General features: G+C 53.8%; 1 pseudogene; it reads right to left on the reverse strand.

Moving 5' to 3' along the window:
* Positions 1 to 20494: 20494 nt before the first annotated feature.
* Positions 20495 to 98137, reverse strand: LOC136115870 (dynein axonemal heavy chain 9-like; annotated as a pseudogene).
* Positions 98138 to 144179: the final 46042 nt, after the last annotated feature.

Raw genomic sequence — 144179 nt, forward strand, 5'->3', positions numbered from 1 at the left:
GGGACCCCTCTTTGTCCCCAGGACCCATTGTGACATCCTGGGGACCCCCGTTGTCACGGGGGCCCATTGTGACGTCCCAGGACCCCCCATTGTCCCCAGGGCCCATTGTGACATCCTGGGGATCCCTCCTTGTCCCCAGGGCCCATTGTGACGTCTTAGGACCCCCCATTGTCCCCAGGGCCCATTGCGACATTCAGGGGACGCCTCTTTGTATCCAGGGCACATTGTGACATCCTGGGGACCCCCCCTTGTCCCCAGGGCCTATTGTGACATCCTGGGGATCCCTCCTTGTCCCCAGGGCCTATTGTGACGTCCCAGGACGCCCCATTGTCCTCCGGACCCATTGTAACATTCAGGGAACCCCTTTGTCACTGGGGCCCATTGTGACATCCCAGGACCGCCCATTGTCCCCAGGGCCCATTGTGACATCCTGGGGACCCCATTTTCCCCAGGACCCATTGTGACCCTATGGGGACCCCCCCTTGTTCCCAGGGCCCATTGTGACACCGTGGGTACCACCCTTGACCGCAGGGCTCATTGTGACATCGCAGGACCCCCCTTTGTCCCCAGAGCCCATTGTGACATACAGGGGACCCGTTTTGTCCCCAGGGCCCATTGTGACATCGCAGGACCCAACCTGGTCCCCAGGGCCCATTATGACATCCTGGGCACCCCTTTTGTCCCCACGGCCCATTGTGGCACCATGGGGACCCCCTTTGTCACTGGGGCCCATTGTGACATCCCAGGACCCCACTTTGTCCCCAGGGCTGATTGTGACGTCCCAGGGCCCCTCTGTGTCCCCAGGGCCCATTGTGACACTTTAGGGACCCCTCTTTGTCCCCAGGGCCCATTGTGACATCCTGGAGACCCCCCCTTGTCCCCAGGGCCCATTGTGACGTCCCAGGACCCCCCTCTGTTCCCAGGGCTCATTGTGACTTTCAGGGGATCCCCCCTTGTCCCCAGGGCTGATTGTGACGTCCTAGGGCCCCTCTGTGTCCCCAAGGCCCATTGTGACGTCCCAGGACCCCCATTGTCCCCAGGGCCCATTGTGACATCCTCGGCACCCCCTTGTCCCCAGGGCCCATTGTGACATTCAGGGGACCCCTCTTTGTCCCCAGGGCCCATTGTGACATCCTGGGGACCCCCTCTTGTCCCCAGGGCCCATTGTGACGTCCCAGGACCCCCCATTGTCCCCAGGGCCCATTGTGACATCCTGGGGATCCCCCCTTGTCACCAGGGCCCATTGTGACATTCAGGGGACCCCCCTTTGTCTCCAGGACATATTGTGAGACCGTGGGGACCTCATTAGTCCCCAGGGCCCATTGTGACATCCTAGGGATCCCCTCTTGTCCCCAGGGCCCATTGTGACGTCCCAGGACCCCTTATTGTCCCCAGGGCCCATTGTGACCTCCTCGGCACCCCCTTGTCCCTAGGGCCCATTGTGACATTCACGGGACCCCCCATTGTCCCCAGGGCCCATTCTGATATGGTGGGGACCGCCTTTGTCTCCAGGGCCCATTGTGACATCCTGGGGACCCTCCTTGTCCCCAGAGCCCATTGTGACATCCAGGGGAACCCCCTTGTCCCCAGGGCCCATTGTGGCACCATGGGGACCCCCTTTGTCACTGGGGCCCATTGTGACATCCCAGGACCCCCCTTTGTCCCCAGGGCCCATTGTGACATCCTGGGGACCCCCATTGTCCCTAGGGCCCATTGTGACATTCCAGGACCACCCATTGTCCCCAGGGCCCATTGTGACATCCACTGCACCCCCTTGTCCCCAGGGCCCATTGTGATATTCAGGGGACCCGCCATTGTCCCCAGGGCCCATTGTGACATCCTGGGGACCCCCCCTTGTCACTCGGGCCCATTGTGACGTCCCAGGACCCCCCATTGTCCCCAGGGCCCATTGTGACATTCAGGGCACCCCCTTGTCCCCAGGGCCCATTCTGACATTCAGGGGACCCCTCTTTGTCCCCAGGGCCCATTGTGACATCCTGGGGACCCCCCCTTGTCACTCGGGCCCATTGTGATGTCCCAGGACCCCCCATTGTCCCCAGGGCCCATTGTGACATTCAGGGCACCCCCTTGTCCCCAGGGCCCATTGTGACATCCCAGGACCCCCATTGTCCCCAGGGCCCATTGTGACATCCTGGGGACCCCCCCTTATCCCCAGGGCCCATTGTGACATCCCAGGACCCCCCATAGTCCGCAGGGCCCATTGTGACATCCTGGGGATCGCTCCTTGTCCCCAGGGCCCATTTTGATGTCCTAGGACCCCCCATTGTCCCCAGGACCCATTGTGACATTCAGGGGGACCCCCTTTGTCTCTGGGGCCCATTGTGACATCCCAGGACCCCACATTGTCCCCAGGGCCCATTGTGACATCCTGGGGACCCCACTTGTCCCCAGGGCCTATTGTGACACCATGGGGACCCGTTTCTCCCCACGGCGTATTGTGGCACCATGGGGACTCCCCCTTGTCACTGGGGGCCCATTGTGACACCATGGAGACCCCTGCTTGTCCTCAGGGTCCATTGTGACATCCTGGGTACCCCCTTGCTCCCAGGGCCCATTGTGGCACCATGGGGATACCCCCTTGTCCCCAGGGCCCATTGTGACATTCTAGGACCCCACTTTGTCCCCAGGGCCTATTGTGACACCATGGGGACCCCTCCTTGTCCTCAGGACTCATTCTCACATCCTGGGTACCCCCCATTGTCCCCAGGGACCATTGTGACATCGTGGGGACCCCACTTGTCCCCAGGGTCCATTGTGACACTATGGGACCCCCCCTTGTGCCCAGGGCCCATTGTGACACCGTGGGTACCACCCTTGTCTGCAGGGCTCATTGTGACATCCCAGGACCCCCCATTGTCCCCAGGGCCCATTGTGACATTCAGGGGACCCCCTTTGTCCCCAGAGCCCATTGTGACATGCTGGGGACGCTCTTTGTCCCCAGGGCCCATTGTGACATCCTGGGGACCCCCTTTGTCCCCAGGGCCCATTGTGGCACCATAGGGACCCCCTTTGTCACTGGGGCCCATTGTGACATCCCAGGACCCCCCCTGGTCCCCAGGCCCCATTGTGACATCCTGGAGACCCCCTTTGTCCCAGGACTTCATTGTGACATCCTGGGGACCCACCCTTGTCCCCAGGGCCCATTGTGACATCCCAGGACCCCCATTGTCCCCAGGGCCCATTGTGACATCCTGGGGACCCCCCCTTATCCCCAGGGCCCATTGTGACATCCCAGGACCCCCCATAGTCCCCAGGGCCCATTGTGACATCCTGGGGATCCCTCCTTGTCCCCAGGGCCCATTTTGACGTCCTAGGACCCCCCATTGTCCCCAGGACCCATTGTGACATTCAGGGGGACCCCCTTTGTCTCTGGGGCCCATTGTGACATCCCAGGACCCCACATTGTCCCCAGGGCCCATTGTGACATCCTGGGGACCCCACTTGTCCCCAGGGCCTATTGTGACACCATGGGGACCCCTCCTTGTCCTCAGGACTCATTCTCACATCCTGGGTACCCCCCATTGTCCCCAGGGACCATTGTGACATCGTAGGGACCCCACTTGTCCCCAGGGTCCATTGTGACACTATGGGGACCCCCCCTTGTGCCCAGGGCCCATAGTGACACCGTGGGTACCACCCTTGTCTGCAGGGCTCATTGTGACATCCCAGGACCCCCCATTGTCCCCAGGGCCCATTGTGACATTCAGGGGACCCCCCTTTGTCGCCAGGGCCCATTCTGATACCGTGGGGACCCCGTTTGTCCCCAGGGCCCATTGTGACATCCTGGGGATCCTCCGTGTCTCCAGAGCCCATTGTGACATCCAGGGGACCACCTTTGTCCCCAGGGCCCATTGTGGCACCATAGGGACCCACTTTGTCACTGGGGCCCATTGTGACATCCCAGGACCCCCCCTGGTCCCCAGGGCCCATTGTGACATCCGGCGGACCCCCCTTTGTCCCTAGGGCCCATTGTGACATCCTGGGGACCCGTTTCTCCCCACGGCGTATTGTGGCACCATGGGGACTCCCCCTTGTCACTGGGGGCCCATTGTGACACCATGGAGACCCCTGCTTGTCCTCAGGGTCCATTGTGACATACTGGGCACCCCCTTGCTCCCAGGGCCCATTGTGGCACCATGGGGATACCCCCTTGTCCCCAGGGCCCATTGTGACATTCTAGGACCCAACTTTGTCCCCAGGGCATATTGTGACACCATGGGGACCCCTCCTTGTCCTCAGGACTCATTCTCACATCCTGGGTACCCCCCATTGTCCCCAGGGCCCATTGTGACATCGTGGGGACCCCACTTGTCCCCAGGGTCCATTGTGACACTATGGGGACCCCCCCTTGTGCCCAGGGCCCATAGTGACACCGTGGGTACCACCCTTGTCTGCAGGGCTCATTGTGACATCCCAGGACCCCCCATTGTCCCCAGGGCCCATTGTGACATTCAGGGGACCCCCTTTGTCCCCAGAGCCCATTGTGACATGCTGGGGACGCTCTTTGTCCGCAGGGCCCATTGTGACATCCTGGGGACCCCCTTTGTCCCCAGGGCCCATTGTGGCACCATAGGGACCCCCTTTGTCACTGGGGCCCATTGTGACATCCCAGGACCCTCCCTGGTCCCCAGGCCCCATTGTGACATCCTGGGGACCCCCTTTGTCCCAGGACTTCATTGTGACATCCTGGGGACCCCCCTTGTCCTCAGGGTCCATTGTGACAGCCCAGGACCTTACATTGTCCCCAGGGCCCATTGTGTTATCTGGGGGAACCCCTTGTTCCCAAGGCCCATTGTGACATCCTGGGGACCCACCCTTGTCCCCAGGGCCCATTGTGACATCCCAGGACCCCCCATTGTCCCCAGGGCCCATTGTGACATCCTCGGCACCCCCTTGTCCCCAGGGCCCATTGTGACATTCAGGGGACCCCTCTTTGTCCCCAGGGCCCATTGTGACATCCTGGGGACCCCCTTTGTCCCCAGGGCCCATTGTGGCACCATAGGGACCCCCTTTGTCACTGGGGCCCATTGTGACATCCCAGGACCCCCCCTGGTCCCCAGGCCCCATTGTGACATCCTGGGGACCCCCTTTGTCCCAGGACTTCATTGTGACATCCTGGGGACCCCCCTTGTCCTCAGGGTCCATTGTGACAGCCCAGGACCTTACATTGTCCCCAGGGCCCATTGTGTTACCTGGGGGAACCCCTTGTTCCCAAGGCCCATTGTGACATCCTGGGGACCCACCCTTGTCCCCAGGGCCCATTGTGACATCCCAGGACCCCCCATTGTCCCCAGGGCCCATTGTGACATCCTCGGCACCCCCTTGTCCCCAGGGCCCATTGTGACATTCAGGGGACCCCTTTTTGTCCCCAGGGCCCATTGTGACATCCTGGGGATCCCTCCTTGACCCCAGGGCCTATTGTGACGTCCCAGGACCCCCCATTGCCCCCAGGACCTATTGTGACATCCTGGCCACCCCCTTGCTCCCAGGGCCCATTGTGGCACCATGGGGACACCCCCTTGTCCCCGGTGCCCATTGTGACATCCCAGGACCCCCCTTTGTCCCCAGGAGCCATTGTAGCACCATGGGGACCACTTTTGTCCCCAGGGCCCATTGTGACATTCTAGGACCCCACTTTGTCCCCAGGGCATATTGTGACATCCTGGGGACCCTCATTGTCCTCAGGGTCCATTGTGACATCCTGGGCACCCCCCATTTTCCCCAGGACCCATTGTGACATCCTGGCCACCCCCTTGCTCCCAGGGCCCGTTGTGGCACCATGGGGACACCCCCTTTGACCCCAGGGTCCATTGTGGCACCATGGCAAGCCCTTTTGTCCCCAGGGCCCATTGTGACATTCTTGGACCCCACTTTGTCCCCAGGGCCTATTGTGACACTATGGGGACACCTCCTTGTCACTGGGGACCCATTGTGACACCATGGGGACCCCCCCTTGTCCTCAGGACTCATTCTCACATCCTGGACACCCCCCATTGTCCCCAGGGCCCATTGTGACATCCACTGCACCCCCTTGTCCCCAGGGCCCATTGTGACATTCAGGGGACCCCTCTTTGTCCCCAGGGCCCATTGTGACATGCTGGGGACGCTCTTTGTCCCCAGGGCCCATTGTGACATCCTGGGGACCCCCTTGTCCCCAGTGCCTATTGTGAAATCCTGGGCACCCCCTTTGTCCCCAGGGCCCATTGTGACGTCCCAGGACCCCCCTTTGTCCCCAGGGTCCATTGTGACATCCTGGGGACCCTCTTTGTCCCCAGGGCCCATTGTGACAGGGTGGGGACTCCCTTTGTCCCCAGGGGCCATTGTGATGTCCCAGGATCCCCCTTTGTCCCCAGGGCCCATTGTGACATCCTGGGGATCCCTCCTTGTCCCCAGGGCCTATTGTGACGTCCCAGGACCCCCCATTGTCCTCCGGACCCATTGTAACATTCAGGGAACCCCTTTGTCACTGGGGCCCATTGTGACATCCCAGGACCGCCCATTGTCCCCAGGGCCCATTGTGACATCCTGGGGACCCCATTTTCCCCAGGACCCATTGTGACCCTATGGGGACCCCCCCTTGTTCCCAGGGCCCATTGTGACACCGTGGGTACCACCCTTGACCGCAGGGCTCATTGTGACATCGCAGGACCCCCCTTTGTCCCCAGAGCCCATTGTGACATACAGGGGACCCCCTTTGTCCCCAGGGCCCATTGTGACATCGCAGGACCCACCCTGGTCCCCAGGGCCCATTGTGACATCCTGGGCACCCCTTTTGTCCCCACGGCCCATTGTGGCACCATGGGGACCCCCTTTGTCACTGGGGCCCATTGTGACATCCCAGGACCCCACTTTGTCCCCAGGGCTGATTGTGATGTCCCAGGGCCCCTCTGTGTCCCCAGGGCCCATTGTGACACTTTAGGGACCCCTCTTTGTCTCCAGGGCCCATTGTGTCATCCTGGGGATCCTCCGTGTCTCCAGAGCCCATTGTGACATCCAGGGGACCCCCTTTGTCCCCAGGGCCCATTGTGGCACCATAGGGACCCACTTTGTCACTGGGGCCCATTGTGACATCCCAGGACCCCCCCTGGTCCCCAGGGCCCATTGTGACATCCGGCGGACCCCCCTTTGTCCCTAGGGCCCATTGTGACATCCTGGGGACCCGTTTCTCCCCACGGCGTATTGTGGCACCATGGGGACTCCCCCTTGTCACTGGGGGCCCATTGTGACACCATGGAGACCCCTGCTTGTCCTCAGGGTCCATTCTGACATCCTGGGTACCCCCTTGCTCCCAGGGCCCATTGTGGCACCATGGGGATACCCCCTTGTCCCCAGGGCCCATTGTGACATTCTAGGACCCCACTTTGTCCCCAGGGCCTATTGTGACACCATGGGGACCCCTCCTTGTCCTCAGGACTCATTCTCACATCCTGGGTACCCCCCATTGTCCCCAGGGACCATTGTGACATCGTGGGGACCCCACTTGTCCCCAGGGTCCATTGTGACACTATGGGACCCCCCCTTGTGCCCAGGGCCCATAGTGACACCGTGAGTACCACCCTTGTCTGCAGGGCTCATTGTGACATCCCAGGACCCCCCATTGTCCCCAGGGCCCATTGTGACATTCAGGGGACCCCCTTTGTCCCCAGAGCCCATTGTGACATGCTGGGGACGCTCTTTGTCCGCAGGGCCCATTGTGACATCCTGGGGACCCCCTTTGTCCCCAGGGCCCATTGTGGCACCATAGGGACCCCCTTTGTCACTGGGGCCCATTGTGACATCCCAGGACCCCCCCTGGTCCCCAGGCCCCACTGTGACATCCTGGGGACCCCCTTTGTCCCAGGACTTCATTGTGACATCCTGGGGACCCACCCTTGTCCCCAGGGCCCATTGTGACATCCCAGGACCCCCATTGTCCCCAGGGCCCATTGTGACATCCTCGGCACCCCCTTGTCCCCAGGGCCCATTGTGACATTCAGGGGACCCCTCTTTGTCCCCAGGGCCCATTGTGACATCCTGTGGATCCCTCCTTGATTCCAAGGCCCATTGTGACATCCCAGGACCCCCCATTGTCCCCAGGACCTATTGTGACATCCTGGCCACCCCCTTGCTCCCAGGGCCCATTGTGGCACCATGGGGACACCCCCTTGTCCCCGGTGCCCATTGTGAAATCCTGGGGACCTCCTTTGTCCCCAGGGCCCATTGTGACGTCCCAGGACCCCCCTTTGTCCCCAGGGTCCATTGTGACATCCTGGGGACCCTCTTTGTCCCCAGGGCCCATTGTGACAGGGTGGGGACTCCCTTTGTCCCCAGGGCCCATTGTGACATCTCAGGATCCCCCTTTGTCCCCAGGGCCCATTGTGACATCTCAGGACACCCCAATTGTTTCCAGGGCCCATTGTGACATCCTGGGGACCGCCCAGTTGTCTCCAGGGCCCATTGTGGCATCCTGGGTACCCCTTTTATCCCCGGGGCCCATTGTGACATCCTGGGGACTCCCCTTGTCACTGGGGACCCATTGTGACACCATGGGGACCACCCCTTTCTCCCCAGGGCCCATTGTGACGTCCCAGGACCCCTCTTTGTCCCCAGGGCCCATTGTGACATCCCCGGACCCCCCATTGTCCCCAGAGCCCATTGTGACATTCTTGGGACCCCCATTGTCCCCAGGGCCCATTGTGACATTCAGGGGACAGCCTTTTTCCCAAGGGCCCATTGTGACACCATCGGGACCCCCGTTGTCCCCAGGGCCAATTGTGACACCATGGGGACCCTCCTCGTCACTGCGGACCCATTGTGACACCATGGGGACCTGCCCTCGTCCTCAGGGCCCGTTGTGACATCCTGGGGACCCTCTTGTCCCCAGGGCCCATAGTTGCACCCTGGGGACCCCCTCTTTATTCCCAGTGCCCATTGTGACATCCCAGGACCCCCCTATGTCCCCAGGGCCCATTGTGACACCATGGGGACACCCCTTTGACTCCAGGGCCCATTGTCACATCCCAGGACCTCCCAATTGTCCCCAGGGCCCATTGTGACATCCTGGGGACCCGCCCTTGTCCGCAGGGCCCATTGTGAAGTCCCAGGACCCCCTTTGTCCCCAGGGCCCATTGTGACATCCTGGGGACCCCCCTTGTCACTGGGGACCCATTGTGACACCATGGGGACCCCCGTTTGTCCCCAGGGCTCATTGTGACATCCCAGGACCTCCCATTGTCCCCAGGGCCCATTGTGACATCATGGGGACCGCCTTGTCCCTCTGGCCCGTTGTGGCACCGTGGGGACCTCCTTTGTCCCCAGGGCCCATTGTGACACCATGGGGACCCCTTTTGTCACTGTGGTCCAATGTGACATCCCAGGACCCCACTTTGTACCCAAGGCCCATTGTGACACCGTGGGGACCCCCCTTGTCTCCAGGACCCACCGTGGCACCGTGGGGACCACCCTTGTCACTGGGACCCATTGTAAAACTATGGGGATCCCCCCTTGTCCCCAGAGCCCATTGTGACATCCTGGGGACTCCCTTGTTCCCCATGGCCCACTGTGATGTCCCAGGACCCCCCCCTTGTCCCCAGAGCCCATTGTGACATCCTGGGGACGCCCTTTTTCCCCAGGACCCATTGTGGCACCATTGGGACCCCCTTTGTCACTGGGGCCCATTGTGACTTCCCAGGACCTCACTTTGTCCCCAGGGCCCATTGTGACTTCCGGGGGACCCCCTTTGTCACCAGGGCCCATTGTGACGTCCCCGGACCCCCCATTGTCCCCAGACCCATTGTGACATCTTGGGGACCCGCTTTGTCCCCAGGGCCCATTGTGACATTCAGGGGACAGCCTTTGTCCCAAGGGCCCATTGTGACACCGTTGGAATCCCCGTTGTCCTCAGAGCCCATTGTGACATCCTGGGAACCCCCTTTGTGCCCAGGGCCCATTGTGACATTTCAGGACCCCACTTTGTCCCCAGGGCCCATTGTGACATCCTGGAGACGCCCTTTGTCCCCAGAGCCCGTTGTGACATCTAAGGACCCCCCAATTGTGCCCAGGGCTCATTGTGACATCCCAGGACCCCCCATTGTCCCCAGGGCCCATTGTGATGTCCTAGGCCCCCCCTTTGTCCCCAGGGCCTATTTTGACATCCTGGGGACCCCCCTTTGTCCCTAGGGCCCGTTGTGACATCCTGGGGACCTCGTTTGTCACTAGGGTCCATTGTGGCACCATGGGGATGCCCTTTGTCCCCAGGACCCATTGTGACATCCTGGGCACCCCCTTTGTCCCCAGGGCCTATTGTGACAGGGTGGGGACTCCCTTTGTCCCTAGGGCCCATTGTGACATCCTGGGGACCTCGTTTGTCCCCAGGGTCCATTGTGGCACCATGGGGACCCCCTTTGTCCCCAGGGCCCATTGTGAAATCCTGGGGACCCCCTTTGTCCCCAGGACCCATTGTGACATCCTGGGCACACCCTTTGTCCCCAGGGCCTATTGTCACAGTGTGGGGACTCCCTTTGTCCCCAGGGTCCATTGTGAAATTCTGGGGACCCCCTTTGTCCCCAGGGCCCATTGTGACATCCTGGGGACCCCACTTTGTTCCCAGGACCCATTGTGATGTCCACAATGGCCCCGTTGTCCCAAGGGGTCATTGTGACATACTGGGGACCTCCTTTGTCCCCAGGGCCCATTGTGACGTCCCTGGACCCTCCATTTTTCCAAGAGCCCATTGTGACATCCTGGCGACCCCGCTTTTTCCTCAGGGCCCATTGTGGCACCATGGGGAGCCCCTCTGTCTCCAGGGCCCATTGTGACATTTAGGGGACTCATCTTTGTCCCCAGGGCCCACTGTGACATCCCAGGACCCCCCTTTGTCCCCAGGGCCCGTTGTGACATCCTGGGGACCTCGTTTGTCACTAGGGTCCATTGTGGCACCATGGGGATGCCCTTTGTCCCCAGGACCCATTGTGACATCCTGGGGACCCCCTTTGTCCCCAGGGCCCATTTTGGCACCACAGGGACGCCCTTTGTCACTGGGGCCCATTGTGACATCCCAGGACACCCCTTGTCTCCAGGGCCCTTTGTGACATTCAGGGGACCCCTCTTTGTCCCCAGGGCCCGTTGTTGCATCCTGGGGTCCCCCCTTGTCCCCAGGGCCCATTTTGACATTCAGGAGAGCCCTCTTTGTCCCCAGGGCCTGTTGTGACATCCTGGGGACCCCCTTTGTCACTGGGGCCCATTGTGACATCCCAGGACCCCCCTTTGTCTGCAGGCCCCAATGTGACATTCAGGGGACCCCACTTTGTCCCCAGGGCCCACTGTGACGTCCTAGGACCTCCCTTTGTCCCCAGGGCCCATTGTGACACCGTGGGGACCCCTGTTTTCCCCAGGGCCCATTGTGACATCTGGTGGACCCCCTTGTCCCCAGGGCCCATCGTGGAACCGTGGGGACCCTCCTTGTCACTAGGGCCCATTGTGACACCATGGGGACCACTCCTTTCTCCCCAGTGCCCATTGTGACATCCTGGGGACCCCACTTGTCCCCAGAGCCCATTATCACATCCTTGGGACCCCTGTGTCCCCAGGGCCCATTGTGACGTCCCAGGACCCCACCTTGTCCCCAGGGTGCATTGTGACACCGTGGGGACCCCCTTTGTCCCCAGAGCCCATTGTGACATCCTGGGGAGCCCCCTTTGTCCTCAGGGCCCATTGTGACATTTCTGGACCCCCCACTGTCTCCAGGGCCCATTGTGAACATCCTGGGGACCCCTCTTTGTCCCCAGGGCCCATTGTGACATCCTGGGCTGCCCCGTATGTCACCAGGGCCCATTTTGACACCGTGGGGACCCCCTGTTGTCCTCACGGCCCATTGTGACATCCCAGGACCCCCAATTGTCCCCAGGGCCCATTGTGACACCATGGGGAACCCTCTTGTCACTGGGGACGCATTGTGACACAATGGGGACCCCACCTTTGTCTCAAGTGCCCATTGTGACATCCTGGGGACCCCCTTTATCCCCAGGACCCATTGTGACGTCCCAGGACCCCATTTGTCCCCAGGGCCCATTGTGACATCCCAGGGCCCCACTTTGTCCCCAGGGCCCATTGTTACAGGGTGGGACCCCCCTTGTCCCCAGGGCCCATTGTGACATCCTGGTGACTCCCTTTGTCCCCAGGGCCCATTGTGGCACCATGGGGACCCTCTTTGTCACTGGGGCCCATTGTGACATCCCAGGACCCCACTTTGTCTTAGAAGGTCACTAATCGGACTACTGGTACATCCTGACTCTGCTTTCTCAATAAACATTGAAGAACACCTGGGGTTTGTTTGCTCCAAGGGAAAACTTCCCTGCCACGGTTCCTGGTTCCCGGTCCTGTTTCCCGGTCCGGTTTGGCTTCGCTATCAGAACAGCTGCTGCCTCCACAGCCGCGCTCGAAGTCCCCGTTGTGACACCGGGATGGCGGGAGAAGGGGGGTGGCGGGGGCGGCAGCGGCGGCGATTGGAGGGGGGCAGTCGGGGCTGGGCGGACAAGCGGCGGCTGCTGCGGCTCCTCAGGCAGCGACAGCAGCAGCGATCGGGGGGACGTGGGGGGCGGACAAGCGGCGGCTGCTGCGGCTCCTCAGGCAGCGACAGCAGCAGCGATCGGGGGGACGTGGGGGGCGGACAAGCGGCGGCTGCTGCGGCTCCTCAGGCAGCGACAGCAGCAGCGATCGGGGGGACGTGGGGGGCGGACAAGCGGCGGCTGCTGCGGCTCCTCAGGCAGCGACAGCAGCAGCGATCGGGGGGACGTGGGGGGCGGACAAGCGGCGGCTCCTGCGGCTCCTCAGGCAGCGACAGCAGCAGCGATCGGGGGGACGTGGGGGGGCGGAGAAGCGGCGGCTCCTGCGGCTCCTCAGGCAGCGACAGCAGCAGCGATCGGGGGGACGTGGGGGGCGGACAAGCGGCGGCTCCTGCGGCTCCTCAGGCAGCGACAGCAGCAGCGATCGGGGGGACGTGGGGGGCGGACAAGCGGCGGCTCCTCCGGCCGCGGCCAGGACGTGGCTTCGCCGGCACCGGGGCCCGAGACCGCGCGCTGTGGGGCTGCGGGGCGGCTGTGGGGCCGGGGGGCTCCGGGGGTCCCGCAGAGGCCGCTGTGGGGCGGGATGGGGCGGCTGTGGGGCCGGGGGGCTCCGGGGGTCCCGCAGCGGCTGCTGTGGGGCGGGATGGGGCGGCTGTGGAATTACCTGTGGGGCACTCATGGGGCTGCTGTAGGGGTCTTAAGAGGCATGTCTGGAGCACTTATGGGGCGACTATGGGGCAGGTGCTGGGCTGCTACAGCGGGACCTGTGGGGCACCCAGGTATGTGCACCCATCACCGCGTGCACGCGCACGCAGCTACACACTGATGTGTAAGCAAACACGTGGCCACACACACGCACACTTCCACAAGCGTGCCCAGTCCCATCTATTGACAGAAAGACGTACGTGAAATGTACTGACATGCTTGAGGGTAAACACGTGCATGGATGTTTGGCACACTGCACACACGCACACGTCTGAACGATAATGCTCCAGCTTTAGCATAAATGGAGCTGACATCAAGGCACTCACATGTGGACAGACCAACGTTTATAGGCACTAAGGCTTTCGCGCACAGGTTCGTCCAAGAACAGGCACATACCTGCAGGCACCCTCCGAATGTGTGTTCTGTGCATTCTCTTAAGGGATGCTAGATGGCAGCAAAGACCATGAAATTATTAACCTCAGTCTAACCCTAGGTTTATGACATTTTTTCTTACTATAGATGCGTTTGATGCTAAAAATTCCCCCAAATTGTAATGAATATGCGATAATTGTGTGAATACAAGCATCGCAAGAGCATCCAGTTTTTGGAGCACTTATGGAACATGATAAAGCCAGGCAGAGCCTGACAAAGCGCGACAGAGCCCAACAGGGCTTGACAGAGCCTGATAGAACTCAACAGGGGCCGACAAATCCCGACAGCGCCTGACAGCGAACAGTGGAGTCTGGCAGGGCCTGACAGAGGCTGTCACAGCACGACAGAGCCAGAGGAGCCTGACAGAGCCCAGCAAACCCGACAGGAATAGACAAGGCCTGGGTGCACAGACCTGGGTGCGTGTGGAAAGGTTTCTGCCTGTTTTCCAGTGAGGAATGGTGTGTGTGCATGTGGACAAACAGAAGGCGAAGCAGCTCGGTTCCGACACTGAAGAAGGCTGTACAGTCACGTAGACACGGGGGCTGCTCCGCTCCTGCTCTCTTGCAGGACACAGAGGCCTCAGAGCCCTGTTCAGTTCACTTCAGTTCCATACAATGTTCACTGACTGCAAGAAAATCCCTCAAATCCCCCACAATGTGGGGCTCAAAAGGGAGTCCCCCTGAAAAGAGGGGGTCACAGTCCAAAAATGCCTGAAAATTCCTGGGGGAGGATAAAACTTATTAAACCCTGTAAATATGAGCGTGAGAATTTCAAACAGAGAGAAGTCTGTCGTTTGTATTTATATATTGCAGAATGGTATTCATGTAGATATAAAATGATTTTAAAATAAAACCCCTTTTCTACTCTGTTATATAAAGGATTTTAGAATGTGAAGAATTTCTGTTGATGGTTTTAAGAATACAAACATCTTATCTATTTGTAGATTAAAAAGTGAAGGACTTGAAAAAGAAAAAAATATCTAGATAGGAACTTAAAATAGAAAAAAGTGTGAGTAGGCAGAGCTATGTATAATTACTACGTGTTACATAGTCTAAATAGGTAATAAATATCATCTATATATATCCACTCACACCCGTATACATACCTTTATTAATAAATGTAAATCGATATCCCAGTCTAAATATATATAATTGTAAATATGTCAAAATCTGTAAATTTGAAAAGATACCTGAGTGTTAAAATGGAAGTTTAAATGTATTTAAGTGTAAATAGACACCGGATCAGAGCGCAGCGCGGGACAAACGGGGACGGGTGATGATAGGCGGAGAGAATGGAAATTGACGTGCTTAGCTGGCCAATCAGATTGCGGAGAGGGAAGAGAAGGGGCGGGCCGCGGGGGAAGGGTTGTCTCGAGGGCTTCCCAATGCGCATGCGCAGAAATGGGCGCTGCGAGGTGCACGGGGCGCTCTCGGCGGCCACGTGCGCGCACCGTTGGAGCCCGGAGCGGACTCGCTGCGCCGCTGTTTCTGCGAGGCCCCGGGGAGTGCCCGGCCCGGCCCCGCCCGGCCCGCTCCGCTCCGTCTCAGAGCCGCCTGGAGAGCCGGGTCGGGCAGCCCCTTCTCGGCTCCACCTCTTCCCGAGCTAAGCCACGCCCCCTTGGGGCCGTGCCATGTTGACCGCACCCTCTCCCTACCCCAAGAGGCTCCTCCCATGGGGGCGTGCCCCAGAGAATGCCCGCCCCCAGACCACCTCCCATGGGGCGTGACACAGAGGCTCCGCCCCCCCGAGGGGCTCCCCGTGGGCGTGCCCTCTCAGTACCCGCCCCTCGGCACTGACCCCACCCCATGTAGGCGGGGCCACACCCAGCTGCCCCCTCCCATCTGTGACCCATAACCAAGCCCATAGCAGCCCTATGGCTGCCCCACAGGTCCCGCTGTAGCAGCCCAGCACCTGCCGCTTGTCCGCCCAGCCCCGACTGCCCCCCCCCAATCGCCGCCGCTGCCGCCCCCGCCACCCCCCTTCTCCCGCCATCCCGGTGTCACAACGGGAGATGTTGCAATGGGCCCTGGGGACAAAGGGGGTCCCCAGGATGTCACAATGGGCCCTGGGGACAAGGGGGCCCCCAGGATCTCACAATGGGCCGTGGGGACAAAGAGGGGTCCCCAGGATGTCACAATGGACCCTGGGGACAATGGGGGGTCCTGGGACGTCACAATGGGCCCTGGGGACAAAGGGTTCCCCAGGATGTCACAATGGGCCCTGGGGACAATGGGGGTCCCCAGGATTTCACAATGGGCCCTGGGGACAACGGGGGTCCCGACGGTGTCACAATGGGCCCTTGGGCCAAAGGCTGTCCCCTGAATGTCAAAATGGGCCCTGGGGACAATGGGGGTCCCCAGGATGTCACAATGGGCTCTGGGTACCATGGGGGGTCCGGGAACGTCACAATGGGCCCTGGGGACAAAGGGGGTCCTGGGACGTCACAATGGGCCCCAGTGACAAAGGGGGTCCCAATGGTGCCACAATGGGTCCTGGGGAAAAAGGGCGTCCCCAGGATGTCACAATGGGCTCTGGGGACAAGGGGGGTCCCCACGGTGTCACAATGGGTCTTGGGTACAAAGTGGGGTCCTGGGATGTCACATTGGGCCACAGTGACAAAAGGGGTCCCCATGGTGCCCCAATGGGCCCTGGGGACAAAGGAGGTCCCCATGGTGCCACAGTGGGCCCCAGTGACAAAGGGGGTCCCCACGGTGTCATAATGGGCCTTGGGTACAAACTGGGGTCCTGGGGTGTCACACTGGGCCACAGTGACAAAAGGGGGCCCCATGGTGCCACAATGGGCCCTGGGGACAAAGGGGGTCCCCAGGATGTCACAATGGGCCCTGGGGAGAAAGAGGGGGTCCCCATGGTGTCACAATGGGTCCCGAGTGATAAGGGGGGTCCCCACGGTGCCACAATGGGCCAGAGGGACGAGGTGGTCCCCATGATGTCACAATGGGCCCTGGGGACAATGAGGTGTGCCCAGGATGTCACAATGGGCCCTGAGGACAAGGGGGGGTCCCCATGCTGTCACAATGCGTTACCAGTGACAAGGGGGGTCCACATGGTGTCACGATGGGCCCTGGGGACAAACGGGGGTCCCTATGGTGTCACAATGGGTCCCCACTGACAAGTGGGGTCCTGAGATGTCACAATGGGTCCTTGGGACAAAGGAAGGTCCCCAGGATGTCACAATGGGCCCTGGGGACACTGGGGGTCCCCATGGTGTATACAATGGGTCCCCAGTGACAAAGAGGGTCCCCAGGATGTCACAATGGGCCCTGGGGACAAAGGGGGTCCTGGGACTTCACAATGGGCCCTGCGTACAAGGGCGGGTCCCCAGGAGGTCACAATGGGCCCTGGGGGCAAAGGGGGCTCCTGGGATGTGACAATGGGCCCTGGAGTCAAAGGGGTGTCCCCATGGTGTCACAATGGGCCCTGAGGACAATGGGGGTCCTGGGATGTCAAAATGGGCACTGGGAAGAAAGAGGGGGTCCCCAGGGTGCCACTATGGGCCCTGGGGACAAGAGGGTCCCCAGGATATCACAATGGGCCCTGGGGACAACGAGGGTTCCGACGGTGTCACAATGGGCCCTTGGGAAAAAGGCTGTCCCCTGAATGTCACAATGGGCCCTGGGGACAATGGGGGTCCCCAGGATGTCACAATGGGCTCTGGGGAGAAAGGGGTGGTCCCCATGGTGTCACAATGGGCCCAAGTGACAAGGAGGGTCCCCATGGTTCCACGATGGGCCCTGCGGACAACGGGGTCCACCGGATGTCACAATGGGCCCTGGGGACAAAGGGAGGTCCTAGGATGTCACAGTGGGCCCTGGGGACAAAGTGGGGTCCCCTGACTGTCACAATGGGAGCTGGGGACAAAGGGGGTCCTGGGATGTCACAATGGGCCCCAGTGACAAAGGGGGTCCCCATGGTGTCACAATGGGCCATGGGGACAAAGGGGGTCCCCAGGATGCCACAATGGGCCCTCGGGACAACTGGGGGGTCCTGAGATGTCGCAATGGGCCCTGGGGACAATGGGGGGTCCCCACGGTGCCACAATGGGTCCCCAGTGACAAGGGGAGTCCCCAGGATGTCACAATGGGCCCTGGGGATAAAGGGGGTCCCCAGGATGCCACAATGGGCCCTGGGGAAAAAGGGGGGTCCTGGGATGTCACAATGGGCCCTTGGGAAAAAGGCTGTCCCCTGAATGTCACAATGGGCCCTGGGGACAATGGGGGTCCCCAGGATGTCACAATGGGTCTTCAGTATAAAGTGGGGTCCTGGGATGTCACAATGGGCCCTGGGGATCAAGGATGGTGCCCAGGATGTCACAATGGGCTCTGGGGACAATGGGGGGTCCTGGAATGTCACAATGGGCCCTAGGGACAAAGGTTGGTCCCCAGGTTGTCACAATGGGTCCTGGGGACAACTGGGGGTCCCCAGGATGTCACAATGGGCCCTGGGGACAAGGGGGATACCCACGGTGTCAAAATGGGCCCTGGGGACAAAGGGAGGTCCCCAGGATGTCACAATGGGCCCTGGGGACAATGGGGCGTCCTGATATGTTACAATGAGCCCTGGGCACAACTGGGGGGTCCTTAGATGGGGGGTCCTTATGTGGGGGGTGATGGTTAAAGTGTAAGTATGGAGAAGCTTGGCAGATTGATTATATTACACTTCCACAAACACGCCAAGGTAAGCATTATGTACTTACAATGGTGGAAGCAACCACGGGATGGTTGGAAACATCTGCCGTACCTCCTGCTACAGCCCGAAATACCATCTTGGGCCTTGAGAAGCAAGTCCTTTGGTGGCCGGGTACGCCAGAAAGAATTGAATCAGACTATGGTACTCATTTCAAAAACAGTATTATAGACAATTGGGCCAAAGAACATGGTATTGAGTGGGTGTATCATATTCCATATCATGCACCAGCCTCTGGGAAAACTGAAAGGTACAATGGTTTGTTAAAAACTACACTAAAGGCACTGGGTGGTGGAGCCTTTAAAAACTGGGATTCACATTTAGCAAAAGCCACTTGGTTGGTCAACACCAGGGGATCAACCAATGGAGCCGGGCCTGCCCAATCAGAAATTCTATGGACTGTAGAAGGAGATAAAGTCCCTGTAGTACACATGGAAAATATGTTAGGAAAGGCAGTCTGGGTTCCTCCTGCCTCAGGCACAGGCAAACCTATTCGTGGGATTGTTTTTGCCCAGGGACCTGGCAGCACCTGGTGGGTGATGCTTAAGGATGGAGAAGTTCGGTGTGCACCTCAAGGGGATTTGATTTTAGGTGAAAATGTGCAATGCTGAACTGTACGATGTGAATTGCCGCACTAACAATGTTTAATAAGTGTCTTTCAGATCAAGACAATGGTGATGAAACCAGCGCTGGCTTCTTCGAGTGGCGCCCGACACCTTCTTGGAAGTTGGTGTCCTTAACCCACCAACAGGGGTCATGAGATGCACTTGGACCATTTTCCCTGCCCTGGGAGACTGTGGTGACAAAATGAACTTAATGAACTTTTCAAAGGATGGTCCACTGATTAATTACTCCTGTGTATATATGTACATATGTATATATATATATATATATATATGTATATATATATATATATATATATATAGTAGTAGTGATTAATTAGATTGTATTGATAGATTGTATTGATAAGGTTTAAGTATTCAGTGAATGTCATATGATAAGGGGTGGAATGTCCTGGTTTTGTTAAAAACAAGTTTCTCTTTTAGTGAATTTGCCTGTCAGCCAAAGCCTTCATATCAGCTGCATTTTCCTGGAGAACCCGACACATGTTTTGGTTAAACCCAGCAAGGGAATGCAAACTTATTGACAAGCACGGATGGACATCTCGCGAGAGGGGCAACGAGAAACTGATGACCGAGAGACTGACCAACGGTGAATAACATTCCGTTCACGTGAATACTTCATATAAAAGTGGGAGATCACGAGGATCTCGTCCCTTTTGTCTCTTTTCCCTTTTTTTTTTTCTCCTCATGGCCGACATCAGGAGAGGACCTTGCTGGTCGTCCCTGCGAACGGAGGCCAGTGAGAGACTGAATCCAGCTCCGGTTGGCTGCAGAGTCTAATCCAGGACTTTGGGTGCTGGCTCTGCAGTTGCTGAGACTTACAAGATTGGTTTTGTATATTTTGTATTATTTTCTCTATTCTTATTAGTAGCATTAGTAAAACATCTTTAACTTTTCCAGCTTTCTCCCCTCTGTCCTTCTTTCCCTCCCGATCGCCTGCCCTGAGTGGGAAGGGGAGAGAGGGAGGGGCAAAAGGGGGAAGTGGGGGGGAGAGGAGGTTGACAACACATCTGCCAGGGTTTGATTGTCACCCCGCAATCCTAACCCTCGACACTCTGTCTACAACTACCTAATAGGGAGTTATAGAGAAGACTGAGCCAATTTTTTTTGGAGGTGTATAGCAAAAGGACAAGAGGTAACAAACTGCAGGAAGGGAAATTCCAACTGAAATAAAAATATATCAGCTTCACCGTGGAGTGGGTTTAGTGGTGTGACAAGGGTCGGAGAGGTTATGGGAACTCCAGTCATGGAAACATTCAAAACTTGGCTGATCAGCCTGACCTGACTTTGAAGCCAGCACTGCACAAGAAGGGTTTGGACAAGAGAGTGTGAGCTAAATTATGAGTTTATGAAGATTGAATGAAAGTAACACATGGAAATGCATTCCCGGAGTCCAGAGCTTCTTTCACACTCAATTTCAGGAAGAAAATTGTGTTCCCGTAGGGACAAACAGGATATCAGGAGATCTCAAAAACTCAAGAATATTTAATGTGAAGGAATAATCAAGAATGAATCCAAAAGGTAAGGAAGGATTTCAAGAAAAATTGGACCACTATTTCAATAAACATTATGAAGCCCAGGAGCCAGACTCCCCCACTCCTGAAGCCACGTGATAAACCAAACAACACCTGAGCTCAGTCGCTGCTCCTGCCCCAGCATCCAGACCTGGCAGGACATTTCCTAATATCCCACAACCTGAGCACCTTTCAAGCAGCTTACAGTTAAAATTAAAGCTTCCCATGGAAATGCTGCTTTTCTCTCTCTGCCTTTCAAAGCACAGATTAACTAGAAGTCAGGAGTTAACACGACCCACATCTAACATCAAAAGCTGCTGATGTTTAGCTGAGCATAAGTGACAGGTCTGATTCTTTCTTGGCACAAAAGAGTTATTAACTTTTTCAAGGCCCTGTTTTTGCATTTCCCACTACGTCATTACTTCAGTTCTTGTGTGATGGACCAGACCACAAGGCACCAAACTTTCAGTACGTACTTAGGAGAACAGGTGTTAAGAAGGACAGCAACAAGTTACAAACCGGGGTTCTACAAGAGTTTATGGTGTTCCAAACCTCTCGATTCGGCTGCTGAGAACCTTCTCAAATTTTACTAATCAGCCTTAAACTCTGAAAGGCTCTTTGAGCAGTAATATCTACTGCTTCAAAGTATGAGATTTCAGGGGAAAAAAAAGTCTCTCCGTTGTTGGAAGAAAATATTTCTAAATCTGAACAACTTCCCCTTGGTACAGAACTGGCTCTGGTGGAAATTCAGTTTTAGCAATTAAGTCAAAGCTGGGTTTGATTCAATTATCACCTTTTTAAATGCCACCCTTCATGCACATACTGAGCATCTGACCATCAAGAAGCTCAGAGGACATGCCAGTACAGGCCAACAAGCTAAGCTGGATCTAACTTCAGGGCCAGTAACCCACTAACTATCCACCACCTGCTTCAGTACAATAAAATAATTTGCCTGTGTGGTGGAACAGTGCCATTAATCCCCACATTTACACGTGTGGAACTGAGGCTCCCAAAGATGAGCGCAGCTCCATCGCACTCACCATCAGTCATTTAAGTGCTGAAGTCGGAAGCCCAAAGCTCCCTTCAGCTGGTCCCTTCTACAGCCAGAGGGCGTTTCAACCCACCCCAAACCTGCACATCCATCTGGAACTACTCATCCCTCCCCGCTGACCACAAGAGGCTGGAAAGTAACTAAGCTTCTCCAAGCCATGGGCAATGGTTCTGGAATCCATCCAAAACTAACAAGGAATTAAGGAATGGCCTAAGGTCACCCACTTTACTCAGGGCACACATGTGCTGTGTCATTTTTAGGTAGGAGACTGCATTCTGCCCACCAGAGCTAGAGGAACACAGCTCCGCAGCCTCTTGTAGCATCGGGACAAGCTTCAAGTCCCACAGGACAGCAACTGCACTTACTTGGAAGATATTGGAGAAGTCTCTCAAGTTGAAAATGTAGTGGAACTTGATGGCTGTTGGAAGGAATGTAGCGGCTACTTTCTGGTGCAGTCCCAGGGCAAGGGCAATCAGCTGCTGAGCTGATTTTTGCACAGCCCCCGAGAAATTTCCACTTGTCAGGTGCTGCGTTAAAATGGTGCTAGAGATCCTGGACAAGGCATCCTGCCCAGGGATGGACAGCGCGAAGACACAGAAGTGACGCTGAGGGAGAGAAAGGAAGGCATGGAAAGGTCAGAGAGGTAGAAAAACACCTTTCAAGCAAAATGCCCTTGGGGATTTGCTGTGATAATCTCATCTAGGCTCCCTTTCCCATGAAATGCTGGACCAGATGATCTTTTGAGGTCCCTTCCAACCTGGGTTGTTCTATGATTCTCTGATTTGCAGTCCACCTGAACAAGGTTATTTCCCTCTCCCAGTTTGCCAGCAGAGCTCAGGTGGGAAGTGACATCACTCTGCTCACTAAACCAGGGATTTTCAACTGCATCTCACCAATGCTACACTGGAAGTGCAGTCCATTGAAGAGCCAAAGGGCTCTGAAGGTCCCACCGACCTCTGACAAAGCCCAGTCACTGTCTCTATTAAGAGCAGCCCCTGGAAGGTGCCATCTCCCAGAGGACCTCTTTACTAATTTGGAACTTGCAAAGTTGCCCATGGGACACTTCATTTTAACTCCACACCTTGCTGAAGAGGAGCCAGGGTCCAAGCTGACTCTGGTCATTAGGTTTCTCCATGATGAAATGAATTTTGCTCACTGCTACCCAGTCCCTCCATCGGTTGGCAGCTCCCAAAAATCAAAGTCTAATGTTTAAGATCTCTTCCCAAATCTTCTGTTATCAGCAGCGCTTGAACTGCTTTTTGTTTGGCTTGGGGTTTTTTTGTTCGGTTAGGTTTTTGGGGGGATTTGGTTGGTTGGTTGGTTTTGGTGTTCTTTGTTTTGTTGGTTTTGTTTGGTTGCTTGGTTTGGGGTTTGTTGGGGTTTTTGTTGTTGTTGTGTTTTGGTGTGGCTTGGGTTTTTTTTTAGTTTTGTCTGTTTTCTTCGTTTGGGTTTCTCCCCCACACCTCTTTTTTATGACAGCTGCAGCAGACAATTCTGGAAAGCAGGCGGCGTTAATGCACCATGCTTCAGAGCTAAATACGAGCTAAATGAAGGCAAAATCTGCCTGTATGGACCAGAAGGTTGTCCTGAAAGTAGGTGTTAAGCTGGCTGGCAACTTTTGACTTCCTCCTCTGACGGAGCTGCAGAATGCGAGGAAAAACAAACAAGGGAATAAGGGACCCAGTTCGGTGCTTCACTATTAGGAATCACAGTCACTCGACAGATTCGTGCCATTTGTACTGATAAAACAACAGCAGGATCTGCCAGTGGTTGTCCTCTAACCTCACGTTTAAATGATCCACCCCAAAATAAACCCAGCGATGCACCTGCCGTTGTGCAGGGCTTTACCTGCAGCCGAGGGTTGATGGTGAAGCTCCCCGCCGTCGGGTTCACGCACGACACATACTGCACGTTCGTGATCTCCTTCAGCGACAGCTTGGTCCGGTCGTACCTTCGGGCAAAACACAAGCAGCAGCACAGTGACCACGGCCACTGCCTCTCTCAGTACGTGTCCCTGGGCTGCCAGAGGCCGCTTGTCTTCAGGGGGTCAAATTCTGCGTCTTGCCAAGATGAGGCCCAGGCCCAGGTTGCCGGCCTATCTGTACACGGCCTGGCACACGCGAGTCCTGCTCCTGGTGGAAATCCTTCAGCTTCAACAACCTGTAGCTAATATTTCTATCAGTAATAAGCACTGAGCAAAGCCCCTGGGCCATACTCTTCACTTGCATGGAAATGGCAGAAAACAGCAGGAGTGTCTCTGGTTTGATCCCAACCCGGGACAGGGTGTGAGAGACTACAAGGGTGACTCTCAAACACTGTGGCAAACCCAGCCCTGCAACACCCAGTCATGGGAGACGGGCCATCGTGAGCAGGTGAATGGTGATTTACATGTCAAGGCCGAGGTGACAGCCACAGACAAAGGCTGGGTGACACAGGCAGTGCTGTGTTGAAGGACACGCAGCCTGTGCGCTGACAGGCCCGACACGGTGTCAAGGCCCAGGCTGAGAGACCCTTCGGGCCTCCCCCATCTTCCACAATCACCCCCAGTGACGCCTGCACAAAAGCCCAGGTGATCCCGAGGGCTATAAACCCTATAAAACCTGTGCCAGCACGGGCAGGGTGCCACCCTGGGGACCCTTCCACCCACCGGGCTGACCACGGGAACCGAACCACACACCACAGGGTGCTGAACCCTGACTACAGACCCAAGCATTCCTGCATAGGAATGGGACCTGAGACTACAAACCCCTCAAACACACCACGGAGCCCTAAGGGTGGTGAGACCTTTCCTTTCCCTTTCCTTTTCCTTCCCTTCCCATTTCCTTCCCCCTTCCTTTCCCCTTCTTTTCTTCCTCTCTCTTTCCTTCCTATATTCCTATTTCTTTGCCTTCCTTTTTGTGAGTAATACAGTAACATAAGGTTTAGAGCCCCACTTGTGCCACAAAACTCTTTCATGTGAATCTTTTCGCTGCTAAACTGTTTATCGATTGAGCTTAAGTAACATAAATCCTTCTGCCACTGAGTCATTTGCCAATTGGACCAAGCTACAAAAAATAAAGGTCTTTTGTTTGTGGACCTTCAGGATTGTATGTACTTTTTTCCAACCCAGGGGACTGACAAATCTCAGTCACACTTCCCCCAACCATAGCGCCAGGTGGGACATGACAAGGGTCAGCAGGCTGCTGCTGCCGGGGGAGGACAGGGAGTCCTGGGCTCCCTGGTTTAAGAAGGACAAGGAATTACTGGAGAGAGTCCAGCGGTGGCTACAAAGATGCTAAGGGATCTGGAGCACCTTTCTTGTGACAAGAAACTGAGAGAGCTGGGGCTGTTGAGCTGGAGAAGAGAAGCTGAGAGGGATCTGATCAATGGGATCAGTATCTCAGGGTGGGTGTCAGAGGATGGACCAGACTCTGTTCAGTGGTGCCCAACGCCAGGGCGAGGGGCAACGGGCACAGACTGAAACACAGGAGGCTCCATCTGAACATGAGCAGAAACTTGTTTGCTGGGAGGTGCCAGAGCCTGGCCCAGGCTGCCCAGAGCGGGTGTGGAGGAATTGAAAACCATTCCAGTGGTTAAAATTCAGACAGTCAAGAAAACACACCTTCAATGAAAATAAAGAAATAATGGGAAGGGTTATTAGAATGGAGTCGTGAGACAGGTAAACTGAGCCTGGGCAGCTAGGAAGTGTCAGGTAGTCTGTAAACCCTGCCGTACCCAACCAACGGGGAACTGGGGAGGGAATTTGCAGTTGGGATTAGGGGTGGATATAAGCAGTGGCTTTTTGCCCTGTTTTGTGTGCCTACCTTTAGGTGGAACACCCGACCTTGCAAAATCGTTAATAAAATATGCTTTGCTGAGAGATCCTACCTGAGCCTATTATACTGGTGAGATGATAACTTCCTGCATGCAATACAGTGCCCAGTGGGCACTGCTGAGCACATGGGCAGAAGGCCTCGATGTGTCTGGGAGGGGACCCATGGCATGCTGCATCCGCCCGCACCTCGCTGCATCCCCTGTACGTTGCTGCATCCGCCCGCACCTCGCTGCATCCCCTGTACGTTGCTGCATCCGCCCGCACCTCGCTGCATCCCCTGTACGTTGCTGCATCCGCCCGCACCTCCCTGCATCCCCTGTACGTTGCTGCATCCGCCCGCACCTCGCTGCATCCCCTGTACGTTGCTGCATCCCCCCGCACCTCGCTGCATCCCCTGTACGTTGCTGCATCCCCCCGCACCTCGCTGCATCCCCTGTACGTTGCTGCATCCCCCCGCACCTCGCTGCATCCCCTGTACGTTGCTGCATCCCCCCGCACCTCGCTGCATCCCCTGTACGTTGCTGCATCCCCCCGCACCTCGCTGCATCCCCTGTACGTTGCTGCATCCGCCCGCACCTCGCTGCATCCCCTGTACGTTGCTGCATCCCCCCGCACCTCGCTGCATCCCCTGTACGTTGCTGCATCCGCCCGCACCTCGCTGCATCCCCTGTACGTTGCTGCATCCCCCCGCACCTCGCTGCATCCCCTGTACGTTGCTGCATCCGCCCGCACCTCGCTGCATCCCCTGTACGTTGCTGCATCCGCCCGCACCTCGCTGCATCCCCTGTACGTTGCTGCATCCCACCGCACCTCGCTGCATCCCCTGTACGTTGCTGCATCCGCCCGCACCTCGCTGCATCCCCTGTACGTTGCTGCATCCCACCGCACCTCGCTGCATCCCCTGTACGTTGCTGCATCCCCCCGCACCTCGCTGCATCCCCTGTACGTTGCTGCATCCGCCCGCACCTCGCTGCATCCCCTGTACGTTGCTGCATCCGCCCGCACCTCGCTGCATCCCCTGTACGTTGCTGCATCCCCCCGCACCTCGCTGCATCCCCTGTACGTTGCTGCATCCCCCCGCACCTCGCTGCATCCCCTGTACGTTGCTGCATCCCCCCGCACCTCGCTGCATCCCCTGTACGTTGCTGCATCCCCCCGCACCTCGCTGCATCCCCTGTACGTTGCTGCATCCCCCCGCACCTCGCTGCATCCCCTGTACGTTGCTGCATCCGCCCGCACCTCGCTGCATCCCCTGTACGTTGCTGCATCCCCCCGCACCTCGCTGCATCCCCTGTACGATGCTGCATCCCCCCGCACCTCGCTGCATCCCCTGTACGTTGCTGCATCCCCCCGCACCTCGCTGCATCCCCTGTACGTTGCTGCATCCCCCCGCACCTCGCTGCATCCCCTGTACGTTGCTGCATCCGCCCGCACCTCGCTGCATCCCCTGTACGTTGCTGCATCCCACCGCACCTCGCTGCATCCCCTGTACGTTGCTGCATCCCACCGCACCTCGCTGCATCCCCCATGCCTCACTCCATCCCCCACACCTCGTTGCATCCCTCTGCGCCTCACTGCATCCCCCTACTCCTCGCTGCAGCCCCTTGTGCCTCCAACGCTCCCTCGCAGCTCCCTCACCCTCTATCTGCCTGACTTCCCTGACACCCACAGCCCAAGATTTCTGCCTCCGCTCCACTGTCTCTGTTCCTCGGAAGCTTTTGGCAGAGCTCAGGCATGCACACAGCTGAGGAGAGTGGAAATTGCAATGCGTCCCTGCCCTGTATTCCCTGTGGAGAGATGCAAATATTCATGTCCCACACAGAGCTGCTGGCTAAAGTGTAAAACACACCAATCTCCTTCCAAAACAGTCACTGCTTTTCCTTCAAATCACCTCTGCCTAGATAATGGTTGTTTGCTGCTGCCTGACAGAAGACAATGTTAGGTGCTCACAGCAGGGGGGTTCACCCCAGCTGAGGCCAAATCCACAGCCGCCTCTGCTCTCAGCGTCGCGGGGCAGCAAGGCCGAGCATCGCGCTCCCCTCGCAGGCTTTGCACTGGGACCACAGTCACAAGCCACAGCAAGAGCAGAGCAAAGCTCCTCTCAACCCAGCTATGAGTAAGCAATCAAGCGGTATTAAAGAAGCGATGGACAACGTCCTCGGACACACGGTGTGAACTGTGGGGTTGTCCTGTGCAGGGACAGGAGCTGGACTCGATGATCCTTGCGGGTCCCTTCCAGCTCAGGACGTTTTGTGATTCTAAGTGAATTTGTTTGCTGGGGACAGGGGAAGCCCTGAGGGTGCTCAACTCTCAGTTCACCCAGAGCCTCCCAACCAGCTCTAGCCCAGCAGTATGCAATGGGAAGAGGGACCCACGCTTTGAGATTCTCTCAAACCCACTCCCCAGCACTGGAGCTGAACAAAAAGGTCTCCGACAACCAAGCCCAAGCAGGCTCCTACCAGTGGCCGTAGTCCAGGTGCTGCCGGATCAGCGTATGGGGCTGCACTGTCCCGTAAGCGTCCACCTCGGGCATGTTGAGATCATCAATGAAGTACACGAGCTTCTTGGTACCTGGAGGGCCATAATTCCTACCAGCCTTTTTCTCCAGAGGTTTCTCAAGCATACCTGTAGGGAGGCAGAGGTGCAAAGCTCATCTACTGGGAGAGCAACTGCTGCAAAATAAAAATGATTTCTCAGCCCAGCTCAATGCTGTGCTGTGTGTAGCTACAGCGGCCCCTCAAGGAGCTGAGATGTCCCCCAGCTGCAGCTGTATGAGGAGCAGCTGAGGGGCCTGGGGGTTCAGCTGGAGAACAGGAGCTGAGGGGAGACCTTCTGATCTCTGAACTGCCTGAAAGGAGCTTGGAGCCAGGGGGGTCGGGCTCTGCTCCCCAGGAACAAGCGCCAGGAGCAGAGGAAATGGTCTCAAGTTGCACCAGGGGAGGCTGAGGCTGGATCTGGGGAACAATTTCTTCCCCAAAGGGCTGTGGGGCATTGGAACAGGCTGCCCAGGGCAGTGCTGGAGTCACCAGCCCTGGAGGGTTGGACAGACGTGGAGATGAGGTTCTCAGGGACTAGAGTGCTAGAGCTGGGTTACGGTTGGACTCGATGATCCTGAAGGTCTCTTCCAACCAAACTGATTCTATGATTCTACAGTGCAGCTGGGAGCCCTGCAGGGACCCTTGGTCAGCACTTTGGTTTGACTTAAATCAGAAAGCTCTCAACTCTTCCTTCCAAACAAAAATACAACAAACTTCGTCTGCTACAAAACATGTCTACCTCAGAGCAAACAAGAGCTTTTCATGCAAGATAAAGCCTTTTGAATCTCTTCTGCATAATTTTTTAAACGAAATCTTGCTTGCAGAGGTGGCTGTGCCAGAGCAGTGAGCATCCCCTGCTGCCTGCCCCGGCGATGCGGCAACTGCAGCGTGGCCAGGGCAGCAGGCACTGGGCGCTGCGATGGAGAAAGGGAGATGGATGCTGCGGGCACAGAAGCCCACGAGCAAAGCTGCTGGTTTTGTGAATATATGCATCTTTTACCCTGTTAGACAAAAATAGGCGATCTCAGGGCCAAATTCCTGGACATCTTCAGAACAACCAACATGACACTTTTATTTAAATGCATCAAATAATCATAAGTTCCCTGATCTTCTCACCAGCGTTACCCAACCCTCCAGATAATGTGACAAGACTTCATTCCAACACGAGCTGTCAAATTACCACCTAGTTTCAAGTAGGGTCACGCACACGCAAAGGAAAGCACGGAGAGAACAGTTTCGCATTTCAAAGCCTTGGAAGACTTTAATTTGTTTTAGCAGAAGGCTGGGGTCATATGTTGCTCTAGCTCATAAAACGTGGGGAATATTTATAATCCTGGGCTGATATTTAATAAAAATCACCCCACGTCGCTGCACATCATGTTCTATAGGTTATTGATTCCTCTGATTGCAGCCCAGGCAACCTTTACTGTCTCAGTAAGTGGAAAAGCAAACGGAAGCAACGCTCCTCTGCCCAGACCCCGGGTGGGTTTTCTGCCCTGTGCTTACTCGAAGAATTTGTTTCATTAGCAGTTTTGGGTTGGCAACAGACCTATAAGGTGCTATAAAGCAGCACACGGTAAGTAGCAACTCTTTGTAATTAGGGAAGACTGGCAAATGTAAACGGGACTGGGAGTCTTTTTAAGCCATTTATTATCACGTGCAAAAGTTGTTAAGGAAGATTTCTATTCCGTTGGTTTGTTTCAGATCACAGACCTTTCAAAACGCTGGGTTTTTCCTGCTTGGGTGCACTGCAGACAGCTTGCCTTGCTCACCACTCAAAACGCAGCTGATTTCTTGTCACAGACAGTTGCTGCACAAAGGAATGGATTGTGCTACGAAAAATGATGAATCTTTCCTCAGCGGAGCTTCTCTCCCCGTTCAATAAAACCACAATATTTGAAATTTCTGGTAGCAAGTTAAATTAAGTGTTTCAAACAAGCATTTAATTTAAATTTAATTAGTCCCTAATTAACATATAAAATCAGCCCTTTTTGAGGTTAAACAAGTACGCAAGAGATTCATCACACTGAAATGCAATTACTGGGGATCAAGTGACATGTTCGTGGAAGTGGTATTTTAATTCAAAGCCGTATCTCACAATAATAATAAGGGGCGGTGTGTCTGTGTGAGATCCTGACACATACTCAAACCAGCACCTCAAAGAAACAGTCTGGACACCTCGTACCTTCTGGTTGGGGAGCAAGGGAGAGGGAAAAAAGGAACCCAAACAAAAAAAACCACAAGATTTATTGCAATTTCTCTGAATGACAGAAGTCAGGGCTACATCTGATGGAGGGGCAGAGGCCCAAGAGGGCACGAAGCAGAGCGAGGCCCAGGGCAAATGCCACAGAATGTGGTATTTAGTCACAATAAACTACAGAAAATCCCCAAACTGGCCCCAGGTTCAGGCAGAGAGAGTGTTGGGCTCCTTTTAACCCCTGTGCACATGGCGCTTCTGGAAGCCACAGGATGCAGGGATGGGTTGAACAACAACTCTGCTTCCCCTAAGGGCTGCATCTTATACATCTCTGCAGCAACAGGCACCTTGTCTAAGGAACTACTGGAACTCAGGTTAGGATCTTTTTTAAGTAAGAAAAAATCCAAAATTACTTTGTGCCCATGTTTTACAAATTTAAAGATGTGCCTGCTGGGGAAAAGAATAAAGCAGCCAAGTGACAAACTACACAAAAAGGGACAAATTAACTCTAAAAAATGAGCAGCAGGGATCCAGGCCAAGCAGTATAAATCATGCTTCTCAATGCAAATCTCACCACCACATCTTCATCCACACACAAGACAACTTGCTCCTCTGTGCAGGGGAAGAAAATCACTGACTCAGCCCACAGCTCATGACCAGGGACACGGTGCCAGGTCTGCCTGTACAAATAACACCTGCACACACTCGCCCATCCAGCTGGAGACAAACGGCTGCACATTCACAGAATCACAGGATCCCAGGCTGGTTGGGCTGAAGGGACCTCTGCAGATCCCCAGTCCAAGCCCTGCTCACGCAGGGTCACAGAGCAGATCACACAGGTGGGTCCAGGCGGGTTTCAATGTCTCAGAGAAGGAGACTCCACACCCGCTCTGGGCAGCCTGGGCCAGGCTCTGGCACCTCCCAGCAAACAAGTTTCTGCTCATGTTCAGATGGAGCCTCCTGTGTTTCAGTCTGTGCCCGCTGCCCCTCACCCTGGCGTTGGGCACCACTGAACAGACTCTGGTCCATCCTCTGACAGCCACCCTGACATATTGATCCCATTGATCAGATCCCTCTCAGCTTCTCTTCTCCAGCTCAACAGCCCCAGAGCTCTCAGTCTCTCCCCATAAGAAAGAATCTCTAGGTCCCTCAGCATCTTTGTCCCCCACCCAGGCAGCTGGACAGAGAGACAGACAGACAGACAGACAGACAGACAGCCAGACAGCTCAGCCCATTTAGCAGCTCAAGGACATTTTGCAGAGACCCCAACACAGGGAAAAAAGCAAAGGGGCACCTGGGAGGGAGGAGGGAGACTGCAGCCATCACACACTAGCAAGACCCAAAACCCTTCAGACCTGCCCCAGAAAGCTGCCGTGACTCCACGACACAGCCCCAGGTGACACAGCGTGGGCTGAGCCTGTGCTGTCACCTCTGCGAGTGGATCAGGCCCACAGGGCAACTTTAAACTCTGACACCTTCCTTAAAACATCTGCAGTGCCGGGAGCCCAGCAGAGCACAGACAGGGGCTGTGACGCTCATGGCCGTGAGCGTGTTCGCCCCAGGGCCACCTGGCCAGGAAAAACCCACATGGTGAAGGTTAAAACCTTGGTCTCACTGGTGCTGGTCCTGTAGAGGGAGTAAAGGGATTTCAGGACACTTGGGTCAGACCAAACTCCATAAAGGAAGTTATTTTGGTTTACAGTGACCCACAGCTGTTGTTCAACTCAAAACAAGCAAGGTTGTTTCATTCCTGATTAATAAATACATGTAGAAAATTATCCTCTCTCTTTAGGTCAACTGAAAGTGAAAATACCATTCCAAAATGAGTCACTTTTCAACAATTCCCTCTTTCTCTTCATCTGTGAAAAGACTACACAGCAGAACTGACCTTATCCTGGTCTCAAACTTCATCTTTCACTGATGTGCCAAAATCCTCATCAAAGATATTCTCATGGGCTTCCCCAGGTCAGAGCCTCCCAGGGTCAGCAGCCGTGTCCCCTGGGGCGGTGGGATGTGGCACCCGCTCCGTGGGAGCACACGGGGCTGCATCAGGATGCGGGGGACAGCCCAGGAACCAGCAGCACCTGCACATCCCCATTAGCACTGTCCTCACTGACAACTGGGATGCAATTCCCATCATTGCACTCTGAGGACAGCTTAGATCCCAGCCAAGCAACCCATTCTATTCAGCACGGGCTTAAATTCAAGCGTATTAAAGACACACCTCAAGTCAAGTACGAGCTGTGTGCTGTAGAGAACAGCAGCAGATTTAAGTGTGTGCTTTGCACAGCCCTGAACCAGAGTCGTGGTGTTCAGAATTCAATCCCTCATGTTGGGAAATGCCATTTTCCATAAAACCAGGAGTCTGCGGACCAGTGAGTTTCACAGTGGGATTTAAGAGTCAGTGGGTGCCAGTGCAGTGCCCACAGTGCACACCCAGCTCCAAACCCCGACGGACACCCCAGGAATTTGGTGACCTGCCAGGCAGAAGTCCCACATCTCAGCCATTGTCTTACCTTGCAGCATGGCAGAGGTGGTGTAGTAGTTAAACGGGACCTTCTTCACCACATAGGCGTCCGTATCCAGTGAGCAGAGCTTGTCCCCCACCAGCACAGACTTCCCCGTGCCGGCGTTGCCCACCAGCATCACGGGGCGCCGGCGCTCCAGGAGCCTGTCCATGAAGTACCGCACACGGACCGTCTCGGTGGTGGGCACCAGGCAAGCCTGAGAGGGGCAAAACGAGCAGGTAAGTGTACCCATCTGTGGCACCACCCCACTGCCATGTTCTGAGGAGACATCAAACTGGGAGAGCCAGGAATGAGTGCGGTGACCTGAGTTTCTAGATGGCGCTAGGAAGGGAACAATACACTGCTACCAACCATTCAAGTCAAACTATCTGTACAGACGAAACAATGACAGCGGGATGCTGAGAGCAACATCTGGATCTCCCCGCAAACACACATTTTGCTAAAATGGTAACAATTTTTACAAGTCATCTGCTCACTGTGGCACCTCTAAAAGGAAAGAAAGGCATAGCTGGCAAACGCAATTCACTACCTGCAGCAACTCTCATTTTTCGTCCAAATCATATAAACAACCCTATTTTCAGCCACGCAGAATGACGAGATGGTGTCTCAGGGACTTTGTCACTACGTTGTCCCACATCCTGCTTCTCTCTGCAGGCCAAACGCACCTCCATCCCGCACCCTGGGCACACCAGCCCTGGCTCATAGGTGTCTCTGAGCCTGCGCCTCATGTACATCACTCAGCTCTGGAAGATGGATGGAGGATGAGTCTTCACAGTCAAAGTACAGTAAAGAAAGATGGGTAATTGAGTTGTACTTCATAAAGAATGTGTCAAGGGTTTTGATTGTGGGGTGACAATACAACCATGGCAGATGTGTTGTTAGCCCCCTCTCCCCCACCTTCAGCCCCTCTCTCTCCCCCATTCCCACTCAGGACAGGTGATTGGGAGGGAAAGAAGGATAGATAGAAGAGAATTGGAAAAATTAAAGATGTTTTACTAATGCTACTAATAAGAATAGAGAAAATAATACAAAATATACAAAACCAATCTTGAAAGCCCCAGCAACTGCAGAGCTGGCACCTGAAGTCCTGGACTGGACTGTGCAGCCAACCGGAGCTGGATTCAGTCTGTCATGAGGCCTCAGTTCGCAGGGACGACCAGCAAGGTCCTCTCCTAATCTCGGCCATAAGCAAAATGGACGAGATCCTCGTGATCTCCCACTTTTATATGAAGTATTCACGTGAATGGGATGTTATACTCTGTTTGTCAGTTTCTTGGTCACCTGTTTCTCATTGCCCCTCTCGCGAGATGCGAATCTGTCCTTATCAATAACCTCACATTCCATTGCTATGTTTACCAAAACATGGATCTGGTTCTCCAGGAAAACGCAGCTGATATGAAGGTTTTACCTGACAGGCAAATTCACTAAAAGAGAAACTTGTTTTTAACAAAACCAGGACGGAATGCCATTCTTATTATGAAGTGCTTGACCTCGAATGAGACTTCAATTGAAATGCCTGCATACAGTCACTAAAATGCATGTGCTCTTCCCAGACAAAACACGTGCAAGGTTCACATACCTGTAAGGGCATTTCTGGATCAAATTCAAACTGAGGAATAAGTTTAGACCAAGGTTCAAACTTCTTCGTTTCTGGATCAATGTAGAAGTCAAAGACTGTGCCCTGAGAGGGAAACTTGATAGTCTTGAATTCTGCCACCCACCACTTGCTGAACTCCACTCTGTAGTCCACAAGCTATAAGACAAAAAGTGGAGAAAATACACTAATCTGGATCAATTAATTAGTAATGGAGAATGTTATCTATCCCAGTCCACCAGAGCGGGATTAGTCCTTAAAATATATTCCACAGCATAAAGTTCTTATCATTTTTCCTGCTATTAAGCCTAATTTTTCATTTTCTTCATTTCTGCTCATCAGTCCTATTTATTCATCTAAATAATTCATCCTCTGTGTTGATCACTCTTGGTATGTCTGAGACTAGATAGATGGATCAATTTGAAAAAGAGAAATACGTGCCTATGACTAAACAGACCACTTGATTGATTCTTGGTGCCTACTTCTTCCAACAGACAAGGACACAACATCCGTCTACATCTGTGCTCATGGTCAGTCACAGCATGCATACCAAAGCCTTTCCTCATCAATCACACCACTCTATTCAGAGTGAGTTGTTGTCTTCTGGCTTCTTTTCAAGCCACAACGTTTCAGACAAGCAGGACTGCAGACACCAGCGCACCAAAGCAGCAGCGAGGGTCTGCCCCTTTGACCCCGCCGTGATTCTGCGCTGCCACATTCCCCTCAAAGCACCCGTTTCCTTGCTTTTCCCCATTGTATCTTTCTACACATGGAGATTTTGGAGCATCTGAATTTTTTCAACTGGGGTGACAGTTTTGCTTTAGATGCTGGGTCAGGACTCACAAAATGTGCTTAGTCCCCTCCTCTGCCCTAGGTCTCCTGTATGACATTGGGCCAGCCATTCTGCCCAAACACCTTCCCATGTGGACAATGGGAACTGGAGAGAGGTGGAGGGGAGGAGGAGAGGAAAATTGCTGTGAGAAAGATGTTTGTGAAATACCGGACGCATCATTTAGCCCGTTTTAACAGCACAGTTTGTTCCTGGGGTGTCTGCGGGTCTCTCCTCCCCATAGCCATACAATGTGGGGTCACCAACACATTGTCCATAGGCTGCTCGGCCTCCATAAGGAAACCTGGGTTTGTTGCTGAACTGAACCAAGTGTCCTCCATAAAGCCTCCTGAGCCACAGTCCCTCAAAAGACCAGTGGATTTGAAAAACACATTAATAGTATCCATGATTTTGCAGACTCGTGCTATTCAGAGAGGCAGAATCCCTGTAATTCTCCATTCTCCTGTTGTTCTAACTCCTCGGCAGCGGCAGCAGAGTCGCCCGCAGTGGAGCGGGACGTGCGTGCTGCTAAAAGCTTTCCCACAAGGGTGCCCTTACCCCGCACAGCCAAACCGCCTGCAAGCGCGCTGTGCCGCGCTGCCCGCCCTCCCTGACCCCGCGGTTAAACGGAGCCACTCCAGCCCCAGCTCTATTGCCAGAACGGTGTGGAATTCAAACCACTTCCTTAATAAAAACCCCATATGGATTACCGCTAATTTCAGAGCCAGGAAATGGCAAATCTATCATCTGTTTTTATACAGGGGCCCCGCTACCCACCAACAAGCACCGAGTAGTGGGAAGCCTCCCAGACTGTTTCTCCTGACATTTCGGCCGCGAAAGGTCAGCGCGAAGGGCACCTTCGGTGGAAAGCAATAAACAGATTTTATATTGGATCATTTTTCATCAGGCTCCCCATTGCTCGGACTGCTGTATCCTCGCACTCTCAGCTCTGACATTTACAGAGCACCGCGGGCAGTAACGCACAGCCAGGCTCCCGGCGGAGCCTCCCGGAGGGTCGCTGTGCCTGCAGCTGCTCCTGCAGCCCACCCAGAGCCACTACCGCAGGCAGGAGCCCGGCCTGATGCACCCGAGACTGACTGTGCGGCATGGGGAACACAGCGGCCAGCTGCCACAGCACCGCACACCAGCATACTTGCGCTTGTACTGCTGAAGCAAAGACAAGTAGTGCTTCCCAGGCTTTATTGTGTTTTGTTTTGTTTCTTTAAGTCATCCTAGACTGGCAACACTAAGGCTGAGTATTTCCCAGCTGGCACATGGGAAATGGAGGCTCCACAAGGACCAAGGAAGCTGGTCTCGCACAGGTCATTCAATGGTCACAAGGTGTGATGGCACCAAGTGAGCACCCAGCTGAGCTTGAGCTGTGTTGTTCAGCACTTCCTGAAGCATCTGATCCTTGGCATGGAGCAAATCTGAAGAGACCAGCAGACACTCTAGGTCTGGCGTTAAGGTACATGAAAACACACAAAGAGACCCCTGGGAGCACTTGAGCAGCCATCAAGAACGGCAGTGCCTCCACCCGAGCTGGGGAGGGGTGTCTGGTGTTACATTCGTGGAGAGACCTCCCGCATAGTCCAGACAACACAGAGTTTGACACAAGCCCAGCGGAGATCAGACGTGGATCTCCAAGCCCTTGACAGCAGTGCAGTGTGGGCAGACCCAGACATCAGGACTACACACTTTAGATCTGAGGATAAGGCGTCCTCTGACTAGGGGATGCAACCACCCAAGAGTAGGTGTGCCCCTGTGGCCACGAAAGTCAATGGCACCTGGGGTGCGTTAGGAGAAGTATGACCAGCAGGTCAAGGGAGGTTGTTCCTCCGGCTCTGCTCTGCCCTGGTGACAAAACACCGGCTGGTTTGTGTTATGTAGCACGTCTACCTGTGCAGTCAGAAGGCTGAAAGACTGCTCCACTGATACATCCATCTGATAAATCAGTCTTAATTTGATCACATTATGCACATCCACAGGCTTCTATAAGTTAACCTTATGTTTCTCCCCAGTGAAATGCATCTGCATAAGCAAACATCCCTCCACCTCTACCACTGACCCCTCAGCTGTTCTCCGGTGGTGTTACACCCTGGATAACGAGGCCTTTCGTAAAAGGAATTGTTGTGTTTCTAGTTTATTATCACCTATATGAGAGCCCCAGGAAAACAGCATTACTGGCATAGCACTATGTTTCAGAAAGTATGAAGAAATCAAAACAACACAAAACCACACAAACAAACTGTGTGAAAGATGCTGAAGAGGCATCTTCCGTCTTACCTGATCTCGAAACATTGATCCACCAAAGGCCCAGACGGCAGCAAAGACAAAGTAAAGTTCATAAAGCTCCTTGGGACAGTCAGGAGGTGTGTTCTCCTCTGCCAGGAGACATTCAAGGAGGTAGCACAACATCTGAACCATACTCTGTTCAGGAATGGGAATAATCTTCTTAAATCTAAGGGATGGAAATTAGAAAGCAATACGTCCATCACAACCCAGGAAGACTAGAAATGCTCTTTCAGAATACTGGCATTCTGCTTGTCAGCGGTACGCGTCCTATTCCCAGGTACAATAAAGAGAACACCCATTCTCACACTCAGACCCGCTGGCACCGGCACATATACAAGTAATAACAATAATCAGAAGTTTCAAGCATTTTAAAACTTTGATCTTCTTGAAAGAAGCAGAATGGAAGACTTGCTAAAGGCAATGATTTCCTGCGAGCACGATGAGTTCAAAAGCGGTCAAATAGAGGAGTAATAAAATAAACCCTTTCATCTTGCCATTTTACATTCATTTAAGCTACACTTACAGAATTCCAAACTAATATTGTAGCTGCACTGAAGTCCTCCATAAAGTAACTATAGCTATTTGAAAGGTTGGTTCTACGATTTCTGAATTAAGCAAGCTACCAAAACACTCAGCTCAGGGTTGCCTGCAGCTAATCCCGTGGATTTCACGCTCTGAGACAATGTTCAGCAAACAGAATGGGAAACGTCCGATTGACTTTGCTACCAACAGTCAAAACCAACTTGGTCCCACAGAGAGAAGTTCCCTAGCACAATGTTTAAGTCCTGATTCCAGACCCTTCTGACACATCCCCCTTTTGGCTGACATCTCCCATGCTCACTGATTTTTCTTTTGTTTTTAAAGGAAAGTGCAACTATAGGAAGCAAGTAGAGGATGGGAGATGCTCCCTTAAGTTTTCTGGGACTCTACTTTGGCCAGTCCTCACCACAGTATGAGAAAGAGAATGGTTTCACATGATGATAAGCAAGAACCACATGACTTCCCTGTGGACACTGCTTTAAAGCCAAATCAAGCCAAGAAGCACTAGGACCCTTCCAAATACCCAAGTTCTTAATGAAAAATAACTTGTGGAGTGGGCTCAGGTCTAGCCTGACACATCAGGAGGCTGAAAAGCTTTCTCTTTGGGATCTGCCGGAATTATTTTCCAAGAGATAGAGAGTTGATACAGGAAATACAATAAAAATCAAATCAAAATCAGATGAAAACCAGATCTGACCAACACGATACAGGCAGGAGCGTCACTTTGCCCACCTCGCCCTGCTGGTTCTCTGAGCTTAAGCCAATGATGCTCAGGGCTTCCAGGGGCAAGGAGGATCATGTGCAGCACAACCCAGCGCAGCACAGCTGGGCTGGACAGTGGCAGGTGTCCCCATGCCCTCACCACGGGTGACACAATCACTCATCAGATGGTACCTTGTTCTGAGGGTGTCCAGGCAAATGGGCAGGTACTTATCAAACAAAATGGTCAGGTTGGCTCTTTCGGACTGGATCTCTCGCCTGTCGATCCAGCTGCTCACTGGAGGATTCCAGCCCAGATCCGACGGGTTGATGTACAGGATCCCTTTAGGCCCAGGGTAAGAGAGAAGATATAGTAAAGACATAGCAGAAACTGTTCCTTTCTTCCAGCAGAGTTTACCAGGTACTTTCACACAACTAAAACCCTATCAAATATGACGGGATGTCCCATTACCTGCCCCCTTTTCCTGCCCCACTGCAGAGTAGAAACATGAACAGTGAAGAAACTTCACCCTTGAAACCACGGCGCTTTTCATGACCTTGCCCTAAATTCAGAACATTGTCTTGTCTGAGCAGTTTCATTGCTCTGGGCCCCATTTCCCCATGTGTAAAACTAGGGGACACCTCCATTCCCTTCTCCCATACTTCATGCACTTCTTCAGAAGATCAAGAACTCTTTGGGACAGATACTGTCCTTCTCCTCATAAAGGCCATCCAAAGGGCTTTGCACAACAGGAGCACTCAGCAACGCTGAAGCCATGATCACCCACCAACAGTCAGAGTGCTCTGGGTAAATCTCCAGGATGATGACAGCTCCACATGTGCATTTGGGGTCAGGATCCTCAGTTTGTCTGTCAGAAACCTGCCCTGTCCACCCACGGCCGCTGTGATCTCAGGTTGGGTACTTGCAACAGGAGTCAAGTTGGCCAACAGAAGACTGGTTAATGGCACTAGATCCTCCTGGGTTCACGGCAAATCCCAGTGCGGAGCTCAGGCCAGGACTCACCCGCTCGGGACACGGTTGCTGGGGTGGCTGTGCGCAGGTGGCTGATCTCAAACACCAACCGCATCGTTGGGTTCAGAGGGATTCTCTCATTGCTCGCCAGGGTCAGCACCTGCATTGGGCAGACAGACAGACAGAATGACATCTTCCCCAGGAACAGGAACGAAAAGCATTCAGCACTTTGCACTAAAAAGCTTGGTTGCTGCCAGCACAGTTCCTTGAGGGAATGCAGCTGATTTCCAGCAGGTAGTAGAACTGTCTTCCATGACTCAAAGGAACAGCACTCCCTTCGAGCGGCGGAAAAAGGTGTGGAATTATGACCCCACCCTATTTTTGAAGGGCCTGGAGTTACAATCAGGACATCTGTGATTATCCATGAGCCCAGTTCCAGGAAGGGAAATTACAATGAAACCATGATTTGAGCTATTTCCCCTCATGCACCATTTTCTATATGTGATATTGTTTGGTGTATCTGAAGAAACACAACCGCATTATTCTAGGAGGTGTTATTTCAGCATCTGCATTTTTAGGCTGAACCATGCCATGCAGTCAAAGAATATCTCCTTCTTTAACTTATATTCATTACCTTATTATCATCCATCACAGTATTAAGAGACTCAATCCACATTGGATCAATATCTCCATCTAGTACCATCCACTTGGGACCGTCATGCGTGATGTTGGCCAGCTCTCGCATGACTGATGAAAACAGGCCTGGGAGGGTGACAGGAAGATGGTGATGAACACTGAACTTGACACCTGCTCTAACGGTTTTCTCCAGCAACACAGTAAAAATTACTCTAATTAATGCTTTCCTCTCAAACATGCAAAACTCTATGTGCCTATACGTAAATATTACTATATCACAATACGGTTCTAGTTTGCTTTAAAGTGAAAAAAGGGTTATCAGTTATCACTACTGAAAATGATTGCAGACCTACGCACGAGCTTCATTCCCACCGAGAATCATAAGGGATAAGAAAAATGTAGAGTAGCTACTCAAAGGCAAAAGGCGGCATGAGTTATACAATGCAGAGAAAACCACCTGAATATGCCTAGGAAATCCTTATAAATATTTTTTTGTGGCTCAAAGTATATCAGGGCAATCAAGATGCATTAAACGCTGGGTCATGGCTTTAGTGAGACTGAGGGGAGAACAAGCACAGAATGACATTGAATGACAGAACAAAATGTTGGTAAAATCAAGGAGAGAGAGGATACAGAGTCTCAAGGGGAGTAAATAATGAATGTTAAGAAGACCACGAAGGCTGGGAATAGAGCAGCAGCACTGCAGAGCAAATGAAAACTCCACAAAACTATTGCTCTCCTCTACATGTGAAAATACCTCGGGAGATGCTGGTCTTCATGAAAAAACATCAGGCAAACATTAAAAAAAAGCCTCTCTTCCAGTGAATTGTGACAAGAACTCTTTTTTTTTTTCTTTTTTTCTCCAGGACAAGCTATTTCTTTGTGATCCAGATCAGGAACAGCTAGTGGCACCATCTGACTGAAGACAAAGCTTGTGCTCAGCAAATGCAGAACGGCTCACCTGGAACAGGTGTGTGATCCCGAGACTGGGTCAACAAAAATAACGCTTCAGCGCCTCTGCCTCCAGCCAGTTCCTTACGTGTTGGACACACGCCTTGGGAACCACTCCGACATTATTAGCATCAGAAACAGTTGCTGTCTCAGGGCATCAGGGCTTCCCTCGGATACACCGCGGCAGCGGGGAGAGGAAAGCGCCTCTGTCCTGACCTTGTGCATCCACAGCACACGGCTCTCTTGGGGTTTAAAAGAAGAGTTTTGTTCTGCAAAGAACACTTTTGGGATTCCCATATGGGACCTTTTACCACCTAACATGTAGGACCTTTTCAACTTCTGATAATGTGACAGGATAAAACTGGGGAGCGGAAAAGCAGGGGCTGATCTGTAAGGGAACAGGTCACCTCTTGCTAGGCTGTGGTGAAGATTGCCTTGCTGGTCTTTGACAACATGAAACAACATTTTCAGGAATGGTTACTGCAGAAAACATCTGCCTTGAAAGCTCAGGGAGGAGTGCCACTATTTCATTTAAACCATCGCAGGCCAGAAACCACTGGACAGTCACCTGTAAAATGTCCCTCCTGCTGTTCGGTGTCACCGCTGCCCTCGATCTGCAGCCACTGCTGCAGCCAGTCTGCACAGTTCAGGCTGTACCCTGCACGTCCCTCTGCCACTTTGATTTAGGCTCCCTAATTACAATTAGAAAGAAATTAACCTGGCATTGGAGCAAAGCAGGGGGTCGGGAAGGGTCCATGGCGGGGCCAGGGGAGGTGGGTGGCAGCTCATCTGCTGCTGTGGATGATTCATGGTAATGTCTTCCCTCACCTCCCCCACACCTCCCAAACCCGCCGCACACGTAAATCGAAGCTGCCTTTATGTATCAGTCACAACCCAACATTTCCACTCCAGATTTTCTGTAATCTTCCAGCAAGTTTGAAATGTTCCTCAGGAGTAAGCAGGATCAACAGCTTGGCAAACGCTGGTGTGCTACAGAGATCGGGCAGCCATACTGAGTGGAAAAACTGACGTTAAGGCTGCTGTGCGTGCTATCAGCAATGAAAAGCTGGGGACGGGACATTTTTTGGGGTCCCAGTGCACACCACAGTGCAGGAGGGACATCTCTTCCATCACTGGTCCAGCCAACTCCCAAAAACTGCCTGCCCCACTTAGGAACTGGTAAGTGTTGGTATTAATGGGCATTAAAATTATTCTTAGGGCAATAGGATCAAGTAGGCTTATGCTATATTTCCCATTTGAAGATCAAAGAGCTAAAACATCCTGTGTATCCTTTCAACAACAAACTGTCATGTGGCTGTAGGCAGCAGACAAGCACCTGGGCTCTCAGACCTGCACATGAAGAACCAGTCACCCTGCTGCTGCTCGGGAAATTCATTAAAAATACCCGTCTTTATCTACATATTTCAGACATGAAATGACATTTACCGTCTTTCCATTCTCTTGTTGCTGGGTTAATGATGCCAAAGAGCTCATCATTGGTGACTGCCTTGGGGTTGAGGTCTGTCCAGACAGGACGTCGCTTCATTATCTGGTAAGTCCTGTTCAGGGATCTCATCACCTGAGACTTGCCCGTGCCCGCGTTACCCACCACGAAGACAGAGTGCCGGACCGTCAGCAACTCCTCCAGCTGCACCACCTGAGAAAAACACTCCCAAATTTTAGACAAAGATGCCAAACTGAAGTTCAGGTCTATAAAATAGGTCCCACTGGGCCACCTCTTTAGAAAGACGTGACCCTGAGACACAAGCAGATTTGACAATTGAGTTTGGTCCAGCCACTCTAATCACAATGGGTGAAATCCTCAGCCTGCAGATAAACTTTCAGCGCTGTTTATACTTGACAACCACCACCTGATGAGGCCCTGCTCTCCAGGGGCTACACTTTCATGAGCCTACAAAAGTTGGCCCCTTTGGAAGCCCAGAGACTGATCCAGTGCTGACTTCAGGAGCAGGTGCAACTGCCTCAGACCCAGCACAGCTGACTGCCCTCCAGCGAGATCTGCCTGCAAGGACAATGCTGTGCAGAGCTCTCTTTGTAGAAGCAAAGCTGTTTGAGAAAACCCAAATGATTTGATGGCGACGTGGGTGTAGCAGAAGATCTCTTGGTCTTACTTTGAGCACAAAGTTGTCCTCAGCCTGCAGCCGGAGGTCCAGCACAGCCTGCCTCACAAACGACTCAAAATTCAGGTCACGCTTCCGAGGCACATCCAGTGCAGGGAATAGATCCCCAATCAGCCCCATAAACACCGGCACATCATCCGTCACAATCTTGGGGATGTTGAAGTCACGAAGAGAGCGCATCAGAACCTGGTCTTCGGGTCGCTCTGGGTCATCTCGCTTGAGGGAGCCAGCAACAACTAGCACTGACTTAATGGCACGCAAGCCCCAGTCGTAGTGATCCTACACCAGAGGAAGAAAAAAAAAGAGGCATGAGTTTATGCTTAGACAGTACCATGTAGGGTGAAGAACCACCATTCCCAAACTGCCAGACTAGTAAGCAATGAAAATACATCTAAATCTGTTATTTGCATTGTGGCCAGAGACCTTCTCCAGCCTGAGTGACCTGGTTTCCATCTCAGTAGGTGAGATTCCCGTCAGGGACAGTATTAAAGAGTCAAATAATTCAGCTGTTCAGACCATCACATGGGCTCACAGTTGGCAGTAAGACAGCAGCAGGATTTGCACTCCAGAGACCAAAGCAATTTGTTTCACCTAAATCATAAAGCACCTATAGCAAGGCCAGCCAGCCCCCTGCATCTGCAGGAGCCACCAAGGTGAAAGGCTTGTTAGTCCATTATGAGGCCCCAAAGACCCAAGTTTCTCCACCCTGCCCATCACAAGATGACAAGCCTGTTTGGTCTCAGAGGAGGTCCAGGAATAAGGGGTCAGTAAAGACATTGCTGAAAAAGTACCACAAAACGGCATGAGAAGAACTCTCAAGCCAACAAACAACTGTTCGTATTTCTGTCCTGTTAACACCCTCCAGAGCACAGCTCGACAGCTGACTGCTCTGTGTGGGAGGCCATGGCTTCCACCAGGCCCCTCAAGGCACAGCACCAAGTTTCTGCGACAGAGCATATCCCACCCAGCCTCATGCTGGCACAGCCAAGATCAGGTTTGCATCATCAGGAATCCTGATTCAGGTCTCCTCTGGACCCAGCTTCGATCTACACAAATAATGACAAGGAAAAATCTGATTTGCTTTGCACTGACAGTAACTCTAACAAGACCTGGAACCAGCCTAAGGCTGAACTCAGAGAGGGACACCATAAACCCTTTGCAGGCAGGAGAATCAATAGGAAGAGACTGGAAAGCAAAAGGTCACTGAATACTACCCCAAACATGGTGTCATTTAAACTCACTGAAAGGTCTCCCATTAATGCAGCTGGTCAAACGCTTTTGTCCCTGCAGATGCTCCAGTAAAGCAGTCTGGAAATTTTATTGCTCCGATGATCACCAACCCTCTCCTCCCCCAGCAGCCAGTGCAAATGCAGCCATTAAATAAAAGCTGTGAAACGTTAGCCATGGAGCTGAGCAGCACAGTGCCATGTTTCTGCTGATTTTGGAGATTCATCATACCACTCAGCCACAGAATCAGGCTCACCTGCTTGGACAGGAGCTCTTTGCAGAGTTGGTAGAGAGTAATGAACTTCCTGGCTAACACCCGGGCCTCGATGAATCCCTCAGCCACCAACATAATTTCACAGATCAGCTCAAAGTCTGGCACAACCATCGCACACGGCCTAAAATGACAGGTGAGGAGGCATCGCAGAACAAGTATTTCTTGACTACAGGTCTTACAGGCAGCGCATTTGCAGCTTCATCTTCTAGGCCTTCTTTTATGAGCCAGGTCACCCTCTGCCTTCCCCACGACAAGGGACAGAGCTCCTTTGCCCTGCCTGTGCGTGCCCAGACCCAGGCCTGTTGTGCAAGGCTTAAACTACCTGCGAATGCCCTGTGCAAGTGAATTCCCCAAGGACATGAGGTCGAGCCTGGATGTTCCAAAAGACAGTTTCTGCCAGGTCACAAACCCTGACCTGGGCTCACCTGGAGAGAGCTTTGAAATTCTCAGGTAGCTCTGTTCGCCCTGCGTAACCAGGGTTCATGGTGATGAAAATGCCTACTGATGGTACTAAGTTGATGTCTTCTCCAAGAAAATGGAAGGATTTCTTCTTCTCCCGTATTGCATCCTGCACGCTCTTCACCTAGAAATCAAGACAGTACTATAGTATCAGCGTTCACTGATGAAAAACACATCAGACAACGGTGCTTCCTTCGTTACTCTTGGCCTCGTGACAAATGGGGCTAATCACTGTTTTATTTTTTACCGGCAGCATAAAGCTTTATACACTGTTTGGAGTACATCAGCATGGCAATATCAATTTCCCATCTCAGTCAAACTCTGGCAAAGCAGAAAAAAGAGCTGAAGAGAGTGGAAAGTCAAAATGCAAAGGAGTTGCAAGACTTCACACCTTTGCTCCATGAGACAATGATGAACGTGGGTCAGGAAGAGCAATTCAGGAGCGGGAAATGTCCCCAGCACTGCCTGCATTCACCTTGGCTTTTGACATCACCTGTGGGACACTGCTCAGCACATCTCACAGCAAAAACACCACCAAAGGCTCCACCATCTCTGAACCAGCCAGCCCAGCAGAGGTCTGATGTGTGAGAGAGACACAGGGCAGTACAGGTATCCACAACACAGCCAACACCCAAACGCACTCCCCAAAGTCTATCACAATATGGGCCCATTATTCCCTTTACCCATCTCACCTCTCCCCACACAGCGTTGCTCTTCAGGACATCCCAAAACCCTCCTGTGCCTGCTCCGTTCCCTGACCAGGCCCAGAGAAGGGGTAGCACCTCCCAATAAGCTTGGCCTCAGCTCAGTTGTAAACTGACCACTTGATATCACTTTTAAAGATTTTGGGACATCAGACGTTTGATTTAAAACCAAAACCAGAAGGCAGAAGCTGTAAAACCTCTCCTAACACCTTCACTCACTAATATTATATTGTTTTTTATATTTGCCTGATTGCAGCTTTGTTCTGCTCATTCCTCTCCTTCCGAAGAGTTCACCTCTCTGCAAACAGCACCTCAGCGAGGGGCAAATCTCTCTCTATTCACCGCTCTAACCTCACTACTGTTTGCCATCTCAAAGTAAAGCAATTAATCGAATTTTTCCCTGTAAGGAACCATATCGACATCAGCTGCATGAGTAAGACAGCCAATTAAACATCGCCATGGTAACACTCCTAATAGCAGTCAGGAGACACCATGATGGAATGACGGCCGTGCCGCTTTCTTCAGCTGCCACGCTCCAGCCAGGAGCGAGGGAACCATCAGCAGTTGAGTCATTCCTGGGCTTCTTTTGTTCAGCTTCCCTTTTTATTTCAAGATCCTCAAAGACTTTTTTTCAATGACAACTTTAAACTAGGACCTGACGGAAGAGAAATTGAGAGGGAATGATACATAAACTCTTGTACCTGCCTGGGGCTTCTCTGGGATGCCACATAAGGTACCAATTATGAGTGAAACAGATGAGAAGAATGAGGAGTTCATGGAGGGGTTAAGAACAATGTCTTTGACCGAAACATTTACAGAAGTGTAGAAACTTCTGAGCTTTATATCTTTCTATAACACTGAGCCCAAAAGGGAGTCCAGGAACAATTCAGCACCTCAATCAGATATTAGGATCCTAAAACACGCACTCAGCTGACAGTTGGATCCTGAAGAACTTGGGCACTTTGGCACCTCAGTTTTCTGCACTGAAGCCCCCCAAGGCTTCCCCTGTATAAAATAATGCCAGGTTTCCTCATGGGCTGGTAAGAGGAGGGGAAGGAGGACGCGAAGTGACAGATTATATATATAAGCACGAGAGCACAGGACTTTCTGGCACGATGGGGAGGCCAGTCTCCCTTCCAGCCCTTCTCCAGGGATGCTGCTGCGCTTCACACGAGACTCACCAACACAATGCACTGAGCAGCTGAACTACAGAGGAGATGAGAAACCATTCGCCAGGGGAAACACCCATGCCCAGCTGGGCACCGCTCCAATAGCTCTGTCCCAGGTTTAATCCCACGGTGTCAGGGTACCCTGGGCAAGCGCGTCAGCAAGGGCCGCAGATCTGCCCCAGATTCCAGCTCCCGAGTGTCACCAGCTGACACTGGCTTTTGGGAGCACCACGGGGCTGCACACATTCCTCCAAGGAATGGTGCCAGTTGGCCAGGAATACCTTCCAAAGCCACTTGGCAGAGCTGTCGTTACAGACACCAGAACTAAATCCACAGCCATATAGTTTTGGAGACAGGTTAAGAAAATTAATCCTGAATGTATTCCCATTTCCTGAGTATGACACACAACCTGTGCCTGACCAGGGGTGATAAGGAACCCCCAGAAGTCCAGCGGATCTGCCCCAAACACCCCTCTTCCCCTCTGTGAAAATTATTCCCTACATTGCAGACCGAGCAGCCGCAAGTCAAGGCAGCTTCTCTGTCTTGAAACGATGTGCTGCAATTATCTCACAGCAGATTAATGACACGAGTGCTTTCCTGAGGAGGAACAGGTACAGAGCCATGGTGCGTAGTGGTCTGGGAAAAGATGCTACAAAGAATTGTCTTGGCACAAATGCTGTAACTGGGGCAAGAAAAGTGACAAATATCTTTGCAGCACGTAACTGCGACATCTTGGCAGTGCTGTGATATTCATGTGATTAATCTTGAGATCTAATCCCACACCTGCCTATACACAGAACTGAAACCGGCAATATGCAATTGCCATTTTTACCCTTGCTCCAAAGACTGCAGAATGGCTCTGCTCTGTTTGTATTTATTTATGAGTGTTTCTCCACTCACCTGTACAGCAACCACAGAAAGGACCTCAACTGAGATCCTGTTAAATTCATCAAAACAGCCCCAGGCTCCCGTCTGGGAAAGGCCTTTGTAAATATTCCCACAAGACTGGAAAAACAAAACAAAAACAAAGATCACAAGAGTGAAATCATAAATGGAATCAACTCCAGCAAAAAATTGATTTTATTTCCCAGCCTGTTTATTTATAGCAATTTACAGTCTATTGTGGGTATTTAGAAAAGTGCATGGAAACAGCAGGCACAACTCAATTATAATATTTATAGCTCTGCGCAGCTTGCCACTTTATCTGCTAATTGCACTTTCTTGATATATCTGTGCACCAGTTTCATTTAAAGGTCACTTGTGCTGAATTACTGATGGTCCCGTTTCCTGGGAGAGCCCATAAGCTAAATGAAATATGATCCGAGGCTACCAAAATCACTGTACCGTGCCAGACTGGCAGAGAGCAAGACTCAGCCTAATGATTCAGTGCTCTGTAGCGGCTGAAGGTTCACTATGTTTTGGGTTTATTCTGGGAGAGGATCCTGAGAAAACCAGGACAGGTCCCTCCCCGTGCCAGGGGCTGCCAGGTCGCGAGCACGCCGAGAAGAAACGACCAGGGTCCAACTATCAGCACAGCCTTGGTCTCAACCGAACAGACCAACATTTTTGAAGAATTACACATGAAATCTAACTCCAGAAAGGAAGGGAAATGCATAATGAGGCAGAGAAGATAGTTCGGGTCTCTGCCTCCTGAAGAACCTTGTGCAAATCTTAGAGAAGGAACGGGAGGAGAAGGAAAAGGCATTCAGCTTAAAGGAGTGTAGCAGGGATTTGGAGAGAGGTGATCACAGAATCCCAGCCTGGTGGGGCTGAAGGGACCTCTGCAGATCCCCCAGTCCAAGCCCTGCTCACGCAGGGTCACAGAGCAGATCACACAGGTGGGTCCAGGCGGGTTTCAATGTCTCAGAGAAGGAGACTCCACACCCGCTCTGGGCAGCCTGGGCCAGGCTCTGGCACCTCCCAGCAAACAAGTTTCTGCTCATGTTCAGATGGAGCCTCCTGTGTTTCAGTCTGTGCCCGCTGCCCCTCACCCTGGCGTTGGGCACCACTGAACAGACTCTGGTCCATCCTCTGACAGCCACCCTGAGATATTGATCCCATTGATCAGATCCCTCTCAGCTTCTCTTCTCCAGCTCAACAGCTCCAGCTCTCTCAGTCTCTCCTCACAAGAAAGAAGCTCCAGACCCCTCAGCATCTTTGTAGCCCACTGCTGGACTCTGTGCAGTTATTCCTTCTTAAACTGGGGAGCCCAGAACTGGACACAACTCCAGACGTGGCATCACCAGGGCAGAGCAGAGCGGAAGGAACAACCTCCCTTGACCTGCTGGTCATACCTCTCCTAATGCACCCCAGGTACCATTGGATTACTCTCATCCTTCAGGTTTGCTCGGGCCCTGAGCATCCCCAGCCCCATGTGACCGCACTGCAGCCGAGGTGGGAGCCATACCTTGTAGTCCATCTGCTCGGAGCAGTTAAACACGTACACCATGATGCCCAGGGCTCGCCCCAAATCTTTCGTAGTCTCCGTCTTGCCAGTGCCCGCAGGGCCTGCAGGTGCTCCGCTCATGGTCAGGTGCAGTGACTGGGTCAGGGTGATGTAACATCTTTCACAGTGAATGATGAATGAAAAAAGGAAATATGTCCAATAGGTCAACTGTGGGCTGCAGGGCAATAGCACTAGAGCATTGCACTCAGCAGAGCCTCTCCTCTGAAAAGCTGTACGTGAGCAGGGGTCATGTCTGAGCTGAAAGCCTTCTTGGCATTAATTACCACCTCTGCTCAGCTCTGTTTTCTCCAAGAGATACTCATCTTCCACCAAGGTCTGCCCAAACCTCTTCATGTCCAGCTTGTGTTCTCTCTGGATCCTCATACAACTCATGGATATTGGGCACATCTCAGGCAGTATGAGAAAAGGACAGCTTTTCTGGAAGACCTGTCACTGACAGAAACCTGCTCAGGTGGCCTATGAGTGAACCCAACTCAAAGCTGCAGCAAGTCCCAAAGTTTCTCCATCATGTTGATGATGGACACTGGGGTGGTGTCCACATGTGAGTATCTATACTACCTGTATAAGCCACAGAGGTGTAGTCAATATAGCCAACAAAACCTGATGATACCTGGGGGCTTGACGCAGCTGACTAACACAGGTGACTAGAGCCACCTGAGATGCTCTTGGTTGCTGAAATGTCACATAGGGTGGAGAGATATGACAAGGGGTCCATAGGAGACTTTTACACTTCTGGATTGGCAGCTGGAAGCCAGGTGGGACAACACAGAGTATCTCAAGTAACCCTAGGTGTCCCCACTGAGGCAACCAGGTAGATGTCTGCTTCAAGATGGGATGAAAGCTCTCTAGACTCACCAGCTTTATGGACTGTGGACATCTTGTGCACAGGAAGACACCCACAAGTGTTTTAATGTGTGAGCTGAATCCCACCCAGGGATCTGATGTACAAATTCCCCAGAGGGTACCACCAAAAACCAGATAAGAGTTAGAGCTCGACCACTGGAGTGCTGGGACATGGAGACAGAACAAGAGGGATACAGGTGTCTGAACTAAATCCATCTTTGGTTGGCATCTCTCTCTCTACCTGTGTGGCAAAGCCCAGCTATGACATTGTGTCCCAGGGACTTACCTGTCGGTCAGCGGAGTGATCACAAGCCGAGGGGTATTGCCAAGGTATTCATAGGAGTACAGGAACTGGGCGTCACAGATGTTGGCAAAGCAGTGCCGCTCCTCATCTGACCATCTGTGCCGGAGCTGTGACAGCCAAATGAAGGCCTGGGCATTGTCCACCTGCAACACACCCACAAACACCATCACAGGAAGGCCGGGGATGCCAGACACATGCAGCTCGGGGGCCAAAATAGCGACTGCTATAAAATTTTCATGGGGGATGACTGGTCCTCACTGCAAGGCAGGTGTGGTGAGGAAGGCCGCCTCCTTGCAATGCGGTGAGAAATGTCACCTCCCCATCTCCCATGAGTAAAGGGGAGGAACCAAATTAGTGACCACATTGGTGGGAGAGGAAAAAATTAATGGCCAAGAGAAAGAGCCTTACAAAAAGACTCCTGAATAGATTTAAGAAGCAGCAAGTCATGAAGAAGGTCTCATAACGCAACCAGAGTGAGAGAAGGAGCAGAGGCCATCTAGACAAGGAAGAGGTTGCAGACAGCACCAAGGAAACAGACTGGGGACAGGTGGACAAAGACAGGCATGGCCAGCGCTCTCTGCACAACCAGCAGGCAGGTCCAGATGCATCACTTCACCCCAGGCTGGACCGAGGCACCACTGAGCCCAGCTGAGCCTTGAAGACAGAAACCCTGTGAGCAGCCTGGCTGCCCCTGAGATGACACAGATGAGGGAAGAGCCACAACCCAATACATTCAGGGCATCTTCCCACCCACCTGCAAGGCTAAACACTTGGCATGGTGTCAGGGACAGGGGAGTAGTGTGGGAGAGGTGTTGCAGGAGAAGGGAGTCCCACATAAGTCCCTGTGGCCCCACACCAGACAAAGGACGCTACAAAGAACAAAGCTTGAATGCTTTTTCTTACTTTCTAAAGTCAAAACTGAGACTGAGTCCAGCAGCCTCCCAACACACCACCATCATCCACCAGCACATGTCTTGGCACCAGGACGCAGTGCCGCGCTCTCACTCCTGGTGTGAATCTGCAGCAACTACAAGTTGGTGTTGCAGGGCCATGACACAGCACAGCTCTGCAGGCTTACAGGGGCTTTCTGCACACTTACTACAAACATTGTAGAAATAAATTTAGTCATACGTCTCCCACTGAGACCGGCAGTGATCTGAATGGCCAGTGGTTGGGCCCCCTGAAGCCCCCTCTCCAGCACCCACAGAACTGTGCTGAACTGCCAACACCAACCTTCTGTGCTATCACCTTTGCCACCACATCCCGAGCATGCACGTCGATGGTGCAAATGGTCATGATTTTCTGTCTGTCGCCCTTGGAGAGCTGCCCGATCAGCATGGTAACGAGGGTGTTCAGCTGGGTCACTTGCTTCTTGTGCTATTCCTTCATCGCATTCTCGTAGCCTTCCTCCACCCTGGCAAAGGCAATCCCAACCTCGGTTGTCCACCAGATCGGGGTGCAGCAAAGTGCCACCTAGGGAAATAGGCTGGTTCAGTATCAGGGAAAATACCAAAGCTTCCTTATGTTCAAGAGTGTCGGATCCACAGGGAGATCAAGGATGAAACATCCGTGACATGAAATTAAGTATTTTTTCATACAGTAGTCACAGCAGACAGTACAACAAGGATCTGCTCCATGACATTCATTTAAAACACCATATCAGTGATAGACACATTTAGCAGCTAGTTATAAGTAAATCAGCACCTTTCACATGCCTGACACAGCAGAGGAGGAAGAGTTGGAGACCACGAGGTTGTCAGAGGTGCATCTGAGGGGCTCTTCACTCTTATCAGGCCTCACCACTTTGCCTTCCTGCTGCACCTCTCACTGCTCTGGCTGTACAGACTGCACTGCCCAAGCCCCTGGGCTCTGTCACCCAACCAAGAGCCCCAACCAGAGCATGGAGCTCAGCCTGAAAACTCCATCAGGAGACCGCCAGGATAAAGGACAACTCATCCTCCCTCTCTCCTGGATAGCAAGGTGGAGGCCAGAAACATGCCTGTCCACAGCTGCTGAAAGAAGGGAAGGGCAGGACTGATGGGGAACCCAAGAGCTACCTTTCCACGAGCCAGCCTGAGTGGTGATAAGAAGCAGTGGCAGATACCTGGGCAGGATAGTCAAAGAGCCATTGTTCCCTTGGTTTTTCCTCATAAGCCATGACGGCTTCTGTCATCTCATCTCTCACAGTAGCCCTCATGCTGTCTAGTACATGACTGAGCCAGACTTCAACCTGGAAAAGAGATTAAATCCCAGTAACACATTTGCTCTTCTTAAGTGCCTTTGGTAATTAGTGAAGATAGGAAATGAGGCAAGCATCTCAGTTCTCTTTAGACTGGACATGAGGGAAAGGTTCTTCACCCAGAGGTGCTGGACACTGAACAGGCTCCCAGGGAGGTGTCACAGCCCCAACCTGACAGTGTTCAAGGAGAGACTGGACAACGTCCTCAGACACACGGGGTGACCTGTGGGGTTGTCACTGCAGGGACAGGACTTGGACTCCATGATCCTGGTGGGTCCCTTCCAGCTCAGGACATTCTATGAGTTAACCAAACCTCACAGCCTCCTTCAGACTGGGTAGATTTGGCTAATTCTGGTACTGTAGGATTAGCATCTACTTCCAGACACCAAGAACAGAAGACAGATTTTTTTCTTGAACTCTAGCTACAGGAGGAACCAAAATGAACTCCGTCAATGAATAATTTGGTCAGGTGTGTTCCACCTCCAGGCCATGACAGAATCCCTGGTGGGATGTGGGCAGTCTGCCAGCAGCAGAAGAAAGATGCTGCCAAACTTGGGAACACAATTCCTGCTGAATTTCATATTTCACAGGCAAAGCCCTCAACAAGAAGACAGACTGAACGCAGCAAGCTCCATTGCTGGGGAGCTCAGTAGCCGGTATTACGTACTTTAGCTTCCTGTAATAGACCATGCAGAAAGGTGAAACTACCAGGATAGATAAGCTGAGCAGTAGCTTGATTCTTACATTTCATACTTTCACTCGTGGTATGAAATAATGAAGACTTGAGAAACAGGTAAAAGGCCTTCTCCTGCCAAACACACCCGTGCAGAGGTACTATGGAATAGCTTAGTCTCTTTTCAGTCTGCATCCCCTCCCTCACCGAGGATATTTGTAGCAAGCTTTAAGACTAACCTTCAAAAGGTCTTAGAAAAAATCAAATTAAAAACCTAGTCAGAAAAATGGCACAGCTCTTTCTCTCACAGTGGACTGCGACATCCACGTCCCCCCTTAGTGAGGACCTATCCAGAGTGACACGAAAGGTTGTGGTGTAAGGAGGTACTAAATCACCACCTCTTCCAGCTTTTCTCATGCACCAGGGGAGAGCAGTGAAGCTCTATGACGTCTTGGCAAGGGATCTCACACGAGGGGCAGGGGAGCAGACTCCACCGGACAGTTTTGATAGACAAGGACTTCCCTCTCACCTGCCCACTGCAGTCACAGGGCTCGCTGAAGCTGACGTACTCCTCCTCTCTACTGTACATTCCCAGGCCAACCTTGGTTGGCTTTTGCTCAGAGTCCAGCTGGAATTTCATCCTGGCCAAGCTGTCAAAGAGTTTGGAAAGATGACGTTGCACCTGCAAAACGGGTTGTGTAAATAAAGCAACCGAGACAGGACGAGCGGAATGAAGATCACTATACATGTCACAAGCAAAATCATGTTAACAAAATATCTTGGATATTTAGGTAGCACCACATCTTCTCAAATGTGGCCAACGTACTGCCAACAAAAGCCTCTTGCTGTCTCTTGTAATACTTCCACCTATTTCTACGTAATTTAGAAAACAGACATGCCTTAATAAATCATGTTTCTCCATTGGGAAATCTTCCATACAGAGCAAAAGCATAGAAAACATTGAAACACCTCACGACTCCTACCCCAAATTTCCCTACATGTAGTGATGAGAAGTCTGTAGCCATTTCTCCACCTCATCCTATTCTCAGCACAACGTGGAGTTTTCTTCACTATGAACTTTCCTGTTTTTCCACTACTAGAAACTGATTTTGTGCTAGTGAAATATCCTAAATTCTCTTTCATGGAGAAGAAAGATCTTTATTTCTGCCTAAGACCTATGATAAACAGCCCAGACCTCCTATAGAACAACCATGTTCACCAAAAGCACTCTTCCAGAAGGAAAAGAATAATTCAGTTCTTTCCTGTTCACCTCCATCTGAGTCTGCAAAGCCAACAGGGAGATGCTGTGGGCTCTCAACATCAGCATCTGCCTGCTGGGAGCTGAGCAGGTCACCAGCACTTCTTCCAGACCACTGCGTAACACACAACTGCATCACTGCGCGCCCCACGCCAATGAAGGTGAGATTCTCCTAGGATTGACGTCCCCACAGAAAGGGGAAGCTCCCAAAGCAGTCCCAGACAGGAGCTGCCTCTCTCAATTACAGCAGAGAGGTAGAAAAACTCCCATAGGGGAGATGAGAAATGAGGGAAAGGGACCTGGGGGTCCTGGGGACAGCAGGGTGACCATGAGCCAGCACTGGGCCCTTGTGGCCAGGAAGGCCAATGGTACCTGGGGTGGGTTAGAAGGGGGTGGTCAGTAGGTCAGAGAGGTTCTCCTGCCCCTCTGCTCTGCCCTGGGGAGACCACATCTGGAATATTGTGACCAGTTATGGCCCCTCAGTTCCAGAAGGACAGGGAACTGCTGCAGAGAGTCCAGCGCAGCCACCAAGATGCTGAAGGGAGTGGAGCATCTCCCGTGTGAGGAAAGGCTGAGGGAGCTGGGGCTCTGGAGCTGGACAAGAGGAGACTGAGGGGGGACTCATTCATGTTTACAGATATATAAAGGGGCAGTGTCAGGAGAATGGAGCCAGGCTCTCCTCGGTGACAACCAGTGATAGGACAAGGGGGAATGGGTTCAAACTGGAACACAGGAGGTTTCACTTAAATTTGAGAAGAAACTTCTTCCTGGTGAGGGTGGCAGAGCCTGGCCCAGGCTGCCCAGGGAGGTTGTGGAGTCTCCTTCTCTGCAGACATTCAAACCCGCCTGGACACCTTCCTGTGGAACCTCAGCTGGGTGTTCCTGCTCCATGGGGGGGATTGGACTGGATGAGCTTTCCAGGTCCCTTCCAACCCTGACATTCTGGGATTCTGCGTGAGATGCCCAATGCTCTGATGCTTTCAGAGAAGGAAGGGTGGAGGTGGATTTGTCCATCTAATTCTGACTCACTGACTCACAAAGAACTACAACCCTCCCTCTCACAAGCTGTGCTGCAAGTGGACGCAGCTTCTCACACACATACAAGCAGGGCCAAACCCTGGGAGGTGCTAAGTGACTCTGAGAAGCACAGGGCACTCAGCATCCCCCCAGATCACAGAATCATTTTGGGTGGAAGAAACCCTCAGGATCAAGTCCAGCCATACCCTAGCTCTGGCACTAATCCATGTCCCTAAGAACCTCGTCTAAATGTCTTTTAAACCCCTCCAGGGATGGTGACTCCAGCACTGCCCTGGGCAGCCTGTTCCCATGCCCCACAGCCCTTTCTGGGAAGAATTTTTTTACAATATCCAATCTGAACCTCCCCTGGCACAACTTGAGGCCATTAAGCGTATCTTGAGGCCATAAGCTTATCTCTTTTCAAACCGTAAGTAAACCGTAGAAACTTTTTCTTACATGTAGAAGCTTCTGGTCACAAATCCCCAGCTGCCCCTTCCCAGACCCTGTCCAGTCTGGAGGGTTCGGACACAACCCCAGCACTTGCTGCGATCCTGCTGCCAGAGCCCGAACGCACCTGAATCTGCACAAGTTCAGCACCCAGTTCACGAGGATAATGTCACTGTGTATTTAATCCTCCTTTAGGAATCATCGGACTTTGAAACTACATTGGGAAGGCTGAGAGTGTATCTATGTATGATACTGCTTGACATTTACTTTGATTTTACTGCAAATACTTTTGAATAACAGAAAACACCAGGAATTTCTTCTTACTCAATAGAGCATTTCAACACAGTATCTTTGCTTCCTGTGTTTTTTTTTTCCTCTTCATTTTAAATATCAATCAACTCTGTATTTATGATACTCTGTGGGCTGAAATCACCCAGCAGCAGACACAGATAGAAGCAGCGTTAAAGGTTAGAGGTAAACAACAGCATTTCCAAATACACATGCAAACCTGCTCCATTCCTGTGCTCACATCAATACTGAAAATGGTGGAAAGCCTGAAGAAAGTGAAAATACTCGCTACCAAAAGACAGAATTAGGACTTTGTTCATCATCCAACACTCGCCTTTTGCTGTGAACGTTTTGACTGGTTTTATGCACCAACCTCTGAATAAAAGATGCGTCCCAAACAAGGCCAAGCAGAGCTGTGCAGGGGTGGGTGGCAACCCAAGGAAGTCCTGCCTTGGCCACAGCCACTGTCTGACCACCAGCTGTCTTACCTCTTCCAGGCTGTGTTCTGCTCTTCCCCTGTAAACAGGCCATCCCAAAGACCTTTGCATGGGGGAAGGAAGAAGTGGCTGACTAGCAGATGTCTCCTCTGCCTAAAAACAGAGACGTCTCCAAGCCCTCGGTTGTCAACACTGTCACATTTGAATGATCGGTCTGTGGCTCTTTCAACAACAGATGCTGTTTGCTGGCATCCCAGCTTGGGGAACCAAGCTCAGCAACAAGTTTTGGCTGAGATCCTCAAGAAATGGTTTCCCCCGACCTCACTGTATCCCAGCAGAAACAAACCCACTGTTTTTATGGTATCAAGAACATAGCTCTGCTCTGTGCAGTGCTTTCAGAACCATCTGCAAGCATCACCAGGGACAGATGGGACAACATACAGTGTGCGCATTGCCTTTCAGAGACGACAGATGAAGGCCAGCAGTGAAAGAGTTATTGTTAATCCAAGTGAGGGTGGGAGAAAAGGCACTCAAGAAAGGATAAGCTACAGCTGAGTCCCTAGACAGCATCTTCCACCCTGACATTACTGACAGCTGGAAAATGTGAAGGTGACATAGTGCAAGGCTTACCAGCTGTGGGTTGGTGCCATTGGAAAGAATATCCAATAAATCTGCTGAAGAAACAAAGTAAAATCTGGGAAAGGCCAATCTTTTCATGTCCAAATATTCAGCCAAAGCCTTCTCACACAGGGACAACCTGGGGAGAAGAGCAGAAAAATAGAGCCCAGGACAGGCGGGTGAATATCCTTTAATGTGTCGTGCTACAGTTTGGGTTATCGAGCAGATTCTCCCCTCCCATGGGGAAATGCCAGACATGAGCTGAGCCTGCAGGCTGGTCCTTTACAGCATTTTCCAAATAGATAACAAAGCACATAGTAACTCATAGATCTCTCTCCACTCCCAAGGGTCAAACAGACAAAGAGTCAGAGAATCCTCACCAAAAAGCAGAAACACAGGTGGAAGAAGAGGCTAGAAAGGCTTTGCAGTCTGACTTACTGTTTTAGACAAGCTCTCAACTGCCACAGGTGATTTCACACTAGGATGAAAGTTTCCAAAACTGCTTTTATTCTAATGAGCACATTTTAAAGTCTGATTCAAACCTACTCAGCTTTTTGTGCTTGTGAAGCCCGAAAAGAAACTTGTTTGCTCCGTTCTAAAATGAATCTCTCAGTGTTTACATGTTAAACTGCTGCTGAGCTTTCAAAGTTCATAAATAACATGCAGTTAGTCCTCTGTGGGGAACACGGGCCTTATCTGTTTAGGAAGTAAAATTAGATCTCTATTTTAAATGGATAGTTATTACTGACACAACAGCTCTCACGTTAACTTGTTAGGTGTGTTCCAGGTAGAGTAGCTCATATGTTAGGTGAGAACTGTATCCATCTCTGGACATTAAGGTCTTTCTCAGGGAGTTTAGTTATACCATCTGTGAAGGGTACACACACAAAGATAATTTTGTTAATTAAAGCACATGGGATCAGCTCTGCTGCAGATATCCCTGCTTGGACTGCTAAATAGATATTTAAGACACCAAATTTGGGGTGGCAGTGAGGCCACATGTTATTAAGACCAACTGAGTGCCTAGCTTTGTATGTGTGCAAATCAATATTCAAGATAAGAGTTTGCACATACGCAAAGCCAGAATCCACCTTGGGGGCTTCAGGGTGATGGATCATGAATAAAAAGACTCAATGTGTGAATGCAAAGAACGCACAGTCCAGAAGGAAAGCCTTGGAGCACAGGTTAAACCAACTTATTAGAGCTGATCCCAGTCTCTGACAAAATCCTGGGACTGAAGTTGTACCTACCTACTCTGAATGTCCTCCAGTTGTTGGGACAGACCTGGTTTATTGGTGGCCTCAACCACATTTGGGGTTTTCTGAGTTTCATAGGCCAGTTCTTTAAAGTCCACATCAATCCCTTCAAAGCGTTTGGAGTCCTAAAGAGCAACACAAACATGTTCATGGTAAAACATGGATTTTGTGCTAAAGGTCTCCATCCTCTGGGTGCTGTCTTTGGGTTGAGGGGAAAACCTTCTGTCCAGTGCAGACAGGGACCCCTCCACCATTCCAGAATGGCTCTTCCACTGACTTGCCTGAAACTAGTCTTCAAACAGGCACTTGCCTTCTTGTCACTGTATCCCAAAGGGGTTGTGGATAAAGTGCTCCATGCAGGAGGCAATGTCTAGGACCAACCATTTTCATGGGATTTAATTCCCCTTGGAAAACCTCATAAATCTCTCTCTCCCATGTCCAGGTGAAGTACCAAGTTTCCCTGGCTGCAGCAGCAGGAGATGCTCCCACACCGTGGAAAGGCTCCCAGCCTCATGTGAGTGCACTCCTCCCCTCCTGCTACAGCACAGGAATCCCAACACCCATCCACAAAACGGGTATGATGACTCTTGTAGAGGAGAGCCCTTCCTTGCCTTCAATGAGGGTATGGAAACCCCACGTCAGCACCGGAGGCCCACATCAACAATTATGCTCCATATCTAACAGGGACTCTGAATTTCTGGAGCTAAACACTGAAGAATAAAGCAAGCTATGTTCAAAACATCTCTGCTCCTCCCTTCTTCCCAGGTCAGGCCTCCTAAGTGAGGCGGGACACTGAACAAGTGTTCCAAGCAGTCCAGGTAACACTTCCACGCTACCCTGTGTTCAGCCCCAGGAGCAAGGCTCCATCTGGAAGGTTGAGCCCTCCCTACACTCACGCCACAGATCCAGCTCCAGGTGAGCATCCCACAGCCTGTCAGCACATCCCCCCAGCCCTGGATGCATCCTGAGGGTGCTCAGCTACAGAGACTTTGAGCTTCAGTCTTTCTTTTACGGAAGAGAAGCTGCTGACTGAGCCACCTGTGTCCCTGGAGCCAAGAGGGCCCCGTGTCCTGGTGCATCCAGCACAGCACGGCCAGCCGGGCAGGGAGGGGATTGTCCCGCTCTGCTCTGTGCTGGGGCGGCCTCACCTGGAGCATTCACTGTGTGCAGGGCTGGGGACACAGGAGAAAAGGAGATAAAGCTACTGGAGTGTCCAGAGGAGGGACATGAACTTGGTGAAGGGTTCGGAGGGGAAACCGTATGAGGAGCGGCTGAAGTCCCTGGGTTTGCTCAGCTGGAGCAGAGGAGACTGAGGGCAGAGCTCATGGGGCTGCAGGTTCCTCAGCAGGAGCAGGAGGGGCAGGGCTGAGCTCTTCTCTGTGACAGTGACAGAGCCCAGGGAATGGCAGAAGATGTGCCAGGGAGGGCAGTGGGACATGAGGAAAAGGTTCTTCACCCAGAGGTGCTGGACATTGAACAGGCTCCCAGGGAGGGGTCACAGCCCCAACCTGACAGTGTTCAAGGAGAGACTGGACAACGTCCTCAGACACATGGGGTGAATTGTGGGGTGTCCTGTGCAGGGACAGGAGTTGGACTTGACAATCCTGATGGGTCCTTCTAAGTCAGGACATCCTATGGTTCTATGGTTCATACCACTGCCAGACAGCTACTGAGATGCAGACAGCTGCCCAGCAGGATGCAAATGTAAATCATGATGCAATTTCATACATGACATTAGATAGCTCCTGGATATTAAGAGCTTGCTGGCACATGGTACAGCCTCAGGGCACTGGTTATCAGCACCTGTATATATTGCCCAGTGAGCGAGGTGTGCCCAGAATCACAGAATCATTTAGCTGGAGGAGACCATTGAGATCACTGAGTCCAACCATAACCTAAATCTAGTACTAAACCATGTTCCTCATCTATACATCTTCCAGGGCTGGTGACTCCAGCACTGCCCTGGGCAGCCTGTTCCAATGCCCCACAGCCCTTTGGGGAAGAAATTGTTCCCCAGATCCAACCTCAGCCTCCCCTGGCGCAACTTGAGGCCATTTCCTCTGCTCCTGGCGCTTGTTCCTGGGGAGCAGAGCCCGACCCCCCCTGGCTCCAAGCTCCTTTCAGGCAGTTCAGAGATCAGAAGGTCTCCCCTCAGCTCCTGTTCTCCAGCTGAACCCCCCAGGTCCCTCAGCCGCTCCCATCACACTTGTGCTCCAGCCCCTCACCAGCTCCGTTCCCTTCTCTCAACTTGCTCCAGCACCACAAGGGCTTTCTTGGTGTGAGGGGCCAAAAACTGCCCCCAGGACACTCAGCACAGCGTGCTCTCTGAAGCAGATGGAGGAACAGTCCAAGCAGAGCAGAGTGCAGGGCTGGAGACAGAACAGTGTGTTGTCCAGGGGTCAATGGGCTGCGCACATCCCCTCGTGGGTGTTCGTCCCACAGTGGTGCTGTCAGCGATGCTGCTCGTGAACAGGGACGGGGGTCACACAGCCAACTGTGGGTCACTCGTGAGTGAAAGGCAGGTTCCTCCACAGGGCTGCGAGTGGTCCAGCGGGGCCAGGAACAAGCTTGGAAGATTTTCTAAATAATCAAGAGAATAGGGAATAAGACTGGAAGCTGGACTCAAAGACAGCCCTGAGGAGGTCACAACCCTGAGGAGGGCATCAATGACAACTCTGCTCAATTTTCTGAAGCTGAAGTGGGAGAAGAGCTGCTCTCCTGCTGCACCAGCACTGGAGGCAGGGAAGCGGATACTGCAAAGCTGCCTGGTCCAGCTCTGATTTGACAATTTGCACCATCTGAGTAATTATCTCCGTCTTCTCCCCTCCAAGGAAAGAGGGAACATGCCTGTATCACTGAAGGAAGCCAGCAGCCTCCTGCTCAGCCTCCAGGAACTCTGCATCTGCTGTGCAATGGTGGAGGGGAGGAAAAACAGTTTCTCAGCAGGGTTCAGGCACAACCAACAGTACAAAAACAGCCTGGGGCAACACTGGGGAAACTGCTGTAGCATTAAGGGAGCCTCCAAGAAAGCAATGCAGCAAGAGAACAGTCCTGCTTGGGGGAACACGGCAATATAGACAACCTTCTTCTGTGTAATGGAGGCTCTTCTTCAACGCTTTCCACACAGGAAAAATAGGATTTGGGATTTCATACCTTAGGAAGCTGTGCCCGTATATCTTCTGAGCCTATGAATATGCTCTCCAAGTGAGACCGCGTACGCTGCACTTCGAACCAGAGAGAAATGACGGAATCTGTTGTGGACAGCTTCCTCTGCCATATGGACACTTCCTCCAAGAAGAAAGCAATACATTTGGATGGCATTAAATTCTGCAGCTGCACCTGGTTGTCTTCTAAAGTTTCTATGAGTTCCTCGTCTGACTTCAGCAACGGGATGTTCGTCCGGGGGTGAGGCTCATACTGAAACTCCATGGTGCTCCAAGTCATTTTTAGCTCCTTCAGGACTTTCTCCATACTCATTTCTCGTACCGCTTTGTCCACAATGCCACGAACCTCATCCTCAAAGTTATGGAGGTTGAGCTTCAGGAGGTCAGCCAGCGTGGTGTCCGAGTCCATCACAAACCTCACACCCGTCACCTGCATCAGCTGATTCCAGTGCCTTTCCCTAATGGCGGGATTTTGAAGTTCTGCCACAGCTTTCAGGGCCGTCAGCATGTTCTTCACCTTGCTGTCCAGCCCAGTGAAAGCATCCCACGCCCTCACCTCCTTATCCAAATTCCGAATCTCTCTTGCAAACTTTTTACACTCCAGATCCATGTTTTCCACGTTAATATCCGCCCATTTGGTGGTCTGCCAGTCATCAAGGCAAGTGCCCACAAGGGAGATCATAGCCCAGAGCTCTTTGAGAAGACACAGCTCCTTTCGGCACTGCTTCAGTTGTTTATAGTCTGGCACTATGACTTCAAACAGACCAGCTGATTCATAAATCGAGGTCATGGCTGACTCCATTTGTTTAATCTCAATGTGCTTTGTATCCAGCAGTTGATAAGGCTTTTTGGTGTCAAACCTAGAAAGAAACGTTTATTCTTCATAAGTGATATTGTAACAACTTCTAAAGAAAACATAAAACAAATGGTGCCTCTGAGACACAAAGCAGACATGATACATCTATAGTACCCATTGATGGTGCAGCCACATGGCACTGCTGACAACCCCTTTAAGCAATATTGTGCACTCAGCATCCAGATTGAATCTCTTGCTAACACCTTACAGTGTTTGCAGGGACAAAACACCCAGGGCATAACAGATACAACACCGTGAGCAGGTAGGAAATGTATGCAAGGGTTCGAGAACACATCCTCAGGACACTCCGAGATGATCCCATGAAGCTTTTCTTCCTCAGGGCTTCTCTGATGTTATAATTTCACTGTACCTGAATGGTGCTTCTTTCCGAAATCGCTCTCTGAATCTGTGTTGCTCAACATCAAACGCCGCACAGCTCTTGCGCACAACTGTCATTTCGTTCGCCTGCAGAGGAGCCACATGCTGCTTCACAGCTATCGCCAGCTTCTTTATATTGTTCCATTTTTCTGGCAGCTCCTGCAAGCAAAATTTAAATGACGGTGGGCAGTATTTGCTATTTGATATAAGATGTGACTGATCTGTTTATGGACAATCACAGAACAGGAAAAGCAACAGATTCCATGCCTAAAACTGCAAGGAAGTTTTGTTGTGATGCAAAAGCTAAACACAATTTGGGATAAAACTTATCAGTTATCCACAATTTTGAAGACGAATGAAGACTGAGACTTTAAAACTGACTGCTCTGATTGCAAAAACATGTTAAATAACTTCAGAAGAAGGGTCCCAGACCAGATCCTGGGCTCCCAGGATGGCTCGGTGGTTGAGAGAGCACAGTTCTCCTGACACCGAGCCCAGCGGGACCCAGAGCTGGCTGGAGGCAGGAGGGTGGGCTGAGGATGCAAGTTCATCAGATCGTCCGGCTTCCCAGAGCTAATTAAGAAACAGAGCCTGGGAAATTTCCAGCCAGCTCTTAGAGCAGAAGATATTATGCCAGAAGGACTTCTACAGAGCTTTCTGGGGCAAATCCCTCCAGCCTGCCTGTATAATATTAGTACTAAATAAGACAGTTTCTTTCTCAGGACTGCATCCAAGCTGCTGGTGCACAGCACTGCTAACAATCCACCCTTTGCACCTGGGATTTTATTTAGAAAGAGATTTGATTTCTTCTCTTCTCACTAGACTTCTCGAGCCAAATCCTCACCCCAGACAGTGACACCAGCCAGGGCTCTGCTGTCCTCAAGTCCCACAGCTTTGCTCTCCCACTTCCCCAGGTACTGTGCCAGCCTACAGGAAAGACTTTGGGCTTCTTTTCATCCCAGTGCACATAGTTGGGAAGACTAATGGAGATGCACCAACACTATGCAAAGAAGCGAAATAACCTGGAGGCAGCAGAGGCGGCCAGAGCAGGGCCAGTCCCTCCTGAGGGGTCTCTTTCTGGCACTTCATGTTCCAGTCTCTGTAGAAATCACTATCCATGACCATAGCAGGGCACACATGGAGCTGCTTCCTTGTCCTTCTCATACAAACTATCAGCTCCAGCCCATCCATCTTCATGGCCATGGAGGGAGCGGTACCTGGAGGAACTTACTTTGGTTTTCCTACTGTGTACAGCAGTGAATGAATTATTCAACTATGTGTTGCTGTCACTTGCCAGAAAGAACGAAACTGTTTTGTTATCTCCTCCATCTGAATGGCTGCCCTGCATACCTCATTTCTTCTGTCAGAAAAATAAATCAGTTGTTCAAATCTACACGCACAAACAGGCACCAAGCAAGCAGCTCTTGGGCAGAGGAATCAGCAGAGCTGGCTTCCCCATAGCACCATTTTTTATGCTGAACTGAAGCTGCTGTAGCAGCCAAAACATTCATTTAATGCAGCTCTTCTGTTTTTCAGGGTGTCTGTAGGAATCCAGTTATCTTTAGGACCCTTACCCGTGTCAGATTTGGTGATACAACCATCCGTGGATCACGGCTGCACCAGCAGAAAACTGGGGGATTGCTGAACCCCGCTCAGGTCCCATCCAAGCCTGCAGCAGAGGGAGGAACTTCTCCCCAAAAAGCTCTGCCTTAAACCTGGTGTCCTACACAGAGCCCTCTGCACACAACGCCCCGTGACTAAGGGGTATCCATCAGTGTGTAGCCACACGCTCCTCCACCGTAACATGGTGACTGCTGCCAGTTCCCCAAGGCTGGCTGGGCATCCCACAGGCTTTTCCAACCTTCAGCTCATGGTCCCCTGTCCAGAAATGAGAAGAATTCCCCAAAGAAAAATTGATTCATCAGGGCCAGATGTGGAAAGGTGCTGAAATACTTTCATAACGTGCTCCCAGTGATGTCCTTTGGGTCAAGCAGATTGGGTGTTATAGACCTAGTGGAGGACTGAAGTCCTATGAGAAGGCGACTCCTCTGCCAACATTATCCTTCCCATCTCCACAGTTGCCAAGAACTGGCTTATTTAAAAATAATTATAATTCAAACTAATTAACAGATGTATTTGAAAATGCATTAATTTTTTTCAAGAGTAATCGCTGAGAGTTGGAGCAGGCAATTCTATGTTTTTCATACATAACAAAAGGCTTAATCTCTGCTTTAAAAGAAAAATCTCAATATAACTCCAAAATTTAGAGCTATTAAGGCACATCCCACAATAGTAAAATACTATCCACTGAGGCCCTCTAATGACAGGGAGTGGGGCTTTAAATATTCCTGCAATGCTCTTAAGCTCATACTCTTTGACGCTGGCTACTTGGCAAACCGCCGTGTCCACCGCAGCTTTTCACCCACCTCCAGTTGCTTATAGACTTCCTCCGGCAGCTCTTGCTCATACGTCTTCAGCAGTTCGACGGTTTGCTTCAGGGGCTCGAACATGGCATCGGTGACACTGTGCCTTTCCTTAACGGCCAGGAGATGCCCCATGATCTCCACCAAACCATCATAATCGCCTTTTTCAACCTTTTTGCTCAAACCTTTGTCAGCAGTTTTTATGAACTCGTCCAGGTCAGACAAGCTGTAGAACACAAAACAGGAAAGCACCAAATGAGAGCAGTTCCTACCGGAATCATCCAGGCAGCTGGACTGGCACGGAGAGGGAAAGGCCTGGCTAACTCTGCCCATCACATGGCAACATGCAGAGGGCATCAGAACCACAGTTCATGCTCACAGGGATCCATAGATGTGGTACAGCTTCCTGTGAGGAACGGATAAATGGGTTGGGACTTCACAGGTTGGAGAAAAGGCATTTGAGGAGCACAAGTCTTACGAGGAGCAGCTGAGGGAGCTGGGGCTGTTCAGCCTGGAGAACAGGAGATGAGGGGAGACCTGATCTCTGCAACTGTCTGAAAGGAGGTTGGAGCATGGAGGGGGTTGGTCTCTTCTCTCAGGTAGCAAGTGATAAGATAAAATGGCCTCAAATTTCTCCAGGGGAGGTTCAGATTGGGTATTAGGAAAAAAATTATTCACAGAAATGGCTGTCGGGCCTTGGAACAGGCTGCCCTGGGCAGTGGTGGAGTCACCATCCCTGGAGGGGTTGGATAGACATATAGATGAGCTTCTCAGGGACATGGGGTAGTGCCAGAGTTAGGTTATGGTTGGACTCTGTGATCTTGATGGTCTCTTCCAACCAAACAGATTCTATGACTCTATCCTATGATTCTATAAGGGAGACCTGTGAGCTCGGGTCTGTGGTCTGAAGAGAGTGAATTTGAAAGGACAGTTTTCATGTCATCTCTTCCAATACAAGAATTCAACAAATGAACCTGGTAGGTTGTAAAGCTACAACAAACAGGGATTCTTCTTCGCACGCTGCCTTATTTCAGAGGGTAAGTCTCTGCTGCAGAAGGATGCAGATGTTAAAAATTCACAGCGGTTCAGAAAAGCAACCGAACATTTGTGGGAGAAAAAAAAATCCATCCAGGTCTTTAGATACAAAGGTACAACCCATGACTCTCAAAGTCCTCAGGTATGAATGGTTAGAGACAAGGAGACTATTTGGGGGAAGTTTCCCTACCTGCTTCTTGATCTCACCAGCTGCTGGACACTGTTAGCAGAGCTTGATGGGCTCCTGGATCTTTGGTCCTTTCCATTCTTCCCTTCTCAAAACGCTTACTTTTGAAGTGCCCGCTTAAATTCTGTGGATGCTGCTGGACCAAAACATAGCCCTAAACACTTCACCTATTAAAGACTAAACTGCTGAGTCAGGAGCTCTTAATAAGAACTCCTAAATGCCTGTTCTAACCTATGCAAAAACCTCTTTGCACAGGAATTATCGTGCTGAAAAGAACACAAGAGATCACAGCAGCCACCACACGCAGCAGCCTTCACTAGTACATATGTCTGTAAATATTTCTTCGTAAGCATCCAAGCCCTGTGGCATCCTTCAGCTGCTACTACTCAAATAAATCACCTAACACATCATCCTGCAGAGACCAGGCGGCTGAGCAGCTATTCAGAGCAGGGAACACATGTTAATTCAAAACTTACATCCAAAGCTCCTCCTTTTTGTAACCTTGAAACTGCCTCCCCATGACTGCTCATGCCAGGCAACCCAAATTACTTTTTTTACAAAGAGTGCACTCAAAAGAGCACTGCATTTAGAAACGGAGCAAGTATCTCATGGCATTAATGCAGCTTTACTGATGGCAAATTCAACAAAATAAGCATAGAGCCCTAGAAGAGATTAGATTAGTTGGACCAGGATGAACAGACAAACAGACATCCTGTCCAACACCACACAGTAGGTCGTAGGAGCATCAGCTCGCAGGATGTCGATGGTACCGAGTTCGTGGAACTGTTTGCACTTTACACACTCAGCTGGACCAGCTGCTCCCAGCAGAGACGAGGGGATGAAAGTTAGCAGAGATGCGATGGAGCTGGCAGGGGGTGTGTGCCCCCTCCTCTTGCTCCTGTATTAGCCTTTTGCTTATCAGTGTGAAATGATAAAGCCCAGCCAACACAAGAGAAACCCACTTTGGTTCTGGGAAGAAGAGGTAGAACGGTTCCTACCTGTGCATGACGTGGTCCATGAGATGCTGCTTGAACACCAAGCTCCACCGTTTAATCACATTCAGCAGAGACGCTTTGAAAGGCCGAGCATCAACTTTCATCCAACTCTGGAAAATGCTGATGGGCTCGATGCGATTCACCTCCTCATAGATCTTCTCGTAGGAGTCAATCTGCTCTCGGAACTGCTGCAGCGTGGGAGGTGACTCAGGGACCCCGTTCTCTGCATGGGCCTCGATTTCTGCCGCAGTGAGAATGTGCCCGTAGAGGAGGAACTGGCGGAAGAACTCCTTTCTGTCCTCCCCGTACAGGTAGGAGTAGTGGTCGAAGGCACTGCGGTAATCACAGCAGGCCGCCATCACGGCCTGCACACGCCCCATCAGCTCATGGCGCATGTCGGCCAGGTCAGCCATGTCCTCCGTGTCAGCCTGGAGAGAAGAGGAGAGGAGCTCGCAGTGATGCGGGGGCAGCGTGGCACCTCCTCACTGCCACACAGCGTGAGGGAGCTCCACAGCCACGGACCTGGTGGTGGAGGAAGCCGCTGTGCTCAGCCAGCCTGGGCACCAGCGATGAGATCCGGTAGATGTCGTTGAGAAGACCTTCCACCACGTCGTAGAAGCCGTCGTTTGTGCCAGGGTCCAAGGAGGGTTGAAATATCAAATCTGGGATCACCAAATCCAGCTGCACCTCAAACAGGGGAGGAAGCCCTGCCTTGGGATCTGGTAGGGAAGAACAGAGGTGCCAGGTTATTTTTGAAGGGGAGAAAAGTGATCTAGAGCCACCACTAACATCCCACCACAAGACACACACATGCCCCACAGGGACACCAGGCAGGTGGGACACCCACTCGCTGGGTCCAGTGACATTGTGTCTGCATACAACGCAGAGGGGAGGCTGCCAAACCAGCTGGTGTTCTGGTACCCACAGGAGATACTGGAGAACAGATGAGACACAAGTGATTTAAGGACCGGAAAAATGCTGTGGAGGGAAGCCTTAAAGAGACCAGGCTCTTCAGCTAATCAAAAGGGAGTCTGAGAGCTGAACAATTACAGCGCATAAGTACTTAAAGAGGAGAAAAACAACAGGAACCAAGAGGCTCTTTAATTTAGTGGAGAAAGGCATGAAAAAATAAAACACCAACTGGTTTCACAAATGTGAAATTCTGTGCTTGTTTTTAACAAGATGGTGAGGAACTGGATGCAATTCTCCAGCTCAGTGTGCCTCCACATCCAGGAGGGAAGCGTTCTGAAGATGTGCTTTAGCTGGACACAGCTGCTCTCAGCAGAGTGACCCTCCGTGGCAGCCTTAGGCAGGAGCTCTGCTTTGGTGACCCCTCTCCTCACTCCTCAGCGATGGAGGTTTTTCTTTCATGTCTTTCATCCACAGAACCAACTCTTGAGACTCTCCACAAACGAAAGGTTGTGTCACCTTGATGCTTTGTGCATGGGAGGTCAGGAGATGGCTGATGCCCAAGAACAGACTTGGAATGATGCCTCAATTTTGTCTGTTCACAAATCCCAGCAAATGGTGCACAGTCATCTCTGTCCCTTCCCTTGAGCAAGGCTTTGCTCCAGTGACCAGGGGACAGAGTTACCCTCTGAGTCTGGAGGCTCCTCCAGCACTTGCTGTAGACAATGCAAGAGGCAGAGTAGAAAGACCACCACAAGTCAAAGCACAAAACAGAAACTTCCTTTTGGTGAGACTGAAGATGGTATCACGGCCAGAGCTGAGGAACCAGCAGTTACCTGTGTTTTCGAGGAGGTACTTGAGTGAGCACTCAATGGCAGTGAAGAATCCATCCAGAACTATCTCATCCACGTAATCCACATAGGCCTTCCAGATGTCAGATGCTGGGTCTGCAAGTAAGAGGCTCTGGTTTTCCTGGAAGAAAAAGACGACACTTTGAAATACAGCGGGGCTGAGTCTGTCCTACAAGAGCTGCCCACAGCTGAGGACTCATGGCAATGAGCACACAGGTACCAGCCCTGCGGGGGGTGAGAAACCAGACAGACGGATGTTGCTGCTGGTAGCATGGCCACAATTTTCTCCTTCTGTCAAGGGCTGCTTTGTCATCTGAAGCAACTCAAAATAATCACAAGGTAAAAATGGAGTGCGTGAGAGACTTAGCAGCCCTGCAACCTTCTCCTCCCTCTTCTCTGAGGCCAAAGGGCTCAAGGGTGCTTTGCAGACCTGGGCCAAAGGCTCATCCCAATGCATGAAGCCTCAGTCCTTGTGGCCTGTATAATGTTACCTTGGGTGGATGAGTCCTTCCAAGTGGACTGCTTACACCTCTGCCCTACAAATGGTCATCTCAAAACAAGAGAACTTTAAAATTCAGAAAAGGGTTTTTAAATAAACCAAGTGAAAATAGTTAAAGATTGGGATCAGAAGACAAAGGGTTGGCTTACAGCCTCCCTTCTCAGCTTATTGCGTTCCTTACCTCCAGGCAAGTTCACAGTCAGGAAATTCACGGTTTTCTAGGCCACAGAATGGCCCCATCCTTCTTGCGTCTCCTCTTCCACACCCACAAGACCAGCCTGGGTATCCATCCCCTGCACCTCCCAGGCTCTGCCGTGATCCTGTTCCGGCCTTGCTATGCCCTCTGAGGGCTCTTTCTCCTAAGCCTGCCAGGGGCTCTCAACACAGGCACGGGCTCAAAAAAAACGTAAGGTCCAGCTTGCAGTCTGCTGCCAGGGGTTCAAAGCCGGCTGTATTTCATCTCTGGGGACACAGGAGAGGGTGCCATTCCCAGTGGCATGGCAGCTTGGCACACATGAGATCATAGAATCATTCTGGTTGGAAGAGACCCTCAAGATCATCGAATCCAACCATAACCTAACTCCACCACTAACCCATGTCCCTAAGAACCCCATCTGTACATTTGTTAACACCTCCAGGGATGTGACTCCACCACTGCTCTGGGCAGCCTATTCCAAAGCTTCACAATCCTCTCTGTGAATTTTTTCTTCCTAATATCCAATCTGAACTTTCCTTGGTGCAACTTGAGGCCACTTCCTCTCATCCTATCTCTTACTACTTGGGAGAAGAGACCAACCCCCTCCATGCTCCAACCTCCTTTCAGACAGTTGCAGAGAGCAAGAAGGTCTGGCCTCAGCCTCCTCAAGATAGAGTGGCATTGCCAATTGGGCTTGAGTCAACCCAGAGTTGCTGCTCCCCAACTTTACACATCAACGCTGAGTGATTAAACTGTTAACAGAGCAAGCCAGGGCTCTGGTGCCTTGCAGACTCACCTCCACATTTTGCTGACACAAGAGAAAGGGGAACTTCACAGGACTGAACACTATGGGAATGCCCATTTGAAAGCACCACCCCCTCTTCACCGTCCCATGCCCTTGTATTTGACAATGCCCCCTTGTCACTGGTGTTCTACTGAACCTTTACTCCAGAGGCCTCATCCTGGTGCAAAAGGGCAATGCAAGCCAGCATCTCACTGTCCTGCCTGTGCTTGTGGGTGCACGTACCCAAACTCTCTGTGCTCTTCTCTCAGCAGCCTCAAGACTCACCTGCTCAAAAGAAGACCTGAACACCCAAGGGAAACACAGCAGACCAGCTCTTGGCCCCTTTGCTGCTGTTCCTCCAGGTTTGACCAGCACAGCAGGACAGAGGCATGGGGACATCCTATTTTGGGCCACGGTGCCTTTCCCTCCCCAGGACCTTCATGCTGCTTTGCAGTTGGGTCCTGCCCTGTGAGCCACCAGAGCAGCGGTGCCAGCCCTTCTGCCTTGGCCACAGCCCCATGTTCTCTCCGGTCAATTTAGGAAGTGTTCCCATCTTTTGGGTGTAGCTGGAGGTGGTTGAGCCTGTCACAGCTGTAGCAGCAGGACAACGTGGGCATAGCAAAATCCTCGCCGTGGGTTCAGAGGGTACAGAAGTGGGTCAGAAGCCCAAGGCTGAGTGCAGACAGTGAAGTAAGGTGAGCAACAAGGGCTCAGTGTCCCAGAGAGGGTCAGCCCAGTCTCTCCAGAGTCCAAGGCCAGATGGTGACCCTCAGGAGTGGGCTGGACCTAAAATCCATCTGCCTTCCAGCCAAGGTGCTGTCCCTGACACGCTAAAACCTCTGGGCAGGTGAGGCGCAGAGATTTGGGCTTTCTCCTGCTCTGCAAAGAGGACTTTCAGCTCTGGCAAAGCCACTGGAAAAAACCCAGGGTTCAGACAGCAGCTTTTTTCTTGTTACTCAGCTTCTCCCTGGACTGACAGCGTCACCTCCTGCTCCCACAGAGGAACAACAAGCCTAAAGCAGAAAGGTCAGCCACAGCCAGCTGCCTCTCCATTTTAAGGTGAATATTTCGGAGGAGTTTTTCCTCTGAGCAGGATCCCAAAGCCTGATGCACGACTCCCCTCTAGTGGCTTCACAAGAACCAGGACTGGGAGCCAGACTGGGCTGCATCGGCTCCCACTCCTGCTCCAAACTCGGTGCCTGGTCAGCAGCCCCGCACACTCAGCTGTACCAGCTCACCCATCAAAGTATTCCTTAATCAACAACAGGTAAGTTTTTCAAATGAGTTAAGGGAGTTAATTTTAAGGTGAAGCAGCTCTGGACATTTTCACCAGAGCGGAGAGACACCCAGAGCCTATGAAGAGTCAACAAACCCCTGGAGAAGGTCCCCCCTCACCTTCACCAGCAGATGAATCCTCTGCCCTGACTCTCGGACAAGGCTGTAACGCCGTTCCAGGCGGTCCTGACAGTCCTCCAGGCTCAGCAGCGATTCTCTTTTACAATCTCTTCTCACAAATATGGGCGACGCCCACGATCCCACGATGGTCTGGATCTCCTCAACATTGTTTTTGGCTTTCTGTATCCTCTGCTCGAGGTCATGGACATCATCCATCACCATGGAGATGTGATCCCAGACACCTGGTAAAAAATGAGATGATTGACTACTTTTTTTCAGAGCTGCATGGCCAAGCTCTTGTGCACTCTCCATAAGACTTTTCCCCCACGGTTTCATGTATTTCTCACCCATCATTAACACAAGAGACTTACCACCTCAACCAAAAGAGTCACTTCTAGCTCCCTCCTACCCCAACAATCCATGGTACAGCTGCAGCCTCTGTTTTCTGCCAGGAGCACCAGCACCGTGGGGACGTCTGACACTTCCCCCTTTCCCGTACCCAGATTTAATCTGCTACCAGAGAGAGAACAAGGACAACAGGCTGAGTGTTCCTGCCACTGTCACTAGAGCAGGGACCCACAGCCCCACAAACACAGGCTGTGACAGCCCAAGGTACCAGCGAGGGCTGCATTTAGATTCAGGGAACTTCATCTGCAGGAAAGTCCCTTCATCTTTGTTGTGCAATGGAGAAAGAGTTTTTCAGCATGAGGAATTCTGCTTTGCAAGTTCCCAAGGGAGGACACTTGTTCCTGTTCATACCACAAGCCTGATGACAGAAATATATATTCCAACAGCGAGCAGTTTGCTTTCACCAAGAGGAAACAAATTGTCTTCCTCCATTCTGCTTTGCAGTTAAAACTGATCAAGCAAGAACACTGGTTAAATCATCCCAAAGTCACGGTGCACAAACCTCACCACTAACCACAGTATTTCATCTGGCTGGAAAGGATAACGAGGTGGCCCTGGCCCCCACCGGGAGAAGTCTGTCCCAAGCCAGATGGCTGGGCCAAGGGGTCCCAGTCCCTGCACAACTCAGGGAGAAAGCAGTGCCTTGGGGACACAGGGACATGACCACACAGTGGGTCACTTGGGCTGGCACGGGCAGGGAGCAGACTCTTCAACCCCAGCCTTGCCAGCTCTCACAAACCCCAATCTTGCCGTTTCCTCAGCATCACTGCTTACAGGGCAGCCTCTCTTCCCCAAAAGCCCAGAGGGAAGCTGAAGGGATCAGGATCCTGTCCCCAGCCCAAGCAGATCAAGGTAAGATGGGAAGGAGCAGGCAGGCTGGGGGCTGCCCTTTGTCTCCCCAGTGCTGGCTCTGCTGGAGAGTCCCCTGCCCTGCTGTGAACTGTCACTGGGAACCAGGTGATGGAGGCTGGGGACATGGGAGGAATCTGATGAGACCCAAGTGAGCAGGTTAACCATGAGCAATGTGCCCTGTGGCCAAGAAGGTTGATGGTACCTGGGCTGCGTGAGTAGGAGTGTGGCCAGCAGGTCGAGGGAGGTGAATCCTCCCCCTCTGCTCTGCACTCGTGAGGCCCCATCTGAGTGGTGTGTCCAGTTCTGGGCACCCCAGTTTAAGAAGGACAAGGAATTACTGGGGAGAGCCCAGCGGTGGCTACCAAGATGCTGAGGGGTCTAGAGCATTTTTCTTCTGAGGAAAGGCTGAGAGAGCTGGGGCTGTTGAGCTGGAGAAGAGAAGCTGAGAGGGATCTGATCAATGGGATCAATATCTCAGGGTGGGTGTCAGAGGATGGACCAGACTCTGTTCAGTGGTGCCCAGCACCAGGGTGAGGGGCAACGGGTACAGACTGAAACACAGGAGGCTCCATCTGAACATGAGCAGAAACTTGTTTGCTGGGAGGTGCCAGAGCCTGGCCCAGGCTGCCCAGAGCGGGTGTGGAGTCTCCTTCTGTGAGACATTGAAACCCGCCTGGACCCACCTGTGTGATCTGCTCTGTGACCCTGCGTGAGCAGGGGGGTTGGACTGGGAGATCTCCAGAGGTCTCTTCAGCCCTCACCAGTCTGGGATTCTGTGAAATCCTGTACGGCCTCTTTTGCCCTAACACAGAGCTAGCTCACCCTCCATCTTCCAGTTGAGTGTTTCTTCTGCCTTCTTCAGCTTCAAGTTAATATCCCACAGCTGCTCCTGTATGAGAGGGTATTCGACCTCCAGGACTGTCTTCAGGACCTTGTTGTATCTGTTCACCATCAGCTCCAAGTTGGCCGCCAGCTGCCGGTATGACTCCTTGGAGGAATAGATTTCTGCTGCCGTGGGTGGGATGGCTCCCAGCCGGCTGCCAGACAGGTAGCTCAGCTCCCTCAGCACCGACACCAGCTGCAGAAACAAGGCAGAGAGCTGAATGTGAGACAATCCTCCCCATTCACCTGGTAGACACCCTCCCATCAATTCTGGGGATCTTAGGGGGTTCCTGCTGTTTTATTCACAAAGCAGCACGCTCTGAGAAGGGCCTGGACACCTCCTAGTCCAGACCATCTCCCTCCCATTGATCTTTGCCTCTGATTTGCTTCCCAATCAAAGACATATAGCTCTGTTAACTACCCAGCCAGCAAACCCTGTGCAGCCTCTAAAAGCCATGATGATCTCTGGTCTTCTCAGCTATCCTCATCAATACAGTCTTTCAGCAATACTGTGCCTGCAGGAGGAGGCACAACCAAAAGCATCTTTGAGTTGTGATGGAACGGGATTGAGTGGGTTATTAAACTATAAACCCAAGTAGAAGTGAGTCCCTGCAACAAACGGAGCAGCAAGGTCTTCCAACGCAATATATCACTTCTAAGACAAAAAAAAAAATCTTTGCTCAGTTTAGTGGCTTGTGAGAGGGAAAATGCTCCTGAAACGGCACATTTTGGCTGGGTGACAGAAATTCAGTATATTGTATGGGCAATGGCAGGGGTGAGGAGTATCTACAATACTAAAGTGACTATGTCCACAATGACAAGAAGAGGAAAGAAAGACGGAGCGCAGAAGGGTGAAGGGAGCAGTTTGAGGAGGTGGATGGAAGAGGATGGGATGGGAGGAAGGGAAAAGCAGGGGATTGAGGGAGCAGGAGGCCAAGTGAGATAGAACCAAACTCCCCTCCCTTTTATGCACTGGAATGTCTGAGACATCCCCACCATGGTGTCAAGGATGTCTTACCCTCTTTCCCTCTCCTCCATGGAAGGTGAGCTCTGGAAGATTCTTTAATGTTGAAGGGTTGCAAACACATCCTCCCTTTAGGCAAAATGAGGTGCTCCTATCTGCTCTGAAGGGCATGAAGGGGCTGCTAAGCAGGCACCTGAGGACATGAGGCAGTCCTCAGTACGGAAAGCTGAGAGCAGCGCAGAAGCACTCAGAGACTGGAGCTGAGAACATGCTCAGCACGTCACAGGCTCCAAACCCTGGCACCAGGGTGAAGGGTGGAAAACATCCCCTGGGGCCATTTGCTTCCCACCTTAGCAAGGAGATTCCAAGGAGCTGGACAAATCCTTTGTCTGAGAGCCAAGCTGGAATGAGCTCTGGAACCTCAACACTTTTCTCTAACAGCAGCAAGTCCCAGGGAAAGGGGGAAGTGTTTGATGTTTTCCCAGGCCCCTGAGATTCAGCACCTCCGCAGCAAATGGCATTTCACATTTGAGAGGCCCCAGCTGTCATCAGGCCCCAGAACCTTTGAATCCACCTCTGCACTCTGCTGGCTTGGACCCTGCCTCTGCTTTGGGCAGGGGGATGGTCAGGCCTCCCTGTGCTGGAGAGGGCAGCCCTAGGGAACAGAGACCTACTGGAAGCCTCCTGCACCACAATTAAGGAAATCCAACAGCCACAACACTGAAGTAACAAAACAAACCTTTCCTGGGATTTTTATACCCTTTCAGGAAGCTCAGATTTCAGGTAAACATAACACGAACCCACGTCTATAGGATGATGCTCCTACGCTCCCCACACCAGCGTCAAACCAACCTGCTCTGGAGATGTTGACACCAGTTAACATCTGGCTACTCACAGACTTTCTGGCTTTAATTACAATCTGCGCTGCTTAAACTGTAATCCTGATATTTTACCAGGAGACAGAGCCCACAAAGGGGATGGTTAATTCATGTCACCCATAACAGATGCTCCAGGGACCTCAGCAGAACAGATCTAGTAGCGATCCCACCAGACTTGCCATGCACGGTGGGGCACAGCTTGGAGACGTGCCCTCCAGCAGACAGGAAAGCTAGTTCTTACCTGGGGATCAAAAGTAACTGTGATCAGTTTGGTTTCTGGATCTCGCCGGATAAGCGGTTGAGTAAGGTTGTACTGTGATTTTTCAGAGACTGTCTGGGACCAGTCTGCATAGAGCTTCTCCTGATACCTGCCGAAAAACAAACAAACAAATTAAAACATCCACCACGTAGCTGCCAAGCCCGCACACCAAGACATAGAACCAAATAAAAGCCAAGTCCACTTCTGAGGGCTGAAGAACATCAAGGAATATTTAAAACCCACCCACACCACCTCCATAAAGATCTTGGCTTCAAAGACAAACACCTGAAAACCAGTGACAGCATCAAGTCAGGAAAACAAAGATCCCCCAAGTACCATTCTTAGCAGAGGATTCAAATTTGGGGACAAACATTCAAAAGCTCAGAGCAATCAGTTCAGTTTTAGCATCAAACATTAAGATATTAAGTGAGGTGCAACGAATCCCACTCCCACTTGTGGAATACACACATTACAGCCACGGTAAGTACACTGTGAATGGGCACAAGTGGATTGAGACTTCTGGTCAGCTCAGGTTTTCTACCACAGCATCTCCTACATCCAAAAGAATCTCGTTCCAACATTTCTGCTGGGCTGCACAGCCCCTGTCCCTCCCATGCAAACTTCTCATTTCAAGATATCACAGAAAGACTGTGGTGTGTAGCAAAGGATTCCTCCTCCTCTCTCATCACAAAATTCCTTCTGGCTTAGAAAGAGACATTCTCAGGCCCTGGGCTTGCAAATGTGCTGAAAGGTGGTTTAGAGAAGGAGAAGGAAATGGCCTCAAGTTGCACCAGGGGAGGTTCAGACTGGATATTAGGAAACATTTCTTCCCCAAAGGGCTGTCGGGCATTGGAACAGGCTGCGAGGGCAGTGGTGGAGTCATCATCCCTGGAGGGGTGGACAGACGTGGAGACGAGGTTCTCAGGGACACGGGGCAGTGCCAGGGTTGTGTTAATGGATGGACATGAGGGTCTCTTCCAACCAAAACAATTCTATGATTCTATAAGGTTTGGCTTTTTTTCATATAGTTACAGTCATGCCTGAGCCACCACTTACCTGTCGAGCAGCTGGATCATTTCTTCATACTTCTCTATCACCCTTCTTCCTTCAGCAGAGTCCAAGCAGCTGGTGGCACAACAGACAAGCTCAGCGTTACATTTAGCCCTGTGAGGCTGCAGTCTCTATTTACCCCTTCCCAAAACCACCCACCACCTTGCAGGCAGAGCCTGGCTGGGGATCTTACATTCCAACCCCACCATATCGCCCAAAACCATTTCACTGCACAAAAGCTCTCCAAGCCCCAGTGCGCCCTTTTGCGGGTGTTTGCATGGCAACTGGCAAATGAGAACCACGTCCTGGGGGAAGAACAAGGGCCCAGAGCTGCTGGAGGAACACTGGTCTCCGTAACATACTCAATGCTCCGGTGTTTGCACAGAGCAGGGCAACCTCTGCTCACCAGCCACCACTTTCTGAGGTCAAAGAGGCACAGAAAGAAGCAGAGTGTGGCTCCCGGCAGATGAAGCTCTTGGCGGTGCCCAATTCATGCCCCTCAAACCGAAGAGCAAAGGTGTCCCAGAGTGCGGGAGGCAGAGCCCTGGCCACGCTGCCAGGGCTGTACAGCCCAGGGAACAGCAGGCCAGAGGAATTCTTATCATGCTGTCTTTTCCCCACTGTTTCATCTACAATATCCAAGTTTTCCTCAAGATGGTTGTTGATTTTGGAGGACATATTGACAAAACTTGAATTAACTTAACCAAAAGCTGGAAAAAAGGAGCGCCTGAGCAGTCACCGCTGGGCAAGTGCTGAGAAACCTGCTGGAAGTAAACAAGTCCTCTGAGCAAATCCAAGTAAATCCCAGCAAAACCACTTTTGCTTCTCCTTTTTAATCCTTTTTCCCTTTCAACAGCATCATGTCACCACCGTTGCAGAGCATGTTATTAACTACTCTAAACAGAGGACAGAAAATCAGTGTGAAATGCAGATCTGGGTCCTTCATGGTGGACAAAAATTTGCCATTTAGGTTCAAATCAGACATGATAACTTGGGCTCTGTGCTGGGAACAGCCCAAGAGTTTGTTTCATTGCACCAATGTCTTTGCTGCTGCAGAATAACTGTGCACTTAAAGACACTTAATGGCAAGATACAGTGAGAGAAGGTTACAAACATGGTACAGTGACGGTCAAGTTATTTTGGTCAAGTACATTAAAAAAGTGGATCCATTTACACAGAACCCTGACCAGCACACGTGAAGCCATTCCTGTGAGCTACCAGGTGCAGTCCCTAGAACATCCTCAGTTGTCATAAGTCCAACACTGCCTTGCTTACAGAGCTCTTAAATGTTGTCTCATGTGGTGCCAGCTGTGAGTATGAGGCCATACTTCCCTGACACCATCCGTTATAACAAGCATTTGGGTGATAAATATACCAGCATTGGTTTCTTTCCTTGATCTTGGGAGATGGCTCCTTTGTTTAACGCTGAGAAAGTTTTCTTCTGCCCAACAAAATGCTCGTCTGCTCCCCAACATGCAAACCCAGCTATTATTTCTGCAAGATAGATTAATTGATAAATAAACCAGCTTTGTTTCTAGAAAACCTGTTTCCAAAACTGAAACAGATCCATGTATTAATAATATTAACAAATTGATACTAACAATATCAATTCTCACCAGGAAATCCTAGAAAAAGCATGATTTCCCCCAACTTGCAGAGAGAGACACAAATATATCTCCTGGCATCCAAAAGCTTTGTGAGGGACCCACCAGCCTGAGCATCCCAAACCAAGAGCAGCCCAAAAGCTACAAGTCCCACTGTCCCACCAGCAAACACCAGCCCCATGTGCCTGTGGCTCCAGCACTGCCTGGTCTCCTCAGCGTGATTCTCACCGAGCCGGGTGCCCTGATTTCCCTTTTAGGGAAGAGCAAGGGAGCGATAAACAAACCTTGAAGGCGTGGTCCAAGTTGGAGGCGTCATCAAAAGCCTGGATGAAAATGGTGCCCAGCCGACGGTCCATGTCTTCTACTTTCTGCTGGAAACCAAAGGCATCCTGCTCAAAGTCCTGCACAAAGGCAAAACACAAGCTGTGAGGCTGCAAGATGGCACTAGGAAGGTACCTGTAACTCCTCGATCCAGAGATGCCCTCTCTTATTCACCGTGAACTAAGCCACTCCTCTGGCCAATCTTCAGCCATCGCAACGTGGCAAAGTCCTCACGAAGCTTGAGAACATTTCTGTGCTGTCCCATGGCTGAGATGTTGGCCCTTTCTCTGGGAGGGACCCTTTGGTCCTGAGGGCTTTCCACAGCCCACATGGCACTATCTTCAGCCTACAGGCAAGATGGACTATTTCCACACCCTCTCCCCCACCACTTGGCCTGAAGACCACACCATCATCCAGAAAACCCACGGATGCACCTGCTGAGTCCCAAATCCAACCTACTTTCAAGTCAAAACAAGCCTGTGGTTCCATGGTGAGCTGGTTGTGAGTGAGGCAGTTTCAAAACACTCGCACAGGTTGCCCAGAGAGGCTGTGGAGTCTCCACACTTGGACATAGGTAATCTTGGAGATATTTCACCTGACCAGTCACAGTCCTGCTCTAGCTGAGCCTGCTTTGAGCAGGGAAGGTGGACTGGGTGATCTCCAGAGGTCCTTTTCAAACTCAACAGTACTGGGTTTCTGTAATTTCCATCATCTTCTTGCACTGCTTTTCTTGCTTCAATTGTAATAAATCCTTTCAACTTCAAGAGTAACATCTATATTTGTTTTCCTACACGTAAAAGAGTCCAAATCAAAGACTGAACTTGACAGTCCGTGACAGTCCTTCTGTTCTAGCTTGGACAAAACCACTAAAAATGAGGTCATGTGTCTCTTTTCCAAAGGACAAAGTGCAAGGAAATAGCTTTTACTATTGCTACTGCTGAGCTCCAGCAGATCCAGATGCCATGTTTTAGCTAAAAAAAACGGCTCCAGCAGTGGCAGAGGGTGCAAAACTAGAGCACTGAAAGAACAAACATGACTCAGAGTCACACAAATGGCCATGGGGTCACCAAACCCAAGCCACCTCCTGCAGAGCCACTGTCACCTCTCCTCTGTGCCTGCCCTGCTGAAGGAGGGGTGCTATGGAGCAAGCAGCTTTCCAGCAAGAAACACTGGGGACGTGCCACCCCCTGCAGAGATGTACTGGGAGCTGCAGGAAGCAAAGCACGAGCCACCCATCCCCACACCAGGCAGGTCCCAGAGGGCTGGGAATATTCCTTTAATTAAAGCACTACTGATAATAAAATAGAGCATCCTTGAATTCTGAGAGCCCCAGATGCCATGTGTTCATCTAGGCAGGAGCGAACACATCCCAGAGATGATCTGAGTTGGCCCTCATCAGGCAAACTACCTTGTTTTTCCAAAACTAAGACAGAGTCTTATATTAATTTTTGCTGCAAAAGATGCTTACTTTTTTACATGTATAGCTGCCTGGACCCTATTTAAATTGACTTTTTTATGAACTGTAACTAGGGCTAATTTTTTGAATAGGGTTCATATTTCAAGCATCCTGAAAAATCATGCTATAGCTTGTTTTTGGGGTAGGTCTTATTTTTGGGGAAACATGGTAAATACCAAGAGCAGGAAAGCAAAGAGATGTGGGTGTTGGTATAGCTCTTATACCTCAGCAAGCACCATGTACAGCAAAAGCTTGTGCATAACTCATGGAAATCCCAGTTTCCCAGCTGCACTGATCTAAGGTGCTGATCTAGCAAGATATGTTAGATATAGACGTGCAAGAAGTCCCAAATCTCTGCAGGAAAGGCCAGCGGCTCCCTGTTCCCTCCAGTACCAGATCAGATCATAATGAAAGGAGGAAAGAGCTGGGAAGAAGATAGCAGGAAACTGCTGCTTTGGAAACATGCACATGTTCCTGATGTTCCCGCAAACTGGTCCCACCTACCGTGTTGGTCAGGTCAAGACAGTCATAGGTTCGCTCTGAAAACACCTTGTATGCCTCCTGGAATTCCTCATACATGTCCAGGACCTGCTGGCCCAGGGTCTTCCCTTTAATCCCACTGAATTCAATTTTCTCCAGCTTCATCAAGTCCAAGGAAGTTGCCAGGAGATCCTTCAAAGTCAACGGAGGGAGACACAGGTCATGATGTTGACAAAAGAAGATGACAACAGTTGTCACGACAGAGTTGCACTTGCTGAGGGACCTTCCCAAGCACAGCGCTGGTGCTCAGGCTGGGTGGCAGGGATGGGAAGGGGGGAGCCTGATCTGCCTGTCCTGAGCATCAGTGGCTGCTCATAACACGTCCCTGCCCAGTGAGACCTGCTGCAGCCACTAGAAATACCATGACAACTGTAAAATCGCTTTTAAGTGTATTTAAAGGACAGATCCAAAGCAGGATATGAGACTCTTATATGTCATCCAGCATAGCTAAGAATCCCAATTTTATAGGTATTAACCAAGGACAGATTTCTAATATTTACAGGTACCCAAACTGTCCAAAGCTCCTGCGCAGTCAAACCTCCACGTGTCCAAGTGGCTGTTGCAGCACCTGCCCCGCTGGCCCTCTCTGCTGAGGTGGCACACGGGTCCTTCCCTTCCCTTCCCTTCCCTTCCCTTCCCTTCCCATCCTCTGCAGCCTGGCAGTGTCACCTCTTGGGAAAATGTCCCGCTCCCCCAGTGGTGGTGGCAGCACTGGGCAGCTCTGCTGCCATCCCACCTCATCTGTCTCCCTAGGTAGGGCCAAGTAAGGGCTGGTTGAACATCCATTGTCTCAGAGGACCAGGAGAAATGTGCACAGGAATGTACTGGTGGCCACTCTCTGCTTGCACTTGTCCTGGGGCCACCCGAGCAGGGCAGCAGGTTTTACCACAGACACGTAATATGAAACAGTGCAACGAACCAAAGGAAAGGGATCCTTCCCTCTTCACGTGCTCATGGGCTACCCATGCACCAGTGTAACTGCAGCTTTTATGAAAATTCAAAAACAAATGCACATATGCATTCATATTCACTTCGACACACCAGCACATCCGCTTGAACAAATACCTAGTAAGGCAAAAAAATAATGTGGAAATACCAGTTGTCCCTTGCTTTGTCTTGCAAGGTTGCTTGAAATGAAGTGATGAGGGGAAATTGAGACGGAGAGAGATGCAGCAGTTTTCCTCATTAACAGGCTGGTGTGCACTATGCTTTTAATTATTGTTTTACAGCTCACTCGGCAGGCTCTCCCTCTGACTCCAGATACTGCAGCTTCTACTGTCCCTGGAGTGTGGGACAGCCACGGAAGGAGGAAACAGACACTGGTCAAAACGCACAGTGCCCCAGCTCAAAACCTCCCCACTGGCTTTTGTCTGCAGCCCATATCCACAGTGTGCCCATGGCATCCATGGAATCCCAGCAGTCAGTGCCCCAGAGCCTTTACAGGGTCCCAGTAAACCTGTCACCAACACTGTCCTCATGATAACCTGCAGTTATTCCTGTGTCTATTTATATTCCTCTCTACACTGACCAGCATAATTTGGTTTATTTCACATCAAACCCTACTGGAAACCATCATTATGAATACTTTTAAAATAGGCACCAGTCATGACAGTTTTCAACATAGTTAATTAAGGAACACATAAAAGTATATGGCACATTTAAAGCAGTAAAACTGCAAACACCAGCAACCTGTACACTGGCCATCCAACCCTACACACTGAGAACGCAGCAACAATCAACAAAGAAATTCATTTGGGATGTGTGTGGAGAGCAGATGAATGTGTGTGGTTAGCCACGTGAGAGATAACAGGTACATGCAAGGTCTGTACAAGAGGTACATACAGTATCTGTATAAGAGGTATATACAGTGTCTGTATAACAGGTACATATGGTGTCTGTATGTCTGTGGTCTCCAGACACAGCCATGTGGTAAGGAGAGCATAGGGAGCTCCCACATTCACACTCAGACCTGCTCTCTGCAGAACATCTCCTGTGGCTCAAGGAGCCCTTGGCCACACTGGGAGCTCAGGGATGACACCCCAATGTCCCTGCCTCAGGTGACAGATCTGGCAAACAGGGACACCCCTGAGCCACAGCACCCCAGTTTGATGGACTATGAGGATGCGAAGGGACAACCTGGTGAGGAACGTGTCCCTGCTCCTCCCCAGGCCCACGTGGCACAGCCAAGGGGATCCTGCCATCTGGCCTCTCCAAGACAGGCAGGACCCAGCTCTAGGGTGTCATAGAATCATAGAACCATTTCAGTTGCAAGAGACCCTTAAGATCATTGAGTCCAACCATAACCTAAATCTGTCTCTGATGGCACCAGGAGACCTGGGAGATTACATTGCTTTATTTACAGCTGTGCAAACCACACCTCCAGTAATCCTCCTTTTCTTGCCCCAACAGGAGCAAGGAGTCCAACGGGACTCCTGAGAGCAAAAAACACACCTATCAACCTGACCAGCTTACATATGCACTGAGCAGGACATAGTAAAACACAGTCTTAGACTCGCTGTAACAGGAGACCTAACAGCAAAAGAGTGGCCCCGTTCCCTGGTATCAGGTGAAGCTATAGAAAGGAAAGATGCCAGCAAGTGATCTCCTGGCTACAGAGTTCTCCTGACGGTTTGCAATGTTTTTCAAGACCAGAGTCTCACCTCCACCATCTCCAGCCTCTTCAGGAAGGTGTCCAGCCTCGCAAACACCATCGTGGAGCTGAAGTCCCACTCCCTCACTTCTTGGCCTGGTTCATAATACATGTGCAGTTTTTCCCTTCTCTCCTCAAATGCCTCTTTGAACATGTTCAGGATACCGAGCACCATTCGCACCTTGCCCAGGCTCTCCTCCATGTCCCCTTTCAGAAGGTCTTCTGGAGACAGGTACACCAGGGCCTGGAAGAGCAAAATCACACCTGAGAGGTCACTTCTGCCATCATGGAAAACAAGGACTTCTTGTGTTGAACACATTTGAACCTGTTTATTAAGTTAAATGTTGCCTAAAGAATCACTTTTCCAGGGAAGGACAATAGGAAGAAGGGGAAAGGGGACACAGGGGACTGCAAACACAGGCATCACAGCCACAGACCTGCTCAATGAGAAGGTTGCAGATCTCCTGGAGCAGCACCACTATCCGCACGGGCATGTTGTAGTGCTTGGAGGTGACCCAGATCAAACACACCACGTGGAGCAGGGGGAGCAGGAAAGGCTTCACCTCGCTGAACTCAACCCTCTCTACGTCTTCCAAGCGGCGCTTGAGGGGTGTCAGGTGCAGGTGAACGTCCTGAGCTTCAGTCAAAGCTGTGTTGAGAGACGTGAGAAGCGGTAAGAACCACCCAGCTGCGGTGTGCTGGGTTCCCAGCTGGGTGCTGGCCTCACCACATGGAAAAGTGCCTGGGAAAAGAAACTGTCCTGACAAGCACTGAGCACCCTCAGCCACCTGTGTGCTGCAGGTCACTCACTCGTGAACATCACTCACCTGCGGCAGTAACCAGAACAGAAATAAGCTGATGTGATGGCAGGGGACAGGGAGCTGGGACAGGGCTTCGTGGAGAGCCTGAGTCCACAACTGCTAAAAAGTCACACGGAATTTGCCCAACAGCACCAAAAATACAGTGCTGCCATGGCTGTGAGCCATGGCCTTGCTGTACAGCACGACAGGCTGTACAGCCTTGGCCTGAGCCCTTTTTAGCTCAGTTTTGGCTCAAGCAACTCCTTGTCCAGTGGGCAGATGACGACGGCCCCACTAGTCCTGACTGTAATAGAAAACCTGTCAACAGTAAAGCAACTGATGTCTGACTCGTCGAAAGCTTTAGCTTAGCTCTGTACAGCTGTGTGGTTTTACCCTGAAGAATTACCCCAGAGCGCAAGCATTAATAAAACCAGATCGTTGTGCAATTAAACCTGTGGACCAACAAGAAGTGACAGAAGTGCTTGAATGCATGCAAAAATAACCCCTAAGGCCCAAGACCAAGGAAGAAGAGACTCCCACTATCAGCATCACCCTCCCAGCAAATCCACCAACAGCAGCCACACCAGTACAATGCCAGGGAAAGGGGCAGAGACTTAAAAGCAGGTGCACACAAATCTGCACTGCGCTGTAATGGAAATTAACAATTATAGTCCAAATTATCCAATTAGGGTTAGTATCGCTGTAGCCGGATTAAAACCAAATATTTGTTGTATTTTGATTAAACCCTTAAAGTATTAATTAGTTTAACAATGAACCCTTGGCTCCTTATATAAGGGGTGTTTCTCCAGCCCATTTAAACTGCACAATGCAGAGTGTGACACAGATCCTTAAGAGATTCAATGTTTGCACGTGAAGTGGTGAAGAACAGTGTTTTCTGCCAGCACGTGCACAGCTAACACAGTCTAGATGGTTTCATTGTGCCAGAGAGCAGCTGGGTTGGACATGGATGTCCAGCTGTGTTGGTCTGCAGGGACAGACCAGCAGGACTACACTGTTTTTCACTACAGACAGGGATTTGCAATATTTCCTTGGGCTGCGCTCAACTCCCCTAAGCAAAGCAAAGCAAGGAAATTCGGGCTGCAGTGGCCAAAGCCTGAGAAGCAGCGCTCTAACAAAGCAGTCTTAGGTACAAGATCTGTCCTCTTAGTCTGAACTCCCGTTCCTGCATAATAACACCAGAGGAGCTGGTGGAAGTTGAGGTGAGTCCTGTTAGAGTAATGCAAACACTTTATTACAGCAGAATAAATTCCCAAACCCATTCACCCTGAACTTTGGCAAGAGTCTGGCTCAACAGACCAGCGATGGAGCTTGTCCCAGCCTGGAAACAAAAGCCTAGACTCAAGCACAAGCAGCCCAGTCTCAATTCACAAACTAGAAAGATTTGGCTTGAAATCAGTCACACCAGGCCATGAAGAAAGGCCAGAAGCCAGCACTGTGGTAAAGTTGCCCCAGCATCTCACCTGCCTCAACATCCATTAGCATGGTTTTGAAGGCTGGGATGTAGCTGCTCTCAACTCTCTCCAGCAGCTCCATCATGTTCCTGACCTTCCTCGTTGTCAGCTGGTTGTAAATGCATTCCAGGTCATCACACCTACAGCAACCGAGACACAGAATCACAGAATCAGTTAGGTTGGAAGAGACCCTCAAGATCGAGTCCAACCATAACCTAACCCCTGGCACTGCCCCGTGTCCCTGAGAATGTCATCTCTGTGACTGTTCAACCCCTCCAGGAATGGTGACTCCACCACTGCCCTGGGCAGCCTGTTCCAATGCTTCACAACCCCTTCTGGGAAGAAATGTTTCCTAATATCCAACCTCAGCCTCCCCTGGCGCAACTTGAGGCCGTTTCCTCTCATCCTGGCGCTTGTTCCTGGGGAGCAGAGCCCGACCCCCCCTGGCTCCAAGCTCCTTTCAGGCAGTGCAGAGATCAGAAGGTCTCCCCTCAGCTCCTGTTCTCCAGCTGAACCCCCCAGGTCCCTCAGCCACTCCCATCACACTTGTGCTCCAGCCCCTCACCAGCTCTATTCCCTTCTCTCAACTCACTCCACTACCTCAAGGTCTTTCTTGGCCTGAGGGGCCCAAAACTGATTTGAGGTTTGGCTTCCCCAGCGCTGAGTACAGTGGGACAGTCATTGCCCTGGGCCTGCTGGCCACACTGTTCTTGATGCACACCAGGATGCTGGTGGCCATGTTACCACCTACACTGGGCCATCAGCTGTCCCCCAACATCATCTGTTTCCCCTGGGCCTGATTCAGGGCTTCCTCCAGCTACACATGGACTGTGGAAATGGGAGAAAGCTGCATGAGGCACAGACAAACCCTACAGGACAGAAAGTGCTGAGTTCAGCATGACAGCAGCTCTGCTACTGACAGAACATCGCTGAAAAAAAGCCATCGTGTTTCTGCAGGCATTAGCAACAGCTCTCCAGCCAGCAGGGCTTTGCCCCGAGTCAGCCTGAACCAGTACAGCACAAAGGTTTTCAAAGGGCAGGAGGAAATACCACTCCCAGGCTCCTGAGCATCTAAAGCCCCTCTGGCCCTGACAGATGAACAGCAGCCAGCTGAGATGCACCATTTCCAGACAGCCCCCAGCAGGTGTCCATCAGCAATTACTCCTGTGGATGGCTCCTAGTGAACAGTGACCAAAGAGTGCCCAGAGCGGGTGTGGAGTCTCCTTCTCTGAGACATTCGAACCCGCCTGGACCCACCTGTGTGATCTGCTCTGTGACCCTGCGTGAGCAGGGCTTGGACTGGGGATCTGCAGAGGTCCCTTCAGCCCAACCAGCCTGGGATTCTGTAAAGGGCATTTCTGAAAAAAGTCCCTTGAGGTGTAGCCCCTGTGGTGGGGCTAAGTTAAAACACAGCCAGCTGCCCAGTGACCTCCCAGGCACTTTGCAGATCATGATGATTTTCTGTGTGGGAGCAATTTTCCTTAGTTGAAGCCTACATGAACCCCAGGTGGCCTGTTCTTCTCAACTCATGGAATTAGCAGCTCCACCACCAGCACTCTCCCTCTACACAAAACCAGCACCACAGGGCACCATGCACTGGCCAGGCTGCTCTGGGTACCTGTTCTTCCAGAACTCCAGCTCCACCTTCGGGTTCGGATTGCTGCCTTGCAGGAGAGGCTCTGAAGACTCTTTCTTCAGTGCCTCCTGGATCTGGTGGCTCCAGTCTATGATGGCCGACTCCATGGCATACACCAGAGATTTATCTATCCGTTCCATGCTGTAGTAAACAGAGTACGTGATTAACTTTGTTGATGTGCATTGCTCAGTTGGATCTACTTCCAATGGCCGTGTGGGCAGCTGGATTTTACAGGGTTTCACATTTCAAAACCACAAAACAATCAAACCCCATAAGATTTTGTCACTGGTTTAATATAGGAATTACACTCTGGAGAAAATGGCTGAATGTCTGCAGCAGTGTGGGCAACAACACTGTTCATAAAGTGAATGGTGGAAATGAAGAGCCAGTCGCCACCTCTCTGCACAGCCAGTCATTGTCACATAAGATCCATTCAGGTTCAGGATCTGACCTGGAGACTCACACATCCAGCAAGATTCTCTCTCCCCATACCATTCTCCCTCAAAATATTCTACATCCCTGCAGTCATTAACTCACTTAATTCAGCAAGAAACACCACCAAGTGGGCTGGGAAGCTGAGGACAGGTCACCCCACTGCCTTGGAAGCAGTAACTTCTCACAAAATCCCACCCGCACCACGTCCTGTCTGAGGAGTGATTCATTCCACTGCACCCACACATCTCCTGGGGTTCCACAGGGGCACGCACGCAGCCCAGACACGATGACAACTTGATGTACAAACGCATCTGCTTCTCTGGACCTTCCAGAACCTGTTATTTTGGGGTGGTACTCACGATTTCTCATTTTCCAGATCAATGTCCTCAATTCCCTCTGAGCCAGCTGGGAGAGGCAGCAAGGTCTTGCCGTCTACTTGGCCAACAACTGTGAAAATGGTACTTTTGAGGTTGTGGACATGACGCACGATGTCTTGTGACACCACTTGTGGCCAGCCCTGATGGTTCTTCTTGTTCGTTAGGATGGGCACGATCACCTACAGCGGGAGTCACGGAAGACCAATGGAGAAAAAAGTGCAGCAGGAGACGGACGGGCCACCAGGCTCTGAGGTCTGTGCTTGGCCAAGCCTGGAGACCCATATTCATTGCTGTCTCAAGCAGTTCCCATGTGAAATAGAGGCAGCTGATGATGAATGGGCATCTCTACAGGCCCACTTTATACAGCAGAACACCCTTTTCCCCAAATCCAAGCAGCCAAGGAGGGTGGAAGCCAGTAGGCAAAGTGAGCAGCCCCATCCCCAGGCTCTCCCAGCCTTTCAAGCCCGCAACTGGAGATGGCCCCATGGGCTGCTGTCCCTTGCCCTCACAACTGTCCCCGGTGCTTGGTCCCCATGTCCCTGCCCATGGGCACAGCCGTCAGGCTGCCCTTTGAGCCTGCCAGGGCTGGGCTGAGCTCAGTGTGCTGCAAGGGAAGGTCTGCTGGTACCCCCTGGGATACACTGGTGGTGAGGGTCCCCCAGGTCCCAGCTGCAGCCCACCAAACAGGAGCTTTGCCTTTATCAGCACTTTTACTGACCCGGCAGCGTGGGGTTGTGGGGCTGGTCGGGGTTTGCCCAGATTTGAGCTGCTTTTGGCTTGTTTGAGCTGTGACAGCAACACCGTGTCTGTCACCTATCCTGGCTGGCTCTGCACTGGGACCAGCCTGTGGCAACAGCCTAACAAAGCCAGGTTGTCCCTAGTGACAAACAACAGCCCTTTGTGTTACTGGACTCAGGGTGGGGGTAGGGGAGGGGGGGGAGGTGACTAAAGGCATAAAAATAGCTGCAAATGGACATAAAATTGAAACGGAATAAAGCAGCTCAGCACCTCCATGGTGCTGTCCCAGGATGCTGAAGACTCTTTGGAACTGTGGCTGGCTCTGTAGACCCGAAGAAGACCCGACCAGCCACCTTCGTGCCCAGGGAGCCGTGGGAAGGGGGAGCACAACCCCAGGGAACACACGGGCAGGTGCTGACGAGTTCACCTTCAGCAGTTTTAGCTGCATTATTAGCAAGATGTGTCTCTATTACTTAAAGCACGTGGACTGCTAATGCCAGTGATGTTGTAACCAGGCAAATGATAGCCGTTCATTTTCTTTCTGACTGTTAAAATGATAACTGGACTCAGGATGAAGCCCCAGCCCACAGAGCAGGTGTGTTCCCTTCGGCACCGCAGGAGTGAAGCAACAAGTGGACAAGGTCACCAGCTGTGACCCCTCACTGAATAAAGACAAAGTGTGGGCAGAGGAACACACGACCCCAACCCCAGGAAATTCAAGACCTTTTTCACCTTCACGCAGACCCACCCCATCTGCCTGACCCAGCACCACCGCTGCTTTTGCCTTCAAGTGAAGCTTGAGAGGAAAATAGGATGAAAACCAGGCACAATCTGCTCCCTGCAGAAATACTGCATGTCTGCACAGGGGAGAGCAAAGCCTGCAAACACGCAGCTGGGACGCACAATCCCGGCTCCCAAAGGCATTCAGAAAACAGGATTTAACAGGATCTGCCAAAGTGTTCCTACCCCACCATCTACCCATAGCAGACGGTGCTTGCAATGCTATTGGCCAGCCGTGATGCAAAACCACTGTTTGTGCAGACTTCGCAAGACCACGGGGCTCATCAAAACAAAAGCTCCCCGTATAAATAACGTGTTTTCTCACAAAACCAGGATAACCAGTCTGGCAGCCTGCTCTTGGGAATCCAATCTATCAGTCACCATCTTAATATACCAAACATCATGATCAGAGCTTCTCAAATCCAGCAGCTCCTCTGCTTTCCCATTACAGCCTCATTCCTGAGACTTCTCCCGGTGAGGAGCCATCAGGAATAAACCGAAACAACATTGTCTAGTTCAGGCTAATAACACAGCAAAGCAAAAGCACTCGAACCTCTTGACGATCTCTTTAAGAAAACATCAGCCCACCTGAGATAACCCGACACTGAGCTACAGGAGGCTCCTGAACATCACAAAACACTTTTTCACTATGAGAGTAATCGAGCACTGGCCCAGGTTGCTCAAAGAGGTTGTGAAGTCTCCATCCTTAGAGATAATGAAGAGCTACCTGGACATGGCCCTGGGCAACTGGCTCTGGATGGCCCTGCTTGAGCAGGGGTTTGGAGTAGGTGACCTGCAGATGTCCCCTCCAGCACCTGTGGGTACATCAGTCCCACAAGGACCCCACTGATAGACAGAGCTGATGTGGATCAGCATTCAGGTGGTTTATATGAGTTCTAAAGCCGTCCATGGTACTGCAAAGGGCAGAGTTAAGGGTACAAGTGCATCAGCAGAGAAGGGAGGGAGGCCAAGGAGCCTGTCTGTAGGAGGGGACACCTTCCCCGCTGCCATGTGCGAGGGGCACCCGGTACTCATGGGTGCCAGGGCTCCCTCTGCACCTCCGGGGCTGCCCAGGCCTCACAGGATCCCAGCCTGGTTAGGTTGAAGGGATCTCTGCAGATCCCCCAGTCCAAGCCCTGCTCACGCAGGGTCACAGAGCAGATCACACAGGTGGGTCCAGGCGAGTTTCAATGTCTCAGAGAAGGAGACTCCACACCCGCCCTGGGCAGCCTGGGCCAGGCTCTGGCACCTCCCAGCAAACAAATTTCTCCTCATGTTGAGCCTGCCCCCGTGGCCCCTCATCCTCACCTCCTCCACGAGGGCGGCAAAGTGCCGCAGGGCATCGGCGGGCAGGTCCCCGCTGAGCAGCTCCCCGGGGCCGGCGCCGGGGGCCCGCAGGAAGAACAGCCCCTTGCGGCGGGCGGCGGGGGGCGGCGGGGGCGGCCCCAGCTCCAGCTCCCCGGCCGGGCCCCGCCAGAGCAGCAGCGCCGGCCCCGCCGGCCCCGCCAGGAAGCTCCGCAGCAGCGGCCCCGCCGCCTCCCCGCCTGCCCAGCGCTCCCAGCGCTCCGCCGGCACCCCCAGCCCCCGCGCCGCGCACCGGCACAGCCGCTCGGCGCCGGGCACCGGCTCCACCGCCTGCTCCATCCGGCCGGCACCGGCGGGTGTTGGCGGGGAAGAGCCGCGTTGCCCGGGGGAAGGGACACTGCGAGGAGCCGGGGGCGGGCCGGGGCGGGACCCAGCTCGCCTGGGAGACGCAGCTGCCCCGGGCAACCACGGGTATCAACACAAGCTGGGGATGGAGGGCCTGAGAGCAGCCCTGCGAAGGACTTGGGGGTGCTGGGGGATGCTCCCTCTGGGGGGGGTCTGGATACCACTGGATCCACCTGGGCACCCCCAAAGTGGCTTTTTAGCACTTATTTTTCTCCTGAAAAAGCAAACACAGAGGGGCTTTCTGCCATCCTGCCCCATGGAACCCCACTCAGACCACACCAGTGCTTGGTTGCCCATCACCATTTATTGCAGCTGCTGCCTGCTCAGCGCCCAGGGCGGCGGGGGCGGGTGCCGATGGGGCTCCAGCCGCACTGCCCTGTTTGTCAGGAGCCCCAGCGGTGCCTCCGCCTGGCTGAGCAGTGAGCGGTTCAAAGGCGCAATGCAAACATCGAGATGTTGTCTTGAATAACTGTAACTGTGATCTCTTCGCATATTTGAACTCGGTATTTGGTTTGTGTGTCTGAGCTCAGTATTTTAGTTTGTATATTTATATTTGGTACCAAAAGAATTTGTTTGGGGAGGTAATTACAAAATGAGAACCGGTTCCATTACTAAAGTACCACCTTGCTCCCCCTTCAGATGCATCTGTACACATGCGAGAGAATCAGTGGGGGAAGTGATGTGAATGTGAAATTCTGGGTGAGCTGTACTGCAGACTGATTTGGATCTAAAATTAATGTAAGGGATTGACACTTGATATGCTGTTTATTGACACCTGTAAGAAATTACAAAAGGTAGGAGCTGAGGGACGTAACTATTGCTCAGTTAATTGGAAGTGCATATAAAGTTTATAGTCGCAGGAATTAAATGGAGAGAGAAAAAGGGCAAGAGGAGCCCAAGCCTACGCTGTGAAGTTTGAACATGAAGTTCAGGGCCCGGCAGCTCCCCCTCGATCAGCTGCGGCGAGAAGAAAAGAAGTCAAAAGCTGAGTGCCTGCTAAAGCAGCGGAAAAAGGTGTGGGGGGGAGAGCGGCGGCTGCTGGAGCTGGAGCTCAGCTCCTCTCCTCCGGGCTCGCCGCCCGCGGGGGATGAAGCGGGGGGGCAGTCGCCGCCTGGCCCGTTCCTGCTGGGCTGCTCGCTTGTGTGTAACGCGCACACAGCACCCGGATTTCCCCTTAGATACCCACCTTCTGACCCAGGCTCAGAAGTAGGGATTCGGCCACTAACAGAGAAATTCCTGCAGACAGGGTTAGTAAAGGAATGTGAGTCCAGTTATAACACCCCTGTGTTGCCTGTCCGCAAGCCAGATGGGTCATAATGGGTGGTTCAGGACTTAGGAGCTATAACCGAAAGAACTGAGGACCTCTACCCAGTGGTAGCAGACCCATACACCCTTCTGACAGTATTAACACCTCATTTCACTTGGTTTATTGTTTTACATTTAAAAGATGCCTTTTCTTTTGCCTCCCTCTCATGAAGCCAGCCAGACAATATCTGCATTTGAATGAGAGAACCCTAAAAATAAATGTCAAACCCAGCTCACACGGACGGTGTTGCCACAAGGATTCAAGAATAGCCCGACAGAATTTGAAATCAGCTTGCTAAAGATTTTGAATCCTGGGAAGCCCCGTCTCATGAGGGACAGACGCTACAATACGTGGATGGCATTTTAATCGCTACCAGAACCAAGGAGACGTGCATGACCTGGACCCTGTGGACCAGAAACACCTGCAATGGAATAAGGGAGCCACATGAGCCTTTAAAAACTTAAAAAGGCTTTGATGTCAGCCCCTGCTCTAGGACTCCCACATGCGAGTAAACCATTTTCCCTGTTCTCTCACGAGAAACGGGGAATACCCTTGGGTACATTGGCACAGGATCTTGGCCCGGATCGACAAGCAGTGGCCTATTTCTCCAGACACTTAGACGCAACTGCAAAGGGGTGGCCTGGATGCCCGCGGGCAGGTGCTGCAGTGGTACTGAATATACAGGAGGTCCAGAGATTTGCCATGGGTCAGAAGATGACTGTGCTCGTATCCCCCCAGCGTCTAACAAGATGGTGTAGAAATTATGGTCACCAACATTGTCAACCCAGCTTCTTTCCTCAGTGGTAACTTTGGAGAACCAGTTCATCGTGACTGCCTGGAGACCACCGAAGCAACACCATCCAATCGACCAGATCTAGAAGACATTCCTACTGAAAACGCTGAAAAGTGGTTTACGGACAGAAGCAGCCAGCCCTGAGGTGATCTGGACCTTTGCCAAAAATCCCTTCGCACAAAAGGTAGAGATAATTGCCCTTACTCTGCTCTGGAACTAGCTCAAGGTAAAACTGTTAGCATCTATACTGACTCCAAGGATGCTTTCAGGGCTGTGCATGTGCACAGAGCAATTTGGAAAGAAAAGGGACTTTTGAACTCTCGAGGCAAACAGATCAAGCATGCGGAGGAGATACTGGAACTACTGAAGCAGTTCAACTTCCTAAGAAAACGGCAATCACGCACATTAAGGCGCACCAGAAAGTGAGCTCGGAATCGGAAAAGGCTGGCGGACAGAGAGGCAAACCAAACGGCTCAGCACAAGGTAAGAACACAAAGTGCTCTCGTCCTTGGCGGGCAGGTCTCTTTAACAGGTAAGCCAGAGTGTACTAAAGAGAATCGAAACTCATCGTAGATTTAGAGGAATCACATCATAAGGAAGGGTGGGTTCATACCCCCCAGGGAAAACTTACCATCCCCTCTCACCTGGTTTGGCCTTTAGGAAGGGAAGAACAGAAGAAGGGGCCTTGGGGACTAGAACCACTACGCAAACATTTGATTAGGGAGACAGGAGCTAGAGATTTGTCTGTCACGGTGGAAGAGGTGACAGCGGTGTGATCTTTGCCTCCAGACTAATCCCAAAAATATGCCCAAGCTAGAAATGGGTCAAATGGGGAAAGGGAATGGGCCTGGACCACAACGGCAAACTGATTGTTCAGAACTCCCAGGAAAAGGGGGGTACCGATATTTGTTGGTATTAACTGATGTTTTTTCAGGTTGGCCAGAAGCGTTCCCTACCAGGACAGCAAAAGCTTAGGAGGTGACTACAACACTGATACACAAAATAATACCAAGGCTTGGAGGCCCAGCTGTTAGATCCTCTGATTGAGGGCCACATTTTACTGACGAGTATGTGAAGTCTTTTGCAGAAAACTTTGAAACCATAACAGGAAGGTCCATTTCAAGACCCCCTGACTGCTACCAATATCAGAGAACAGAATGCCTGGATTCGCCATTCTAGAGTGAAGAAAGCCTGCGAAACACCACGGAGGGTAACCCGGGCGCAACCTGGAAAACTCTGTTTTTCACAGTCACCTTTTGGTCCTTCTGGGGGACCAGCCTGGGTGGTGCTTCCCGCATTGGGAAGAAGAAACCCAAAAGAACAAACAAGTAGAATTTTTGGTAGATATGGGGGCAACACTAATGAAAACCTGGACAGAAGAAACTTCAACCCCATGACGGGAGGGGCCTTTTTCTTGTTTTGTTAACTACAGAACCAGCCGCTGCCCCCACCCTGAAGCACGCAGGCTGTTGTCCCACACTGCCAGCACCACCCCCCTTCTTTTAGCAGGATCATTTTATCTGAGCATGGCAGTGGCCCTAAAGGCACTTGCTTTGATAGAGCTGTCCAATAAGGTGTTGAACAAGTCCTCGCAGACACACAATGATGTAGCATGCTATAGAAATCAGTGCTTCTGTTATTTCGATTAAAGAAGTAATTTCTCTCAATATTCCAAACCAAGATTCTAACAATCCCATGAGTGGACTATCTACACCTGAATTCTCAGCCAATTCTTCTGCTGAAGCTGTGGTTAGACATATATCACCTTTTTCTGCCAACATCGTATCGGGGACCATGTTATTTTCCCATGCCATTCTACTAGTAGCATCTAATTGTTTCGTGATTCATTTAACTGCTTGTCTAGTATAACTTATAAATAAATGTTATTTATCCCGTCTACATTCTTGTTTGTAGTTACCTACCAAAACAAAAAGGACTCAGAACCCGCAGCTAACTTGACTTCTTGCTTTGTGTTCCTTGGGGACTCCTCTGGGGACCCCAATCTAATTGAAATAAACCCTGTCATCAGAGGAAAGCCCTCAACTCATTTTTCTGTTGCCCTGATGGATCACAGGGTTCAAATGCCAGGGTAAAAGGAATTTCCAATTGTACGACGTCACAGGTACCTTCCCAGTGGGGGATAAAATGGAATGAAGTGTCATCTTCCCACAGTACCACCAAAGATCCACTCAAGAAGCATTTGAGGACATATGAGGACCAACTTCCCGTGTCTCTGCACACCTACTCATGTTCCTAGGAACTTGGTATCATTCCTGCCGCGTCGTGAGAGACAGGCAGTATGATTTCCAATTATTCCTGAAAATGCCAGGGGGATTTTGATATTTTCCCCTGCAAAGCTGGAAACAGGAGGGAGAGAGTATGACACGACTTATTTCTCCACGCCGTAGAGTCTTGGCATAAGGCTAAGACGCACTCCATCCCCTGTCAATCTTCGCTCCACCCCAGAGGGAAGGGTACCACTTGGGCCGCAGGCCTTCCTGCCGCACAGGCATAGCAATTGCTCGTTTAGGCTTTGCACCATATATTTGATCCATTCTACCCAGGCATTTGTACCTCCATATATTTTGAACCTTCCCAGGGCATCTTTTCTACTAATGTCTATTTGTGATCCATAAACCCCACTTACTGAATCATCTGCTCTCTGCCTTGCAATTAGCAAAGGGTTGCACTGCAGAGACTCACATCCTGGGAGAGACTGTCCTTTAGATAGGGTCATTTTTCTTTTCAACTCTATAACCGTTCATTGCTCACTGTCCATCCCCTAAACTCCCCTAACACTGTACCAGGAGGGGCAATGAGAGCACAGGCGGCGGCTTTCCCCGGCCCCAACCACCGCCTGCCCGCCCCAGTCCGCCGCAGCGAGCCCGGCCGCCCATCCCCGCCCAGAGTTCCTCCCCACCCCCCGCCCCGGCCTTTCGCCAGCGAGTTCGCCTCCCCCCCGGGAAGCCGGGGCGTCCCTGCCGGCTCCGTGCCCGGGGTGGACGGGGGTGGACGGCGGGGGGGGTGGACGGCGGGGGGGGGGGGGGACGGGGGGGGGGGGGGGGGCACGCGGGCGTCCCGCGGTTTCTCAGCCCCGCTGTCGGAGGCCTAACCCCCTCACCTGCCCGTGCTGCCGCCTCCCGCGCTTCTTCCTCGGTGGCTCGCTCGCTCGGTCCCTCGGCCCGCTGCCCGCCCCGGCCGCGGGCTGAAGAAGAAACCGACCCCGCCAGCGGCTTTGCCTCCCCCCGGGGAGGCATAGAGACACCGCGTCCCCGTCCCCGTCTCCCCGGCCCGGCCCGCCTGCCTCCCTGCCTACCCGCGCGCGGGGTTCCTCGGCCGATCGGCAAGACGCTCCCGCGCTGGCCTCCCCGCGACCGCCCGCCCGACGGGCTTGACTCCGAGCGACTGACCGTTGGGCACCTGGCGGGGGGCAGGGGGCCGGTTGCCGGGGAGAGCGCGCATGCGCGGCGCGCGCAGTTGCCGACCCCCTCCGGCCCTTCCCGCGGGTGGGCCGGAGGGGGCGGGGGGCAAGGCGAGGGCGGGAGAGACCGCGCTTTGGGGTGCGGGCGGGGAGGGGGGGTGTTTGTGCTCGCCGTGCAGTCTGAGCCGGAACACGAAGTGAAATTATACGGCGGCGGCAGATGCGGGTGGGGGGCACGACGACACCACCACGACCCCGCCGCCCCTGCCGAAATAAACCCCCACCAAAAAAAAAAAAAACACCGCCACGAAACCCGCATCCCCACGCCACGCGCGAGCCCCGAAACTCCAGACACGGACTCGCCGAGCGTGTGCACGGATCGCGAGGGTCGAAAAGCTCGACTCGTAGAGTCGCGTACACTGTCCCGCAGCGGTCCGGTCCGGTCCGGTTCGGTTCGGTTCAGTTCAGGCCTTTCCCGCCAGTCCGGTGCAGTCCGGTTCAGTTCAGTCCTTTCCCGCTGGTCCGGTGCGGTCCGGTCCGGTTCAGTCCTTGCCCGCCGGTCCCGCTTACTTAGAGTAAGCCTAAAATGCACAGATCTCTCCATAAGGATGGGTTTTATACTCTACTTCCACAATCTGCTGGCAGTACAAAAGAATAAGCGGCAGATCTACTTAGGCTGAGTCACGGTGCTTTGCTCCTAAGACCATGCATACCATGGGAATATTTCAGCTGCATGTCCCACCCCAACCCCAGAGAGCAAGAGCTCCAGGAACAGGTGAAGAAACAGGGAAGGACACTGCAGTGCTTCTGAGAAATAAAGCAAGGACAGAAAGGCAGACGGGCATGCTGTGGAACCTTCTCCTTACCCGACTGTGCTGCTGCCACTCATGAAATGACACTGTAGAGCAAGTACTTTTAGCACCTTTTTTGTGTTTCACGTTCCAGGAACCCTTCCCCTGGAGGTCCAGCTGCTGAGGTGGAGACTCAGGACCTGGACCCCATGGCTTCGGGGCAGAGGCTCTGATGGAGAGGAGAGGAGATCAGGGGTTGCACTGGGAAATGTGTCTGCACTGCAGGGGATGTGAGAGAGGTTCCTAAATCCCATCCCCAGCATTTCTGGTAGCAGTTAACTCTTCCTGCCCATGTCTGTGCTCCTGCAGCTGTGTCTCTGTCCCTGGGTCTGCTCCCTGTCCGTGTCACAGACCCCGTCCCACCCGCTGTGTGCTCAGCTCTGTCCTGCTCACACCGCCTGGCACTGCCCAGGTGTTGCTTTATCCATGCGAGCCACGGAACCTGACACACCAATATGATGTTCACAGAGTTCGCTTTATTGTCGGACCGGGCTGGCTTTATAGCAAAGCTGCCCTGTCCACGCGCCTTACAACAACGTGATTGGTTGTAACTCGTGCTATACAATAACATGATAGGCTGCATGTACTGTCCACGCGCTCTGCACGCATGTGTCCGGCGATTGCTCACTCATTATTACCTTCTAATGGTGCTCCTTTAGTCTCTTTTGTCTCTGGCTTCACCTCTCAGCCAGGCTGGCGACAACCCCATCCCCCTGGGGCGGGGGGGCTCTGCCACTACATCTCCCCCTCTTTTATTTAATATTAACAATACGCCATATCATGCTTTAAATACAGTGTGAAATACAGGGTAAGAACATTAAGGCTAATACAATTACAATTAACAAGAACAAACCTGTTTTCAATATTCCTTTTAACCAAACAAGGCATTCACCCCAAAAAACCCAGTATCTTCTGTTATTTTCTTGTTCTGCAAATCTTCTATCTTTTTAACTTTTAAGTTCAAACAACACATACAATCAAACTCTTCATAACTGTGAACATGTCCAATAACAAAAAATTAATTGCTGCTCTGTTTTACAAAGTGGTATTCTCAACATTGGCTACATTCATTGCTTAAAGCGATAACATGTCTGAGGTTAAGGGTTGTCATCACTGCAACCGGTTTCTTCTCTGTTAGCTAGCCAAGGTCTCACCCACTTTGCTGGGATCCATGAATTTTTGTGGTTACCTGTAGAAACACAAGCATATCCCCTTCCCCAGGTTATTAGTGACATAGGACCTTCCCATTGTTGTGTTGTCGGATTAAACACACTAACCTTAGGCACATTTTCGGAAAAATCTTTGACATTTTTGATTTGGTGCATAACAACCGGTTCCATTTCAGTTTCACTTTTAGGATTAAGCCAGTTCAGCACATACAATGCCTTCATCAATACCTCTTCTGGGCTCACACCAATTCCCCCTTGTTTTTTCAAAACAGACAAGAGATTTTTAATGCACGGTGTGCACGCTCAATAATTGCTTGGCCAGTAGAATTATAAGGGATTCCAAACAGGTGCTGTACCTTCCACTGGGTGAGGAAGGCTGCAAGTCTGTCAGAGTGGTATGCAGGACCATTATCTGTTTTGATTTGTGTAGGGACACCCATGACAGCAAAAGCTTGTAGTAAATGACGTTTTACTGCCTTTGCATTTGCTGAGGTCAAGGCTGTAGCCCACAGCAGTCCTGAACAGGTATCTATGGAGACATGAATGTACTTTTGTCTGCCAAATGGTGCAAATTCAGTAATATCAGTTTGCCATAACTGACCTGGCTGCAAGCCCCGAGGATTTACTCCCTTTTGTTGGAGAGGGACTATGCGGGCACAATCAGGACAAGCTGCGATAATGGCTCGAGCTTGTTCCTTTGTAATTGTAAACTGCTTTCGGAGTGCTGCTGAGGATTGATGAAAGAATTCGTGAGCTTGTCTGGCTTGTTCAAAAGGGGATATATCTGCTACTGCCACAAGTTTGTCTATGGTGCTGTTTCCCTCTACTAGACCACCTGGTATGTTAGTATGGCTTTTTATATGCATGATAAATACTGGTGCTGTCCTATAATCTAATACGTTCCACAAATCTAACAATGCTTCAAACAATAAGGAATTGGAAACTCGCTGCAAAAGTGCTCTATGTATTCTTTGTACAATTCCCACAACATAAAGAGAATCTGTTACCAGATTAACTGGAGAGTTATGCCATTTTTGCAATGCTGCTGTCACCGCTCGCAATTCTAAAATTTGAACCGATCCTTCAGCTATGACAATCTGTGAATGCCACTGACCATTCTCAAACCATACAAAGCCTCCTTTGCATGAGCGACTACTCGCATCTGTGAAAATGGTTATAGCATCTAGTGGATGCTCACTAAAAATTGACATAGGCTCTAAGGGGAGGTTGGTCTTAAATATAGGATGTGGTGGATAATGATTGTCCACCTGCACCGGAATCCGGGCAAGAGCTGAGGCAAGATCGTCATGTTTGAGAAGGATCTGTTCAAACAAATTGAGGGAAATAGGGATCACAATTTTAGCAACATATAGTCCAGACAATGTCAGAAATCTGCTTAGTCCTTTCACTATCACTTGGGCAATGGCTTCCCACCTCTGAATGATGGTTTTTTGTTTTTGGCTGTTTAAAAATATCCATTCTAATATTACCAATGGATCCTTTTCTTCCGTGCTCCACTGGGCCAAAAGTCCTGCCACTTCCTTATTGGTATTATAGACATAGAGAGTAACAGGCAATTCTGATCTTACCCGCTGAGCAGTATTCTGTGAAACTTTTCTTGCAATCTGCTCAAGCGCTTTCTGTGCTTCTGGTGTGAGGCACCGTGGTTCTTGGGGGTCTCGTCCCCCACGGAGGAGACTAAACAGCGGTTGCAAATCTGTATTTGTAATACCCACAACATTTCTTATCCACTGTAAGTCCCCTACTAACTTCATTGCATCGTGAAGGGTTGCTATCTTTGCTTTCACAGTAAGCTTCTGAGGTCTAATCATGGCCTGAGTTAGTTCATATCCTAAATATTTCCATGGTGCGGTTTGCTGTACCTTTTCTGGTGCCACAACCAGACCCCATTGACCTAATTGCTTTGTCAACTGAGTTATTATGTCCTTACTAATTTTCTCTTTATTGCACAAAAGGATATCATCCATATAATGATAGATGATCATCTGAGGGTGTTGTTGCCTGAATGATTTTAAAGCCAAATCTACATACCATTGGCAAATAGTAGGAGAATTTTTCATTCCCTGAGGTAGCACTACCCAATGATATCTTTTTGTGGGAGCTTGATGATTAAGCACTGGAACAGTAAAGGCAAATTTTTCACAATCCTCTGGGTGTAAAGGAATCGTGAAAAAACAATCCTTCAGATCAATGACAGTTATATCCCAATCTTTTGGAAGCATGGTTGGGGTAGGAAGACCTGGTTGTAGTGCCCCCATATCTTTCATTACTGCATTAATTGCCCTGAGGTCCTGTAACAAACGCCACTTCCCTGATTTCTTCTGGATAGTAAAAACAGGTGTATTCCACGGGCTGGTGGAAGGGACCAAATGTCCGAGACTGAGTTGCTCTTCAACCAGCTCCTCTAAATGTGCGAGCTTTTCTTTTGGTAATGGCCATTGATCCACCCAGACAGGATCATTTGTTTCCCAACTCAGCTTCATACATGGCCGGGTGTCGCTCGCTGCAATGGCCATTATTAAAAAGGTGACTGCATAACTATTCCCCACTGAGACATCACATCCCTTCCCAATAATGCAATTGTTGTGTTTAGAACATAAGGTCGTACCCATGCCTCTAAGCCCTCGCCCTCCTCCCTTATCTTAACCATATGTGTGCTGATGTGGGTGGGAGTGGCCCCCCCTATCCCCACTACCATGGTATTTACTGCTTCTAAAGGCCAACACAAAGGCCAGTCAGTGCGAGGGATAATCGTCACATCTGCGCCTGAATCTAAAAGCATTCTTTTCCTCTTAATCTCACTGCCAGGCCCAATAATGGAAACTACCCTAGATGGTTTGTCCAAAGTCAGTTTTTCCGTGAAAGCAACCACAGGGGCTCCAGTAGAACCAAAACCTTTCTGACCTCTTTCTGTATTTAAAGCCTTTGGAACACATGCTTTAAAAGGTACCAATTGTGCTATACGGGTCCCCTGTTTAATAGTCACAGGGGGTGTTAAGACTTGCAACATAATACCTATGGGTCCAACATAATCAGAGTCTATTAATCCTGGCAAAACAAACAACCCCTGTCTTGAAGCAGAAGAACGACCTATTAAAAGTGCACTCAATCCATACCCTAGGGGCCCTGTTACTGTAGATGGAACTACATGTACAGACCGGTCTGTTATTGTGACGTCTGTTCCCACGGCCAGATCGACGCCTGCGCTTCCTGAGGTTGCTGCCCTGAGCTCGGACAAGCAACCATGGCTGTTCCCCCTCTCGGCTGGTATTGTGGTGTCATCGCGCCCCAGCCCCTGGCGCTGGTCCTCCCGTTTCCCGGCAGCGGTGTCCCATCTTTTTTAAATCTTGATCGACACTCCACTACTCGGTGTCCATACTTATCACACCAACTGCACGTGCCATCAAAGCGCAAATTATTGAGAGGGGCTGGTGACTGACTAGTGCCATTACTAGGTCCCCCTCTCCGAGTATACTGAGGGCAATTTCTTCTAATATGTCCTGTTTGTCCACAAGTAAAACATGCTAGGCCGCGAGAAGAAGGGCTTCGACCTTTCATTGCAGGCTTAAGTGCTGCAGCCAAGGCCGCAGCGTGGGCTTGAGCATGTATTTTTGCTTTTTCTACCTCCTGTTGCATAATTGGTACCCGTGTGCAAGCTTCCACCATCTCTGCTAAAGAAGCACTTTTTCCCAAACCGGCTAGTATCTGTTGGCATTGGGTGTTTGCATTCATCATAGCCAAATCTTTCCCCACAGCAGCTTTTGCCTCTGGAGTCAAGTTAGGACAGGCATCTATAGCTTCTTTCAAACGATCTACAAACTTCATATATGGTTCCCCAGGATCCTGCTTTATTGTAGAATAGGGTGGCACAGGGTTACCTCTATTTGGCAATTCTTTCACTGCTGCCAAGGCAAGCCCTTGCGTTTGCTGCAAAATCCTTGGATGAAGTGCTGCCTGAGTAGCACCATCCGCATATTGCCCACGACCCAGTAACTGGTCCATGCTAGCTAACCGCAACGGATCATCAGCTGGTAAACGAACATTTTCTAATACTGCCAATTCCACTTTCCCCTGCCACGTGTCCAAGAACAGCAAATACCCCGTTGGAGGAAGCAATAACTCCATCAATGCCCTAATATCTGTTTGAGTTAGTACTTGCCCCTTGAAAAATGAATTGATTAGCTGCATCACATGCTTATTATCCATACCATATTGCATAACTGCACTTTGCAATTGCTTAACCGTTTTCCAATCAAAAGGCGACCACTGCCTTTGTCCTCTATTATCTATGTGCACTGGCATTGCTGTAATACTACCAGGTAACATGATCCCTTCAATAGTTGCATCTCTGATTACCCCTTGCCAACGTTGCCCTGCATTATAAGAATGATCTCGAGGAATATCTCTACCCTGATGCACAGGGGCAGCACCCAAATTATCATTATTATCACTGCTATACAATTCCCTTGTGTTTCCCTGTGGATCAGTAAGTCGACGCATATTTGCAAACCGATCTGCTAACCCAGTCTCCAGCCCTTTTCCATATCGCGCTCTCAAATATTCATCTGCTTCTCTTACAGACCACATCCCATCTTCAACACATTGTCTAGCCCATTTTTGTATTCGCTCCCTTTTGATACGGAGCTCCTCCGGAGTGAGGTCTAATTCCACCCCCTCCCTTTCCTGTTTTCCCCGTTTTTCACATTCCCTGCCAATTGCCTCCAGCCCGTCCTTAATTGCATCTGACGCCTTTTTATATGCTATTAACCGCGAAGTTTTACTGTTACCGCCATCTAGTCGTTTCATAGCTTCTAGAACTTCTTGCATCTGGCTCTCCTGCCGTCTCAGTAAGTCCTTCAGGCTCCGCACGTGGCTCTCCTCCTGGCAGTCAGGGCGATTCTGCGGGGCTCCGTCCCGGTGTTCCATCGGGTCCTCCGGCAAAGGCACGTCGGCTGCATTAACTTGTCCTGGCTTGTTGAAACTTGCCGGTTGCTGCCATTCGTTGTCGGAGCCAGGCAATGGCTCAACGGGCGCAGAGGGTAGAATTTGCTCTCCGCCCCAGAACTCCAGATCTGATACGGGACATACCAGCGGTGTTGATTCTTCGGAGTTCTTGGAGGGTGGGCAGCTCGCGGCGGGCGGCTCCGAGGGGACGGCACACAGCTCGGCTCCTCTGAGACTTCCTGCATCAGCTGCCTGACCTCCCGCCAGGGTCCGGCGAGATCGCAAGCCTCGCGGCTCCCCCTTGTAACCGCTTCCCATAGTTCGGTCCCTATGTCCTCCCATGTACCGGGAGAAAAAAATTCGTCCGTCGAACGAACACAGCCCTTACGCTGGGCGAATAGTAAAAGGCGCTCCACCGCGTCTTTTTCCAAAATTCTTCCTGTTCTTGCAGCCAGCTGCAGAATACTTTTCACTATTATTTTTTCTTCCACGGATGCCGTGTTTCCCATGCCACCTGCTTCTTCGTAGGCCTACTTTCCGCTATGATTGAGCGCTGGGCTGGTGTCGCCCCCAGGTGGCGTCCTCGCGTCTTCACTTCCGGCGATCTTGCTTCGATACGAAGGATCACGTCGGGGTCACCAAAGTGTTGCTTTATCCATGCGAGCCACGGAACCTGACACACCAATATGATGTTCACAGAGTTCGCTTTATTGTCGGACCGGGCTGGCTTTATAGCAAAGCTGCCCTGTCCACGCGCCTTACAACAACGTGATTGGTTGTAACTCGTGCTATACAATAACATGATAGGCTGCATGTACTGTCCACGCGCTCTGCACGCATGTGTCCGGCGATTGCTCACTCATTATTACCTTCTAATGGTGCTCCTTTAGTCTCTTTTGTCTCTGGCTTCACCTCTCAGCCAGGCTGGGGACAACCCCATCCCCCTGGGGCGGGGGGGGCTCTGCCACTACAGGTGAGCTGTGGCCAAGTCCCAGGAAGGGACAGGGCTGGAGCCAGAGCCTTGTTGGGGACAGGGACACTGGGACCCACCATGTGGGATCAGCTCTACAGGGCAGGACCCGGGTTGTCTGGGAGGGCACAGTGACCCCGGACAGGGACAGGTGAGAGCCAGGGCAGGGGATGTTCCCTCTGCTCTGTTCTCAGCTGTGGCTGCAGACTGGACCAGTTGGGGGCTGGCGGTGCAGGGGAAATGGGGTGGGCTGGAGCTGGGCACTGACACCACCCCAGCACTTCCCCCAAGCCCAGCCCTCCTCTCCCAGAGCCCAGGATTCACCAGTGCTCCCCATTGGCAGCGCCACCAGTGACTGAGGATCCCAGTCACCAGCTGTCCACATTGCCCCAGCTGTCCTCCCACCTCCCAGAGTTCCCTAATCCTGGGGTCCCTGGTGCCCCAAGAAGAGGAGTGACTCCCAGACCCTCATTTATTTAAGGGGCTGGAAAGGGCTCAGAGATAATTGTGCTTAGAGACCCCAGATTTGAGGCTGGTGTCATCTCTAGGGGGGGTTCCATAGGGAAAGACTGGCCTGGGAGTTGAGGGGCACTGGGAGATGGTGGTGCTGGGAGGTGAGGGGCACTGGCAGGTGGGGGGATCAGGCTTTTGGGGTTGTTGCAGGATGGTTTCGAGTTGGAGCAGTGGGTCATCACCATAGGGTGTCTGGCTGTCAGGGACACACTGCTGTCCCCCCTCACCACTGTGGATGCCCGGGCCCTTCCCCGTGCAGCTGCCCCATGCAGGAAGCGGCACTGATGCCAGGGAAGGCAGCTGGATCAGTGCTCAAGGCGGGGGTGACTCTGTGCCAAGGCTGGGTTGCCAGGGCGGGTGTCTCTGCCAAGCTTTGCCCTGGGGGCTGGAGGCGTGGGGAGGGGCAGGGAGTCCTCCTGGGAGGGATAAAGGTGCCCTCACCTTTTCTGGCATCACCCAGGACTCGCTGCACCGCAGAGGAAGATGAAGGTCGCAGTGCTCAGCGTGGCCCTGCTCTTCACCATCCTGCTGTGCACCCCAGAGGATGCGCAGGTGAGGCTCCAGTGAGGGCCCCCACCGGTTTCTTGTCTTGGTGCCCCCACACCCCTCCTCTTTGGGCCTCCCCATTCCATCCTTTAAGACCCCTCAGGTATCTCCTCCTCAGGATCTCCTCTGTGTCCTATAGAGGGTCCCCAAATGCTCTCCCTTTGATGGATGCCAACGCCTTTCTTTCCATCTTTCCACTCCGCCCTTTGCCTTTCACCCTGTCCCCTGCGGTAGTGCCCCCAGATCCCCCTCCTTGAACACCCCCTCCCAAACACTTTCCCGATCCCCGCGTTTTGTTCCTCTGCTGTCCTCTTCCTCCTGCCCCCACCAACAACCTCACCTGAATTCCCCGTGTCCCCTCCCCTTGAATTCTTTACCCCTCACTTGCATCCCATGCAGTCCTGTCCCTCCAGCACCCCCAGCCCGGTCCCTTGGGTTCTGCGAGTTCACAACAGTGCCCTGCCTCTGGGTCCCCCCCAGCCACCGTCCTCCTTGGAGGCCCCAAATTCCCATGTTATCCTTTTCTCCAACCCAAGCCCTGGTCTGCCATGAACAGGTATCCCAGGTGAAACTTGGAGGAATGAGGTTGGGGGGAGCAGAAGGGATTTTCACGCTCAGATGAGGGAGAATCCAGGGGCCTTGGTGGGGCTGGGGACACCTGTGCCCCACCCACAGCCCCATTTGTCTCCAACCCCTTTCTCTTCTTTCATAGGCATTTCCAGGAACATTGCTGGAAGCAAGTGGAGGGTCTCTCCTGCATGTGAGTAGTGGGGCGGACTTGGAGGGCATCCAGTCACAGTATCACAGTATCACAGTATGTTTGGGATTGGAAGGGACCTCAAAAGATCATCCAGTCCAATCCCCCTGCTGGAGCAGGAACGCCTAGGTGAGGTCGCATAGGAAGGTGTCCAGGCGGGCTTTGAATGTCTCCAGGGAAGGAGACTCCACAACCTCCCTGGGCAGCCTGTTCCAGTGCTCTGTTACCCTCACTGAGAAGAAGTTCTTTCTCAAATTTAAGTGGAACCTCTTGTGTTCCAGCTTGATCCCATTGCCCCTTGTCCTATCATTGTTTGCCACTGAGAAGAGCCTGACTCCATCCTCATGGCACTCACCCTTTATATATTTATAAACATTAATAAGGTCACCCCTCAGTCTCCTCTTCTCCAAACTAAAGAGCCCCAGCTCCCTCAGCCTTTCTTCATAAGGGAGATGCTCCACTCCCTTAATCATCTTTGTTGCCCTACGCTGGACCCTCTCCAGCAGTTCCCTGTCCTTCTTGAACTGAGGGGCCCAGAACTGGACACAATATTCCAGATGGGGTCTCACCAGGGCGGAGTAGAGGGGAAGGAGGACCTCTCTCGATCTACTGACCACCCACCTTGTAATACACCCAAGGATGCCATTAGCCTTCCTGGCCACAAGGGAACAGTGCTGGCTCATGGTCATCCTGTTGTCCACCAGGACCCCCAGGTCCCTTTCCCCTACACTGCTCTCTAATAGGTCATTCCCCAACCTATACTGACCCTGGGGTTGTTCCTGCCCAGATGCAGGACTCTACACTTTCCCTTGTTAAATTCCATCAGATTATCCCCCGCCCAACTCTCCAGCCTGTCCAGGTCCCGCTGGATGGCAGCACAGCTTCCAGTGTCAGCCACTCCTCCCAGCTTGGTGTCACCAGCAAACTTGCTGATAGTACACTCAATTCCCTCGTCTAAATCATTAATGAATATATTGAATAATATTGGCCCCAGTACTGACCCCTGAGGCACTCCACTAGATACTGGCCTCCAACTGGACTCCGCACCATTGACCGCCACTCTCTGGCTTCTCTCTTTAAGCCAGTTTGCAACCCAACTCACTACTCTGTTGTCGAGACCACACCTCCTCAATTTAGCTGTGAGGATGCTGTGAGGGACTGTGTCAAAGGCTTTACTGAAGTCAAGGTAGACCACATCCACCGCTCTGCCATCATCCATCCACCTTGTTACATTCTCATAAAAGGCTATGAGGTTGGTCAAGCATGACTTCCCCTTGGTAAAGCCATGCTGACTGCCCCTAATGACCCTCTTATCCCTGATGTGCCTTCAGATGGCACCAAGGATAAGCTGTTCCATTACTTTCCCAGGGACAGAGGTGAGGCTGACCGCTCTATAATTACCCGGGTCCTCCTTCTTGCCCTTTTTGAAGCCTGCAGTGACATTTGCTTTCCTCCAATCCTCGGGCACCTCTCCCGTTTCCCGAGACTTGGCAAAAATGATGGAGAGCGGTCCAGCAATGACTTCAGCCAGCTCCCTCAGCACCCGCGGATGCATCCCATCTGGACCCAGGGATTTATGGATGTCCAGACTATTTAATTGTTCCCTAACCCAGTCCTCATCGACTAAAGCAAACTCCTCCATTGACCTGGCTTCATCCGGGGTCTCAGGGGTACAGGGTTCCCCAGGACAGCCTCCAGCGGAGTAGACAGAGACAAAGAAGGCATTCAGCAATTCTGCCTTCTCTGTGTCTTCTGCCACCAGGGCACCCACCTCATTCATCAGTGGGCCTACATTGCCTCTGGTATTAGTTTTATCTGCTGTGTATTTGGAAAAGTTCTTCTTGCTGTCCTTGACCCCTCTCGCCAGCTGTAATTCTAAGGAGGCCTTGGCTATCCTGGCTGCCTTCCTGCATCCTCTATCAGCAGCCTTATATTCCTCCCAAGTGGCCAGTCCCTGCTTCCATGACCTGTAAACTCTCCTCTTCTGCTTGAGCATACCCAACAGATCCCTATTGAACCACGCAGGCCTTCTGGCTCCCTTCCTCGACTTCCTACGTGTGGGGATGCTCTGATCCTGAGCATGGAAGAAGCAATCTCTGAATGCAATCCAGCTCTCTTGGGCCCCTTTTCCTTCAAGCAGTCTTGCCCACGGGATTTCTCCCAGCAATTGCTTGAAAAGGCCGAAATTAGCCCTGCCAAAGTCCAGGGTTGCAATTCTACTTGCTGTTCTGTTCCTGCCACACGAGATGCTGAACTCCACCATCTTGTGGTCACTGCAACCCAGGCAGCCCTCGACCTTTACTGCTTCGACCAGACCCTCTTTGTTAGTGAGGATGAGATCCAGCAGTGCACCTCTCCTGGTCGGCTCCTCCACCATCTGCATGAGGAAGTTATCATCAATGCGCTGGAGGAACCTCCTGGACTGTGGCTGGCTGGCTGAATGGTCCTTCCAGCCATTAATAAATACTGGCCATCATTAATAAATACTGATCGCCATTAATAAATACTGACCATCATTAATAAATACTGATCCTTATTAATAAATGCTCATCACCATTAATAAATATTGATCCTTATTCATAATGCTGATCATCATTAATAAATACTGGCCATCATTAATAAATACTGATCATCATTAATAAATACCAATCGTTATTAATAAATACTGACCGTCATTAATAAATACTGATTGTCATTAATAAATACCGATCGTTACTAATAAATACTGACCACCATTAATACATACTGATCGCCATTAATAAATACTGACCATCACTAATAAATACTGATCGTTATTAATAAATGCTGATCACCATTAATAAATATCAATCCTTATTAATAATGCTGATTGTCATGAATAAATACTGACCATCATTAATAAATGCTGATTGTCCTTAATAAATACTGGCCATCATTAATAACTACTGATCGTCATTAATAAATACTGACCGTTATTAATAATTACTGATCACCATTAATAAATACTGATCGTCCTTAATAAATACTGACCATCATTAATAAATACTGATCACCATTAATAAATACTGACCATCACTAATAAATACTGATTGTTATTAACAAATACTGATCACCATTAATAAATATTGATCCTTATTAATAATGCTGATCATCATTAATAAATACTGACCATCATTAATAAATGCTGATTGTCCTTAATAAATACTGACCATCATTAATAAATACTGATTGTCATTAATAAATACTGACCATCATTAATAAATTCTGATCGTCATCAATAAATACTGACCGTTATTAATAATTACTGATCACCACTAATAAATACTGATCATCATTAATAAATACTGACCATCATTAATAAATACTGACCATCATTAATAAATACTGATCGTCACTAATAAATACTAGCCGTTATTAATAATTACTGATCACCATTAATAAATACTGATCATCATTAATAAATACTGACCATCATTAGTAAATACTGATCATTAGCAAATACTGAGCTCAAGGCTCAAGTTGGGCTCCAGGTCAGGCTCCAGGCTCAGGTTGGGCTCCAGGTCAGGCTCCAGGCTCACGTTGGGCTCCAGGTCAGGCTCCAGGCTCACGTTGGGCTCCAGGTCGGGCTCCAGGCTCAGGTTGGGCTCCAGGTCGGGCTCCAGGCTCAGGTCGGGCTCCAGGCTCAGGTTGGGCTCCAGGTCGGGCTCCAGGCTCAGACTGGGCTCCAGGCTCAGACTGGGCTCCAGGCTCAGGTCGGGCTCCAGGCTCAGGTCGGGCTCCAGGCTCAGGTTGGGCTCCAGGCTCAGGTCGGGCTCCAGGCTCAGGTTGGGCTCCAGGCTCAGGTTGGGCTCCAGGCTCAGACTGGGCTCCAGGCTCAGGTCCAGCACTTCCCCGCAGAGCAGCCCGGGGCTCTGGGCAAAGCCACGCAGCTCGTCGCCCAAGGGAAACAGGTCCATGGTCACCGGGCTCCAAACACCCCGGAGCAAAAACCAGAGCGGCCCCAGGACACCCGGGCTCCCAAAGAGCCTGGAAAAGGGACACAAAGAGTTAAATTGGGGGGAGTGAAGTGGCTGCTGATGCTGAGAAACCCCCGGGGGTTCGGGGCTGGGGGGAAAGGGGGGATCTGTATGAAAACTGCTCTGGGGAAAAGGGGGGAAGGGGTTGGGCTGCATGGGAATGGGAGGAGGGATGGGAAAACGGGAGAGGGAAACGGGGAAGAGGGAAAAGGGGGGAAAGGGGGAAAAAGGGGGGAAAGAGGGAAAAGGGGGAAAAAGGGAAAAGAGGGGAAAAGGGGGGAAAGAGGGAAAAGGGGGAAAAAGCAAGGAAAGAAGGAAAAGGGGGAAAAAGGGGGGAAAGAGGGAAAAAGAGGGAAAAAGCGAGGAAAGAGGGAAAAGAGGGAAAAAGGGGGGAAAGAGGGAAAAATAGGGAAAAAGCGAGGAAAGAGGGAAAGGGGGGGAAAAGGGAAGAAACAGGGATAAAGGGGGAAAAGAGGGATAAGATGGAAAGAGGGGGGAAGAGGGAAAGGGGGGAAAGAAGGGAAAAGAGGGAAGAGGGAAAAGGGGAGAAAAGGGGGGAAAGAGGAAAAAGGGGGAAAAGGGGGGAAAAGGGAAAAAGGGGGAAGAGGGAAAAGAGGGGGAAGAGGGGGGGAAGAGGAAAAAGAGGGAAAAAGGGGGCAAAGAGGGATAAAGGGGAAAGAGGGAAAAGAGGGAAAAAGGGGGGAAGAGGGAAAAGGGCGGAAAGAGGGAAAAGAGGGATAAAGGGGGAAAGAGGGAAAAGGGAGAAAAGAGGGGGAAGAGGGAAAAAGGGGGGAAAGGGGGAAAAAGGGGGGAAACAGGGATAAAGGGGGAAAGAGCGAAAAGAGGAAAAAACGGTGGAAAGAGGGAAAAGAGGGAAAAAGGGGGGAAGGGAAAAAGGGGGGAAAGAGGCATAAAGGGGGAAAGAGGGAAAAGAGGGAAAAGGGGGAGGAAAGAGAGAAAAAGTCTGTGGGGGGATTGATGGCGGATCTGCCCCAGCCCCGGGGTCTCTCCTGGAGGGGAGGGACGGGCGGGCTCCAGCGGGGGTGCTGAGGAGATGAGGGGACACGAGGGGACCCGAGGGACACGAGGGGACGATGAGGGGACCCGAGGGACACGAGGGGACACGATGGGACATGAAGGGACACGAGGGACCCGACGGGACGCGATCTCCTCACCCGGTGTTTCCCGCCCCGGTGCTTCCCGCCCGCCGGCGCCGCGGCCACGCCCCCTCGCCGCCGGCCACGCCCCCTCGCCGGCGTCACGTGCCGGGAGTGTGTGGCGGGAAAAGGCGGGAGGGAGGAGAGGGAGGCGCCGCCGTTTTGGTGGAGGTTGTGAGGGGACCTGGGGGTCGGCGTGAGGGGCATTGGGGGTCGGTGTGGGGGGAGGAATTGGGGTCGGCGTGAGGGGCATTGGGGGTCGGTGTGAGGGGGGGATTTGGGGGGCAGTGTGGTGGTGGGGATTTGGGGTCGGTGTGAGGGGGGAATTGGGGGGCGGTGTGGGGGAGGAACTGAGGGTCGGTGTGAGCGGGACATTGGGGGTCGGTGTGGGGAGGAATTGAGGATCGGTGGGGGGGGCTTGGGGGGTCGGTGTGAGGGGGAATTGGGGGTCGGTGTGGGGGAAGTTGGGGGTTGGTCTGGGGAGGATTTGAGGGGTCAGTGTGGGGAGGATTTGGGGGTCGATGTGAGGGGCATTAGGGGTTGGTGTGGGGGGCAGGAACTGGGGGTCAGTGTGTGGGGGGGCATTGGGGGTCGGTGCGAGGGGGAATTAGGGTCCAGTGGGGGGGCACTGGGGGTCGGTGTTTGAGGGGGGAATTGGGGGGTCGGTGTGGGGGGGTCAGTGCAGGGGGGGCCTTGGGTGTCGGTGTGAGGGGGCATTGGGGGTCAGTCTGGGGAGGAATTGGGGGTCGGTGTGGGGGGGGGCATTGGGGATCAGTGTGGGGGGAATTGGGGGTCGGTGGGGGGGGGAATTGGGGTCTGGTGTGGGGGGGGGGACATTGGGGGTCGGTGTGAGGGGGAATTGGGGGTCGGTGGGGGGGGGAAGTTGGGGGTTGGTCTGGGGAGGATTTGAGGGGTCAGTCTGGGGAGGATTTGGGGGTCGATGTGAGGGGCATTAGGGGTTGGTGTGGGGGGCGTTGGGGGTCAGTGCGAGGGGGAATTAGGGTCCGGGGGGGGATTGGGGGTCGGTGTTTGAGGGGGGAACTGGGGGGTTGGTGTGCGGGGGCGGCCTTGGGGGTCGGTGTGAGGGGGCATTGGGGGTCAGTCTGGGGAGGAATTGGGGGTCGGTGGGGGGGAGCTGGGGGTCGGGGTTTGGGGGGAGCTGGGGGTCGGGTGGGGGGTGGATTGAGGGTCGGTGTGAAGGGAATGGGGGGGCCATGAGGGGAACGGAGGCGCAGAAACAACTTTACAGCCTCCGGAGCCATGAACCTCCACACCCCGCAGGGCTCCAGAGCAGCTGCGTTCGTTTCGCCGTCGGGCGCAAGGGGAGCGATGGTTCCACCCCTCGTGCGCCGCTCCGAGCGGCAGGAGCTGCGTTTAAATACAGCGAGGTGCTCATGTCCCAACGACCCCGGAGCGCCCGCGCACATCCATAACCTTTCCCGCTCATCACTGCCGTAGTCTCCGCCTGGACGCCCCCTGTTCGCCTGCGCGGCGCCACCTGGTGCTCTGGAGGAGGGGTCTTTGGATGAAGGCTCCTTCAGCTTCCTCAGGTTTGGCTCCTTGTGTTGAATGGACTGGGACCCAAGCTCCAGGTCGGTTGAACCCAGCCTGGCGCCCCCTTTTTGCTGTAAATCTCGGTTCTCTCGTCCCCTCGAGTTCACAGCTGGTGCCGTAAAACTCCTGATCCTGGCACTGCTGGGTTCTGGTTTCCTTACCATGAGTTCACCTAAAGCTCTGAACTAAGGGCTCGTGTGGCTCAGCCCTAAAGTGTTGGCTCGTTAGTGGGCACCCAATTATGTTTTGTTAACCCTTAAAATGTTCGTGCCCTCTATCAGACCCAGGAGTTCGGGCGGGGATTCAGTTCAGGAGGGACCCGGAAGTAACCCTAAGGACCCAGTAGTTGGGGGGTATCAAGGGTTAAGATCGTGAAACTGTGGGGACCCCTAATGTGCCCAGGGGCCATTGTGACATCCTGGGGACCCCCTTTGTCCCCAGGGCCCATCGTGGCACTGAGGGGACCCCCCCCCCCCTAGTCCCCAGGGCCCATTGTGGCACCATGGACACCCCCTTTGTCCCCAGGGCCCATTGTGACATCCCAGGACCCCACCTTGTCCCCAGGGTCCCTTCTGACAGGGTGGGGACCCCCCTTTCTCCCCAGGGCTCATTGTGACGTCCCAGGACCCCTTGTTGTCCCCAGTGCCCATTGTGACATCCTGGGGACCCCCCTTGTCCCCAGGGCCCATTGTGAAATCCGGGGAACCCCCTGGTCTCCAGGGCCCATAGTGGTACCGTGGGGACTCGTCCTGTCACTTGGGTCCATTGTGACACCATGGGGACCCCGCCTTTGTCCCCAGTACCCATTGTGACATCCTGGGGACCCCTTTGTCCCCGGGGCCCATTGTGACATCCTGGGGACCCCCCTTTGTCCCCAAGGCCCATTGTGACACCGTGGGAACCCCACTTCTTTCCAGGACCCATTGTGGCATTCTGGGGACTTCCTTTGTCCCCAGGGCCCATTGTGACATCCTGGAGACCCCCTTTATCCCCAGAGCTCGTTGTCGCACCATGGGGACCCCCTTTGTCACTGGGGCCCATTGTGACATCCCAGGACCCCCCATTGTCCCCAGGGCCCATTCTGACACCGTGGGGACCCCGCCTTTTCCCCAGGGCCCATTGTGACATCTCAGGACCCCCTTTGTCCCCAGGGCCCACTGTGGCACCATGGGGACCCCCTTTGTCCTCTGGGCCCATTGTGACATTCCAGGACCCCACTTTGTCCCCAGGGCCCATTGTGACACCGTGGGGACCCCCCTTGTCCCCAGGGCCCATTATGACAATTAAGGGACCCCCTTTGTCCCCAGGGCCCATTGTGACATCCCAGGACCCCCCACTGTCTCCAGGCCCCATCGTGACATCCTGGGGACCCCCCTTGTCCCCAGGGCCCATAGTGGCACTGTGGGGACTCATCACTTGGGCCCATTGTGACATCCTGGAGACCCCCCTTTATCCCCAGGGCCCATTGTGACACCGTGGAGACCCCATTTGTCACTGGGGCCCATTGTGACATCCCAGGACACCCCATTGTCCCCAGGGCCCACTGAGACATCCCGGCGACCACCCTTTGTCCCCAGGGCCCATTATGCACATTCAGGGGACACCCCTTTGTCCCCAAGGCCCATTGTGACATCCTGGGGAGACCCCATTGTCCCCAAGGCCCATTGTGGCACCATGGGGACCCCCTTTGTCCCCAGTGCCCATTGTGACATCTTAGGACCCCACTTTGTTCCCCAGGGCCCATTGTGACATCCTGGGGACCACCTGTGTCCCCAGGGCCCATTGTGACATCCCAGGAGCCACCGTTGTCCCCAGGGCCCATTGTGACATCCTGGGGACCCCCTTGTCCCCAGTGTCCATTGTGGCATCCTGGGACCCCCGTTGTCCCCAGGGCCCATTGTGGCACCATGTGGACCCCCTTTTTCCCGAGGGCCCATTATAACGTCCCAGGACCCCCCATTGTCCCCTGGGCCCATTGTGACATCCTGGGGTCCCCCTTTTGTCCCCTGGGCCCATTGTGACACTGTGGGGATCTCCTTTGTCCCCAGGGACCATTGTGACACTGTGGGGACCCCCTTTGTCCCCAGGGCCCATTGTGACATCCTGGGGAATCCCTTTGTCTCCAGGGCCTATTGTGACGTCCCAGGACCCTGCTTTGTCCCCGGGGCCCATTGTGACATCCTGGGGAACCGCTTTGTCCCCAGGACCCATTGTGACGTCCCAGGACCCCCCCTTGTCCCCAGGGCTCATTGTGATGTCCCAGGATCCCCATTGTCCCCAGAGCCCATTGTGATGTCCTGGGAACCCCCATTGTCCCCATGGCTTATTGTGACACCCTGGGACCGCCTTTGTCCCCAGGGCCCATTGTGACGTCCCAGGACCCCCCATTGTCCCCAGGGACCATTGTGACATCCTGGGGACCCCCTTTGTCCCAAGACCCCATTGTGACATCCTGGGGACCCCGCCTTGTCCCCAAAGCCCATTGTGACACTATGGGGACCCTCTTTGTCCCCAGGGCCCATTGTGGCACCATGGGGACACCCTTTGTCACTGGGGCCAGTTGTGACATCCCAGGACCCCACTTTGTCCCCAGGGCTTATTGTGATACCATGGGGACCCCCCTTGTCCCCAGGGCCCATTGTGACATTCAGGGGGACTCCTCTTTGTCCCCAGGGCCTATTGTGTCATCCTGGGGATCTCCCCTTGTCTCTAGGGCCCATTGTGAGACTGTGGAAGACCCCCTTTGTCCCCAAGTCCCATTGTGACGTCCCAGGACGCCTCGTTGTCCCCAGGACCCATTGTGACTCCATGGGAACCCCCCCTTGTCCCCAGGGCCCATTGTGACATCCTGGGACCCCCCTTTGTCCCCAGTGCTCATTGTGAAATCCTGGGGACCCACTTTGTCCCCAGGGCCCATTGTGGCACCATGGGGAGCGCCTTTGTCACTGGGGACCATTGTGACATTCCAGGATTTTACTTTGTCCCCGGGGCCCATTGTGACATCCTGGGGATCCCCCTTTGTCGCCAGGGCCCACTGTGACACCGTGGGCACCCTCTTTGTCCCATGGGCCCATTGTGACCTTCAAGGGACCCCCCCATTGTCCCCGGGGCCCATTGTGACATCCTGGGGATCCCCCTTTGTCGCCAGGGCCCACTGTGACACCGTGGGCACCCTCTTTGTCCCATGGGCCCATTGTGACCTTCAAGGGACCCCCCATTGTCCCCAGGGCCCATTGTGACATCCTGGGTACCCGCTTTGTCCCCAAGACCCATTGTGACATCCTAGTACCCCCCGCAGTCCCCAGGGCCCATTATGACATCCTGGGGATCCCTTTGGCCCCAGGGCCCATTGTGACAGGGCGGGGATCCCCCTTGTCCCCAGGGCCCATTGTGAAACCGTGGGGACCCTCTTGTCCCCAGGGCCCATTGTGGCACCGTGGAGACCCCCCCTTTGTCTCCAGTGCCCATTGTGACATCCTGGGGACCCCCTTTGTCCCCAGTGCTCATTGTGACAGGGTAGGACCCCCCTTGTACCCAGGGCCCGTTGTGACATCCTGGGGACCCCCTTTGTCCCCAGGGCCTATTGTGACATCCTGGGGAGTCCCCTTTATCCCCAGGGCCCATTGTGACATCCTGGGGACCCCCTTTGTCCCTAGGGTTCATTGTGACATCCCAGGACCCCCATTGTCCCCAGGGCCCATTGTGAACAACCTGGGGACCCCCCTTTTTCCCCGGGCCCATTGTGGCGTCCCAGGATGCTTTGTTGTCCCCTGGGCCCATTGTGACATCCCGGGGACCCCTTTTGTCCCCAGGGTTCATTGTGACATCCTGGGGCCTCCCTTTGTCCCCAGGGCCCATTGTGACATCGCAGGAGCCCCCATTGTCCCAAGGGCACATTGTTACATCCTGGGGACCCCCTTGTCCCCAGGGCCCATCGTGGCACCGTGGGGACCCCCCCTTTGTCTCCAGTGCCCATTGTGACATTCTTGGGACCCCCCTTGTCCCCAGGACCCGTTGTGACATCTTGGGGACCCCTATGTCACCAGAGCCCATTGTGATATCCTGGGGAGCCCCCTTTGTCCCCAGGGCCCATTGTGCACATCCTGTGGACCCCTCTTTGTCCCCAGGGCCCATTGTGATATCCTGGGGAGCCCTCTTTTTCCCCAGGGCCTATTCTGACATCCTGGAGACCCCCTTTGTCCCTCGGGCCCATTGTGACATCCTGAAGACCCCCTTTGTCCCCAGGGCCTATTGTGACATCCCAGGACCCCCCCTTTTCTCCAGGGCCCATTGTGACGTCCCAGGACCCCCTATTGTCCCCAGAGCCCATTGTGACATCCCAGGACCCCCCATTGTCCCCAGGCCCCATTATACACATCCTGGGGTCCCCCTTTATCCCCAGGGCCATTGTGACACCATGGGGACCCCCTTTGTCCCCAGGGCCCATTGTGACGTCCCAGGATGCCCCATTGTCCCCTGGGCCCATTGTGAAATCATGGGGACCCCCTTTGTCCCCAGGGCCTATTGTGACATCCCAGGACCCCCCATTGTCCCCAGGGCCCATTGTGACACCGTGGAGACCCTCCTTGTCCTCAGGGCCCATTATGCATATTCTGGGGACACCCCTTTGTCCCCAAGGCCCATTGTGACATCCTGGGGAGACCCCATTGTCCCCAAGGCCCATTGTGGCACCATGGGGACCCCCTTTGTCCCCAGTGCCCATTGTGACATCTTAGGACCCCACTTTGTCTCCAGGGCCCATTGTGACATCCTGGGGACCACCTGTGTCCCCAGGGCCCATTGTGACATCCCAGGAGCCACCGTTGTCCCCAGGGCCCATTGTGACATCCTGGGGACCCCCTTGTCCCCAGTGTCCATTGTGGCATCCTGGGACCCCCGTTGTCCCCAGGGCCCATTGTGGCACCATGTGGACCCCCTTTTTCCCGAGGGCCCATTATAACGTCCCAGGACCCCCATTGTCCCCTGGGCCCATTGTGACATCCTGGGGTCCCCCTTTTGTCCCCTGGGCCCATTGTGACACTGTGGGGATCTCCTTTGTCCCCAGGGACCATTGTGACACTGTGGGGACCCCCTTTGTCCCCAGGGCCCATTGTGACATCCTGGGGAATCCCTTTGTCTCCAGGGCCCATTGTGACGTCCCAGGACCCTGCTTTGTCCCCGGGGCCCATTGTGACATCCTGGGGAACCGCTTTGTCCCCAGGACCCATTGTGATGTCCCAGGACCCCCCCTTGTCCCCAGGGCTCATTGTGATGTCCCAGGATCCCCATTGTCCCCAGAGCCCATTGTGATGTCCTGGGAACCCCCTTTGACCCCAGGGTCCATTGTGACACCATGGGGACCCCCTCTTGTCCCCAGGGCCCATCGTGGCACCGTGGGGACCCCCTTGTCACTGGGGACCCATTGTGACACTATGGGGACCCCCCTTTGTGCCCAGGGCCCATTGTAACATCCTGGGGACCGCCTTGCCTCCAGGGCCCCTTGTGACATCAAAGGATCACCCTTTGTCCCCAGGACCCATTGTGACATCCCAGGACCCCACTTACTCCCCAGGGCCCATTGTGGCACCATGAGGACCCCCTTTGTCACCAGGGCCCATTGTGACATCCCAGGACCCCAAGTTGTCCCCAGGGCCCATTGTGACATCCTGGGTACCCGCTTTGTCCCCAAGACCCATTGTGACATCCTAGTACCCCCCGCAGTCCCCCGGGCCCATTGTGACACCATGGGGATCGCCTTTGTCCCCGTGGCCCATTGTGACATCCCAGGACCCCGCGTTGTCCCCAGGGCCCATTCTGACATCCTGGGGACCCCCCTTGTCCCCAGGGCTTATTGTGACATCCTGGGGACCCCTTTTGTCCCAGGGGCACATTGTGGCACCATGGGGACCCCCTTTATCCCCAGGGCCACTTGTGACATCCTGGGGACCCCCCTTGTTCCCAGTGCCCATTATGACATTCTGGGGACCCCCTTTGTCCCAGGGGCACATTGTGGCACCACGGGGACCCCCTTTGTCACCGGGGCCCATTGTGACATCCCAGGACCCCAAGTTGTCCCCAGGGCCCATTGTGACACCATGGGTACCCCCTTTGTCCCATGGGCCCATTGTGACATCCTGGGGACCCCCTTGTCGCCAGGGCCCATCATGGCACCGTGGGGACCCCCCTTTGTCCCCAGTGCCCATTGTGACATCCTGGGGACCCCCCTTGTCCCCATGGCTTATTGTGACACCCTGGGACCGCCTTTGTCCCCAGGGCCCATTGTGATGTCCCAGGACCCCCCATTGTCCCCAGGGACCACTGTGACATCCTGGGGACCCCCTTTGTCCCAAGACCCCATTGTGACATCCTGGGGACCCCGCCTTGTCCCCAAAGCCCATTGTGACATCCTGGGGACCCTCTTTGTCCCCAGGGCCCATTGTGGCACCATGGGGACACCCTTTGTCACTGGGGCCAGTTGTGACATCCCAGGACCCCACTTTGTCCCCAGGGCTTATTGTGATACCATGGGGACCCCCCCTTGTCCCCAGGGCCCATTGTGACATTCAGGGGGACTCCTCTTTGTCCCCAGGGCCTATTGTGTCATCCTGGGGATCTCCCCTTGTCTCTAGGGCCCATTGTGAGACTGTGGAAGACCCCCTTTGTCCCCAAGTCCCATTGTGACGTCCCAGGACGCCTCGTTGTCCCCAGGACCCATTGTGACTCCATGGGAACCCCCCCTTGTCCCCAGGGCCCATTGTGACATCCTGGGACCCCCCTTTGTCCCCAGTGCTCATTGTGAAATCCTGGGGACCCACTTTGTCCCCAGGGCCCATTGTGGCACCATGGGAAGCGCCTTTGTCACTGGGGACCATTGTGACATTCCAGGATTTTACTTTGTCCCCGGGGCCCATTGTGACATCCTGGGGATCCCCCTTTGTCGCCAGGGCCCACTGTGACACCGTGGGCACCCTCTTTGTCCCATGGGCCCATTGTGACCTTCAAGGGACCCCCCATTGTCCCCAGGGCCCATTGTGACATCCTGGGTACCCCCTTTGTCCCCAAGACCCATTGTGACATCCTAGTACCCCCCGCAGTCCCCAGGGCCCATTGTGACATCCTGGGGATCCCTTTGGCCCCAGGGCCCATTGTGACAGGGCGGGGATCCCCCTTGTCCCCAGGGCCCATTGTGAAACCGTGGGGACCCTCTTGTCCCCAGGGCCCATTGTGGCACCGTGGAGACCCCCTCTTTGTCTCCAGTGCCCATTGTGACATCCTGGGGACCCCCTTTGTCCCCAGTGCTCATTGTGACAGGGTGGGACCCCCCTTGTACCCACGGCCCGTTGTGACATCCTGGGGACCCCCTTTGTCCCCAGGGCCTATTGTGACATCCTGGGGAGTACCCTTTATCCCCAGGGCCCATTGTGACATCCTGGGGACCCCCTTTGTCCCTAGGGTTCATTGTGACATCCCAGGACCCCCATTGTCCCCAGGGCCCATTGTGAACAACCTGGGGACCCCCCTTTTTCCCCGGGCCCATTGTGGCGTCCCAGGATGCTTCGTTGTCCCCTGGGCCCATTGTGACATCCCGGGGACCCCTTTTGTCCCCAGGGTCCATTGTGACATCCTGGGGCCTCCCTTTGTCCCCAGGGCCCATTGTGACATCGCAGGAGCCCCCATTGTCCCAAGGGCACATTGTTACATCCTGGGGACCCCCTTGTCCCCAGGGCCCATCGTGGCACCGTGGGGACCCCCCCTTTGTCTCCAGTGCCCATTGTGACATCCTTGGGACCCCCCTTGTCCCCAGGACCCGTTGTGACATCTTGCAGACCCCTATGTCACCAGAGCCCATTGTGATATCCTGGGGAGCCCCCTTTGTCCCCAGGGCCCATTGTGCACATCCTGTGGACCCCTCTTTGTCCCCAGGGCCCATTGTGATATCCTGGGGAGCCCTCTTTTTCCCCAGGGCCTATTCTGACATCCTGGGGACCCCCTTTGTCCCCCGGGCCCATTGTGACATCCTGAAGACCCCCTTTGTCCCCAGGGCCTATTGTGACATGCCAGGACCCCCCCTTTTCTCCAGGGCCCATTGTGACGTCCCAGGACCCCCTATTGTCCCCAGAGCCCATTGTGACATCCTGGGGAACCGCTTTGTCCCCAGGACCCATTGTGACGTCCCAGGACCCCCCTTGTCCCCAGGGCTCATTGTGATGTCCCAGGATCCCCATTGTCCCCAGAGCCCATTGTGATGTCCTGGGAACCCCCTTTGACCCCAGGGTCCATTGTGACACCATGGGGACCCCCTCTTGTCCCCAGGGACCATCGTGGTACCGTGGGGACCCCCTTGTCACTGGGGACCCATTGTGACACTATGGGGACCCCCCTTTGTGCCCAGGGCCCATTGTAACATCCTGGGGACCCCCTTGCCTCCAGGGCCCCTTGTGACATCAAAGGATCACCCTTTGTCCCCAGGACCCATTGTGACATCCCAGGACCCCACTTACTCCCCAGGGCCCATTGTGGCACCATGAGGACCCCCTTTGTCACTGGTGCCCATTGTGACATCCCAGGACCCCCCATTGTCTGCAGAGCCCATTGTGACACTATAGGGACCCCCCTTGTCACTGAGGACCCATTGTGACACCATGGGCACCTCCCCTTGTCGTCAGAGCCCATCGTGACATCCCAAAACCCCCAATTGTCTCCAGGGCCCATTGTGACATCCTGGGGACCTCCCTTTCTCCCCAGGGCCCATTGTGACGTTCCAGGAACCCCCATTGTCCTCAGGGCCCATTGTGACATTCAGGGGACCCCCTTTGTCTTCAGGGCCCATTGTGACACCATGGAGACCCCATTTGTCACTCGGGCCCATTGTGACATCCTAGGACCCCCCATTGTCCCCAAGGCCCATTGCGACATCCTGGGGACCCCCCTTTGTCCTCAGGGCCCATTGTGACATTCAGGGCACCCCTCTTTGTCCCCAGGGCCCATTCTGATACCATGGGGACCACTTTGTCCCCAGGGCCCACTGTGACATCCTGGGGACGCCCTTTGTCCCCAGGGCCCATTTTGACACCATGTGCACCCCCCTTTGTGCCCAGGACCGATTGTGACATCCTGGGGACCCTCTTTGTCCCCAGGGCCCATTGTGACATCCTGGGGACACCCCATTGTCTCCAGGCCCCATTGTGAACATCCTGGGGACCCCCTTGTCCCCAGGGCCCATCGTGGCACCGTGGGGACCCCCCGTTGTCCCCAGGGCCTATAGTGACACCGTGGGTACCCCCTTTATCCCATGAGCCCATTGTGACATCCCAGGACCCCGCGTTGTCCCCAGTGCCCATTGTGACATCCTGGGGACCCCCCTTGTCCCCAGGGCTTATTGTGACATCCTGGGGACCGCCTTTGTCCCCAGGGCCCATTGTGACATCCTGGGGACCCCCCTTGTCCCCAGGGCTTATTGTGACATCCTGGGTACCCCCTTTGTCCCCAGTGCCCATTGTGACATCCTGGGGACCCCCCTTGTCCCCAGGGCTTATTGTGACATCCTGGGGACCGCCTTTGTCCCCAGGGCCCATTGTGACATCCCAGGACCCCAAGTTGTCCCCAGGGACCATTGTGACACCGTGGGGACCCCCTTTGTCCTCAGGGCCCGTTGTGAACATCCTGGGGACCCCCTTGTCCACACGACCCATCGTGGCACCGTGGGGACCCCCGGTTGTCCCCAGGGCCTATAGTGACACCGTGGGTACCCCCTTTATCCCATGAGCCCATTGTGACATCCTGGGGACCCCCTTGTCCCCAGGGCCCATTGTGACACCATGGGGATCGCCTTTGTCCCCGTGGCCCATTGTGACATCCCAGGACCCCGCGTTGTCCCCAGGGCCCATTCTGACATCCTGGGGACCCCCCTTGTCCCCAGGGCTTATTGTGACATCCTGGGGACCCCTTTGTCCCAGGGGCACATTGTGGCACCATGGGGACCCCCTTTATCCCCAGGACCACTTGTGACATCCTGGGGACCCCCCTTGTCCCCAGTGCCCATTATGACATTCTGGGGACCCCCTTTGTCCCAGGGGCACATTGTGGCACCACGGGGACCCCCTTTGTCACCGGGGCCCATTGTGACATCCCAGGACCCCAAGTTGTCCCCAGGGCCCATTGTGACACCATGGGTACCCCCTTTGTCCCATGGGCCCATTGTGACATCCTGGGGACCCCCTTGTCGCCAGGGCCCATCATGGCACCGTGGGGACCCCCCTTTGTCCCCAGTGCCCATTGTGACATCCTGGGGACCCCCCTTGTCCCCATGGCTTATTGTGACACCCTGGGACCGCCTTTGTCCCCAGGGCCCATTGTGACGTCCCAGGACCCCCCATTGTCCCCAGGGACCATTGTGACATCCTGGGGACCCCCTTTGTCCCAAGACCCCATTGTGACATCCTGGGGACCCCGCCTTGTCCCCAAAGCCCATTGTGACATCCTGGGGACCCTCTTTGTCCCCAGGGCCCATTGTGGCACCATGGGGACACCCTTTGTCACTGGGGCCAGTTGTGACATCCCAGGACCCCACTTTGTCCCCAGGGCTTATTGTGATACCATGGGGACCCCCCTTGTCCCCAGGGCCCATTGTGACATTCAGGGGGACTCCTCTTTGTCCCCAGGGCCTATTGTGTCATCCTGGGGATCTCCCCTTGTCTCTAGGGCCCATTGTGAGACTGTGGAAGACCCCCTTTGTCCCCAAGTCCCATTGTGACGTCCCAGGACGCCTCGTTGTCCCCAGGACCCATTGTGACTCCATGGGAACCCCCCCTTGTCCCCAGGGCCCATTGTGACATCCTGGGACCCCCCCTTTGTCCCCAGTGCTCATTGTGAAATCCTGGGGACCCACTTTGTCCCCAGGGCCCATTGTGGCACCATGGGGAGCGCCTTTGTCACTGGGGACCATTGTGACATTCCAGGATTTTACTTTGTCCCCGGGGCCCATTGTGACATCCTGGGGATCCCCCTTTGTCGCCAGGGCCCACTGTGACACCGTGGGCACCCTCTTTGTCCCATGGGCCCATTGTGACCTTCAAGGGACCCCCCATTGTCCCCAGGGCCCATTGTGACATCCTGGGTACCCCCTTTGTCCCCAAGACCCATTGTGACATCCTAGTACCCCCCGCAGTCCCCAGGGCCCATTGTGACATCCTGGGGATCCCTTTGGCCCCAGGGCCCATTGTGACAGGGCGGGGATCCCCCTTGTCCCCAGGGCCCATTGTGAAACCGTGGGGACCCTCTTGTCCCCAGGGCCCATTGTGGCACCGTGGAGACCCCCTCTTTGTCTCCAGTGCCCATTGTGACATCCTGGGGACCCCCTTTGTCCCCAGTGCTCATTGTGACAGGGTGGGACCCCCCTTGTACCCAGGGCCCGTTGTGACATCCTGGGGACCCCCTTTGTCCCCAGGGCCTATTGTGACATCCTGGGGAGTCCCCTTTATCTCCAGGGCCCATTGTGACATCCTGGGGACCCCCTTTGTCCCTAGGGTTCATTGTGACATCCCAGGACCCCCATTGTCCCCAGGGCCCATTGTGAACAACCTGGGGACCCCCCTTTTTCCCCGGGCCCATTGTGGCGTCCCAGGATGCTTCGTTGTCCCCTGGGCCCATTGTGACATCCCGGGGACCCCTTTTGTCCCCAGGGTCCATTGTGACATCCTGGGGCCTCCCTTTGTCCCCAGGGCCCATTGTGACATCGCAGGAGCCCCCATTGTCCCAAGGGCACATTGTTACATCCTGGGGACCCCCTTGTCCCCAGGGCCCATCGTGGCACCGTGGGGACCCCCCCTTTGTCTCCAGTGCCCATTGTGACATCCTTGGGACCCCCCTTGTCCCCAGGACCCGTTGTGACATCTTGGGGACCCCTATGTCACCAGAGCCCATTGTGATATCCTGGGGAGCCCCCTTTGTCCCCAGGGCCCATTGTGCACATCCTGTGGACCCCTCTTTGTCCCCAGGGCCCATTGTGATATCCTGGGGAGCCCTCTTTTTCCCCAGGGCCTATTCTGACATCCTGGGGACCCCCTTTGTCCCCCGGGCCCATTGTGACATCCTGAAGACCCCCTTTGTCCCCAGGGCCTATTGTGACATGCCAGGACCCCCCCTTTTCTCCAGGGCCCATTGTGACGTCCCAGGACCCCCTATTGTCCCCAGAGCCCATTGTGACATCCTGGGGAACCGCTTTGTCCCCAGGACCCATTGTGACGTCCCAGGACCCCCCTTGTCCCCAGGGCTCATTGTGATGTCCCAGGATCCCCATTGTCCCCAGAGCCCATTGTGATGTCCTGGGAACCCCCTTTGACCCCAGGGTCCATTGTGACACCATGGGGACCCCCTCTTGTCCCCAGGGACCATCGTGGTACCGTGGGGACCCCCTTGTCACTGGGGACCCATTGTGACACTATGGGGACCCCCCTTTGTGCCCAGGGCCCATTGTAACATCCTGGGGACCCCCTTGCCTCCAGGGCCCCTTGTGACATCAAAGGATCACCCTTTGTCCCCAGGACCCATTGTGACATCCCAGGACCCCACTTACTCCCCAGGGCCCATTGTGGCACCATGAGGACCCCCTTTGTCACTGGTGCCCATTGTGACATCCCAGGACCCCCCATTGTCTGCAGAGCCCATTGTGACACTATAGGGACCCCCCTTGTCACTGAGGACCCATTGTGACACCATGGGCACCTCCCCTTGTCGTCAGAGCCCATCGTGACATCCCAAAACCCCCAATTGTCTCCAGGGCCCATTGTGACATCCTGGGGACCTCCCTTTCTCCCCAGGGCCCATTGTGACGTTCCAGGAACCCCCATTGTCCTCAGGGCCCATTGTGACATTCAGGGGACCCCCTTTGTCTTCAGGGCCCATTGTGACACCATGGAGACCCCATTTGTCACTCGGGCCCATTGTGACATCCTAGGACCCCCCATTGTCCCCAAGGCCCATTGCGACATCCTGGGGACCCCCCTTTGTCCTCAGGGCCCATTGTGACATTCAGGGCACCCCTCTTTGTCCCCAGGGCCCATTCTGATACCATGGGGACCACTTTGTCCCCAGGGCCCACTGTGACATCCTGGGGACGCCCTTTGTCCCCAGGGCCCATTTTGACACCATGTGCACCCCCCTTTGTGCCCAGGACCGATTGTGACATCCTGGGGACCCTCTTTGTCCCCAGGGCCCATTGTGACATCCTGGGGACACCCCATTGTCTCCAGGCCCCATTGTGAACATCCTGGGGACCCCCTTGTCCCCAGGGCCCATCGTGGCACCGTGGGGACCCCCCGTTGTCCCCAGGGCCTATAGTGACACCGTGGGTACCCCCTTTATCCCATGAGCCCATTGTGACATCCCAGGACCCCGCGTTGTCCCCAGTGCCCATTGTGACATCCTGGGGACCCCCCTTGTCCCCAGGGCTTATTGTGACATCCTGGGGACCGCCTTTGTCCCCAGGGCCCATTGTGACATCCTGGGGACCCCCCTTGTCCCCAGGGCTTATTGTGACATCCTGGGTACCCCCTTTGTCCCCAGTGCCCATTGTGACATCCTGGGGACCCCCCTTGTCCCCAGGGCTTATTGTGACATCCTGGGGACCGCCTTTGTCCCCAGGGCCCATTGTGACATCCCAGGACCCCAAGTTGTCCCCAGGGACCATTGTGACACCGTGGGGACCCCCTTTGTCCTCAGGGCCCGTTGTGAACATCCTGGGGACCCCCTTGTCCACACGACCCATCGTGGCACCGTGGGGACCCCCGGTTGTCCCCAGGGCCTATAGTGACACCGTGGGTACCCCCTTTATCCCATGAGCCCATTGTGACATCCTGGGGACCCCCTTGTCCCCAGGGCCCATTGTGACACCATGGGGATCGCCTTTGTCCCCGTGGCCCATTGTGACATCCCAGGACCCCGCGTTGTCCCCAGGGCCCATTCTGACATCCTGGGGACCCCCCTTGTCCCCAGGGCTTATTGTGACATCCTGGGGACCCCTTTGTCCCAGGGGCACATTGTGGCACCATGGGGACCCCCTTTATCCCCAGGACCACTTGTGACATCCTGGGGACCCCCCTTGTCCCCAGTGCCCATTATGACATTCTGGGGACCCCCTTTGTCCCAGGGGCACATTGTGGCACCACGGGGACCCCCTTTGTCACCGGGGCCCATTGTGACATCCCAGGACCCCAAGTTGTCCCCAGGGCCCATTGTGACACCATGGGTACCCCCTTTGTCCCATGGGCCCATTGTGACATCCTGGGGACCCCCTTGTCGCCAGGGCCCATCATGGCACCGTGGGGACCCCCCTTTGTCCCCAGTGCCCATTGTGACATCCTGGGGACCCCCCTTGTCCCCATGGCTTATTGTGACACCCTGGGACCGCCTTTGTCCCCAGGGCCCATTGTGACGTCCCAGGACCCCCCATTGTCCCCAGGGACCATTGTGACATCCTGGGGACCCCCTTTGTCCCAAGACCCCATTGTGACATCCTGGGGACCCCGCCTTGTCCCCAAAGCCCATTGTGACATCCTGGGGACCCTCTTTGTCCCCAGGGCCCATTGTGGCACCATGGGGACACCCTTTGTCACTGGGGCCAGTTGTGACATCCCAGGACCCCACTTTGTCCCCAGGGCTTATTGTGATACCATGGGGACCCCCCTTGTCCCCAGGGCCCATTGTGACATTCAGGGGGACTCCTCTTTGTCCCCAGGGCCTATTGTGTCATCCTGGGGATCTCCCCTTGTCTCTAGGGCCCATTGTGAGACTGTGGAAGACCCCCTTTGTCCCCAAGTCCCATTGTGACGTCCCAGGACGCCTCGTTGTCCCCAGGACCCATTGTGACTCCATGGGAACCCCCCCTTGTCCCCAGGGCCCATTGTGACATCCTGGGACCCCCCTTTGTCCCCAGTGCTCATTGTGAAATCCTGGGGACCCACTTTGTCCCCAGGGCCCATTGTGGCACCATGGGGAGCGCCTTTGTCACTGGGGACCATTGTGACATTCCAGGATTTTACTTTGTCCCCGGGGCCCATTGTGACATCCTGGGGATCCCCCTTTGTCGCCAGGGCCCACTGTGACACCGTGGGCACCCTCTTTGTCCCATGGGCCCATTGTGACCTTCAAGGGACCCCCCATTGTCCCCAGGGCCCATTGTGACATCCTGGGTACCCCCTTTGTCCCCAAGACCCATTGTGACATCCTAGTACCCCCCGCAGTCCCCAGGGCCCATTGTGACATCCTGGGGATCCCATTGGCCCCAGGGCCCATTGTGACAGGGCGGGGATCCCCCTTGTCCCCAGGGCCCATTGTGAAACCGTGGGGACCCTCTTGTCCCCAGGGCCCATTGTGGCACCGTGGAGACCCCCTCTTTGTCTCCAGTGCCCATTGTGACATCCTGGGGACCCCCTTTGTCCCCAGTGCTCATTGTGACAGGGTGGGACCCCCCTTGTACCCAGGGCCCGTTGTGACATCCTGGGGACCCCCTTTGTCCCCAGGGCCTATTGTGACATCCTGGGGAGTCCCCTTTATCTCCAGGGCCCATTGTGACATCCTGGGGACCCCCTTTGTCCCTAGGGTTCATTGTGACATCCCAGGACCCCCATTGTCCCCAGGGCCCATTGTGAACAACCTGGGGACCCCCCTTTTTCCCCGGGCCCATTGTGGCGTCCCAGGATGCTTCGTTGTCCCCTGGGCCCATTGTGACATCCCGGGGACCCCTTTTGTCCCCAGGGTCCATTGTGACATCCTGGGGCCTCCCTTTGTCCCCAGGGCCCATTGTGACATCGCAGGAGCCCCCATTGTCCCAAGGGCACATTGTTACATCCTGGGGACCCCCTTGTCCCCAGGGCCCATCGTGGCACCGTGGGGACCCCCCCTTTGTCTCCAGTGCCCATTGTGACATCCTTGGGACCCCCCTTGTCCCCAGGACCCGTTGTGACATCTTGGGGACCCCTATGTCACCAGAGCCCATTGTGATATCCTGGGGAGCCCCCTTTGTCCCCAGGGCCCATTGTGCACATCCTGTGGACCCCTCTTTGTCCCCAGGGCCCATTGTGATATCCTGGGGAGCCCTCTTTTTCCCCAGGGCCTATTCTGACATCCTGGGGACCCCCTTTGTCCCCCGGGCCCATTGTGACATCCTGAAGACCCCCTTTGTCCCCAGGGCCTATTGTGACATGCCAGGACCCCCCCTTTTCTCCAGGGCCCATTGTGACGTCCCAGGACCCCCTATTGTCCCCAGAGCCCATTGTGACATCCTGGGGAACCGCTTTGTCCCCAGGACCCATTGTGACGTCCCAGGACCCCCCTTGTCCCCAGGGCTCATTGTGATGTCCCAGGATCCCCATTGTCCCCAGAGCCCATTGTGATGTCCTGGGAACCCCCTTTGACCCCAGGGTCCATTGTGACACCATGGGGACCCCCTCTTGTCCCCAGGGACCATCGTGGTACCGTGGGGACCCCCTTGTCACTGGGGACCCATTGTGACACTATGGGGACCCCCCTTTGTGCCCAGGGCCCATTGTAACATCCTGGGGACCCCCTTGCCTCCAGGGCCCCTTGTGACATCAAAGGATCACCCTTTGTCCCCAGGACCCATTGTGACATCCCAGGACCCCACTTACTCCCCAGGGCCCATTGTGGCACCATGAGGACCCCCTTTGTCACTGGTGCCCATTGTGACATCCCAGGACCCCCCATTGTCTGCAGAGCCCATTGTGACACTATAGGGACCCCCCTTGTCACTGAGGACCCATTGTGACACCATGGGCACCTCCCCTTGTCGTCAGAGCCCATCGTGACATCCCAAAACCCCCAATTGTCTCCAGGGCCCATTGTGACATCCTGGGGACCTCCCTTTCTCCCCAGGGCCCATTGTGACGTTCCAGGAACCCCCATTGTCCTCAGGGCCCATTGTGACATTCAGGGGACCCCCTTTGTCTTCAGGGCCCATTGTGACACCATGGAGACCCCATTTGTCACTCGGGCCCATTGTGACATCCTAGGACCCCCCATTGTCCCCAAGGCCCATTGCGACATCCTGGGGACCCCCCTTTGTCCTCAGGGCCCATTGTGACATTCAGGGCACCCCTCTTTGTCCCCAGGGCCCATTCTGATACCATGGGGACCACTTTGTCCCCAGGGCCCACTGTGACATCCTGGGGACGCCCTTTGTCCCCAGGGCCCATTTTGACACCATGTGCACCCCCCTTTGTGCCCAGGACCGATTGTGACATCCTGGGGACCCTCTTTGTCCCCAGGGCCCATTGTGACATCCTGGGGACACCCCATTGTCTCCAGGCCCCATTGTGAACATCCTGGGGACCCCCTTGTCCCCAGGGCCCATCGTGGCACCGTGGGGACCCCCCGTTGTCCCCAGGGCCTATAGTGACACCGTGGGTACCCCCTTTATCCCATGAGCCCATTGTGACATCCCAGGACCCCGCGTTGTCCCCAGTGCCCATTGTGACATCCTGGGGACCCCCCTTGTCCCCAGGGCTTATTGTGACATCCTGGGGACCGCCTTTGTCCCCAGGGCCCATTGTGACATCCTGGGGACCCCCCTTGTCCCCAGGGCTTATTGTGACATCCTGGGTACCCCCTTTGTCCCCAGTGCCCATTGTGACATCCTGGGGACCCCCCTTGTCCCCAGGGCTTATTGTGACATCCTGGGGACCGCCTTTGTCCCCAGGGCCCATTGTGACATCCCAGGACCCCAAGTTGTCCCCAGGGACCATTGTGACACCGTGGGGACCCCCTTTGTCCTCAGGGCCCGTTGTGAACATCCTGGGGACCCCCTTGTCCACACGACCCATCGTGGCACCGTGGGGACCCCCGGTTGTCCCCAGGGCCTATAGTGACACCGTGGGTACCCCCTTTATCCCATGAGCCCATTGTGACATCCTGGGGACCCCCTTGTCCCCAGGGCCCATTGTGACACCATGGGGATCGCCTTTGTCCCCGTGGCCCATTGTGACATCCCAGGACCCCGCGTTGTCCCCAGGGCCCATTCTGACATCCTGGGGACCCCCCTTGTCCCCAGGGCTTATTGTGACATCCTGGGGACCCCTTTGTCCCAGGGGCACATTGTGGCACCATGGGGACCCCCTTTATCCCCAGGACCACTTGTGACATCCTGGGGACCCCCCTTGTCCCCAGTGCCCATTATGACATTCTGGGGACCCCCTTTGTCCCAGGGGCACATTGTGGCACCACGGGGACCCCCTTTGTCACCGGGGCCCATTGTGACATCCCAGGACCCCAAGTTGTCCCCAGGGCCCATTGTGACACCATGGGTACCCCCTTTGTCCCATGGGCCCATTGTGACATCCTGGGGACCCCCTTGTCGCCAGGGCCCATCATGGCACCGTGGGGACCCCCCTTTGTCCCCAGTGCCCATTGTGACATCCTGGGGACCCCCCTTGTCCCCATGGCTTATTGTGACACCCTGGGACCGCCTTTGTCCCCAGGGCCCATTGTGACGTCCCAGGACCCCCCATTGTCCCCAGGGACCATTGTGACATCCTGGGGACCCCCTTTGTCCCAAGACCCCATTGTGACATCCTGGGGACCCCGCCTTGTCCCCAAAGCCCATTGTGACATCCTGGGGACCCTCTTTGTCCCCAGGGCCCATTGTGGCACCATGGGGACACCCTTTGTCACTGGGGCCAGTTGTGACATCCCAGGACCCCACTTTGTCCCCAGGGCTTATTGTGATACCATGGGGACCCCCCTTGTCCCCAGGGCCCATTGTGACATTCAGGGGGACTCCTCTTTGTCCCCAGGGCCTATTGTGTCATCCTGGGGATCTCCCCTTGTCTCTAGGGCCCATTGTGAGACTGTGGAAGACCCCCTTTGTCCCCAAGTCCCATTGTGACGTCCCAGGACGCCTCGTTGTCCCCAGGACCCATTGTGACTCCATGGGAACCCCCCCTTGTCCCCAGGGCCCATTGTGACATCCTGGGACCCCCCTTTGTCCCCAGTGCTCATTGTGAAATCCTGGGGACCCACTTTGTCCCCAGGGCCCATTGTGGCACCATGGGGAGCGCCTTTGTCACTGGGGACCATTGTGACATTCCAGGATTTTACTTTGTCCCCGGGGCCCATTGTGACATCCTGGGGATCCCCCTTTGTCGCCAGGGCCCACTGTGACACCGTGGGCACCCTCTTTGTCCCATGGGCCCATTGTGACCTTCAAGGGACCCCCCATTGTCCCCAGGGCCCATTGTGACATCCTGGGTACCCCCTTTGTCCTCAAGACCCATTGTGACATCCTAGTACCCCCCGCAGTCCCCAGGGCCCATTGTGACATCCTGGGGATCCCTTTGGCCCCAGGGCCCATTGTGACAGGGCGGGGATCCCCCTTGTCCCCAGGGCCCATTGTGAAACCGTGGGGACCCTCTTGTCCCCAGGGCCCATTGTGGCACCGTGGAGACCCCCTCTTTGTCTCCAGTGCCCATTGTGACATCCTGGGGACCCCCTTTGTCCCCAATGCTCATTGTGACAGGGTGGGACCCCCCTTGTACCCAGGGCCCGTTGTGACATCCTGGGGACCCCCTTTGTCCCCAGGGCCTATTGTGACATCCTGGGGAGTCCCCTTTATCTCCAGGGCCCATTGTGACATCCTGGGGACCCCCTTTGTCCCTAGGGTTCATTGTGACATCCCAGGACCCCCATTGTCCCCAGGGCCCATTGTGAACAACCTGGGGACCCCCCTTTTTCCCCGGGCCCATTGTGGCGTCCCAGGATGCTTCGTTGTCCCCTGGGCCCATTGTGACATCCCGGGGACCCCTTTTGTCCCCAGGGTCCATTGTGACATCCTGGGGCCTCCCTTTGTCCCCAGGGCCCATTGTGACATCGCAGGAGCCCCCATTGTCCCAAGGGCACATTGTTACATCCTGGGGACCCCCTTGTCCCCAGGGCCCATCGTGGCACCGTGGGGACCCCCCCTTTGTCTCCAGTGCCCATTGTGACATCCTTGGGACCCCCCTTGTCCCCAGGACCCGTTGTGACATCTTGGGGACCCCTATGTCACCAGAGCCCATTGTGATATCCTGGGGAGCCCCCTTTGTCCCCAGGGCCCATTGTGCACATCCTGTGGACCCCTCTTTGTCCCCAGGGCCCATTGTGATATCCTGGGGAGCCCTCTTTTTCCCCAGGGCCTATTCTGACATCCTGGGGACCCCCTTTGTCCCCCGGGCCCATTGTGACATCCTGAAGACCCCCTTTGTCCCCAGGGCCTATTGTGACATGCCAGGACCCCAAGTTGTCCCCAGGGACCATTGTGACACCGTGGGGACCCCCTTTGTCCTCAGGGCCCGTTGTGAACATCCTGGGGACCCCCTTGTCCACACGACCCATCGTGGCACCGTGGGGACCCCCGGTTGTCCCCAGGGCCTATAGTGACACCGTGGGTACCCACTTTATCCCATGAGCCCATTGTGACATCCTGGGGACCCCCTTGTCCCCAGGGCCCATTGTGACACCATGGGGATCGCCTTTGTCCCCGTGGCCCATTGTGACATCCCAGGACCCCGCGTTGTCCCCAGGGCCCATTCTGACATCCTGGGGACCCCCCTTGTCCCCAGGGCTTATTGTGACATCCTGGGGACCCCTTTGTCCCAGGGGCACATTGTGGCACCATGGGGACCCCCTTTATCCCCAGGACCACTTGTGACATCCTGGGGACCCCCCTTGTCCCCAGTGCCCATTATGACATTCTGGGGACCCCCTTTGTCCCAGGGGCACATTGTGGCACCACGGGGACCCCCTTTGTCACCGGGGCCCATTGTGACATCCCAGGACCCCAAGTTGTCCCCAGGGCCCATTGTGACACCATGGGTACCCCCTTTGTCCCATGGGCCCATTGTGACATCCTGGGGACCCCCTTGTCGCCAGGGCCCATCATGGCACCGTGGGGACCCCCCTTTGTCCCCAGTGCCCATTGTGACATCCTGGGGACCCCCCTTGTCCCCATGGCTTATTGTGACACCCTGGGACCGCCTTTGTCCCCAGGGCCCATTGTGACGTCCCAGGACCCCCCATTGTCCCCAGGGACCATTGTGACATCCTGGGGACCCCCTTTGTCCCAAGACCCCATTGTGACATCCTGGGGACCCCGCCTTGTCCCCAAAGCCCATTGTGACATCCTGGGGACCCTCTTTGTCCCCAGGGCCCATTGTGGCACCATGGGGACACCCTTTGTCACTGGGGCCAGTTGTGACATCCCAGGACCCCACTTTGTCCCCAGGGCTTATTGTGATACCATGGGGACCCCCCTTGTCCCCAGGGCCCATTGTGACATTCAGGGGGACTCCTCTTTGTCCCCAGGGCCTATTGTGTCATCCTGGGGATCTCCCCTTGTCTCTAGGGCCCATTGTGAGACTGTGGAAGACCCCCTTTGTCCCCAAGTCCCATTGTGACGTCCCAGGACGCCTCGTTGTCCCCAGGACCCATTGTGACTCCATGGGAACCCCCCCTTGTCCCCAGGGCCCATTGTGACATCCTGGGACCCCCCTTTGTCCCCAGTGCTCATTGTGAAATCCTGGGGACCCACTTTGTCCCCAGGGCCCATTGTGGCACCATGGGGAGCGCCTTTGTCACTGGGGACCATTGTGACATTCCAGGATTTTACTTTGTCCCCGGGGCCCATTGTGACATCCTGGGGATCCCCCTTTGTCGCCAGGGCCCACTGTGACACCGTGGGCACCCTCTTTGTCCCATGGGCCCATTGTGACCTTCAAGGGACCCCCCATTGTCCCCAGGGCCCATTGTGACATCCTGGGTACCCCCTTTGTCCTCAAGACCCATTGTGACATCCTAGTACCCCCCGCAGTCCCCAGGGCCCATTGTGACATCCTGGGGATCCCTTTGGCCCCAGGGCCCATTGTGACAGGGCGGGGATCCCCCTTGTCCCCAGGGCCCATTGTGAAACCGTGGGGACCCTCTTGTCCCCAGGGCCCATTGTGGCACCGTGGAGACCCCCTCTTTGTCTCCAGTGCCCATTGTGACATCCTGGGGACCCCCTTTGTCCCCAATGCTCATTGTGACAGGGTGGGACCCCCCTTGTACCCAGGGCCCGTTGTGACATCCTGGGGACCCCCTTTGTCCCCAGGGCCTATTGTGACATCCTGGGGAGTCCCCTTTATCTCCAGGGCCCATTGTGACATCCTGGGGACCCCCTTTGTCCCTAGGGTTCATTGTGACATCCCAGGACCCCCATTGTCCCCAGGGCCCATTGTGAACAACCTGGGGACCCCCCTTTTTCCCCGGGCCCATTGTGGCGTCCCAGGATGCTTCGTTGTCCCCTGGGCCCATTGTGACATCCCGGGGACCCCTTTTGTCCCCAGGGTCCATTGTGACATCCTGGGGCCTCCCTTTGTCCCCAGGGCCCATTGTGACATCGCAGGAGCCCCCATTGTCCCAAGGGCACATTGTTACATCCTGGGGACCCCCTTGTCCCCAGGGCCCATCGTGGCACCGTGGGGACCCCCCCTTTGTCTCCAGTGCCCATTGTGACATCCTTGGGACCCCCCTTGTCCCCAGGACCCGTTGTGACATCTTGGGGACCCCTATGTCACCAGAGCCCATTGTGATATCCTGGGGAGCCCCCTTTGTCCCCAGGGCCCATTGTGCACATCCTGTGGACCCCTCTTTGTCCCCAGGGCCCATTGTGATATCCTGGGGAGCCCTCTTTTTCCCCAGGGCCTATTGTGACATCCTGGGGACCCCCTTTGTCCCCCGGGCCCATTGTGACATCCTGAAGACCCCCTTTGTCCCCAGGGCCTATTGTGACATCCCAGGACCCCCCCTTTTCTCCAGGGCCCATTGTGACGTCCCAGGACCCCCTATTGTCCCCAGAGCCCATTGTGACATCCCAGGACCCCCCATTGTCCCCAGGCCCCATTATACACATCCTGGGGTCCCCCTTTATCCCCAGGGCCATTGTGACACCATGGGGACCCCCTTTGTCCCCAGGGCCCATTGTGACGTCCCAGGATGCCCCATTGTCCCCTGGGCCCATTGTGAAATCATGGGGACCCCCTTTGTCCCCAGGGCCTATTGTGACATCCCAGGACCCCCCATTGTCCCCAGGGCCCATTGTGACACCGTGGAGACCCTCCTTGTCCTCAGGGCCCATTATGACATTCAGGGGACTCCTCTTTGTCCCCAGGGACTATTGTGACATCCTGGGGACCCCCCTTTACTCCAGGGACCATTGTGACACCGTGGAGACCCCATTTGTCACTGGGGCCCATTGTGACATCCCAGGACACCCCATTGTCCCCAGGGCCCACTGAGACATCCCGGCGACCACCCTTTGTCCCCAGGGCCCATTATGCACATTCAGGGGACACCCCTTTGTCCCCAAGGCCCATTGTGACATCCTGGGGAGACCCCATTGTCCCCAAGGCCCATTGTGGCACCATGGGGACCCCCTTTGTCCCCAGTGCCCATTGTGACATCTTAGGACCCCACTTTGTCCCCAGGGCCCATTGTGACATCCTGGGGACCACCTGTGTCCCCAGGGCCCATTGTGACATCCCAGGACCCCCCATTTTCCTCAGGGCGCATTGTGACATCCTGGGGACCCCCTTTGTCCCCAGGGGCCATTGTGACATACCAGGACCCATTCTTGTCCCCAGAGTCCATTGTGACATCGTGGGCAGCCCCCTTTGTCCCCAGGCCCATTGTGACATCCTGGGGACCCTGTTGTCTCAAGGGCCCATTGTGAGACCGTGGGGACCCCCTTTGTCACTGGGGCCCATTGTGGCATACCAGGACTCCACTTTGTCCCCAGGGCCCATTGTGACACCGTGGGGACCCCTTTGTCCCCAGGACCCATTGTGACATCCCATGACCCCCCTTGTCCCCAGGGCCCATTGTGACATCCTGGGGACCCCTTTGTCCCCAGGCACCATTGTGACAGGGTGGGACCCCCCTTGTACCCAGGGCCCGTTGTGACATCCTGGGGACCCCCTTTGTCCCCAGGGCCTATTGTGACATCCTGGGGAGTCCCCTTTATCCCCAGGGCCCATTGTGACATCCTCGGGACCCCCTTTGTCCCTAGGGTTCATTGTGACATCCCAGGACCCCCATTGTCCCCAGGGCCCATTGTGAACAACCTGGGGACCCCCCTTTTTCCCCGGGCCCATTGTGGCGTCCCAGGATGCCTAGTTGTCCCCTGGGCCCATTGTGACATCCCGGGGACCCCTTTTGTCCCCAGGGTCCATTGTGACATCCTGGGGCCTCCCTTTGTCCCCAGGGCCCATTGTGACATCGCAGGAGCCCCCATTGTCCCAAGGGCACATTGTTACATCCTGGGGACCCCCTTGTCCCCAGGGCCCATCGTGGCACTGTGGGGACCCCCCCTTTGTCTCCAGTGCCCATTGTGACATCCTTGGGACCCCCCTTGTCCCCAGGACCCGTTGTGACATCTAGGGGACCCCTATGTCACCAGAGCCCATTGTGATATCCTGGGGAGCCCCCTTTGTCCCCAGGGCCCATTGTGCACATCCTGTGGACCCCTCTTTGTCCCCAGGGCCCATTGTGATATCCTGGGGAGCCCTCTTTTTCCCCAGGGCCTATTGTGACATCCTGGGGACCCCCTTTGTCCCCCGGGCCCATTGTGACATCCTGAAGACCCCCTTTGTCCCCAGGGCCTATTGTGACATCCCAGGACCCCCCCTTTTCTCCAGGGCCCATTGTGACGTCCCAGGACCCCCTATTGTCCCCAGAGCCCATTGTGACATCCCAGGACCCCCCATTGTCCCCAGGCCCCATTATACACATCCTGGGGTCCCCCTTTATCCCCAGGGCCATTGTGACACCATGGGGACCCCCTTTGTCCCCAGGGCCCATTGTGACGTCCCAGGATGCCCCATTGTCCCCTGGGCCCATTGTGAAATCATGGGGACCCCCTTTGTCCCCAGGGCCTATTGTGACATCCCAGGACCGCCCATTGTCCCCAGGGCCCATTGTGACACCGTGGAGACCCTCCTTGTCCTCAGGGCCCATTATGACATTCAGGGGACTCCTCTTTGTCCCCAGGGCCTATTGTGACATCCTGGGGACCCCCCTTTTCTCCAGGTCCCATTGTGACATCCCAGGACCCCCTCTTTTTCCCCAAGGCCCATTGTGACATCCCACGACCCCCCATTGTCCCCAGGCCCCATTATGCACATCCTGCGGTCCCCCTTTATCCCCCGGCCCCATTCTGACACTGTGGGGACCCCCGTTGTCCCCAGGGCCCATTGTGACATCCTGGGGACCCCCTTTGTCCCCAGGGCCTATTGTGACATCCCAGAATCCCCCATTGTCCCCAGGGCTCATTGTGACATCGTGGGGACCCCCCCTTTTTCTCCAGTGCCCATTGTGACATCCTGGGGACCCCCCTTTGTCTCCAGGGCCCATTGTGACGTTCAGGGGAACCCCCTTTGTCCCCAGGGCCCATTGTGACATCCTGGGGACTCCCTTTGTCCCCAGGGCCCATTGTGACATCCCAGGACCCCCCATTGTCCCCAGGGCCCATTGTGACATCCTGGGAACCCCCTTGTCTCCAGGGCCCATCGTGGCACCGTGGGGACCCTCCCCTTTTTCTCCAGTGCCAATTGTGACATCCTTGGCACCCCTCTTGTCCTCAGAGCCCATTGTGACATCCTGGGGAGCCCCCTTTGTCCCCAGGGCCCATTGTGACATCCCAGGACCCCCCATTTTCCCCAGGGCGCATTGTGACATCCTGGGGACCCCCTTTGTCTTCAGGGGCCATTGTGACATACCAGGACCCACCCTTGTCCCCAGAGTCCATTGTGACATCCTGGGCAGCCCCCTTTGTCCCCAGGCCCATTGTGACATCCTGGGGACCCTGTTGTCTCAAGGGCCCATTGTGACACCGTGGGGACCCCCTTTGTCACTGGGGCCCATTGTGGCATACCAGGACTCCACTTTGTCCCCAGGGCCCATTGTGACACCGTGGGGACCCCTTTGTCCCCAGGACCCATTGTGACATCCCATGACCCCCCTTGTCCCCAGGGCCCATTGTGACATCCTGGGGACCCCTTTGTCCCCAGGCACCATTGTGACAGGGCGGGACACCCCTTGTCTCCAAGGCCCATTGTGACATCATGGGGATCCCGTTTGTGCCCAGGGCCCATTGTTACATCCTGGGGACCCCCTTTGTCCCCAGAGGCCATTGTGACATCCGGGGGACCCCCCTTGTCCCCAGAGCCCATTGTGATATTCAGGGGACCCCCTCTTTTTCCCCAGGGCCTATTGTGACATCCTTGGGACCTCGTTTGTCCCCAGGGCCCATTGTTGTACCATGGGGACCCCCTTTGTCCCCAGGGCCCATTGTGGCACCATGGTGAACCCCTTTGTCACTGGGGCTCATTGTGACATCCCAGGACCCCCCGTTGTCCCCAGGGCCCATTGTGACATCCTGGGTCCCCCTTTGTCCCTGTCGAGGGTTAGGATTGCGGGGTGACAATCAAACCCTGGCAGATGTGTTGTCAACCTCCTCTGCCCCCCACTTCCCCCTTTTGCCCCTCCCTCTCCCCCCTTCCCACTCAGCACAGGCGATCGGGAGGGGAAGAAGCACAGAGGGGAGAGAGTTGGAAAAGTTCAAGATGTTTTACTGATGCTACTGATGAGAACAGAGAAAATAATACAAATATACAAAACCCATCTTGTAAGTCTGAGCAACTGCAGAGCCAGCACCCAAAGTCCTGGACTGGACTCTGCAGCCAACCGGAGCTGGATTCAGTCTCTCACTGGCCTCCGTTCGCAGGGACGACCAGCAAGGTCCTCTCCTGATGTCGGCCATGAGCAGAAGGGAAGAAAAAAGGCAAAAGGGAAGGAAAAGGGACGAGATTCTCGTGATCTCCCGCTTTTATATGAAGTATTCACGTGAACGGAATGTTATACACAGTTGCTCACCGGTTTCTCGTTGCCCCTCTCGCGAGATGTCCACCCGTGCTTATCAATAAGTTTCCATTCCATTGCTGGGTTTGCCAAAACATGTGTCTGGTTCTCCAGGAAAATGCAGCTGACATGAAGGCTTTGGCTGACAGGCAAAATTCACTAAAAGAGAAACTTGTTTTTTACCAAAACCAGGACAGCTGGGGGCGCAGAGGCTGCTGAGACATGGAGATGGACTGGGACACGGGGGTGGGCTGGGACATAGAGATAGGCTGGGACATGGATGGCCTGGGTCACAGAGACTGCTGGGATGTGCAGACGGGCTGGGTCATGGGCACGAGTCAGAGCCAGCACAGGAGCAGGGAGGCTGGGGCAGCTCCATCCTGCAGACGTGCTTGTCCTGGCCATGCCAGCCATGGGATACGTGCCCCAGCACAGACACACACCCGTGGGACACACAGCTGGCCACAGGGACCCCAGAGACACACGCACGCCCCGTGCCATCATTCCAGTTTATTGGTGGAGCCATGGTGGTCACTGGTGTGGCGGTGGCGGTGGCCAAGGCTCTGCCGGTTCCGCAGACGCCAGTGCTGGGGTTGGCTCAGCGGCGGCGGCGCCATGTCCCCCTGCGGCGGCGGCTGCTCCTGTACCGCCGGCGTCGGCTCCGCCCAGAGCGGCGGCCAGAGCGGCTCCGGTAGCGGCGCCGGCCGTGGCGGCGGCTGCGGCTGCGGCTCCTGCTTCGCCGGTACCGGGCCATGGTGGGGTGGCCGCCGCCCTGTGCTGCCAGAGGATGCCGCTCTGCACCCACGGCCCTGCTTTTATAGGGGTGCCTGGGCGGGGCCCTTGGTGACATCAGCAGTGACGTCACAATGCCCACTGTGGCAGTCGCACATCCCCCATGATCCGGAGCCTCCAACGGGGCAGTCGATGGCTCCTTAGCACCTTCTGTGCCCCACTGTGCCTGTCCCCACGTGCACACCGAGGGTGGCACCAAGGTGCTCACAGTCCAAACTGATCACTGTGTTTAAAAAGATAATCGAGGGGGAAGGGCAACCAAAGAGCCAGGAATCCATATTTCAAATAAATCAATAAGGTGAGAGGGTTGTTAATTAGATGAATGAGACAGGTAAACTGAGGCCAGCCCTGGGGAGTCTGTAACCCCTGCAGTGCCAAGCGCTGGGGAGCAGGGCAGGGAATGTGCAGCTGGGGTTGGTGGATGTGTAAGCGGGGGCTTTTTGTCCCATTCCCTGTGCTGTCTTTGGGTAGAACACCTGGTCTTGCCAAATCGTTTATAAAATACGCTTTGCTGAGAGATCCTGCCCGGGGCTGTTCTCTTGGCAAGGGGATTGTTTCCCACAGCAGGGTTTGGCAGCAGAAGTTTGGCAGGACAAGAGGGCCCATGAGGTCAGAAAGCACAGCAGAGCTGGAACGTGGGGTCACGGGCACCAAACCCAGCTCGGGTGGAGCCAAGAGGGTCCCCTCGTGTGCAGGGCCCAAAGCGCCATCTGTAGCATCTGCCCGTCCTTCTGAGCGCCCAGAGCCCTCTTCTTGGGGCCAAATCCTCATGTTTAGGGTCCCAACGCATCTTTCATCACCCACGGCCTTTGGTCAGGGTCCACAGCTTCATTTTCAGGTGGAGCCGCTGCCTGGCAACAACCGCCCGGAAGTCTGTGGACAGCCAGGGGATGAAATGCAGCCAATCACATTTGAGGAGGCGGGGCAAGTCATGTGATTGAAACGTAAGCAGCCAATCGAGCTTTGAGACCTGCAGGACAGTTGGCGACAGTTGAACAAACTGGGCAGCCCTGAGGGGTGGGCTGTGCTGACTGCACCAATCACACCTGGTGGGAGTGCAGCACAGGATGATTGACAAATAGTCTGACCAATCATTTGGTGGGGGGAGCCAGTGGGAAATCCCAGACAGCCAATCAGAGGAAACAGCGGCTCAGGGAAGGCGGACACTGTGGAGGGAGTAACCCCTCAGGTTGCCAATCAGAGAGAGTATCACCTCAGGGCAGGGTGAGCCCCAAAGCAGGACAGAATCACTGCCCAGGCAGCCAATCAGCTGCAGGATCAGCTCAGGGGGGGAGACTGACAGCCCTCCTGACCAATGGTGGCGCAGCCCAGGCTGAGCAGGCGGTTGCTCTGCAGGCGGCCAGCGTGAGCTTTGCCATGGCGCCCGTGGAGCTGCCCGAGGCCGAGCAGCCCCCGGCCCAGCCCTGGGGCCCTTTTTCCTCCCTCTGGGGCCCTGGAGATGTCTTGCTGCCTCTGGCCCAGGTGTGTGTGGGCTGCTCTGGCCTTGTTCTGCTGGGCGGGGGAGGGGGCAGGGGGCACTTGCTGGAGAGGAGCAGCTGGGGCTGGAGCTGGAGAGAGCAGGAGAAGGGGAAGCAGCTGGAGGGTGGAGTGCAGGGGATCCCCACAGCTGCTGCTGCAGCTGCACCAGAGACAGCTGCCCCTCTGGGTGAGGAAGAGTCCCTGTGAGCAGCCTCAGCAGAGCAGATCACAAACGTGCACCGCAGGGTCTGTGTAAGTGGGGAAAATCACTGTCCGGCCGTATAGTGTGTGTGTGGGGGGGGTGCGTCTGGGGAGCCTCGTGCTGTGAGAGCTGTCAGACACCCATGTGTTCTCTTAGGTGCGGGATGGACAAACGGCTGGAGCTACAGAATAGGAGGGGAGGGAAAGACAGGCAGACAGAAGTGCCTGAACTGCACAGCTTGCCTGGCAGTGCAGAGAGCAGGAACTGTGGTGAGTGCTG

This window comes from Patagioenas fasciata, chromosome 20 (genome assembly GCF_037038585.1).
Source record: "Patagioenas fasciata isolate bPatFas1 chromosome 20, bPatFas1.hap1, whole genome shotgun sequence".
Taxonomy (NCBI): Eukaryota; Metazoa; Chordata; class Aves; order Columbiformes; family Columbidae; genus Patagioenas; species Patagioenas fasciata.